General features: G+C 48.9%; 9 protein-coding genes and 1 non-coding gene across 15 annotated transcripts; 6 read left to right on the plus strand and 4 right to left on the minus strand.

The window, feature by feature from the left end:
- Window positions 1–20,292: 20,292 nt before the first annotated feature.
- On the minus strand, window positions 20,293–21,548 carry LOC103191062 (protein FAM110A). Its single transcript, XM_007912006.2, has one exon. The coding sequence runs from the start codon at window positions 21,503–21,505 to the stop codon at window positions 20,486–20,488; it is 1,020 nt and encodes a 339-aa protein (XP_007910197.1). The 5' UTR covers window positions 21,506–21,548; the 3' UTR covers window positions 20,293–20,485.
- Window positions 21,549–28,423: 6,875 nt separating this feature from the next.
- On the plus strand, window positions 28,424–45,547 carry nsfl1c (NSFL1 (p97) cofactor (p47)). 2 transcript variants are annotated; one of them, NM_001292184.1, is made up of 9 exons: window positions 28,435–28,555; window positions 30,871–30,968; window positions 31,737–31,805; window positions 37,855–38,020; window positions 38,452–38,544; window positions 39,091–39,200; window positions 39,663–39,800; window positions 40,436–40,600; window positions 45,236–45,543. In NM_001292184.1, exons 1-9 carry the CDS (start codon window positions 28,448–28,450, stop codon window positions 45,396–45,398), a joined length of 1,110 nt encoding a protein of 369 aa, NP_001279113.1. In that variant the 5' UTR covers window positions 28,435–28,447; the 3' UTR covers window positions 45,399–45,543. The 2 variants fall into 2 exon arrangements, with proteins under 2 accessions (XP_042197606.1, NP_001279113.1); XM_042341672.1 differs by lacking the exon at window positions 40,436–40,600 and having other exon boundaries at window positions 28,424–28,555; window positions 45,236–45,547.
- Window positions 45,548–50,880: 5,333 nt separating this feature from the next.
- Window positions 50,881–64,996, plus strand: LOC103191353 (sodium-dependent lysophosphatidylcholine symporter 1). Of its 3 annotated transcripts, none has more exons than XM_042341973.1 (14): window positions 50,881–50,986; window positions 51,875–52,000; window positions 53,493–53,617; window positions 54,984–55,116; window positions 56,088–56,166; window positions 57,351–57,505; window positions 58,805–58,895; window positions 60,452–60,573; window positions 61,026–61,109; window positions 61,884–61,967; window positions 62,461–62,573; window positions 63,017–63,160; window positions 63,998–64,174; window positions 64,723–64,996. In XM_042341973.1, the coding sequence occupies exons 1-14, from the start codon at window positions 50,906–50,908 to the stop codon at window positions 64,766–64,768; spliced, it is 1,560 nt and encodes a 519-aa protein (XP_042197907.1). In that variant the 5' UTR covers window positions 50,881–50,905; the 3' UTR covers window positions 64,769–64,996. The 3 variants fall into 3 exon arrangements, with proteins under 3 accessions (XP_042197907.1, XP_042197908.1, XP_042197909.1); XM_042341974.1 differs by having other exon boundaries at window positions 64,726–64,996; XM_042341975.1 differs by lacking the exons at window positions 50,881–50,986; window positions 51,875–52,000 and adding an exon at window positions 52,303–52,324.
- A 2,203-nt stretch (window positions 64,997–67,199) lies between these two features.
- On the plus strand, window positions 67,200–71,925 carry LOC103191351 (peptidyl-prolyl cis-trans isomerase FKBP1A). Its single transcript, XM_042341856.1, has 5 exons — window positions 67,200–67,304; window positions 67,698–67,745; window positions 69,786–69,898; window positions 70,640–70,779; window positions 70,896–71,925. The coding sequence occupies exons 1-4, from the start codon at window positions 67,268–67,270 to the stop codon at window positions 70,766–70,768; spliced, it is 327 nt and encodes a 108-aa protein (XP_042197790.1). The 5' UTR covers window positions 67,200–67,267; the 3' UTR covers window positions 70,769–70,779; window positions 70,896–71,925.
- A 537-nt stretch (window positions 71,926–72,462) lies between these two features.
- Window positions 72,463–78,251, minus strand: LOC103191350 (syntaphilin). The gene is made up of 7 exons (XM_042341857.1): window positions 78,105–78,251; window positions 76,048–76,153; window positions 75,055–75,125; window positions 74,570–74,779; window positions 74,014–74,163; window positions 73,257–73,542; window positions 72,463–73,166 (listed from the first exon to the last, which is right to left on the minus strand). Exons 3-7 carry the CDS (start codon window positions 75,093–75,095, stop codon window positions 72,732–72,734), a joined length of 1,122 nt encoding a protein of 373 aa, XP_042197791.1. The 5' UTR covers window positions 75,096–75,125; window positions 76,048–76,153; window positions 78,105–78,251; the 3' UTR covers window positions 72,463–72,731.
- A 562-nt stretch (window positions 78,252–78,813) lies between these two features.
- LOC103171617 (double-strand-break repair protein rad21 homolog) lies at window positions 78,814–97,110 on the minus strand. Of its 2 annotated transcripts, none has more exons than XM_042341951.1 (14): window positions 97,034–97,110; window positions 94,065–94,251; window positions 93,112–93,241; window positions 92,634–92,733; window positions 91,977–92,077; window positions 90,650–90,838; window positions 89,635–89,733; window positions 86,041–86,154; window positions 85,346–85,575; window positions 84,456–84,570; window positions 83,932–84,077; window positions 82,243–82,338; window positions 81,386–81,472; window positions 78,814–79,801 (listed from the first exon to the last, which is right to left on the minus strand). In XM_042341951.1, the coding sequence occupies exons 2-14, from the start codon at window positions 94,206–94,208 to the stop codon at window positions 79,613–79,615; spliced, it is 1,740 nt and encodes a 579-aa protein (XP_042197885.1). In that variant the 5' UTR covers window positions 94,209–94,251; window positions 97,034–97,110; the 3' UTR covers window positions 78,814–79,612. The 2 variants fall into 2 exon arrangements, with proteins under 2 accessions (XP_042197885.1, XP_007882597.1); XM_007884406.1 differs by having other exon boundaries at window positions 83,932–84,080.
- Window positions 97,111–102,499: 5,389 nt separating this feature from the next.
- On the plus strand, window positions 102,500–106,593 carry LOC103172111. Its single transcript, XR_006085574.1, has 3 exons — window positions 102,500–102,528; window positions 103,884–104,036; window positions 106,492–106,593. It is a non-coding gene; the product is annotated as an uncharacterized LOC103172111 (transcript).
- A 45-nt stretch (window positions 106,594–106,638) lies between these two features.
- On the plus strand, window positions 106,639–107,301 carry tmem74b (transmembrane protein 74B; the record flags this gene model as incomplete). Its single annotated transcript, XM_042341917.1, has 1 exon — window positions 106,639–107,301. A coding segment is annotated over one exon (558 nt), but the record flags the coding sequence as incomplete, so codon positions are not given.
- Window positions 107,302–108,109: 808 nt separating this feature from the next.
- On the minus strand, window positions 108,110–114,881 carry psmf1 (proteasome inhibitor subunit 1). Of its 2 annotated transcripts, none has more exons than XM_042341667.1 (7): window positions 114,723–114,881; window positions 112,994–113,149; window positions 112,587–112,669; window positions 111,740–111,883; window positions 110,654–110,707; window positions 110,375–110,533; window positions 108,110–110,075 (listed from the first exon to the last, which is right to left on the minus strand). In XM_042341667.1, the coding sequence occupies exons 1-7, from the start codon at window positions 114,849–114,851 to the stop codon at window positions 110,024–110,026; spliced, it is 777 nt and encodes a 258-aa protein (XP_042197601.1). In that variant the 5' UTR covers window positions 114,852–114,881; the 3' UTR covers window positions 108,110–110,023.
- Window positions 114,882–116,099: 1,218 nt separating this feature from the next.
- Window positions 116,100–118,408, plus strand: LOC121850385 (circumsporozoite protein-like; the record flags this gene model as incomplete). Its single annotated transcript, XM_042341918.1, has 2 exons — window positions 116,100–116,147; window positions 118,361–118,408. Coding segments are annotated over 2 exons (96 nt in total), but the record flags the coding sequence as incomplete, so codon positions are not given.
- Between the last annotated feature and the right edge of the window lie 7,836 nt (window positions 118,409–126,244).

Raw genomic sequence — 126,244 nt, forward strand, 5'->3', positions numbered from 1 at the left:
GACCTCTGGGGAGAGAGAGAGTGGGGTTGATCAGGGCTATGGGGAGACAGCGGGGGGAGTGGGGTGGATTTGGAAGCTCCTTTCAAAGAGCCGGCACAGACACGATGGGCCGAACGGCCTCCTTTTGTGCTGCATAATTCTATGATTCAATGATAATACCCCCACCCACCCCGCCAGCACTAAGATGTAGTGCCCCCCTCCCAGGACACAGGCTGTTCAGTGACTGAGTGACCAACAACAGCAAATTACACTTGTCTAGTGAGTGCCCTTCAAGTCAGAAAGTCATCCCAGGGTGCTGGACAGTCAGAGGTTTGGACCCAACCTGGGAGTTAGGGTCAGGAGGGGTGGAGGGCAGGGGGGAGGGGGTTTGAGGGTGGCCGAAGGCATGGATGATGAGGTGGGGCTTGAAGGAGGTGAGAGAGGGGGTTGAGGCAGAGGGTTTGTGGGATAGAGTTCCAGAGTGTGGGGGCAGAGCGGCTGATTGCCCAAACACCAATGGTGGGACGGGAAGTGCGTAGATTGACCACTCGACTGTCCTTCAGACTAAAAGACTCCAACAGGACCATAAAACTTATTAACTCACAAAGTCTAACAAACAAACAAGCCATAAAACAAAAGCACTTAATTAACATGTTTACACCTTAAGAGAGATAAACAGATTGATCTATCATTCTAACAGACTCAACAGATGATCAATCTGGCTCTGAGCAGCTCAAACCCTCTCCATGAACCCAAATTTTTACCCTATTTCGGTTTACACTTAACCACCTCACACTGTGAAGCACTTTGAGACGCCTCAAAGACATGATAAGGCATTTTATCAAATGTAAATATTATTATTGAATTAGATCATGACTTATTCTCAACCCCAATTGTTAAAAAAATTAAAAATTAAATTAAAACCTGGGGCCATCTGTGTATTTTAGCTGCTTATAATGTCCAGCAGTTACTGCTTTCCACACTCTGAGCTCCTCCAGCAACAACAACAAGTGATATTTACACCCAACCTTTCACCTCAGGAGGACGTCCCAAGGCGCTGGACAGTCAGGGATCAGCTCCCGAGCTGGGGCTTAAGATCAGGAGGGTGTGGAGGGTAGGGAGGGTGGGGGTAGGTGGGTGACCGAAGGCGCAATTGAAGAGAAGGGTCTTGAGAAGGATATTGAAGGTGATGAGGGAGGGGGCGAGGCGGAGGGACTGCAGGATGGAGTTCCAGAGGGTGGGGGCAGAGTGACAGAAGGTCCGCCCGCCAATACACGCACACCATCTCACACTCACTAACTCACAATCCCCAATTCACAGGCACCAAATCACATTCACCAGCACACACTCCCCAATGCACAATCACCAATTCACACTCACCAACAACGCACATTCAACCAACAACGATGCTCAACAACGCACATTCAGCAACTCACAATCACCAATACACACTGACAAATTCACACAGACCAACTCACAGTCACAACAACAACGAGAAGATTGCATTTATAGAGCGCCTTTCACGTCGAGAGGACGTCCCAAGGCGCTGGACAGTTGGGTCGGGATCCGAGCATTGGGGAAATGGTCAGGGTGAGGGAAGGGAAGGGAGGGAGCGAGGAGGGGCTAGAAACTCGAGAGGGGAGCTGAAGGCACGGTCAAAGAGAAAGGTCTTGAGACCGGCCTTCAAGGAGGAAAGGGAGGAGACAAGGCGAAGGCACTGGGGATAGAGTTCCAGAGCCTCGGGGCTGAGAGGCTGAAGGCCCGGCCACCGAAGGTAGGGCGGTTGGGGCGGGGGATGTGGAGCAGACTGGAGCCAGAGGAACGGAGGGTATGTGCAGGTAAGTAGGGGATAGTAGGTTAGAGAGGTAGGAGGGAGTGAGGCCGTGAATGGCCTTGTAGGTGAGGATGAGGATCTTGAATTCGATCCTCTGGGGGATGGGGAGCCAGTGGAGGGGAGCGAGGGCGAGGGTGAGGGCGAGGGTGGGAGTGATGTGGGCACGAAGCCTGGTGCGGGACAGTACACGAGTTGCAGAGTTCTGAATGACCTGCAGTGTGGAGGGAGGGCCGGGAAGGCCGGCGAGGAGAGAGTTCCCATAGTCCAGCCTTGAGGTGATAAAGGTGTGGACCAGGGTTTCAGCCGCGTGAGGGGTGAGGTAATGCCGTAGTCTGGCGATGTTCCGGAGGTGATGGAAGGCGGTGCCAGTTGTGGTGCGGATATGAGGGAGAAAGGACAGCTCAGGGTCGAACAGAACCCCGAGGTTCCTGATGGCTTTGAGAGGTGGAGAGTGCGGCCTTGGATGCTGATGCTGTCACCAACTCACAGTCACCAATTCACACTCACCAACACACACAAACTCACACTCACAAACTCACACTCACAAACTCATACTCACACTCACCAATTCACACTCACCAAATAACACTCAATAACTCACACTCACCAACTCCCAATCCCCAATTCACACTCACGAATTCACACTCACCAACACACACTCTCCATCTCACACTCACCCACTCACACTCAGCAACTCACACTCAGCAACTCACACTCACCAACGCACACTCACCAACACACAAGCACCAACACACACTCACGAATTCACACAGACCAACTCACACTCACCAACACAAACTGACAAATTCATACAAACCAACTCTCACTCACCAACTCCCACTCACCAATTCACACTCATCCACTCACACACTCACCAAACCACACTCACCAATTCCCAATCCCCAAATCATGCTCACCAAATCACATTCACCAACTGACACTCACCATCTCACAATCAGCAATTCACACTCACAACTTCACACTCACCAACTCACACTCACCAATTTACACTCACCAATTCACACTGACCAACACACACACGCACCAACTCACATGCGCCAGCTCATACGCGCCAGCTCACACTCGCCAGCTCACAATGACTAATTCACACTCACCAACACACACTCACCGAATCACAATTACCAATTCATACTTAACAAATCACAGTGACCGAATCACACTCGCCAACTTACGCTCACGAATTCACACCCACCAAATCACACTCACCATCTCATTCTCACCAACACACACTGACGAATTCACACAGACCAACGCGCACTCACCAACGCGCAGTCAACAACACTCAGTCAACAACTCGCACTCACCTACTCAGAATCACCAATTTACACTCAAGAATTCATACTAACCAACTCACACTCACACGCACTAACTCACACGCGCCAACGCACATGCGCCAACGCACACGGGCCAACAGAAAATCACCAACACACTCTCACCAACTCAAAATCACCAATTCACACTCACCAAATCACATTCACCAACTCATACTCACCAACTCACTTTTACCAATTTACACTCACAAATTCACACTAACCAACACACACTCATCAACTCACACTTACAAACGCACACGCACCAACACACACGCACCAATGCACATGCACCAACACACTCACCAACGCACACTCATGAATTCACACTAACCAACACACACACGCACCAACTCACACTCACGAATTCATACAGACCAACTCACACTCAGCAACTCACACTCACCTCACACTCACCAACTCCCACTCACCAATTCAACTGACGAGTTCACACTGACCAAATCAAACTCACACTCACACACTCACACACTCACCAACTCACACTCGCCAACTCACACTCGCCAACTCACACTCGCCAACTCACACTCGCCAACTCACACTCGCCAACTCACACTCGCCAACTCACACTCGCCAACTCACACTCGCCAACTCACAAACGCACATGCACCAACGCACATGCACCAATGCACACACGCACACTCAGCAACTCCTACACACCAATGCCCACTCACCAACACAAAATCACCAACACACACTCACCAACTCAAAATCACCAATTCACACTCACCAAATCACATTCACCAACTGACACTCACCATCTCACAATCAGCAATTCACACTCACGACTTCACACTCACCAACTCACACTCACCAATTTACACTCACGAATTTACACTCACAATTTCACACTAACCAACACACGCGCCAGCTCACACGCGCCAGTTCACACGCGCCAGCTCACACGTGCCAGCTCACAATGACTAATTCACACTCACAAACGCACACTCACCAATGCACACTCACCAACACACAGTCACCAAATCACAATGACCAATTCATACTTAACAAATGTGACCGAATCACACTCGCCAACTCACACTCATGAATTCACACCCACCAACTCACATTCACCATCTCACTCTCACCAACATACACTGACGAATTCATATAGACCAACACGCACTCACCAACACGCACTCACCAACGTGCAGTCAACAACTCGCACTCACCAACTCACACTCACCAACTCACACTCACACGCGCCAACGCACACTTGCCAACGCACACGCGTCAACGCACACGCACCAACAGAAAATCACCAACACACACTCACCAACTCAAAATCACCAATTCACACTCACCAAATCACATTCACCAACTCAAACTCACCAACTCAATTTTACCAATTTACACTCACAAATTCACACTAACCAACACACACTCATCAACTCACACTTACAAATGCACACGCACCAACGCACACGCACCAACGCACATGCACCAACTCAAACTCAGCAACTCACACTCACCAATTCACACTCACCAATTCACAATTACCTATTCACAATCAGCAATTCACTCTCACGACTTCACTCACCAACTCACACTCTCCATCTCACACTCACCAGCTCACACTCACCAATTCACAATGACTAATTCACACTCACAAACAACAATTCACACTCACCAAATCACACTCACCAACTCACTATCATTAATTCACACTCACCAATTCACACTCACCAAATCACACTCACCAACTCCCACTCACCAATTCACACTCACCCACTCACAATCCCCAATTCACACTCACGACTTCACACTCACCAACTCACACTCACCAACTCACAAGCACCCATTCACACTCACCAATTCACCCTCACCAACTCACCCTCACCAACACACAGTGACGAACACACACAGACCAACTCACACTGACAAATTCACACTCACCTACTCACACTCACTCACCCACCCACTCACACTCACCCACCCACTCACACTCACCCACCCACTCACACCAACTCACACCCACTGACTCACACTCAACATCTCACACACACCAACACACACTCACCAACACACGCTCACCAACTCATAATAACGAATTCACAATCACCAAAACACAATCACCTACACACCAACACACACCCACTAAATCGCACTCAAATTCACACTCATCAACTCACAACCACCAAATCACATGCACCAACTCACACGCACCAATTCACACGCACCAAATAAAAATCACCAAATCACACTCACCAACTTACAATGACCAATTCACAGTCACCAACTCACAAACACCAACTCGCAAACCCCAGATCACACTCACCAACTCACAATCACCAATTCAAACTCACCAACTTACAATCACCAATTCACACTCACCGAATCATACTCACCAACGCACTCTCACCAACTCTCACTCACCAACCCTCACTCACCAGGCCCACTCGGCTCAGATGCTCAAGTGGCTCAGAGGACCAAGTGTCTCAGAGGGCCAAGTGGGTTAGTAGGCCACAAGAGCCTCTTGATCCTACAAGCCACTTAGCCTTATGAGCCATTTGTTCCTACGAGGCACTTGGCCCTATGAGTCACTTGGCACTACTAGCCATTTGGCATTATGAGCCAGTTGAACTTACGAGCCACTAGGCCCTTTGAGCCAGCAGGCCATAAGGGCCTCTAGAGCCTACGAGAGACAAGTCGCTTCGAGCCACTAGACACTAGCCCTTTGGCGCTATGAGTCACTTGGCCCTATGAGCCAGTCGGGCCCACAAGCCAGTAGGCCATGAGAGCCTCTAGGCCCAATGAGCCACTAGGCCTCACATGCCGCTTGGAAATCAGAATCACTTTGCCCTAGGAGCCGTTTGGCCCTAGAGCCACTAGGCCCTACGAGTCAGTAGGTCATTTGAGCCTCGAGGCCCTATGAGCCTAAAAGTCACTTGGCACTACAAGCCATTTGGCCCTCCAAGCCACTTGGCCCTACCAGCCACTAGGCCCAACTTGGCCCTATGTGCCACGAGGCCATATGAGCAACTTGGACCTGTGAGCCACTTGGCCTCATGAGCCTCTTGACCCTATGAGCCACTTGGCATTATGAGCCATTTGCTCGTTTCAACCACTTGGCCTTATGAGCCACTTGGCCCGATGGGCTGCTTGTCCCTATGAGCCACTAGGCCGTACGACCCACTAGGTCCTATGAGCCACTAGGCCATAAGATCCTCTAGGACCTATGAGCCACTTGGGCATACAAACAACTTGGCCCTATGAACCACTAGGCCCTACGAGACACCAGGCCCTATGAACCAATAGACCATAAGAGCCTCTAAGCCCTACGAGTCACTTGGCCATATGAGCAACTTGGCCCTACGAGCCACTAGGCCCTATGAAACAGTAGGCCATGCGAACCTCTAGGCCCGTCGAGCCGCTTGGCCCGTCGAGCCGCTTGGCCCAACGAGCTGCTAGGCCATACGAGCCACTTGGCCCCACCAACCATTAAGCTATACGAGCCACTAGGCTCTATGCCCCACTTGGCCCAACAAGCCGTTTGGCCCTACAAGCCACTTGGCCACAAGATCCTCTACGACATATGAGCCACTTGGGCATACAAGCCATTTGGGTATACAAGCAAATTGGCCCTTCGAGCAACTAGGCCCCATGAACCAGTAGGCCCCACGAGCCACTTGGCCCCACGAGCCACTTGGCCCCACGAGCCACTTGGCCCCACGAGCCACTTGGCCCCACGAGCCACTTGGCCCCACGAGCCACTTGGCCCCATGAGCCACTTGGCCCCACCAACCATGAGACCTTACGAGCCACAAGACCCTACGCATCACTGGGCCCGGTGAGCCACTGGGCCCGGCGAGCCACAAGGCACAATGAACCACTTGGCATGACGTGCCATATGGCATGATGAGCCACAGGGGCCTACCTCCGAGCCACTTGGCCCGACCAGCCGCTGGGCCCGGCGAACCGCTGGGCCCGGCGAGCCACTGGGCCCCACCAACCATTAAGGTCTACGAGCCACTCGGCCCTATGAGCACTTGGGTCCTAGGAGCCATTTGGGTCCTAGGAGCCATTTGGGTCCTAGGAGCCATTTGGGTCCTAGGAGCCATTTGGGTCCTAGGAGCCATTTGGGTCCTAGGAGCCATTTGGGTCCTAGGAGCCATTTGACCCTAAGAGGCAATTAGCCCCAGCAACCATTAGGCCTTACTCGCTGGTAGACCATAAGAGCTTCTATGGCGTACGCGCCACTAGGCCCTAAGAGCCACTTGGCCCTACAAGCTGCGATAAAAGGAAAAGCCATACTGGTCAATCTGGGCTTGTGAACTGCTCTGAGAAGGCCCTGACAGAAACTTACTCTTAACACTGACAGAAACTGACTCTCAACCCTCAAACAATGCTGACAAAAATGGATTCTCGGCAGCTACACAAGGCCAGTCACTAGCAAACTGACTTTGCGACCTGCTCTGAATCAGAAACAACAACAACATTCCATTTATTAAGCACCTTTCAAGTCCGGAGGACGTCCCAAGGCGCTGTACAGTTGGGTCAGGACCCGAGCAAGGGGGAAATGGTCAGGGTGAGGGGAGGGAAGGGAGGGAGCGAGGAGGGGGTAGAGACTCGAGAGGGGAGCTGAAGGCACGGTCAAAGAGAAAGGTCTTGAGACTGGCCTTGAAGGAGGAAAGGGAGGAGGCAATGCGAAGGCACCGGAGGATAGAGTTCCAGAGCCTAGAGGCTGAGAGGCTGAAGGCCCGGCCACCGATGGTAGGGCGTTTGGGGCAGGGGATGTGGAGCAGACCGGAGCCAGAGGAATGGAGGGTACGGGCAGGTAGGTAGGGGGATAGTAGGTCAGAGAGGTAGGAGGGAGCGAGGCCGTGAATGGCCTTGTAGGTGAGGATGAGGATCTTGAATTCTGAACCTGACAGAAACCAACTCACTCCAAAAACAAATCAACTCTCAACCCTGAAGCAACTGGCAGAAACTTATTAACTCAGCCCTGACAGAAACTGACCCTCAACAACTACAAGAAACCAATCTGACAGAAACCGTCTCTCAACATTTAAACAAATGACAGAAACTCACTTTCAGATACTGCCCTGAAATATTCTCGACACACACTAACTCTCAAGAGCTTCTCTGTATCAGTCGCTAGCAAACAAATTCACTCACTGATCAGAATATTATAAAAGATACCATTAAATCTAGATATATAGCTGATTTTACACCGTCTAACTGTAGTGTCAATCTCTGTGTTCCTACTATCTGCGTCGATGAATTCAACCCTCGACCCAAACTGAGCTCACCACCTTAATCCAGCAACATCTCCGCCGTCTTGTCCCTTTCCAACCACTGCCTCTGTACTAGCGACTTCTAATCTCAACCTCCAGTGTGAACCAGAGTTCGGCTCACATGTGTTCAGATGTCAGACATCCTGCATGATTTCTACATAGTGTTGCCAACCCTCTAGAGTGTGGAAAGGTGCAAGAGAGAATGAGGTACCACTTGTGTCGTCATCACAGGCGTCCCGCTAGTACAGACTTACCATACCCTCCATGAGTCCCAAGGTGTTAGAGAGAAAGAGGGCATGAGCTCCAGTTGTCAGTGTTTGATTCCCAGTAGTAGAGATTTGGCTTCAGGTGACAACTGAGGTGAACCCCAGAGACGAGGAGGGTCACAGACCTGGAATGGCTCCAGGACAGCCTCGGAATAGTTGAGAAGATCCCAGCGAGGCAACAGCAGAAGATTCCATTTATAGAGCGCCTTTCACGTCGGGAGGACGTCCCAAGGCGCTGTACAGTTGGGTCAGGACCCGAGCAGGGGGGAAATGGTCAGGGTGAGGGGTGGAAAGGGAGGGAGCAAGGAGGGGGGAAATGGTCAGGGTGAGGGGAGGGAAGGGAGGGAGCGAGGAGGGGGTAGAGAGTCAAGAGGGGAGCTGAAGGCACGGTCAAAGAGAAAGGTCTTGAGACCGACCTTGAAGGAGGAAAGGGAGGAGGCGGCGAAGGCACTGGGGGATAGAGTTCCAAAGCCTTGGGGCTGAGAGGCTGAAGGCCCGGCCACCGATGGTAGCGCAGTTGGGGCAGGGGATGTGGAGCAGACCGGAGCCAGAGGAACAGAGGGTACGGGTGGATAGGGGGATAGTAGGTCGGAGAGGTAGGAGGGAACGAGGCCATGAATGGCCTTGTAGGTGAGGATGAGGATCTTGAATTCGATCCTCTGGGGGATGGGGAGCCAGTGGAGGCGAGCGAGGGTGGGAGTGATGTGGGCGCGAAGCCTGGTACGGGACAGTACACGAGCTGGAGAGTTCTGAATGACCTGCAGCTTGTGGAGGGAGGGCCGGGAAGGCCGGCGAGGAGAGAGTTCCCGTAGTCCAGCCTTGAGGTGATAAAGGCGTGGACCAGAGTTTCAGCAGCGTGAGGGGTGAGGTAGTGCCGTAGTCTGGCGATATTCCGGAGGCCTAATAATAATCCCTCCAAAACAAAACAATAATAAATTGGTCATTTTCAATCCACAACTGTTTATGGGACACTGCTGTGCACAATTGGCTGCCACGTTTCGCCCACAAATATATGGTCAATTCACTTGACAGCATATTCTGTGAAGCGCTTTGAGACGTCTAGAAGATGTGAAAAGCGCTATATCAAATTCAAGGATTATTATATCTCCACCCCCGTCCTTTTTTAGCTCAAATGTGCCTGTATGACTTTTTTACCCAATTAGTCCTGAGCACCTCTTTAAACCCAAATAGTCACCTTATTTCGATTAACCCTTTATTACCTCACAACCTACATTGAACCAACTCAGACACAAACTAATGATAGACAACTGCTTCATAACAACCCTGGCATAAACTGATTCTCAGCCACTACACTGAACCAACCTGGACAGACACTAGCTCTGCACAAATAAACCAAACCAACCTTCACACAGCTACTCTACATCACTCAAGACCAAGCAAATTCATTCTCTGATCAGGCGATTGTAACAGATACCATCAAATCTGATACATATCAGATTTTACACCATTTAACTACAGTGTCTAACCTCAATCCCAGTGTTCCTACAATCTGTAGATGAATTCATCCCTCAATACAAACTGAGCTCACTACAGTAATCCAGCAACATCTCCCCCATCCTGTCACTCTCAAACCCCAGCCTGTTAATCAGAGTTAGGTGAGAAAATCAGCCATGATCTTATTGAATGGCGGAGCAGGCACAAAGGGCCGAATGGCCTACTTCTGCTCCTAATTCTTATGTTCTTATGTTACTAACAATTCAAATCTCAACCTCTAGTGTAAACCAGAGTTTGGCTCACATGTGTTCAGATGTCAGACTTCCTGCATGATGTCCACATAGTGTTGCCAAACCTCCGGAGTGTAGAAAGGTGCAAGAGAGAAAAATAGGTACCACCTTTGTCCTTGCAGGGATCCCACCAGTACAGAAAAAACGAATAGTCCAGGAGTCCTAAAGTGCTAGAGAGAGAAAGAGGATATGTGCTTCAGTTTGGTTCCAATTAGTACAGACTTGGCTTCAGGTGACAACTGAGCTCAGCGCATTAATCATTTACGTCTCCCCCGGTTTTCAGCATCACCTAATCTCAAAATGATTATTAGTCAGATGTCTTTGACAGTTTAGAGACTAACACTGTAATGTAACTGCAAAATAAACATTTCACACAGTTCTTCTGTCATCGCCGTCTTTGAGATGAGACGATAAAAAGAAAAGTTGTATGAGTCAAGAGTTTGTTCACAATCTAAATGGAGATGGACTCCAAGGTCTCCCAAATTCATTGACGTATGAAGATTCAGCAATCATCTGGTATGAACGAGCATTAGCTTAGCGTTCAAGAGGAACAGATACCTGCACTGGCTCCAGGACAACCTCTGACTTAAGTGGAAACACCAGTAGACTAAAGACTGAGAGAAGAGCAAAGGTTAGAGTAGAAAATTTAATAAATAACATAATTTCTCCAGAAAGAAAAATGGTTATAGGAAGCAAACACAAAAATGCAACAACATAAAAACACCATCAGGGCATATGGGCAAGTGAGGACAGTTACCTAAATAAGTGTCTGTGACAAATGTACATAGCATAAAAAATAAAACAAGTGAGTTAGAAGCACAAATTCAGCATAAAGGATATGATGTAGTAGTCATTACAGAGACCTGGCTACAAGCTGGGCATTGATGGGAACTAAATATTCCAGGCGATAAGATCTTTAGAAAGGACAAAGAAACAGAGGAGGAGGAGCAATATTGATAACACACAATCACAGTAGTAGAAAAAAAGGATAAGGGTGATCAGACTGTGAAAACACTATGGGTAGACTTCCCGAACACCAAAGGAGTTGGTGGGAGTTGTCTACAGACCTCCAAATAAGAATGAAATGAGACAGCTTACAGAATAAAAGGAAAAGCCATACTGGCCAAGCGGTGTTCACAATTTACATCAAGGGCAGGTGGATGGCGATATTATCTCTGAAGTTCACAGGTCAGAAAACACCCAAGGTTTGGACACTTTTCCATTCACCAAGCCAACGAGGGAATCACATTCCTCACAAGGTCAAGTTGAAGGTCCTCTCTTCACAGCTTAACTAGTCAGTATCATCACATGGGTTGTTTGCTATTGGCTGGTTCAGAGAATTCACCTGCTTTAATATTAGTTAGTTTAGAGAATTCACATGGTTTTATATTGACTAGCATAGAATATTCACCTGATTTGTTTGCTATTGGCTGGTTTAGATAATTCACATACTTTTTATATTGACTATATTAGAACATTCACATGGTTTTATATTGACTATCTGCAGCCTGTATCCTCTCCAGCACCAGGCTCCAAAACCCTATCAACCCCATCCTCACCCAACTCCCCTGCTTTCCATCACACAAAGGATACAGTTCAAGATCCCAGTCCTCACCTTCAAAACCCTCCATGGCCTTGCCCTCCCTACCGCTGCGACCACCTAACCCCCTACCAAACTGCCCCCTCTTTCCTCTCAGAAGGTTCCAGCCTGCTTCACGTCCCTCACCTCTCCCCACCATTGGCGGACGGGCCTTCAGCCACTCTGCCCCCACCCTTTGGAACTCCATCACTTAGTCCCTCCGCCTTGCCCCCTTACTTGCCTCCATCAAGACCTGCCTCACACCCTCCTCTTCAGACCTTTGATGGTATGGACCTTTGATCACCCTACTTCCTTCCATGCCTCCACCCCAATCCCTCCATCCTCCCTAATCCTGACCTCCAGCTCGAGTCTGAAACATTAATTGTCCAGCACCTTGGGACATTCTCCCGATGTGAAAGGCACTATACAAATGAAATTTTTTTTGTTGTCTATATGGGAGAGGTGGCCGCAAATGCAAGGATTATCTTTATACAACTTTTCACATGCGGTTTAACTGGAGCACGAACTGAGGATGAGATTTTACTACAAATTTTATGGCGCAATCTGTTATTCACGTTTCCTGTGATTACATTGTTTCTTTGTATTATTAACAGCTCTTTCCCTTATCTCACCAGATTTATTCCTCCCTTATTTTGCCTGACCTTTCCTTCCTGATTGTTATCTTTTTAACTACCAGTTTACTTTAGCATTTTAGTTTTGTCCCATCTTGCTTTGTGTTTTATCCTTCACTACTTTTGGCTCATGTTAACTCTAAAATCTCCTTCTAAAATCTTCTCTTTGACCGTGCCTTCAGCTCCCCTCTCGACTCTCTACCCCCTCCTCACTCCCTCCCTTCCCTCCCCTCACCCTGACCATTTCCCTCCAATGCTCGGGTCCTGACCCAACTGTACAGCGCCTTGGGACGTCCTCCCGACGTGAAAGGCGCTCAATAAATGGAATCTTGTTGTTGTTCTGGCATATTTTACACCAATAATAATAATAGAGATAATCTGTGAGAAACGTGCATTCTCCCCAAACATAGATTGTTTTTCAGCAATAGGCCAACTTTGAGCTGTTCAAGCATTTGATCTCAACCTTTCAACCAATGAAACAGAAAAGTTTTGCTGTTATTTAATTGGTTGTTGTTGATGTTTAGCTGGAAGGAAACGCGATTCGTCTTAAACTGGAGAGCAGCAAAAAACAATATTCTAGTTCAGTGAATAAACAGGACACTGTCAGGCGGGAACACAACACAGCATCGTTGTCTTAAGGCCTAAAGATTCCAGGCTGACACATACAGGCGTGTGAGATGGAGTTAGGACCGTGAGGGGGGGCAGGATCGTGAGCGGGGGCAGGTCCGTGAGGGAGGGGGCTGCCATGAGGAGGCCAGGACCGTAAGGTGGGGCGGGACCGTGAGGGGGATGCAGGACCATGAGGGGGGGCAGGACTGTGAGTGGAGAGGCAGGACTGTGGGGGGAACAGGACTGTGACGGGTTGGGGGGGGGGCAGGACTGTGAGGGGGATGCAGGACTGTGAAGGGGGGCAAGACTGTTGAGAGGCGCAGGACTGTGAGGATGGGGTCAGGCTGACATAGTGAGGATGTGGGATGGGGAACAAAAGTTTCTAAGGAATAAGAACAGAATAAAACCAAATCTGAAGTAATGGAGAGGAAGTGTATTTCATTGTATCCTCTGATTTATAATCCACATCTCAATGCATTTTCATTACAATTACTGTGTAAATACTGGTGCAGATGGAATCTCTACATGTGACTCCATTAGAGAAGGTTGAGCGGAGGTGTTCAAAATTATGAGGGGTTTTGATAAGAGTAGATGGGGCAAAACTGTTTCTTTCCTCTGGCAGATGAATTTCAATGTGGAGAAATGCAAGGTAACATGCGATATGTGAACCCATTTCCTTTAAGTATACCGTACAGTGCAAGATTTGTAACTATTTAAGGTTGTCTTTCTGGGCTCAATTAAACCATCTTTCCCAAATATTATTGAGGATATTTCCATTGATTTTGGCACACACCTGCTTTTTTGTGGTGATTTTACATAAGTCAGTGTTCCATTTCCGGATTCAATTTATTACATTCTTTTTGACAAATTTATAAGCTTAATAGCTTCAAATTAGTAATTCGTGTATTTTTGTTACAAGTATCTTTTTGGCAATGCAGAACAGTGTAAAAGTCCTGTAGCTCTGTGGTTAGAGCACTCTCCTTGCAAGCGAGAGACCTGGGTTCGATTGCTGGCGGGGCGAAACTTTGGGCAAGTTTCCTTACTCCATACGCCTGATAATCTTTCAAGAAAAAAAATAATTTAGTCACTCAATCCACGACTGTTTGTGGGACACTGCTGTGTGAAATTGGCTGCCGTATTTCGCCCACAAATATACAGTCAATTCGCTTTACGATGAAGCGCTTTGAGACGTCGAGAAGATGTGAAAAGCGCTATATCAAATGCAACGATTATTATTATAAAAGAAAATAGCAGATATTAAGTAAGCAAATCTCAAAGCTCCATTTTTGTCCTGCATTTCAAGTCTCTAGAAATAGAGATGCACCATTGAGGTACCAGAATAATGCACCAATTGAGGTACCAGAATAGTAAACTTCAGCAAGTTTGACATTTTTTGTTGCATTTTAGGCAATTGCAAAGAGCTAGAACAAAGTGAAACAATGTTAGGAAAATAAAAGAAACTCTCCTTAGGATGTATTATTTCATGTTATGTTCAACCTTTGAATATTTCTGTCCTGGTCCCATTTTGCAGGAACCAGGGTGCTTTCCGCGTACCACTTTGTTGATTGATCTGAAGGCTGGTATGCTGAATCTCTTTATTAATACATATAATGTAGCTCCTGTCTCAAGCTGCAGTGAAGCCCTATTTAATGTTAGATTCAAACAAACCAATGAAATATTTAATCATCACACTAAATAAAAAAGGAGGTGTATGATAAATGTCAAACCCAAGATACAGAAGACAACCAAACAGAATATAATAAGTGCAGAACAGGTTTGAAAAAGGACATAAGAGGGGCAAAAAGATTATACGAAAAAAGGTTAGTGGGTAACATTAAAAGGAATTCTAAAATATTTTACGAACATATCAAGGAAAAAAGGCTAGTCAAAGGTAGGGTGGGGCCAATTAAGGACCAAGGGGGAAATTGTGGAGGCAGAGGGCGTGGCTGATGTGCTAAATGAGTACTTTGCATCTGTCTTCACAAAAGAAGTGGAATCACCAAATGCCGCAGTATCGGAGGAGAGGAGAGAGGAAATGGATAGGATAAGTACAAACAAAGAGGAAGTACTGAAAATGTTGACTGCGCTGAAGGTGATAAATCGCCAGTCCAGAGGGGATGCAGCCGAGGTTACTATAGGAGACACGGGTACAAATAGCAGAGGCTTTGGCTACAGTTTTTCAATCTGCGTTGGACACAGCAGTGGTGCCAGAGGACTGGAGAGTGGCCAATGTGACTCCCCTGTACAAAAAGGGGCAGAAGGACAAACCTGGAAGAATATGGGTTAATTTGGGACAGCCGCACGATTTGTTAAAGGCAAGTCTTGTCTAACATATCTAATAATAATAATAATAATCCTTGCATTTGATATAGCGCTTTTCACGTCGGGAGGACGTCCCAAAGCGCTTCACAGAACACACTGTAAAGTGAATTGACTGTATATTTGTGGGCGAACGCGGCAGCCAATTGCGCACAGCAATGTCCCACAAACAGTCGTGGATTGAAAATGACCAATTTATTAATGTTTTTTGTTTTGGAGGGATTATTATTAGGCTTTGTGTGGAGTAAGGAAACTTGCCCAAGGTTTCGCCCTCTGCCTGGAATTGAACTCAGGTCTCTCACTTGCAAAGCGAGTGCTCTAACCACTGAGCTACAGGACTCCACATAGAATAGAATTTTTTCATGAGGTAACGGAGAGGGTGGATAAAGACAGTGCAGTTGATGTAGTTTATATGGACTTTCAAAAGGCATTTGACAAAGTGCAACATGAAAGACTTGTAAGAAAGATAGAAGCCCGTGGTATAAAAGGAACAGTGGCAGCAGATCCAGAACTCACTGGGAGACAGAAAGCAGAGTTATGGTGAACAGCTGCTTTTCTGACTGGAGGGAAGTGAACATTGGTGTCCCCCAGGGATCGGTATTAGGACCACTGCTCTTCTTAATATATATTAATATATATTATTTATATTTGTGGAGTCCTGTAACTCAGTGGTTAGAGCACTCGCTTTGCAAGTGAGAGACCTGAGTTCAATTCCAGTCAGGGCGAAACCTTGGCCAAGTTTCCTTACTCCACACAGAGCCTAATAATAATCCCTCCAAAACCAAAAACAATAATAAATTGGTCATTTTCAATCTACGACTGTTTGTGGGACATTGCTGTGCGCAATTGGCTGCCGCGTTCGCCCACAAATATACAGTCAATTCACTTTACAGCGTGTTCTGTGAAGCGCTTTGGGACGTCCTCCTGACGTGAAAAGCGCTATATCAAATGCAAGGATTATTATTATTATTATTAAATAAATGATCTGGACTTGGGTACAGCAAGTACCATTTCCAAGTTTCCAGACGACACAAGGTTAGGTAGGGTAGTAAACAGTGAGAAGCATAGAGCCAACTGCAGGAAGACATAGACAGAATGGTAAAATAGGCAGACACATGGCAGATGAGTTTCAATGTGGAGAAATGCGAGGTATTCATTTTGGTAGAAAGAATGAGGAGAGGCAATATAGGCTGGTAATACAATCTTAAGGAGGGTGAAGGAACAGAGAGACCTGGGGGTTCAGGTAAATAAATTCTTGAAGGTAGCAGGACAGATAGATAAGGCTGTAAAAAGGTCATATGGGATACTGGGCTTCATAAATAGGGGCATAGAGTATAAGAGTCAGGAGGTTATGATTAACTTATATAAAACATTGGTTAGGCCTCAGTTAGAATACTGCGCCCAGTTCTGGGCACCACACTATAGGAAGGATGTTAAGGCATTGGAAAGGGTGTAGAGGAGATTTACGAAGATGGTACCAGGAATGAGGGACCTTGATGATGAGGAAAGGCTAAGAGAGGTTAGGATTATTCTCATTGGAGCAGAGAAGGTTAGGAGGAGACCTAATAGAGGTCTTCAAAATCATGAGGGGATTTGATAGGTTAGAAAGGGAAAAATTGTTCCCACTGGTGGGTGTGTCGGTGACTCGAGGTCACAGATTCAAAATAGTCTCTAAAAGAATCCGAGGGGAGGTGAGAAGACATGTTTTCACTGAGTTACAGGACTCCACAAATATAAATAATATATATTAATATATATTAAGAAATATATATTTGAATCTGGAACGCATTGCCTGAAAGGGCGGTCGAGGCCGACTCGATAACTACTTTTAAAAACGCGGTGGACGGGTATTTTAGGACGGGTTTGCAGGTTATGGGGAAAGGGCTGGGAAGTGGCACTGACATTAGTTGCTCTATTCAAAGAGCCGCACAAACTCAATGGGCCGAATGGCCTCTTTTTGTGCTGTACGATTCTATGATTCTATGAAATTTATTGAAAAAAATGGCAAAATATCAAAGACTATCTTTAAAATATTTGCAATCTTCAGAAAACGAGAATGTGCCTTAAGAAACACACATGGAGTGGAGAAGTACTATAGAAGAGGAAAAAGACTATTTGAAGTACATCATTTACTAACTATTAGTGCTAATTAATACACTCTAAGAATCCGCTTCAAAAAGTATTGTTGAGCTACAACTTCTCTAAATGTGTTAATTTATTTTTAAGTAATTACATGACAAAAACACTGTAAGTTTCAAACAAATCATATGAAGGATACATTTCCAATGGCTAATGTCCAGATGTTGACTCCGCATCAATTCAAGATTAGCCTTGTGAGGTCACAGTTTCAATTAGTGCTTTCTTTAAGATTTTAAAGGAAAACGCTTTAAATTACAATCACAGATGATCAGCAATTCAACACAAACGTTTGGCTCATTATCTGTACCATTATAAATCCAATATCAAGAGGGATAGGATGGAAACCAATTCACCAAGCATAAATGAGTCTTCCTACTAGTTGCTTCATCGCTTGCACCAACAACAACATATTACCATGCTATCTTCCTCCACCGCTTGTCCTCCCACCTCAACCTTCAAGGCCCTGTCCTTGAGTGGTTTAGGTCGTACCTCTCCCACCGTCTTCACTTTGTTTCCACGAATGGCTTTTCCTCTACCCCCCGCACTGTCTCGTGCGGTGTCCCTCAGGGCTCTGTCCTCGGTCCCCTCCTCTTCACCCTCTATATGCTCCCCCTGTGGTGACATCATCCACAGACATGGGGTTAACTTCCACATGTATGCGGATGACACCCAACTCTACCTTTCCTCCTCTACCCTCAACTCCACGACCACCGATGTCCTGACAGCTGCCTGTCCGACATCGAGTCCTGGACGAGAGACAACTTTCTTCAGCTCAACGTGCGCAAAACTGAGCTCCTGATTGGCTCACGTCAGCGCTTCCGTACCTCAGGCGCTGACAGCATCACCATCCAAGGCTGCACTCTCCACCTCTCAAAGCCATCAGGAACCTCGGGGTTCTGTTCGACCCTGAGCTGTCCTTTCTCCCTCATATCCGCACCACAAATGGCACCGCCTTCCATCACCTCTGGAATATCACCAGACTACGGCACTACCTCACCCCTCACGCGGCTAAAACTCTGGTCCACACCTTTATCATCTCAAGGCTGGACTACGGGAACTCTCTCCTCGCCGGCCTTCCCGGCCCTCCCTCCACAAGCTGCAGATCATTCAGAACTCTGCAGCTCGTGTACTGTCCCGCACCAGGCCTCGCGCCTACATCACTCCCACCCTCGCTCACCTCCACTGGCTCCCCATCCCCCAGAGGATCGAATTCAAGATCCTCATCCTCACCTACAAGGCCATTCACGGCCTCGCTCCCTCCTACCACTCTGACCTACTATCCCCCTACCTACCTGCCCGTACCCTCCGTTCCTCTGGCTCCGGTCTGCTCCACATCCCCCGCCCCAACCGCCCTACCATCGGTGACCGGGCCTTCAGCCTCTCAGCCCCGAGGCTCTGGAACTCTATCCCCCAGTGCCTTCGCCGCTTCCTCCCTTTCCTCCTTCAAGGCCGGTCTCAAGACCTTTCTCTTTGACTGTGCCTTCAGCTCCCCTCTTGACTCTCTACCCCCTCCTCGCTCCCTCCCTCCCTTCCCTCCCCTCACCCTGACCATTTCCCCCCTGCTCGGGTCCTGACCCAACTGTACAGCGCCTTGGGACGTCCTCCCGACGTGAAAGGCGCTCTATAAATGGAATCTTGTTGTTGTATTACATTTGTTTAGCTCCTTTCACATCTGGAGCATGTCCCAAAGCACTGGACAGACAGGGATTTTGACCCAAGCAGGAGCTTGGGATCAGGAGGGCTGGAAGGCAGAGAGGGTGCGGGTAGGAGAGTGGCCAAAGGCACAGTCAAAGAGGAGGGTCTTGAGATGTGCCGTGAAGAAGGGAGGGGGCAAGACAAAGTAACTTTTGGATGGAGTTCCAAAGGGTGGGGGCAGAGTGTCTGAAGGCCCAAACCGATGGTGAGGGGGCGTGGGTGGGATCGTGGAGCCTGCTGAGTGGAGGGAGCAGACAGGACGATCTGGGAGGTCACAGAGGTAGGGAGGAAAAAGGCTGTGAAGGTCTTTGAAGGCGAGGATGAGGATTTTGAGCTGTATCCTCTGGAGAATGGGAGCCAGGCGAGGATGGCGATTATAGGGTCACGGAGCCTAGTGTGGGAGAGGACACAACCTGTAGAGTTCTGGATGATGTGCAAATTGTGGAGGGCAGAGTTGTGAAGGCCAATAAGCAGGAGTTAGTTTAATCTAGCCTTGATGTAATGAACACATAGATGATGATCTTGGCAGACTGAAGGGAGAGGCAGTGGTGGAACCGGGAGATGCTGCCGAGGTGGAGGAATGCAGTGCGGGTCATGGCCGGGATGTGGGACATAAAGGTTAGTTGGGGATCAAACAAGATGCCAAGGTTCCAGATTGGCTCAGTGAGGTGTAGAGTGCATCCATGGATGGTGATGCTCCAACACCTTAGGTGTGGAGGTGCTGATGGAGCCAATCAGGAGAGCCTCTGTCTTGTTGAGAAAGTTATTTTTCATCCAGAACTTGATATTTGACAGACACTCTATCAGGACAGCAGTGGTCCTGGAGTCAAGTGTGCAGGCAGAGAGATAGAGTACATGTGGTACATATCATCTGCATATATGTGGAAGTTGATCCTATGTCTGCGGATGATGCAAGCAAGAGGGAGCAGATATTGAAGAGGAGGGGACCATGGACCGAGCTCTGAGGAACTAACACAAGATGGATGCGGAGGCAGGAGACAAAGTGGAGATGGTGCGAAAGATGAGATTTGAACCAATCAAGGTCAGGTTGAGCTGAAAGATAGAGTTGGATGTCATCCACACACCAGAAATTGGAAATATGTTACACAGGCGAGGCTTTTGGTGATTCCTTAGCTTGCCTGCAGCCATATAGCCATTTAATAACTCTTGCATTGCGCTCAATGATAGAGACCACATATACCGCACGTTCACCCAGTGTCTCCTCTGCCGCACAACTATAATTTGAGCGGGCATATCCCGAGCTGGGGCTGCTGACACTGGCCAACTTGGTGGACACGATATCGGAAGTGGCCCGTGCAAATCTCTCCATTCCAACATTTTCAATCTCTTCTGGACCAAGACCACAGTAGTTGAAGAAGCGTTCCAAGTCCGCATTTGCTCTGGTAAACTTGTCACTGAGGTCGGATTTAGATCTATGAAGCGAAGCCTGGCGCCGGGCACTCCCACCAACTGGTTCCTTGGCTCTTGGGGTTGGAGACCTGGAGCCAAGGGAAGGCGATGTGCACTTATCTGGAGAAGCAGGAGACGGGATACTGGCGAAAGGCCTTCTGGCACCTCGCACATTGGGTCTGACATCCACTCGCCTGACAGCCGCTTTCAGTGTCGGGCTCTGCAGACTGGATGCTGAGATTCCAATCGCTTGCTCACAGTCAGTTTGAAAGAACAGTTTCTTTTTCACCTGGGCGGCGTTATTGACCCTGGAATCCAATGATCCGAGTGGGACCGGGCTATCACTGATATTAATCAAATTGTTCAGGATCTCAAGGTTTAAAATGCCTTTTCTTGCAGAAATCCCTCTCCTGTTTCTGCTGCTGCTGTTGCTGGGGCTGTTCAACAGTCTGAGAGTTGGTGACCAGAGAGAGTTGTTGCCGAGAACCGGCTTCACAGGCTCCTGTCTGGTACTCGCCACCTGCCGGCTCTTCACGTACTTGGCCTTGTCGGCTTCCAGTCGCTCTACAGCGCTGGGTTTGTGGCCAGGGCTGTGCTGCTGCCGACGGAAGTAGCTGGGACCCTTATTCAGGAGCCGCAGAGGCATCGCGGACGGAGCCGCACCAGAAGCGGCTTTAAACATCTGGTAACTCGGCGCCCTGTCTGTGGGCATGTCCCCAACCCAGCTCACTGCTCCCCCAACCCTGCTCACTGCTCCCCCAACCCTGCTCACTGCCCCCCCAACCCTGCTCACTGCCCCCCCAACCCTGCTCACTGCCCCCCCAACCCTGCTCACTGCACCCCCAACCCTGCTCACTGCCCCCTGTATCTCAGTGGTTAGAGCACTCGCTTTGCAAGCGAGAGACCTGAGTTCAATTCCAGGCAGAGGGCAAAACCTTGGGCAAGTTTCCTTACTCCACACAGAGCCCTAATAATAATCCCTCCAAAAGACCAAAAACAATAATAAATTGGTCATTTTCAATCCACGACTGTTTGTGGGACATTGCTGTGTGCAATTGGCTGCCGCGTTCGCCCACAAATAGACAGTCAATTCACTTTACAGTGTGTTCTGTGAAGCGCTTTGGGACGTCCTCGCGACGTGAAAAGCACTATATCAAATGCAAGGATTATTATTATTAAACCCTGCTCACTGCCCCCCCAACCGTGCTCACTGCCCCCCAACCCTGCTCACTGCCCCCCCCAACTGTGCTCACTGCCCCCCCAACCCTGCTCACTGCCCCCCCAACCCTGCTCACCGCGCCCCCAACCCTGCTCACTGCCCCCCCAACCCTGCTCACTGCCCCCCCAACCCTGCTCACTGCCCCCCAGCCCAGAGCCCAGCTCAGCTGTTGACCCAGGGTTTGAACCGCTGATTTCTTCCTCTTTCTTCCTGGAGCTGAGGATGAGGCTGGAGCTGAGGCTGGAGCTGGAGCTGAGGCTGAGGCTGGAGCTGAGGCTGGAGCTGGAGCTGGAGCTGAGGCTGGAGCTGGAGCTGAGGCTGGAGCTGGAGCTGAGGCTGAGGCTGGAGCTGAGGCTGGAGCTGAGGCTGGGGCTGAGGCTGGAGCTGAGGCTGGAGCTGAGGCTGGAGCTGGAGCTGGAGCTGAGGCTGGAGCTGAGGCTGAGGCTGGAGCTGAGGCTGAGGCTGAGGCTGGAGCTGGAGCTGAGGCTGAGGCTGGAGCTGAGGCTGAGGCTGGAGCTGGAGATGGAGCTGAGGCTGGAGCTGAGGCTGGAGCTGGGCTGGAGCTGAGGCTGAGGCTGGAGCTGAGGCTGAGGCTGGAGCTGAGGCTGGAGCTGAGGCTGGAGCTGGAGCTGAGGCTGAGGCTGGAGCTGAGGCTGAGGCTGAGGCTGGAGCTGAGGCTGGAGCTGAGGCTGGAGCTGAGGCTGAGGCTGGAGCTGAGGCTGGAGCTGAGGCTGAGGCTGGAGCTGAGGCTGGAGCTGAGGCTGAGGCTGGAGCTGGAGCTGAGGCTGGAGCTGAGGCTGAGGCTGGAGCTGAGGCTGGAGCTGAGGCTGAGGCTGGAGCTGAGGCTGAGGCTGGAGCTGGAGCTGAGGCTGAGGCTGGAGCTGAGGCTGAGGCTGAGGCTGGAGCTGAGGCTGAGGCTGGAGCCGAGGCTGAGGCTGAGGCTGGAGCCGAGGCTGAGGCTGGAGCTGGAGCTGAGGCTGGAGCCGAGGCTGAGGCTGAGGCTGGAGCTGAGGCTGGAGCCGAGGCTGAGGCTGAGGCTGGAGCCGAGGCTGGAGCTGAGGCTGAGGCTGGAGCTGGAGCTGAGGCTGAGGCTGAGGCTGGAGCTGAGGCTGGAGCTGAGGCTGAGGCTGGAGCTGAGGCTGAGGCTGAGGCTGAGGCTGGAGCTGAGGCTGAGGCTGGAGCTGAGGCTGGAGCTGAGGCTGAGGCTGGAGCTGAGGCTGAGGCTGAGGCTGGAGCTGAGGCTGAGGCTGAGGCTGGAGCTGAGGCTGAGGCTGAGGCTGAGGCTGGAGCTGGAGCTGAGGCTGGAGCTGAGGCTGAGGCTGGAGCTGAGGCTGGAGCTGGAGCTGAGGCTGAGGCTGGAGCTGAGGCTGAGGCTGGAGCTGAGGCTGAGGCTGGAGCCGAGGCTGAGGCTGAGGCTGGAGCCGAGGCTGAGGCTGGAGCCGAGGCTGAGGCTGAGGCTGGAGCCGAGGCTGAGGCTGGAGCTGGAGCTGAGGCTGGAGCCGAGGCTGAGGCTGAGGCTGGAGCTGAGGCTGGAGCCGAGGCTGAGGCTGAGGCTGGAGCCGAGGCTGAGGCTGAGGCTGGAGCTGAGGCTGAGGCTGGAGCCGAGGCTGAGGCTGGAGCTGGAGCTGAGGCTGGAGCCGAGGCTGAGGCTGAGGCTGGAGCCGAGGCTGAGGCTGAGGCTGGAGCTGAGGCTGAGGCTGGAGCTGGAGCTGAGGCTGGAGCTGAGGCTGGAGCTGGAGCTGAGGCTGGAGCTGGAGCTGAGGCTGGAGCTGGAGCTGAGGCTGGAGCTGAGGCTGAGGCTGAGGCTGGAGCTGAGGCTGAGGCTGGAGCCGAGGCTGAGGCTGAGGCTGGAGCTGAGGCTGAGGCTGGAGCCGAGGCTGAGGCTGAGGCTGGAGCTGAGGCTGGAGCCGAGGCTGAGGCTGGAGCTGAGGCTGAGGCTGAGGCTGGAGCTGAGGCTGAGGCTGAGGCTGGAGCCGGTGTCGGTGTCTGACAAAATCAAACAAAGGTCGGAGCCGCTCCTCGGGCGCCAACGGATTCTCCAGCAATAGCCAATCGGAACGCTTGAGGAGCGGCTCCAGAGGTGGACTCTGATCCGCTCCCATTCAAATTGGCCAAATTTAAATGATCACAGGGTCAGCACCAGAACATCTCACCTCCTGAATACACAACCTCTTGAAGAAAATTGTAAAATAAAAGCTAACCTTATGTGCTAAATTAGAAATATTAAAGCAACACTTTCCATTGAATTAAGATCCACCGAGGAAAAGCAAATCAATTATTTCTGAACCCCAAATCCTTGCATTGCATCTAATTGGCCAACAACATTCACAAATTATATAGAAATACCTATACCTCATTGAGATTTAATATATCTGCCATGTATGGGCAAGCATAAAACGTTATTTTTTTACACATTACACATCAATTGCCAATTCACCCACATCCCCATATTTTCAAACTTTGTCTATAATACACAATAACGACACCTCGCAGAAACATTGCAAAACACGTTGAAACATTTTCAATGCAACAGGGGCTACATAAATACAATTTATTGTTCTTGATATAAACAACAAATAACAAATTATATTTGTATAGCACATCACACATCAGGAGGACGTCCCAAGATGCTGGACAGTCAGGGATTTGGACCCTATGAAGGGGATGGGATCAGAAGGGGTGCAGAGCAGTGAGGGTAGGGGTAGAAGGGTGGCTGAAGTGGTGGTCAAAGAGGATCTTGAGGTATGCCTTGAAGGAGGCAAGGGAGGGAGCAAGGTGAAGGGACTGTGGGATGGAGTTTCAAAGGGTGGGGCAGACAGGGTAAAGGCCCAACCACCGGGACGTGACGGGTCATGGAGCAGGCCGAAGCCTGCTGCACGGAAGGAACAAATAGGTTAATATGGCATTAGCAGGTCACAGAGGTAGGAAGTGGCAAGGCCATGGTGGGTCTTGAAGGCAAGGATGAAGATCTTGAACTCTATCCTCTATGATCGCCTACAAATATACGGTCAAATCACTTTACAATCTATTCTGTGAAGCGCTTTCAGACGTCGAGAAGACATGAAAAGCGCTATATCAAATGCAAGGATTATTATTATTATTATTTGATTGGGAGCCAGTGGAGCTGAGATAGGGTGGATGTGATAAGGTCACGGAGCCTGGTGTGAGAGAGGACATGAGCTGCAGAGTTCTGGATGATTTGCAGCTTGTGGAGGGAAGTGTTGGAAAGGTCAACAAGCAGGGAGTTGGCGTAGTTGAGCCTAGATATGATGAATGTGTGGATGAGGATTTTTGGCAGCCTGAGGGGTGAGGCAGTGACGGAGCCAGATGATGTTACAGAGGTGGGGGAAGGCAGAGCAGGTCATGGCACAGATGGGTAGAAAGGACAGTTGAAGGTCAATCAAGTTGCCAAGATTTTGGACTAGCTTGGTGAGGTGGAGTGTGCATCCCTGGAGGTGTGGAGGCGCTGATGGGAGGCAATTAGGAGAGCCTCAGTCTTGTTGATGTTCAACTGTAAAAAGTTAGCTCTCATCCAGGATTCAATGTCTGACAGACATTCTGTCAGGACAGCCGTGGTGCTGGAGTTGAGGGTGGAGGCAGAGAGATACACTTGGGTGTCATCTGCATATTTGGGAAGTTGACCCTATTTCTGCTACTGATATCACCAAGAGGGAGCAAGTAGATATTGAAGAGGAGCGGACCAAAGACCTGAGAAATGCCGCACAAAATAGTGCGAGACCTAGAGGAGAAGCCGTTTGTGGAGATGAAGTGAAGACAGTAAAAGCATTTGTATCTGAAACCCTAGAACTAGTATGACTCTCTCATAATTTTATGGGTCTGACACATATGGAAACCCATTACCAGGGCTGGAAATTTCCTGAGTTCTCCCAGGAATGGTTCCTAAACACCCCCATGAATGGCTCCCAATGCTTACTGGTAAAACATCCATGTGCTTATGCTTTTTGTGTCCCCACATGAATCAGCATTCCATTTTACCTGAAAATCTCTAGCCCTTTCAGGGAGCCAGTGCACCGCTGCCCATCACCATGCTTAAGAGTAGCCAAACCATACTAGTGAGGTCCATATATGTAGCCACCTACACATAAAAACTTCCCTGTGTCTGGAGGACTGGAAAGCCCTAACCTATTAAGGCTTTGGTTTATAGGGTTAACAGGAGCTCAGTGGGAAGAATCCCTGCTTCCAGTGGCTGAATCCCTGCTACCATTCTAAGTTCCGCCATTGCGCCACTGCTGTCATCGACAGTGCCCTGGAGTGCTGTGGACCTGCCTGGCTCAGACTATGAAGACTGCCATAGAACACTTGCTAAGCACCTCACTTTGGAGCCAATCCAGCTCCAAGGATACCATGCTGACCTCCCCTCAAAGAGGAAACTCAGTAGTTGGTAATTTGACATCTGACATGCACAGGTATGAGCCCTCGCTTGGTGTATAGCAGCTTCCAGGAACTCTCTGTTAAAGCAATAATTTAAGCAAATTACAAAGGTGCATATATATATACACAAAAGCAGAATTATTAGGATACAAAATACTCTACAAAAATGATAGTTAAACAGAATCTACGATAACATTTTAAAGGGAATCGGAGCAAATATTTTAAAATGAAATATATAATAGGATATGGGACAACAACAACATTACATTTACACAATGCCTTTCACTTCGGGAGGACGTCCGAAGGCATGGACGGTCAGTGTTGCGGACCCAAGCTGGGGTTCGGGATTGTGGAGGGTGGAGGGCAGTAGGGAAGGAGGGTGATCAAAAGCATGGTCGAAGAGGAGGGTCTTGAGATGGGTCTTGAAGGAGGCAAGCGAGGGGGCGGGATGGAGTTCTAGAGGGTGGGGGCAGAGTGGCAGAACGCCTGCTCGCCAATAGTGGGGCAGGCGAGGCGGGTGACGTGAAGCAGGTCGGAGCCTAGTGAGTGGAGGGAGCAGGCAGGATGGAATGGGGTTAGGAAGTCACAGAAGTAGGGGGGAGCGAGGCCATTGAGGGCTTTGAAGGTGAGGACTAGGATCTTGCACTGTATCCTCTGTGTATTGGGAAGCCAGTGAAGTCAGGTAAGGATGGGGTTGATAGGGTCAGAGAGCCTGGTGTAGGAGAGGACATGGGCTGCAGTGTTCTGGCTGATCTGCAGCTCATGGGGGGAAGAGTTGGGAAGGCCAACAAGTAGGAAGTTGGCATAGATGTGATGAATGCGTGGATAAGGGTTTTCAGCGGCCTGAGGGGTGAGGCAGTTTTGGAACTGGGCAATGTTGCAGAGTTGTGGGTAGGCATGGATGTGGGGTAGAAAGGATAGTTGAGGGTCAAACAAAACGCCAAGGTTCCAGACTGGCTTAATAAGGTGGAGTGTGCATCCATGGATGGTGATGCTGTCAGCGCGCCTGAGGTGTAGAGGCGCTGATGGGAGGCAATCAGGTGGACCTTGGTCTTGTTGACATTCACCTGAAGAAAGTTACCTCTCATCCAGGACTTGATGTCTGACAGACATTCTGTCATGACAGCCGTGGTTCTGGAGTCAAGGGTGGAGGTAGAGTAGTACAGTTGGGTGTGTTCTGCAAACATGTGGAAATTGACCCCATGTCTGCGGATGATGTAACGAAGAGGGAGCATATAGATATTGAAGAGGAGGGGACCGAGGACAGAGCCCTGAGGAACATTGCACAAGATAGCACGGGGGCTAGAGGGGAAACCATTTGTGGAGATGAAATGGAGGTGTTGTGACAGATAGAATCTGAACCATTCAAGGACAGAACCATGAAGGTTGAGGTGGGAGGAGAGGCGATGGATGAGTTTAGAGTGGTCAACAGTGTCGAAGGCAGCAGAGTGGTCAAGAAGGATGAGAAGGCAGTTCGACAAAATGTCATTTGTCACTTTGACCAGGGTTTCTGTTTCTGTGCTGTGGGCGGCAAGGAAACCTGATTAGAGGGGTTCATGAGGGGAGCGGCGGGAGAGGAAGAAGCGAAGCAACGACTCCAGTATGTTGGAGAGGAAAGGGGGTTTGGAGGTGGGGTGTAGTTTGAGAACAGGAAAGGCAGAGTTGTGAATAACTCTTTCAGAGAGATAGAAAATTGTCTGTCATATTCGTCTTGAAATTATTAGTCACACTTTAGAAACTTGTGAAGCGATTTGAGATGTTCTCGACGTTTTTAGGCAACGTTTTTCTATATGCGTTGCAAATATTATCATTATTTAGTGCAATGTTGCATAAAGATACATAAATAGAAAAGGTAATGGAAGGCAAATGTAAATGGTTGTCAGTTTTATTTAACATCTGCATAAAAAGTATCACGGGTTATATTTATAATTGATGCATTAATTGCTAACCAGTAACTCGAGACGGAAGGTTCAGGGAGAGGCACCGGAACCCGAAGCTGCGCCGAGTGCTGTCCGGCGGACACTCAGTCTGTGACACCGCAACATGGCGGCTGCTTCGCAACAAGAAGCGATACGCGAGTTTGTGTCGGTGACGGGAGCGGCGGAGGAGCGGGCGCGGCTGTACCTGGAGTCTGCGGGGGGCGACCTGCAGGTGAGGGGGCGCTGGGGTTCCTCCCTGAGGCGCGAGTCCGGGCTCTGGGGCGAGGCTCCGGGCGCAGCTGAGTCACGGATCGGCGCAGGTTAGTTGCGGCCTCAGGATCGGCGCCTGAGACACTGTTGGGCTGAGAGCAGCGACTCGGCAATGAAGTGCAGCCTCTGCGCCGCTGTCCCTTATTGCTGTCGGTGACCTGCGGTAAGGATGAGGCGCGGCGGGGGCTCGGGCGGGGCGGGGGCTCGGGCGGGGCGGGGGCTCGGGCGGGGCGGGGGCTCGGGCGGGGCGGGGGCTCGGGCGGGGCGGGGGCTCGGGCGGGGCGGGGGCTCGGGCGGCGGGGGGCGGGCGGGGGCCTCGGGCGGCCGGGCTCGCCCTGGAGCCTGAAGGTTGTTGGACTTTATAAATAATCATTGCAGTTGACTTAATGCCTTATGTCTTCGCGACATAAATCCCGTGTAGTTATTTGAAACATCCTTCCGATGTGAAAGGTCTTATTTCAAATATTTTATTATAATTATTTCAGGGAGAATGTGCTGGATATTCAGACACAAACCGCTACAGTTGTGCGATGATTGGGAGAACAACACACAAATGCTTGAAACATTTAATGTTGTGGTGTTGACGAATAACCAACAACTGTGACTCAAGGTTTCAGTGGGTATCATGTCGAGTTACCTGCACGTCTTGGTACTGCTCCTGGTGTCACCTTAGCTCAGTTTATAATGCTCTCTTGCCTGTGAGTCTGAAGGATGTGAGTTTATGCACCATGTCAGGATTTGAACTGGTAGTCCAAGCTGTGTGGGAGTGGGGGGGAGTACTTTATAGTTGTGGAATGTTACCCTGCATTAAGGGTGCTATATAAATTGCAAATAGTTTTTATAGTTGGAGGTTCGTGTGAGATGTTAAACCAAGATCCAGATAAATTGGCTCCTCACTTTGCTGACTGTTGGATTTGCCCACAAATACTCAGTCAACAACAACTTGCAACTTGTGCCCCTCACGCAGGGTGGTGGTGGTGGAGCTCAACCTCGAGCCACGTGGAGGGGGAGGTGACCGTAGGCACAGTTGAAAAAGAAGATCTTCAGGCGCAACCAGAAGATGGGGAATGAAGGGTCAAGACGGAGGGATAGAGGAAGCGTGTTCCACAGTTCCAGAGTTTCGGGGCGTAGTGGCTGAAAGCACGGCTGCCAATGGTGGAACGGAAGGCATGAGGGACACGCAGAAGGCTGGAGCCAGTCGCGTGGAGGCAGCGGGTTGGGGGTTAAGCAGGTCGGAGAGGGCATGAAGGGAGTGTGAGAATCTTGAAATCGACCAGTTCGGCGATAGGGAGCCAGTGGAGCTAGGCTAGAACTGGTGTGATTGGGGTACGGAGTTTAGTGTGGGTTTTGGATCAGTTGGATCCTGTGCATGGTGGAGCTGGGGAGACTGTGGATGAAGGAGGAGATGCGGCGTAGGAGGATGGCGATCAGGAGGCTGAGGGAGCCCTGGTCACAGAGATAGAGGACATTTGTGACCTTGACAAGCGCTGTCTCTGGGCTGTGGGCAGGGCAGAAACCAGTTTGGAGAGGCTCGAGGAGGGAGTGGAGGGAGATGTGAGAGCAAAGCTGGACATCGCGTTCCAGAGCTTTGGCAAGGAACAGCAGGTTGGAAATGGGAGGTTGGAGTGGTCATGGGTGGGTTTTTTGAGGAGGGGAGTGTTGACAGCGGTTTTAAGAGGTGGGGAGGAACAGAACCTGAGGAGAGCGACTGGTTGACTGTGTTGGCCAGTAGCAGGGAGAGGAGAGGGAGTCGCACTGGACAGCAGTTAGGAGCTTTGACTTTGCAGGCATTGATTGCATCTAATGCAATTATTAGGAGTCCTGTAGCTCAGTGGTTAGAGCACTCAGCTCACAGGGCGAAACCTTGGGCAACTTTGCTTATTCCACACGCTTAATAATAATCCCTCAAGAGAGAAAAAAAATTGGTCACTTCAATCCATGACTGTTTGTGGGACACAGCTGCTGTGCACAATTGGCTGCTGTGTTTTGCCCACAAATATACAGTCAATTCACTTTATACTCTGTATATTCTGTGAAGTGCTTTGAAACATCTAGAAGATGCAAGGATTGTTATTTATTTATTATTATTTGATACCGAGTCTTAGGCCTCCTGAAGTAGCATATTCGATATCCTTAACTCTTTGTGAAAAGACATGGTTTTAGTTTCACTTTTAAACGAGACTTCCTGTAGCAGAAATTGTATGCGTTCTGGGAAGGGATTTGTAATATATATCAGCGGATGTTGGGCAGCGGTGACTCTTGTTTCTGGTGTTACAGCTGGCATTGGGTAGTTTCTATGAAGATGGAGGTGATGATGATGTGATCACTTTGCCACAGCCAGAGACAGGCCCAGGTCCTAGGAGTACGGCACCCAGGTGAGAATTATGGATCTCCAGCATTCATAACTTTGCTGATTCAGATTTGAATTGAATTTGAATATTTGAATATTTGAATATTGTCTTTTATATTTATATAAGAAACACTTTACTGATTTGTTGGTTCCTGTTTGATAGGTGAGTTCCCTCGGTTTCTGCATTTAAGCAGCCGAGCTTCTTGGTGAACACAGACATAGAATCCAACAGACTCATCACTCTATTAAAACTGTGGAGCCTGCATGAGTTCTTACGCACACTTTCCAATAGTCATTAGATAATGATCAGGAAATCTTGATTGGCACTGTGCCACAAGTAAGCAGTTGGAATATCTTCAAATTGTTTTTTTTTAAACTGAGGCCAAAGGCTTTTGTGGGCATGATGTAACTCCTTCCTCAATGTCCTATTAATTGCGCATCAGTGATGTGAAACTTCTCCTACTCTGCATTGTTCCTAATGTTTCTCACTTGCAATATTGAATATAACGGAGTGATTAGTCTCATAAAAATGCTTTCATTCAGTGTAATGATTCATTAATTTCAAAGCCCCATTGTCCTGGAGTTTTGTGAATCAGGCTTGTTTATGTCTTTTTTCAAAGCCCATACTTAAACATAGTACCACATTGTTGTGTTTATCAGAACCAGTGTTGCGATTCAGGCTCCATGGACAGTCATGTCGTAAATAAAATTGAGTAATTAAATTTTGTTTCTCACTAGGATTACTTCAGTAATGTATCAATTTCTAATCTATACGTGTTATTTATTCTCGCAGTGATGGTCGCATAACCTCTCTGAGAGATTTGTGGCATGAGGAAGAAGATGATGAGGATGAGGGTCAAAGGTCAGGATCTGCTGAATTTGTCATTTCTCTGAATTGTTCCTTTCATTGCCTGCTCATAATGGACGATTTCAACCTCCACCTAAACTCCCCTTGCATCACTTCTGCCGACTTCACTGCCCTCCTCCCTTCCCTAAACCTCACCCTTCACATAAATTCACCTACCCACAACCGTGGTCATGCCCTTGACCTCGTCATCACCCATGGCCTTAACATTTCCGACCTTAGCATATTGGACAAGGCCATCTCGGACCACTTCCTCATCTCCTTCTCCTCTCTCATCCCTCTCTCCTCTACCAAGCCCTCAACCACTCTCTACTGCCCTTGGAAAAGGCTACCCCCTGAGACCCTCAAAAAAGCTATTAATTGCGCATCAGTGATGTGAAACTTCTCCTACTCTGCATTGTTCCTAATGTTTCTCACAACATCATCAAATATCGCATCCCTCTGGCCTTCCACCCGCGGAGATCCGGAAGCAGTCGTCCAGCTGCTCCATGATCGCCTCTCCTCCACCTTCAACTCCCTCATCCACATGAAATCCAGGACCATCTCCAAATTCACCTGATCCCCCGGTACAACAATCTGCCTAAAAACCCAAACCCGGCTGCTCGAGCGCAGATGGCGGAAAACTGGCCTGACAGTCCACCGCCAACTGTGTCTCGAGCGTCTCTACAGCTACCGCCGTTCCTTGACACGCGCAAAAACAGCCTTCTACTCCAACATCATCTTGGAGGCTAAACACAACCCTAACATCCTTTTTTCCATCACCCACTACCTTCTCCGTGGCCCCCCTCAGGTCCCTCAATCTTCGTATCAAATGCCAAGAGCGAGGAGGTCATGGACTTCTTTTCATCTAAAATTCACAACGTCCCCCAGGCAGCCTCACCCACCTGCATCTTGTCAGCCAGCACCACGCCCTCTCTGTCCCCCTCACCCAACCATCATCTGCTCCTACCACCACCCTCATCCTACATTCCTTCCTCCCCATCTCTCCCTCCCTCTCACCCACCATCACCTCCATGAAACCCACCACATGCTGCCTCGACCCCCTCCCCACTAACTTGCTGGTCACCCAGCTCCCCCTCCTCTGCCCACTACCTGCTGACGTCATCAACCAGTCCCTCTGCTCCGGATCAGTTCTTGCCCCCCTCAACTCCGCGCACACCTCCTCCCACTCCCTCTTCGAACCCCTCCAGTCTGGTTTCCGCCCACAGTACGGAGGCTTGTGAAAGTTACAAACAACATCCTCTCTATCTGTGACCAGGGCTCCCTCTGCCTCCTTGAGCTCTCCGCCACGTTCGACACAGTCGATCACGCCATCCTCCTCCACCGCCTTTCCTCCGTCGCCTGGTTCAAGTCCTACCTCACAAACCGCCAGCAGTACATCTGCACAAATGGCTTCTCCTCCCGCTCTCACCCGATCACCTGCGGGTACCCCAAGGATCCATCCTTGGCCCCTTCCTCTTTCTGATCTACATGCTTCCTCTTGGGGATGTCATCTGCAGACATGGGGTACACTTCCACATGTATGCGGACGACACCCAACTCTACTTTTCCACCTCACTTTGTGACCCCCCAGTCCCCTGATGTTCTGTCAGCTGCCTGTCAGACCTCAGGAGCTGGATGAGCGCGAATTTCCTTCAGCTGAACATTGACAAAATGGAAGACTTTTTGGCTCTGGTCAACGTCTAAAATCTCACGGTTCTCACTTCCTCCACTTACCCGACCTCCTCCTAAAACTCTCCGAACCGGTACGCAACCTAGGTGTCAGGTTCGACCCCCAATTATCCTTCCTCCCCCATATCTGGTCCCTCACCAGCACCTCTTTCTTCTACCTCCGACGCATCGCCCGTCTCCGCCAATACCTCTCTTCAAAAGCCGCTGAAATCCTGGTCCACGCCTTTGTCACCTCTTGGCTGGACTATTCAAACGCCCTCCTCGCCAGCCTCCCATCCACTACCATCTATAAAATCCAGATTATTCAAAACTCTGTCGCCCGCATTCTCACCCGCACCAAACTCCGCTCCCTGCTCCCCCCCAGTCCTTACCAGACTGCACTGGCTACCTGTCCCAGAGAGGATCAATTTCAAGATCCTCACCTTTGCATTCAAACCCCTCCACTCCTCTGCATCCTCCGACCTTTCTGACCTCTCTCCTCAAAACAGTGCCCGTTGCCTTTGTTCCTCCGGGTCTGGCCTCCTCCTCGTCCCCCGAGTCCTCCGCTCCACCCTCAGCGGCCGTGCCTTCAGCCACTATGCCCCGAGGCTCTGGAACTCCCTTTCTCACTCCCTTCGCCTCAACTCGTCTCTTCCTATTTTCAGGTCTCTGCTGAAAACCTTTCTTTTTGACCGCGCCTTTGGTCACCTTCCCCACCCCACCCCCATCCCCTCCCTCCAGGCTCCTCCCCCTCCCCCTGGCTCCCCCGGCTCCTCCCCATCCCCTGGTTCGGCCCTGGGATTCCTTACTGTGAAGCGCTCTGAGACCCTGTCCGCCGTGGAGGGCACTTTATAAATCCAAGTTGTTGTTGTTCATCAATGCAATCTTTATTGTCATGCATTTTACATTCATACACAACACACCAAGTCAGTCATGCTCAGACTCTCTAGTACAGGGTGGGCAAAATACGCCCCCTGGTCGTATCCAGCCCCCAAATGATACTCTCCGGCCTGTCATTGTGTCCAGCAATAGAAAAAATTATAGTTCGTTCAGTTCCAGAAAGTCTCACAAATTTAGCATTTGAATCTGACATTAGCCAATCACACGGCTTAGTTATGTGCATGCTCCTTTAAGTGTTGAATCGGCCGACGCCAGAAATGTACGGATCGGCAAATTTTCAAACGCATGCGTGACAACCGCAGCAATACTTTTCACTGAAGAGGACGTTAATTCGAAATGAGTTTATCAAAGAAGCGGAAAGCGGACATTGAAGGCCAAATATTCAACAAAGCATGGACTTCTAAAAAATTTTTACCAGTGTGGATGGAAAAGCTGTGCTTAATTTGCAAAGAAGGTGTGGCAGTCCTCAAAGACTACAACTTGAATCGCCATTTTGAGAGCAAACATGCTTGCGAATATAAGAATGATTCTGCCAAAGAAAAAGGAAAGAAAGCTGATGAGATGATTATTCGAATGCAAATAGAGCAAAGCATTTTCACAAAACAAATTGCGTCCCAGGATGAGATTACAAGAGTGAGTTACGTGATTGTACACAAAATCGCCAAGAACAACAAACCATTCTCTGAAGGAGAATTTATAAAGGAATGTATGGTTGACTCTGCCTCGATTTTATGCCCAGACAAGAAAAAACAGTTTGAGAACATTAGCTGGTCAAGGCAAACTATTGTGAGATGTGTCGAGGATCTATATCTGTAGTTACAAAATAAAGTAAGCAATTTTGCATGTTTTTCACTGGCACTCGTTGAGAGTTGTGATGTCAAAGACACAGCCCAGTTGATAATTTTTATTCAAGGTATCACCAAATATTTTGAACTCACAGAAGAATTGGAATCAATACAGTCAATGAAAGGTATGACAACTGGAGAAGACGTTTGGAGGCAGTAATTAAGTGTATCTTAAAATTAGGAGTGGAGTGGAAAAAATTGGTGAATGTGACCACCGATGGAAACCCAAATCTGACAGGCAAAAATGCTGAAAAGAATTCAAGATCAAGTCAAAGAAACAAATCCAGAGCAGAATATTGTTTTTCTACACTGCATTATCCACCAAGAGGTCTTCTGTAAGAGCGTTCTAAAACTAAGCAATGTCATAGACGCAGCTACAAAAGTAGTCAACTACATTCGAGCAAGAGGATTAAACCACAGGCAATTTATAACTCTGCTTGAGGAATTGGAATCCGAGCAAACGGATGTTCTATATCGCACAAATGTACGATGGCTTAGTTTAGGAAAGGTTTTGAAAAGAGTGTGGGACCTGAGAACAGAAATTGATTTATTTTTGGGCATGAAACAAAAAGATTTGGATTTCCCACAGCCGAATGATGTGAATTGGCTCTGATTTCGCATTTGCCATTGATATCATGCACCACATGAATGAACTGAATTCAAAACTGCAACGGAAGGGGGCCTTTGTGCACGATTTATATTGCAGTGTCAAGGCATTTATGACAAAATTATTTCTTTTATCGCATCAGATAGGAAACAGGCTGTTCACCCACTTTCCAACTTCGCAGCAGATTACTGTTTGCAATCAAAGCCTTAAAAAGTAGACTTCGTCACTACTTGACTTACATGTCAAATTTTATCGCCGATTCCAGGATTTCAATTTGATCAAAAGTGACCTGTCTTTGGGCCCTTCACCTTTCTCATTTGATGTTGACAAAGCCCCATTTGACCTCCAACTCAAGCTTATTGACCTGCAATGTGATCAATGTGCGGAGCAATTCAAATCAGTGCCACTTCCCAGTTTTAACATCTCTCTTAATGAATATACCTTTCCAAAAATAAAGGCTCATGCCCGGCGGATGCTTGTGCTGTTTGGATCAACATTTTCTGTGATGAAATTCAATACATCAAACATAGATCTGTGATGACTGATGACCACCTTGCAGCAGTGCTCCACATTGCAACAACGGAGACGATGTTTGACTTCAATTGTCCGGTTAATGCACATCAGTGCTTTCATTCTTCCCATTGAGCTTCTCACATTCTCATCAATATGTGAATAACTGAATAAATATTAAATAAATGTCTGCTCAATGAGTTGTTTTTATTTAACCTAATCTTAATGAATGTCAATTATATAGACTATTTTATGCATGTACAAGTGTAAGACTTGATTTTGAACTATGATTATGCATCTATATTAAATGTGTGGCCCGCAAAGCTTATCAAAACTTGTGAAGTGGCCCGCCAAGCCAAAATAATTGCCCACCCCTGTTCTAGTATATTGAACTTTGTAGAAAAATGTAAAAAAAATGCAGAAATCCTGCTGTTCACTGATTTAGAATGATGGAAGACGTACATAAGGCTGAGGTAAGCATACAATTAACTTGTTTGGTGAACTTGGGTCTAGGGAACATCAGTGAAAACATTACAGACCTTGAGCTAGATTGGAAGGTGGAATAATGTTTTGCGCACAGAGTGGTCAAGAGTGACTATGGTTTAGTGAGTTATTTTTAAAAGAAACCAAAAATGGCGTGTTTGTGATCAGTTTGGGCTTTTGTTTAACAGCAAAGCTTTACAATGAGCTATATCTCAACACTTCAGTTGATCTATTCCCAGGCCATTCTGGAGATCCCGAAACGTTGAAACTTTCTGCCTCAATCCCTCTGCGTTGCTCCCTCCTTCTCCTTTTTCAGTACTGCCTCTTTGATGACTGACGGTTATCTCCTCCCTTCCCCGGCTCAGTGCTTCGCTACTATTAAGTGCTCCAAAACACTACCCCGAGTAAAGAGTGTGGTATAAATGCAAGTTGTTGTTTTTGAGCTTGTTTCATACAGTATTCTGATTTTTAACAGAACAGTTCTGATTTAATTTGATGCTGTTATTTCATTCTTTTCGAAATATGATTGTCAGTTCACCCAGTGGTGGTTGTCTCATGATATCTTATTTGAAATGGTGAAACTTCAAATCTAAAAGCCAACAATGAGGCTGACAAGATGCCCTTTCCTGCTGCAAAAAAAGAAATTTGTTCTGATTTGTGGTATTTCATATTGGATTTGTTAAAAATAGTAAATAATAATAATTCTTACATTTGATATAGTGCTTTTTCACATCTTCTACACAAATACAGGTAATAGACAAATGTCTTGGCTTTGATTACCCGACCAGCAGTGGGAACAATAATAAGAGGGTACAACGTGAAAGGCACTATACAAATGTAATTTTGGTGTTCCTTAAAAAAGACAAAGTTACATTAGCCATGGTGCTCTCTGCTAACCAAAAATATAGAATGAGAACTTTGCACTGAGACAATATAGTCCTGGAATAGAGTTCACACAAGTTGATGGGAATTATAATGGAATTCCTTGTTTAGAAATGGTGCAACTCTTTTTGAAGTCAAACATTGATGTTAATCATCTTTATTTTACAAGGTTTTATGCTGGTGGATCTGAAAGAAGTGGACAGCAAATTGTTGGGCCTCCAAAAAAGAAGAATTCTAATGAAGTTGTAGAAGATTTATTTAAAGGAGCAAAGGAACATGGTGCAGTTGCTGTTGAACGAGCTGGCAGAAGTCTAGGAGAATCCAGTAGATCTAAAGTACGTACAGTATTAAAAAGCCAGCTGGTAACTTGCATATTTGCTTAGTTTGTTCTGTGTCATGATGAGCAATAAGATGCTCAACAGCAATCTCCTTATACTGGATTTTCATTGTGTTTGTTTTGTTTGCAAACAAGAAAATAAATTACATGGTAAGCTAGGCAGTTACAAAATTAACTAAGGTTCTCATGCAAGTCAGGTACAGTAGTTTGGAAGTACAGAATTACGTTGCTATAGGTTGTCAGTTTGGGCCCAATATTTCAGTGGCCGCGCTATAAATGAAGTGCAAAAATTGCCTGTCCCTCTACACCTCTAAGTTTGTTATTAAAGCAATTATATTATTTCCATGACAGCAGTATGAATGTTTGATCTAACAGTAAAACACTTGATATTTTTAAATGTTTTCTGCGACATAAAACTTCTCTTTTCAGCCTTTTGGTGGAGGTGGCTACCGTCTAGGTGCTGCTGAAGGAGAGCATTCACCTTACGTTGTGGGAGAAAGGAAAGCTGAATCTGCACAAGATGTAAGAGTTTTGTATAAGCAACATGTTCCGAATGCAACAATATTTGACTGGCTCCTTAATTTATATTCTCATGTCATGGAAAGTATTGTTTACTATGGGATTGCTATTAAATATAAATCAAAAGGACACAGGAAAGATCAGTCAATGGATTGATGTGTACGTAGGTCCATTGGAGGAGCTAGCGACATGAGTGGCTTGATGAGCTGAATCCCACCTGTGATTTTAGTGATAAGCTATGTCAGCTATGTCATATCTAACCTTTTGGCTGCCGCGGGCCGGATTCCCTATTTGAGAAAGGTCTACGGACCGCATCCAGCATGGGCTAACTGGTGGCCCATGGGCCGCATCCGGTCCAAGAGAGAGAGGTGGGATGAGAGAATGAGGGGAGGGGGAGAGAGAGGTGAGGGGTAGAGAGAGTACTACCAACTGAGACACAATTAGCAGGTTTAAATTCCTAAAATTACACTCTTAAGTAGGGATCTTTTGTAATCAATGGTTTAATTTGTTCTAAGGACAATACTGATCTCACTGAATGATGTTTAACAGGTTCATGTGGTACTGAAACTTTGGAAGAATGGTTTCAGTGTCGATGAAGGGGAAATGAGGAATTACAATGACCCGGCCAATGCTCAGTTCTTGGATGCGATCAGACGAGGGTTAGTGACGGTATTTAAATTGCAGATGATTTTTCAGTGTTATTGTTAGATGTCTTGCAAAGTTTGAATCTTCGTATACACAAAATAGATCAAAATAATTATACCAGATAAATTGGCAACTTTTGGAGACGATGTTTAAATTTTGGCTAGATTCCCAGATGTTGTGATTGCCATTAATTGGCAACGTACCAATTTACCATAGGCAATACACCTGAAACTTTGATTGTATGCATTGCATATCCAAAACAGCTAATAAAGATGAATAGTGTGTTATTGGAGGGGGATCACGTATGCACGTATGGACGACCTCCAACCCAATTTCTGTCTCTTTTATACACAGGAGGGAAACTGTTTTTTCCTTGTACAATGTCGGACTTGTGTTATTGGCTATGGAGTAAAATTAGTAAAATTTTTCCATTGGTTCACTTTTACGATAAAGATGCGTCTTGTTGCCCCTGACAGGGAGATTCCTCTGGAGCTGAGGAGGTTGGCCCGTGGCGGGCAGGTCAACCTGGATATGGAGGATCACCGAGATCAGGAATTCATGAAAGCTAAAGCTGCCTTTAAGGCATTTGCAGGAGAAGGGCAGAAACTGGGAAGGTAAATATGATAAACTGTAAATCAGGATCAGCTTTGTATAATCTAATTCAAGTCTCGGTGAGCACGATATCTCTGCTTGGGTATGACTGTGCCAGACTCTGCTGCTGTGTTTAAACATCCCTGGAGTCCTGTAGCTCAGTGGTTAGCGTATTTGCCGAGCAAGCGAGAGACCTTGGTTCAATTCCCAGCAGGGCAAAACCCTGGGCAAGTTTCCTAACTTCACATCCCTGATAATAATCCCTCAAGAAAAAAATAATAAATTGGTCACTTCAATCCACGACTGTTTATGGGACTCTGCTGTGTGCAATTGGTTGCCATCTTTTGCCCACAAATATACAGTCAATTCACTTTTCAGCATATTCTGTGAAGCGCTTTGAGATGTCTAGACGACGTGAAAAGCACTATATCATATGTAAGGATAATTATTACTTTGTATTATCCCTATTACTGAATGTGATCTCCATTTCATGGTACTATATTTGTAGAAAATTACAACATTCACAACTTGATAAATTCTGTTTGAAATGCTAACTATCGTTTCACTAATAATTTATAATTAGTAATGCATTCTTCAGTGAAACCACAATTATGGCTTTATTAAGATCCAGGGCAACACTATCTCTTTTCGTTCACAGTGCTACACCTCAGCTCGTCACTATATCTTCTCCTGCACAGCAAGCAGAGAATGAAGCTAAGGCTAGTTCTACCATTACTCTAAATGATTCTGAAGCTACCACCAGCATTCAGATACGATTGGCGGATGGAGGGCGTTTGGTTCAAAAGTTCAACCACACACACAGGTTGGATATGAAATTAATTTTAAGGTTGGCCCTTGTTTCAGGAAGTATGTGCTGTGGGTGGGCTGTGTAAGATGAGATGAGATGTGATGTGTCATGAGATGAGTGGGTCCTGAATGGAAGTCTGGAAATTTTATTAGAAATCATGAGCCTAAAAAGTACGCTGCTCTGATTAAAATGAAAATAAATGATTATTTTGACACAATCCAGAGATGAGGCAAGACTGCCTGACTCGAGCAGAGAGCCCAGAGTAAGCTACGTCCGGAGTGAGGTGAGGCCAGAGTGAGAAGGAATTGGGTGAGAGTGGGAATTAGGTGCAGAAGGGGAAGTATATCTTCTAAACGACAATAATACAGGGATAAATAGAGTGAGAGGAGAGAATGACCTGGCTGGTGATGTGTGAGGAATGTGGTATGTGGGAGTTGATGGAGGGCCCTGAGCCCGGGCGAGTTCATCTGCGGCAAATGTCTGCAACTGAGGAAGCTCCAGCTTAGGATAGCTGAGCTGGAGTCTCAGGTGGAGACACTGCGCAGCATTAGAGATGGGGAGAGCTTCCTGGACAGTTTCATCCTGAAGTCAGACACTCCCATGAGACTCGGGGAACATTCCGTTGCCAGCCACGGACAGGACTGGGTGATGGTCAGACAGGCGCTTAAGGGGAACTGACAGAGAGGGGCAGAGGAACCCCAGGTTTTAACCTTGTCCAACAGGTATGAAATACTTACAACCTGTGTGGACAAGGAAGTCTGTGAGGAAGATGGGCAAACTCACTCCAACGCCTCTATACAGAAGGCCACACTGGGAATAGTCAGAAAGAATATAGTGGTGATTGGGGATGAGACAGTCAGGAAGACTGACACACTTTTCTGCAGCTGTAGCAAGGAGGCAAGAAGACTCTGGGGCCAGGGTGTAGGATGTCACTTCTGGGCTGGAGAAAAATTTGAAACAGGCAGGTGTGGATCCAATAGTTATGATTCACACAGGGACCAATGATGTAGGGAGGATAGGTAGGGATGAGTTGAGGAGCAAGTTCCGGGAATTGGGAGTTAAGCTAAAGAGTAGAACATCGAAGGTGTTAATATCGGGGTTATTACCTGAGCCAGGGGCAAATTGGTACAGTAAAAAAAAATTAAAGAGCTGAATACCTGGCTAAAAGAATGGTGCGGAGGGCAGGGGTTTCAGTTTATAGGCCACTGGCACCAGTATTGGGGGAGACAGGAGCTATTCCAAAGGAATGGACTCCACCTAAACAGGGCTGGGACAAATGTCCTGGCAACACGAATACATAGGGAGGTAGACAGGGCTTTAAACTACTAAGGGGGGATGTAATCCGTTACAATTAAAATTAGGACCGATGAAAGTGGGAGAGCAGATTAACCAGGGAGATGAGCAAAGGGTGTCAAACGGGGAAAGGAAGCCCAGGGATAGGGTACTGGTGAATAGGACTAATAGCCTGAAGTCAGAATTAACGGTGCTATATCTGAATGCACAAAGCATTCGAAACAAGATAAATGAGTTAAATGCACAAATAGAAACAAACGGGTATGATCTGGTAGCCATCACTGAGACACGGTTACAGAGAGATCAAGGGTGGGAGCTAAATATTCCAGGGTACGTGGTGTATAGGAAAGATAGGCAATGTGGTAAACGAGGAGTGGGGGGTGGCCCTGCTAATAAAGGATGGGATAAAAACAGTAGAGAGGAAAGATTTTAAATCAGAAAAGCAGGAAGTGGAGTCAGTATGGGTAGAGGTACGTAACAACAAGAGGTAGAAAAGTCTAGTGGGAGTAGTTTATAGACCCCCAAATAGCAGTCACAGTATCTCTCAAGGTATAAATCAGGAAATTAGCAGAGCATGTAGTAAAGGAAAAACATTAATTGTGGGTGATTTTAATCTGCACATAGATTGGGTTAACCAAATTGGGAAACGTATGATAGAGGAAGAGTTTATAGAATGTATTAGGGATAATTATCTAGATCAGTGTGCCGAGGAGCCAACCAGGGAACAGGCCATGTTAGACCTTGTTTTGTGCAATGAAGCAGAGCTGATCAGGAAACTGGAAATTAAGGCTCCTCTAGGGCAAAGTGATCATAATATGATGGAATTTAGCATTAAGTTAGAGAGAGAAATAGTTAAGTCCGAAGCAAAGGTTTTAAATTTAAGTAGAGCCAATTTTGCTGGTATGAGAGAGGATTTAGCCAAAATAAACTGGGAAATTAGACTTAAGGATTTGACAGTAGACCAGCAATGGCAGATGTTTAAGGAGATAGTGCAAAATTCCCAGCGAGCACGTATTCCTTTGAGGAATAAGAATGCCACGGGAAAGGTGGCCCAACCGTGGCTAACTAGAGCAGTTAGGGAAAGTATAAAGTTAAAGGAAGAAGCCTATAAAACAGCTAAGATGAGTAGTAAACCCGAGGATTGGGAGAACTTTAGGGATCAACAAAGGAGAACCAAAAAAGTGATTAAGAGGGAGAAAATGGAATATGAGGGCAAACTAGCGAAGAACATAAAGACAGACTAAGAGTTTTTATAAATATATAAAGCGGAAGAGGCTGTCAAGGGTAAATGTGGGTCCGTTACAGGGGGAGACGGGAGGAATTATAGTAGGGGACAAAGACATGGCAGAGTCATTAAACAAGTACTTTGCTACTGTCTTCACCTTAGAAGACACTGAAAACCTACCAAGAATAGAGGGGAACCAAGAAGACAATGTTAGCGAGCAACTTGGGGAATTAATATTAGTAAAGAAATGGTTTTAGGTAAATTGTCAGGTCTTAAAACTGATAAATCTCCTGGACCTGATGGCCTACATCCTAGGGTTTTAAAAGAGGTGGCTACTGAGATAGTGGATGGCTTGTCTTTGATCTTCCAAAATTCTCTGGATTCTGGAACGGTTCCCATTGATTGGAAGATTGCAAACGTAACACCACTATTTAAGAAGGGTGGGAGAGAAAAGATGGGGAACTATAGACCAGTTAGTCTGACATCAGTGGTAGGGAAAATTCTTGAGTCCTTAATTAAGGATGTCGTTATGGGATTCCTGGAAGACCATAACAAGATTAGGCAGAGTCAACATGGCTTTACAAAAGGGAAGTCATGCTTAACTAATCTTTTAGAGTTTTTTGAAGATGTATCTAGTAGGTTAGATAGGGGGGAACCAGTAGATGTAGTATATTTAGATTTTAAAAAGGCATTTGACAAAGTGCCACACAAAAGGCTATTGCACAAGGTTAAGGCCCACGGGATTAATGGGAACATATTAGCATGGATTGAAGAGTGGCTAACGGGTAGAAAACAGAGAGTAGGGATAAACGGGTCATTCTCGAATTGGCAGGATGTGACTAGTGGAGTGCCACAAGGATCAGTGCTTGGGCCTCAGCTATTTACAATTTACATCAATGATCTCGACGAGGACATTGAATGTAACGTATCTAAATTCGCGGATGACACTAAACTCGGTGGGAGAGTAAGCTCTGAGGATGATGCAAAAAGATTGCAACGGGATATAGATAGGCGAGGGGAGTGGGCGAGTAGGTGGCAGATGGAATTTAATGTGGGGGAGTGTGAAGTTATTCACCTAGGTAGAAAAAATAGAAAAACAGATTATTTTCTTGAGGGGGAGAGATCAGATAGTGTTAGTGTGCAGAGGGATTTGGGTGTCCTTGTACACCAGTCTCAAAAAGTTAGTTTGCAGGTGCAGCAGCAACTAAGAAGGCGAATGGCATGTTAGCGTTCATTGCTAAAGGTTTAGAATATTAGTAGTAGGGAAGTCTTGCTGCAACTGTATAGGGCCTTGGTGAGACCGCACCGAGAGGATTGTGTGCAGTTTTGGTCTCCTTATTTAAAAAGACATACTTGCCCTGGAGGGGGTGCAGCGTAGATTCACTCGGTTAGTGCCTGGGATGTGGGGACTGACCTATGAGGATAGGCTGAATAAACTGGGGCTGTATTCTCAAGAGTACAGAAGAATTAGGGGGGATCTTATTGAAACATATAAGAATCTGAAAGGGCTGATAAAGTAGACACTGAGGGACTGTTTCCCCGGGAGGAGAATCTATAACCAGGGGTCACAGTCTGAAAATTAAGGGTCAGCCTTTTAGAACAGAGTTGAGGAAACATTTGTTCACTCAGAGGGCAGTGAATTTATGGAATTCACTACCCCAGAAGAGCTGTAGATGCTCAGTCCTTGAACATCTTCAAGGCTGAGACTGAGAGAGGGATTAGGGGATATGGGGAGAGGGCAGGTAATTAGAGTTAGGTCAGAAGATCAGCCATGATCTTATCGAATGGCGGGGCAGGGCTCGAGTGGCCGAATGGCCGACTCCTGCTCCTAATTCTTATGTTCTTATGTTCTTATGCTGATGGTATTGCGTTTTGCCAACTATCGGGGAATGCCAGTGTGCATCTTGGAATCTGTGGTTACATGGGTAATGTTCAGTACCTTCATTATAAGCAAGACTGTGTGCATGAATTGGGTCAGATATCTGACCTATTAAAATAAGCCATTTGACTGACAGCATTGCGACACCTGCTATACTGTGGAAGATTAACCAGTTACTAAAATAAACTGAATTGTTTTTCTCTAATTCCGTGTAATTGAATGTAATTTCTAATTGATGTTTCTGGGATTACAGCATTCAGGATATCCGGCAGTTTATCGTGAGTGCCCGCCCAGCCCTGGCTTACACTCCCTTCATCCTAATGACGACCTTTCCCAGTAAAGAGCTGACAGATGAGAACCAGACCTTGAAAGATGCCAATCTGCTCAATGCCGTGATTGTCCAGCGACTAAAATGATTGGACTTCATTATTTAAACCTTGTGTTTCTGGAATATTTGAACTGTTGGACTTTGCATTAGTTTAACTTGGTGGTTGTGATAAATTGGATAAAAAGCTTTTAAATGAAACTCATTACTTTAAAGGTTATTAAAAGTTACAAGATATAAGCATTTGGTGGCACAGCTTTTTGTGACTGAGGTATATTCTATTCGGACAATTGATGTGTAACACTTTTTGCCTGTTTTAAGTGAAACAAATATAAGCTGTTGCACTAAGCCAGCAAATATTATTTTGACTACAATTGTGTTTGTGGGGATTCCTCACAATTATTTTAAAATTTCAATCAAATATAAGAAGTTCTGAAGTCTATTTGCAATATTAGCAATCTGCCAATCGACTAACAACCGGGTTCTACTTACTGCTAGGTAAACAGAGGAGTGTGGCGTAACAAAACTTGCCCAAAGTTTTGCCCTGCCCGGGCATCGAACCCAGGTCCTTTCGATTACGAAGCAAATGCTCTAACCACTAAGCTATCGGACTCCACTAATGTGTCCTTAATAAGGAAGCTGAATCTTGGTCTAGTCCCAGTGATTTCCCCGTGTAGCTGGGTCCTGTACAGATTTGATACTATGTGAAGCTCAGCTTTGTTTACAGGAAGTGATCAGATAGTGTGGAGGTCTAATAACTAGATGTGTGAGCACAGAACTTTAACTGGCTTATCCTCTGGGGAGCGGTGGATAAGCGAGGTCTACTTGGGAGCAGAGCTGGGAGCAGAGCTCCCATTGTTTTTTTTGTTCCTTTTGACTGTAACTGTCCCTTTAACCTCTCAAATAGTTAATTCCACTTCCCTTTTCAAGGAAAAAATCACCAGTATCAACTGGGAGTCTTGATCCACATATTCTCATTCAATGCTTCATAAGTTAAACATCAGGCACTTTGAGCAGGTGATGTGATCAGAGCCAATATCACGTGCAAGAATTATTTTTTATAAACTGAGCATTTAAATTTGGGATCTGGAAAGGACTGGCGACAATTGTTCAGTGGTGCTGGTGTGTTTTTTATTGAGAAACCAAACAAGTTTTATTTATAATTAGGGAAAAGGAACCATCAGAATGCCTGACAAGACTAGGAGAGAAACCAAGATAAGTGGTTAGATGACTTTTTGGATGGAACCAGCTGATACACTCGGAAACCATGATCAACAGCATTCAAGGCAGAGTTCCAATATTAAGTTACAAACTACACATTGGAAATTCCCCTGTCTGGAATGTCAGGTGATCTCGCCGTTGCCTGGAAGAGATGGAGGAGAAGATAGCAACTTCAATTGAGTTTGTCGTCAACTTCATGGAAGCAGATCGGTGCTTCGGTCACTTCTGATGCCAAATGTTCTGCTCTTCTGACCACAGTGTGGCTAAATCTCAGTCTCTATATCCTCTTTTTTCTGTGCAAACGATTACCGACAATTAATGCAAGGCGCCACTGAGGCACAGCAAGAGAACAGAGTTGAGGAAACATTTGTTCACTCAGAGGGCAGTGAATTTATGGAATTCACTCCCCCAGAAGGCTGTAGATAATAATAATAATAATCCTTGCATTTGATATAGAGCTTTTCACATCTAGACATCCTAACGCGCTTCACAGAATATGCTGTAAAGTGAATTGACTGTAGATTTATGGGTGAATGCGGCAGCCAATTGCGCACAGCAGCGTCCCACAAACAGTCATGGATTGAAAATGACCAATTTATTATTATTTTTTTTTTTGGAGGGATTATTACTAGTGTGGAGTAAGGAAACTTGCCAAGGTTTCGCCCTCTGCCTGGAATTGAACTCAGGTCTCTTGCTTGCAAAGCGACTGCTCTAACCACTGAGCTACTGGACTGCACAAACATCGTCAAGGCTGAAACTGATAGATTTTTAAAAACAGGGATTAGGGGATATGGGAATAGGGCAGGTAATTAGAGTTACATCAGAAGATCAGCCAAGATATTATCGAATGGCGGGGCAGGGCTCGAGGGACTTTGTTTGTGGGGAATATAGTTTTTCACAAGATAACTTTTTGAATCTACGCTACACAATTTGTTGTTGCCACTTTTTCCAAGTACAATAATAAACAGGATGCAATCAATAAGCAATCAATAATCAATAAAACCTCAGAATTTTTACTATGACCTGCCATGTATTAGATGCCTGGTATTTATTTTGATCATGTGAGTGTTTCGTACATGCAGAAACCCATCACCATGCTTAAGAGAATGGAAACCAGACAGAGATCTACATTTGAATACTAGTTACACATGGAAATTTCCCTGTGTCTGGAATGGAATGTGCATTCTCATGAGAGAAGGATCCTGCTTAACTCATTTCTGAGGCGATTAGGCACAGATTGCTGACAGGAAAGGCTGGGAGACCCAGAGTGTGTATTGGGGAAACTGTCGAGTTAACCAAATGGGAAGAATCCCTGCTCCCAGTCTACCTCTCCAAGTCCTCCTGATGAGCTTGGTTGTGTCATCTATCATCAGCAGTGCCTTAGAGTACAGCAAACCTGTCTACCTCAGGAACTGAACTAGAGACCACCACAGATGGTTGCCTCGGTTCTGACATTTCGTTGTGTACTGTGTCACCTTGGAACAGCTCAGCTTGAAAGAAACTGCACTTTCCCTGCACCCTCCAGAGGACAGATAGGTAAGTATAAGGAGATTCCACACTCCTAGCTTTGTAAATAATTAAATCATCCCCCTCTACCTGACACAAAATTGTTAATTGTACAACTGAAGCGTTGCGTTTCTCATCAAAGACGCACATTCTCATTGGCTCTCCCCCCCCCCCCCCCCCCCCCCCCCGGGCTCCCCCCCCCCCCCCCGGGCTCCCCCCCCCCCCCCGGGCTCCCCCCCCCCGGGCTCCCTCCCCCCGGGCTCCCTCCCCCCCCCCCCGGGCTCTCCTCCCCCCCCCCCCCCGGGCTCTCCTCCCCCCCCCCCCGGGCTCTCCCCCCCCCCCCCCCCCCCCCCCCCCGGGCTCTCCTCCCCCCCCCCCCCGGGCTCTCCTCCCCCCCCCCCCCCGGGCTCTCCTCCCCCCCCCCCCCCGGGCTCTCCTCCCCCCCCCCGGGCTCTCCCTCCCCCCGGGCTCTCCTCCCCCGGGCTCTCCTCCCCCCCCCCCGGGCTCTCCTCCCCCCCCCCCGGCCTCCTCCCCCCCCCCCGGGCTCTCCTCCCCACCCCCCCCGGGCTCTCCTCCCCCCCCCCCCCGGGCTCTCCTCCCCCCCCCCGGGCTCTCCTCCCCCCCCCCGGGCTCTCCTCCCCCCCCCCGGGCTCTCCTCCCCCCCCCCCCGGGCTCTCCTCCCCCCCCCCCGGGCTCTCCTCCCCCCCCCCCCGGGCTCTCCTCCCCCCCCCCCCCGGGCTCTCCTCCCCCCCCCCCCCGGGCTCTCCTCCCCCCCCCCCCCCCGGGCTCTCCTCCCCCCCCCCGGGCTCTCCTTCCCCCCCCCCCGGGCTCTCCTTCCCCCCCCCCCGGGCTCTCCTCCCCCCCCCCCCCGGGCTCTCCTCCCCCCCCCCCCGGGCTCTCCTCCCCCCCCCCCGGGCTCTCCTCCCCCCCCCCCGGGCTTCCTTCCCCCCCCCCCGGGCTCTCCTCCCCCCCCCCGGGCTCTCCTCCGCCCCCCCCCCGGGCTCTCCTTCCCCCCCCGGGCTCTCCTTCCCCCCCCCGGGCTCTCCTCCCCCCCCGGCTCTCCTCCCCCCCCCCCGGGCTCTCCTCCCCCCCCCCCCGGGCTCTCCTCCCCCCCCCCCCGGGCTCTCCTCCCCCCCCCCCCCCCCCGGGCTCTCCTTCCCCCCCCCCCCGGGCTCTCCTCCCCCCCCCCCCCGGGCTCTCCTCCCCCCCCCCCCCGGGCTCTCCTCCCCCCCCGGGCTCTCCTCCCCCCCCCCCCGGGCTCTCCTCCCCCCCCCCCCGGGCTCTCCTCCCCCCCCCCCGGGCTCTCCTCCCCCCGGGCTCTCCTTCCCCCCCCCCGGGCTCTCCTCCCCCCCCCCGGGCTCTCCTCCCCCCCCCCCCCGGGCTCTCCTCCCCCCCCCCCGGGCTCTCCTCCCCCCCCCCCCCCCCGGGCTCTCCTCCCCCCCCCCCCCGGGCTCTCCTCCCCCCCCCCCCGGGCTCTCCCCCCCCCCGGGCTCTCCTCCCCCCCCCCCGGGCTCCCCCCCCCCCCCGGGCTCCCTCCCCCCCCCCGGGCTCTCCTCCCCCCCCCCCCCCCCCCCCCCCCCCGGGCTCTCCTTCCCCCCCCGGGCTCTCCTTCCCCCCCCCGGGCTCTCCTTCCCCCCCCCGGGCTCTCCCCCACCCCGGGCTCTCCTCCCCCCACCCTCCCCCGGGCTCTCCCCACCCTCCCGGGCTCTCCTTCCCCCCCGGGCTCTCCCACACCCTCTCGGGCTCTCACACACCCCCCTCGGGCTCTCCCCCACCCCCCGGGCTCTCCCCCCCCCCCCCGGGCTCTCCCTACCCCCCGGGACTCTCCCCTACCCCCCCGGGACTCTCCCCTACCCCCGGGCTCTCCCCTACCCCCCGGGCTCTCCCTACCCCCCCGGGCTCTCCCCTACCCCCCCGGGCTCTCCTCCCCCCCCCCCCGGGCTCTCCTCCCCCCCCCCCCGGGCTCTCCTCCCCCCCCGGGCTCTCCTCCCCCCCCCGGGCTCTCCTTCCCCCCCGGGCTCTCCTCCCCCCCCCCCCCCGGGCTCTCCCCTCCCCCCCGGGCTCTCCCCTACCCCCCGGGCTCTCCCCTACCCCCCCGGGCTCTCCCCTACCCCCCGGGCTCTCCCCTACCCCCGGGCTCTCCCTACCCCCCGGGCTCTCTTCCCCCCCGGGCTCTCTTCCCCCCCGGGCTCTCTTCCCCCCGGGCTCTCCCCTACCCCCCCCAAGTCTCTCCTCCCCCCCCCGAGGCTCTCCCCCCCCCTCCCGAGGCTCTTCCCCCCCCTCCCGGGCTCTCCCCCCCCCCCCCCGGGCTCTCCCCCCCCTCCCGGCTCTCCCCCCCCCCCCGGGGCTCTCCCCCCCCTCCCGGGCTCTCCCCCCCCCCCGGGGCTCTCCCCCCCCTCCCGGGCTCCCCCCCCCCCGGGGCTCTCCCCCCCGGGCTCTCCCCCCCCCACCCCGGGGCTCTCCCCCCCCCCCCCCGGGCTTCCCCCCCCCACCCCGGGCTCTCCCCCCCCCCCACCCCCGGGGCTCTCCCCCCCCTCCCGGGCTCTCCCCCCACCCCCGGGGCTCTCCCCCCCCCCCACCCCCGGGGCTCTCCCCCCCGGGGCTCTCCCCCCCCCACCCCGGGGCTCTCCCCCCGGGACTCTCCCCCCCCCACCCCGGGGCTCTCCCCCGGGGCTCTCCCCCCCACCCCGGGGCTCTCCCCCCCCCCCACCCCCGGGGCTCTCCCCCCCATCAGGACATGGCCGCGGTGCCCGGGGCCGTGACGCTGGTGAGTGGCGGCTCTCGATCACAATCCTGCGCTGTGACGCCGTCGAGACACCGACTCTGCCTCAGAGAGAGCAGCGGCCGATTACACACAGCGGAGCCTCTGGGATGGGGTTTGCGGGGCGGGACCTGTTGCGGGAAAAGGAGGAGGAAGAGGAGGACAGCGGGGACTCGGTGTTGGTCCGGCAGGTGACTCTGGGGGGCTGCGGGGGGCCACTCTGGGGGCTGCGGGGGGCCACTCTGGGGGGCTGCGGGGGGCCACTCTGGGGGCTGCGGGGGGCCACTCTGGGGGCTGCGGGGGCCACTCTGGGGGCTGCGGGGGGCCACTCTGGGGGGCTGCGGGGGCCACTCTGGGGGGCTGCGGGGGGCCACTCTGGGGGGCTGCGGGGGGCCACTCTGGGGGCTGCGGGGGGCCACTCTGGGGGGCTGGGGGGGCCACTCTGGGGGGCGGGGCCACTCTGGGGGCTGCGGGGGGCCACTCTGGGGGGCTGCGGGGGCCACTCTGGGGGGCTGCGGGGGGCCACTCTGGGGGCTGCGGGGGGCCACTCTGGGGGCTGCGGGGGCCACTCTGGGGGCTGCGGGGGCCACTCTGGGGGGCTGGGGGGGCACTCTGGGGGGCTGGGGGGGCACTCTGGGGGCTGGGGGGGGCACTCTGGGGGCTGGGGGGGCACTCTGGGGGGCTGGGGGGGCACTCTGGGGGGCTGGGGGGGGGCACTCTGGGGGGCTGGGGGGGCACTCTGGGGGGCTGGGGGGGGGCACTCTGGGGGGCTGGGGGGGGGCACTCTGGGGGCTGGGGGGGGGCACTCTGGGGGGCTGGGGGGGGGGCACTCTGGGGGGCTGGGGGGGGGGGCACTCTGGGGGGCTGCTTGTGCACTGTCCTTCAGGACTGCCGAAGAGGGCATTCTGGTTGTTTTCACTTATTGATAAGGTCCAAATGTAAGTCAAGATTGAGTCTCTCCCTCCCTCCCTCCCCAGATTACACCCCAACACTGCCCTCCCCGCCGCAATACCACCCGGATTCCCTGTATCGGCACCGCTTGGATCCTCAGCCTCTCCATCCTTTTACTTTTTCCACAGAAGCAGAAGGCTGAATCATTATCTGTCTGCAGGAAGCTGTGCTTTGCCATGGGTGGGGCCCCCTATCAGATGACAGGAAACGCCATTGGCTTCTTCTTACAGATCTTCCTCCTGGATGTGGTTCAGGTATGAACTTCACACTAAACATCAGATGGGAGTCCAGAGTCTGACAATCACTTTGAATGAGAAGGTGTTGGCTTGACTCAGTTGCAATGTTTCCACTTTCCAAGTCAGATGGTTGTGCGGTTAAACTCCTCGTCAGGACTTTGAACTCACAGTCCAGTCTTACACTGCAATGCAGTGTTGGGCTACTGTTTTGTGTTAGGGTGTTATCCTTTGCAGGACATGTTCAGGCCCAGTCTGTCTGTTCAAATGGATGTCAAAGATTCCATGTCACTATTTGAAAATAGAAGGAACTTTCTCCTGATGCTCTCGACAACAATCCTCCAGGTAAGATTAGTCATTCACTTCATGACCACTGCAGGATATTGGATATTGTTGTGGGGGCTGCGGGGGCCACTCTGGGGGGCTGCTTGAGCACTGTCCTTCAGGACTGCCGAAGAGGCATTCTGATCATTTTCTCTTATTGATAAGGTCCGAATGTAAGTCAAGATTGCGTCCCTCCCTCCCTCCCTCCCCAGGTTACACCCCCAACACCTCCCTCCCCGCCGCAATACCACCCAGATTCCCTGTATCCAGCTTGGCTCCTCAGCCTCTTCATCCCTGACTTTTAACGTAACATAACATGTAAGGGCCATTCGACCCTTCGAGCCTTCCCCGCCATTCAATCATGGCTCACCTTCTAATCTAACTCCAACTAATAACCTGGCCCTGCCTTATCCGCATATCCCTTAATTACTTTTTCCACAGAAGCAGAAGGCTCCATTGCAACAGAGTCAAGCCAACACCTTTTCATTCAAACTCCACTTGAGTATCCACCAACTCCTTATTTCCTCCCAAAGAAGTTCCCATAACTTCTATTCCCTTCTCCCTCATGTATATTTTGCTTCCTCGTAAATGTAATCGTACTATCTGATTTAACCACTGCACTGTCAGACAGCAAATTCCATATTCTCACTTCCTACTGCATGAAATAGTTCCTCCTAAATTCTCTTTTAGATCCCCTAGTTGTTATCTTAGATTCGAGTACCCTAGTTACAGACCCCCCCATACCAACAATTAGGAAAAGAGTCTCTCTCTCTCTCTCTCCCTCTCGCTCGCTTCCACTTTCTTCTTCTCTAATAGGAACATAGGAACAGGAGTAGGTCTTTCAGCCCCTCGAACCTGTTCCAGCATTCTATAAGATCACGGCTGATCTGCACCTCAACTCCAATTACCCACCCTTTACCCGTATCCCTTGATACCCTTACCTAACAAATATCTATCCACCTCAGTCTTGAAAATTTTAATGGATCCAACATTCACAGCCTCTTGGGACAGAGAGTTCCAGATTTCCACTACCAGGAGGCAGAAATCAGGAGGCAGCGATCAACTCCTAATTAGGAACTGAATGTGGCAACAATATTCATGCATTGTAAATTTAAGGAGATTTCACATGACAAGAAAGCAGTATAGATAGTGATTGTATGTACGATTCCAGATTATCTTTCTGTTGCAGATGGAGGCTTTCTATGCAAGTCTGATTCTCTTCACGGGCCGTGTGTGGGATGCTTTCACAGATCCCATTGTTGGATTCCTTGTCAGCAAAAGCAGAAGAACCAGATTTGGGAAGTTGCTGCCTTGGTGAGTTTGCGTGAGACACCCTGGGGTTGAGTCGGAGGATATCGGGGTAAACTCTATTGGATGCTCTTCATCAAAAGAGTACATTCATTATTCATCAAATGCATTCATTATATTTAAAGCCAGATAGACCAGAAAGTTTCTGATTTCAAAGCTACAAATGGCCGTAGTGCCCCCTGGGTTAGGAGGCAGAAAAATAGCCAAGTTTATGCTCCTGCTTATTATCTAAAGACTTCCTTTCTCCCCTTTGGTGGTAGGTGTTATGTGATGTGGTACCTATCCCAGGAAGCTATCCCAAATTTGTCCCTGTAAAGAAGAAGGATTGAGAGATATGATGAGGAAATGGATGGGAGCCTGAAGGGACTGAGGGAGATGATGAGAAGGGATTGACGGATATAGTTGGGTGGGTAGGAGAACAAACCATGAAAAAGAAATTAGTTTGTTTGACCTGACCTTCTCGTCCTACCCTAAAAAAAATTCTGTTAAGATACAACTTTGATCATTGCTCCAATGCAATTCCCTCTCTTGTTCTTCCTACATACTCACTTTGTAATCAATCTTATAGAATCTATTTGTTCTTTTTGTAATGAAGCGCATGTCTGTTTATCTATTTCCTCTTCTAATATTCACTTAAGTTATCTTCCCATAACTTTATTAGGACTTTCAGTTCTCGTGTCTTGTTTTCTTTAGATTATTTTAAAATCCATATTCTGCTGCTGTGTTTCTGGTTTCATTATCTGGTATTTTGAAGATGGCTGTAACCATTCAGCTATTTGCTTGAAGGAGTTGAATAATGGCTTGTAAAATATCATGGGCAGCCTGGAGATTTATTCTTTTAACTTGGCCTAGCTCTTATCCCAATATAAGAGCAGAGGAAAGATGGAAAGGAATACTGAATAAATTATTATATTTAAGTGTCATAGATTGCACAAATGCACTGAGCCACACAGACCATTGGTGGTTCACTGGTGAGATCCCCATTTGGTAGTGAAGTTTGTCTATCAGTGGTGGTAAATTGGCCTTAGACTGAAATTCTGCTAAACTGTTGTCTGACTGATATCAGTTTGTTATAATAAAGCAAATGGCACAAGTTTTGCCCACAAATCCATTTTACAATATATTCTGTGAAGAGCTTTGAGACATCTCAATAACACGATAGGAACCTATATCAAATGCAATTCTTTTATTATTACTACTACAATTATGAGCAAAAAGGCACTCTTGAGAATACACCTTTACAGCTTGTGTGAAATTTGTGAGGAAGATTGTAAAGTAAAGAGTGGATTGCCTTTTTTTATATTCATATTTATGAAAAGCTTCCTTAGAGTGTGTAATTTGCTGTAAATAACTACCTTTTCACTATTTCTAGGATAATCTTTTCAATGCCATGTGGAGTCGCTGCCTATTTCCTGTTGTGGTTCAGCCCCTCCTATACCATGTCCTCAGCCTATAGCTTCATCTGGTATTTGGTCACGTACTGTGCCTTTCATACCTGTATGAGTGTAAGTGCTTTAGTCTTTTTAGATGAAAACTCACAAAAGTTAATTGGGCCTTAAAAAAAATCCATGTTTGCTTCTCAATTTCATTTACCTTGCTTCGCTACATAATTCCTCCATCCCTTCCCTCCAGAAATGTACCCAGTTGCCTCTTGAACCTAATTGAATGCTCCCACATCACGTACAGAACAGGTTCCATGGGTACTATTTACACTGTCTAGCCAGCACTCCCAGGTCAGCTACAGTATGGGTAGAGACTGAGTAAAGTTCTCTCTACTCTGATCCACCTATTAACATATTTCTCTTGGTGAATGATTCCATTCTCACCTCAGTAGCAGCGATTAGAGGTACTACAGGTTTGTGCTTGGTGCCTTGCCCATGAGAACAGATTTGTCAGCAAAGTGAAGAAGCTTTCCTAAATAAATGGTCAATTGTTTCATGCCTGTAAATGCCTAGAGGAAGCTCAAAATAGAACTATCTTAGTTGTGATTTGCCTGGAGACCTCACTTTTCTTGCGGATTCTTCAGGGATGTTGTTCAAACGGTATAAATGATCAAATTAAGTACTTACTCAATTGCTAATTACTCAATTTCATCCTGATTGTGGTTGAACTCAGTGACCTCCCGAGATTCAGCTCTACCTTAATCATGTTTGAAATGAATTTTATTCGGAAGTTCATTCAAATTTTAACTGCTATATAGACATGGGATTTACTGTATAACAAATTGCCATAATCAGATAAATAGTGGGACAGACGAAAAAGGTCAATTGATGCTTCTTGAACGTACAGAGTAATTCCTGAGTGTATTACTGTTTCTTAGTCATCCCAGTTACCGAACATTTTAATATGAGACAGAACCGGTCCATTCAATTGAGACAATCGTTCACCTCAGGTTGACCTGATGCTACAGTTAGATTGTTTCCTGTAACATTCCATGTAAATCTTGCTCTGACACTTGTTGTTTCTCTTTCTCCAGTGTTTCCATGTCCCATACTCGGCTCTCACTATGTTCCTCGGTGGTGATCAGAAGGACAGAGACTCAGCAACCGCATTCCGTAAGCACCACTTTCCCACCATTAAATGTAGATTTTCTCTTTTTCTGGAAATAATTAGCCCATGTAGTGATATTGTACATTTTCCTGCTGTGCTCTTTGTTTTTGCTTGTCTGGGTGGAACCCCATTATTATTTGACATCTGACACACAAGGTTGAATCCTCACTAGATGGATAGCAGGTACCAGGAACTGCCTTTGAGATTTCTGGTGAGCAATCCAATTGAGCATTAAATGTGTGAGAACATTGCCATCATCCTCCTGCCCACAGATGAAACACATCCCTATCCATTGAGCTACAGTTCTAGTTGGAAATGCAGAAATTGAGCACTAGCTGCTTACCTCTCTATACCAATCAATAAGTATGTGTTCCCAGACACCAACTCCAGAAAGCTTTCCAGCAGCTGTCATATTAAGCCTCTGAGTTCACACGATAGTTATCAGATGGGCATCTACAGAATATAATGTGATATTGTAATTATACCTAAAATTTTATTTTGCCATGGTCTCTTCCTTTCTTGGTTACACTGGTCTGCGTTGGGACATTATTCCTCTTGCACTGGGTACCCTGTGGAGCCTCAGGCAATATTCTATTCTTCACGTATGCTGTCTGACATCCACAGGGAGAGGACATCATAGCTAAGCCATATTCTGTCCTTGCCTGACATCCATAGACCAGCATCTTTCAGCAGAGTTCTCTGGATAATGACCAGGAATGGGGAACAGTAGCAGAATTTCTTCCCCCCCCCCCATCCCAGGGAAGTCAAGGTCAATTGTAGAGGTAACTGCTGAGAGTAACTCATGATTTGAACCTGCAATCTTCTGATCCACATTCGGTAAGGCTAATGAGCACTCCCCCCACCCCCTCCCACCACCATTGAGTGAAGTGTTGGATATTGATGAGTGGAAGTGATAAACAGCATGAGTTATAGGATGGGAGGAGAGATGAGATGTGTACAATGTATCTTTTTAAAACTGCTTTTAACCTGTTGTAGACTTGAATGAACCAGTGAAAAGTATAAATGGTAAATTCTGGAGAGATGCAGTTAAAAAGTACAGTTAAAGCTGTAGGCAAGTTGGAGTTAAGCTGTGGTCTTAAGATACAGTTGAGCTCTGGTGTAAATGTAGTTAGGATGAATGTACAATATTTACAACAATATGTAGTTGTGCGTTATTGTGTCTCTGCAGGAATGGGAGTGGAGATTGTGGCGACTCTAGCTGGAGCTGCTATTCAGGGGCAGATTGTGGGAGTGTATCATGCACAGACGGCTGAGTCTTGTCGCCTGAGCCAGAATCAGAGCATCAACAGTACCTGGTTACTGGGCAACAGCCTCGACAGCACAGTCAGTTCCAATTCTCATTGTATTGCAAGTTGTGTTTAAATTATATTTTTTGTGCATTTGTTGTTTGGATGCTAGCATCAACCAACTTGTGCTTGTATGAAAAACCCAGATCTTCTCTCCTCCATTGCTTGGTTATGGCATTATGCTTGATTTCCTGAACACATTTTAAAACATTTAAAATATATTCTCATCTACATCAGTTGGTAAAGTGTATGAACAGCCTGAGCAGACCATAAAAGTTTATTGTAACTTTTGGGTGAAATTCCGCCAGCTTTACATTTACTCTATTTATGTCATATTTTAATGTCAGAATTTGTCAAATTGTTGAAGTCAGTCTTAACTTTGAAACTGTTTTTCTGTTGTTCTTAAGTGAACTTACAAACCATTTCAAAATTAAGATAACACTTAAGAATTTGTCAAATTCTGGACACACTAAAAATGTTACAGAGTAAATCAAGAGGTGGAAATTCAACTCAATTGTCTTCTTCCTGGTAATGATCAACTTCACAGTGACCGTTTTGTCATTAATATCGGATACCCGAAATTCCACTTAGTCTTAGGCTATGAGACCACTTTACCTTAAAATGTAAGATAGCCTCCATTTGTCTACCGATAATGTGAGACACACCGGGCTGATGTTACTTTGCCTGTCCCTTTCCCCTTTCTTGAATGAGTGTAACATTTGCCACCCTCCAATCCTTTGGTGTTAGCCCTATTTCCAAAGAATTTTGAGAATTATAATCTATCTCTATTTGCTCTGTTTGGGGTTGTAGGCCATCTGGCCCTAGTGACTTATAAAGTCATTGTTCCTTTAACCCTTTTATATCAGTTAATAATTCTTTCACATAGAATCAAATGTCTCAAAGCATTTCACAGGTAATAATTGTCAAATTACACAAATATGGGTTTGTAAGTATTTATTCTATATTCTCTTATATCTAAGAGTTGCTGTTATTGACATGCCTAAGTTTGACCACTCACTAAATGGATAACAGCGACCAATTTAGATGTGACTGCTGAGATTAGATAAGGATGCAAACCTGCAATCTTCCGATCCATACTCAGTAATGCCAATGGGCTCTTCCTCTACACCAATTGAGCTGCAATAGTGAGCAACCTAACTCAGTACAAAATGCTTGAGTGCATTGCCATTATCTTCATGACTGCAGTCTGGATACCCTCACACACACACATACTCATTGAATGGTGATTTCAGCAATTACAAGTGTGGAGCTTCTATCATGGCTGATCTCAATACGATCAAAAAGCAGTAAGACCATGTTTCTCTTGTTTCTACAGAAGAGAGCTTATATCCTGGCAGCCGCAGTGATTGGTGGCCTTTACTTTATTTGTTCAATGATTCTCTTTCTGGGGGTGAAAGAACTGGCCGGTGAGTATTGAATCATAGAATCAGAGAGATAGCACAAAGAAGAATATTCGGCCCATCGAGCCCCACCAGCTTTCAGAGCAAGGTGTTCATTCAGTCCCATGTCCTGCCTTATCCCCAACCCCCTTCAAGCCTCTGCCCTTCATTTACCCATCTGCTACTTCCCTCTTGAAACTCACCCTGGACTCTGCCTATACTTGACAGGACATTCCATATCCCAACTACAGTAACTCTCTGAATGGGAAAAATCTGTTGTAACTAATAAGGTAGTTACAACAAGAGCAAAAGTAAATCTTGATGATTTAAAGCTTGGTCCCTCGTCACTGACTCCTCTAGCAGCAGAAATAGCTTCTCCCTATTTACTCATCAAACCCCCTCATTATTTTAGAGACCAAACTTTTCCAATTTCTCCTCATAACTAAAGGCCCCACTGCCCTGGTACCCCTTCCAAGGTCTAATTAACTTTCTAGAAATTAGGTGCCCAAAACTTAATACAACACTCCAGTTGTGGTCTAACCAATGATGCGCACAAGTTAGCTTTGCGCACAAAGTTAGCATTATTGCTTTGCTTTAGTAATCTAGTAATTTAGTAATCTATGCCCCTATGTATATTTCGCTTTTTTTCTTAGGTCTTCCCACGTCCACTTCCACTTTCAACGTCCAGGTCCCATTGCTCGTCTGCTCCTTGCAAAATACTGCTATTTCGACCAAAATTAATCGCCTTACATTTTGTTTCATTAAACCATCTTCCCATTGCACCCATCTGTTAAAGTCCTCTTACAGTCTCTTGCCAGCCACCTCACTATTCACTATACCGCCTAGCTTGGTATCATCCACAAACTTTGATACCCCTTGTAATCACTGTCATGAATATACATGGAAAACAAGAGAGGCCCCAGTAGAGACCACTAATTACTTTCCATCACCTGGAAAAATATCCTTTTAAGCCTAATCTCTTAGTTCGTATTCTTCAATAACCTTTCTATCCAAACTGCCGCGTTTGCTCCATGCACCTTGAGTTTCTCCAATAGGAGAAACTTAAGTTGAGTCTGGTTGAGATGCTGTAGTGAAGGGGATGCAGGTTGTCAGTAGCAAAGGCATCAGAAATCCTGAAGTTCACATTGTGGAATGGCTAGAGCATGCCAGCTGAAACTGAACAAATTATCAATATAATGCACTGTAAGCTTGCAAGGTTATCCATCAGGACGCAAGTGAGAAGAATCAAATCCCTCGCGAGACTGCCCCTTGAAGTCACAATGATGAGCCAGGCAGGCTGATCAACACCACAGTCCACCCAAGCTGCCTCTCCATCGCCAGGTTAGTCACCCTGCTTACATCTGCCCCCTCCTGAGGATTTGAGCTCTTGTTAGAAGGATTCTGAGTAGAATGAGCAACATGCTTGCGCATAGTGTGTGAAAGGATTGCCTCCAGCCTACAGTGACCCACCAACCAGCAGCTGAAGGTGAGAGGGCACATCCACAAATTATTCTAGATTCCATAAGGTTAAACCTGACAATGTCTGATTGCATGAAGCTGGTGATGGTATGCTCTTATTCCAGGCTCCCTCGCATCCAAGAACCAGGTTGCGGTTTCATACCTGACTGGCCTGAAGCTGGTGATGAACCACAAACCATATGTAAGCCTGACCTTTGGCTTCCTCTTCATCTCTTTAGCTTTTCAGGTAAGTGATGAATGAAGATGATGTCGTGAATGTTCAATGGCAGCTCATGGGCTTTGGTAATTAAGTGACAGACCTAAGAATGCAGTACATGGCATGGAATGTTCCTGAATAAAGTTCATAGCTTTTCCAGATCTGAAACCAAGGCATCTGATCCTCCATTCCGTGAGGCTAGTCGATGAGGGTCCAGTAGTTAGCATTGGATGAGAGGGGGCTTTACAGTCAGGCTCAGTCCTGTCTGCTCAGACGTGCATGTTTCAGCAGGATTGCAAATAACAATCGGGAAATGCTAGCTTAGAATCAATCAATTTTGAAGCTGGCTTCTTGGCTTGTCTGGTTGGACATGATCCTCAGTGGCTTGTGTGGGGAGGAGTGTTGGAGATTGTATATTGAGTTATTAAAAATGGAACAAAAACTTGGTATTATTCTGAGAATCACTGCCTGTCTCTCTCCAGCTCGTCCAGGGTAACTTTGCGCTGTTCTGCACGCACGCAGCTGGTTTGGGACATCACTTCCAACACATCGTGCTCATAATCCTGGTATGTATTCAACTCTCTTAGGAGGAGGCAACTTGATCCATCATATTTGCACCATGCTAACCGTACCAATGTACTGTACCAATAACAGTAGTAGATTTAAAAAAGGAGTTTAGCAGGAAATTTAGGACTTTAAACTCAGTCTAGGCACTAAAATACTGAGGATGTGCTGTCCTTTGGGTGAGATGTTAAACCAAGGTAGACATTAAAGACCGTGTGGCGCTATTCAAAAAGAGAACAGAGTTTCTCTCAGTGTTCAGGCTAACAATCCCCCAGATAAGATTGATAATTTATTTTATGAGTTTGTGGGAGACTGCTGTGCGCAAATTAGCTGCTAGTATCGTGTACAAAAGTACAGTAATTACACTTTACAGTATATTCTGTGAAGTGCTTTGAGACGTCTTCCCAACGTGAAAGGTGTGATATCAAATGTAAGTATTAGTTACACAGAGCATAGTAAGAATATGTAAATCACTACTGAAAGCTGTGATAAAAAGCATCAACGTATTTTAAAAATTTGATGCATACGTGAGAAGGCGATAGAGGGGAGTAGGAGGCTTGGAGCTCAGACTAGTTATGCCTAATGGTCTGTTTTCATGTTGTGCTGTTCTGTGTAATTCTATATAAGTTTATTATTGAATAGGTCTCCTACCTTTCTCAGACTTTTTTCCTCCTATGTTTGCCAAATTTGGGTACAGTGACACGAGCATCGGGGACTGTTTATAAACTTCTGCATCTTTCACTTGTGGTTTAACTTGTTAATTTACCTTTGTTCAGGTTTCAGCTGCACTTACAGTTCCATTTTGGCAGTGGGTCCTGATGAAATTCGGAAAGAAAACAGCCTTGTTTGTGGGACTGATAGTAAGTTATGTTTATTTGTTCATCAAATGCCACCTCGCTATAAAAACATTTGCTGCTATTGGAGGAAATTCTCTTGAAAAATACTTGAACTTTTGTTTCATAATAACTTTTTAGAAGGATGCTCAACATCATTAAATGTTAACATTTAACCACTGAACAGCTAATGTGCATTAAACTGTGGCAGCCCTGCAAAAGATGAAAAGCTAGTCACACTTATAATGTTGTGTGGAATCGGTGTCAGGTTGTCCCTGCATCATTTCCTAAGAGCTTTAGTCTATTTCCTGTTTGTTGCACATTGTGTATTTCCTGTGCGTCTTTTGTGGTTAGACCATTTACTGTCAGAATATAAAAACATCTTCAATGGAATGTTATCTGTTAACAGAATATTAGGTGCTGACTTTAGTCATTTGATGAGTAATTCTTAAGTTCAAATCTTGAATTATTAATTATTTTGCTGCTGTGACTGACTAACATTCATTTCCCTCTCTTTCAGTGGTACATTCCGCCTCTGATCACCATCGCGCTGGTCAACAGAAATCTGTCACTGATCACAGTCATGGCTGTCCCTGCTGGTGCTAGCCTAGCTGTGGCTTTCCTGTTGCCATGGTAAGATTGCACCATTACTATGATGACCTGTGATAGACTCAGCAGCTGTTGCTGATCAAGAGATCAAAGGTGAAAATGAAGTATTTAAAAATAATTCATTTCCAACAATGAACACATCACATACCAAATCCATCAGTGACAATGGTACTTACAGGCTGCATTGAGACTTTGCTGTGGCTTCATTCATTCATACATTCATTCCTTCCTAAATGCTCATTCATGTGTATGCACACATTTAAATACGCTCAAATACGGATGCTTGTGAGCACTGACTCTCATGTATACACATATTCTTGCGCACATTGCAAGAACTTTCTGGTGGAGATATGGTGCATTGTGCCTGACGTCAATCCCTGTTCAGTCAGGAGAAAACACATTTTGATCCCAGCAACTGTTGTTGCTCCCTTTGTTAAAGCTTGTCTGATTCCTGTGTCTCTCTCCAGGTCAATGCTGCCAGATGTAGTGGATGATTTTAGAGCCAAACACCCACACTGCCTGGACCTTGAGGCCTTGTTCTACTCATTCTATGTCTTCTTCACCAAATTTGCCGCTGGCGCCTCACTCGGATTCTCAACTTTGTGTCTGCAGTAAGTTCCTCAAAGTCTCATGGCTCACACAGCCTTATGTTCTGTGCAGGATCATATCTGGTACAAGTACACAACTTCACATCCGGTCACCCACGCAACTGACAGGTTTCCATCTCCCGTAGCCTCACCAACCAGTTTGTGTATGATGTATGATGCTGGCACTGACCACATCAGCATCCAAGGCCGCACTCTAAACCTCTCAAAGCCATCAGGAACCTCAGGGTTCTGTTCGACCCTGAGCTGTCCTTTCTCCCTCATATCCACGCCACAACTGGCACCGCCTTCCATCACCTCCGGAATGTCGCCAGACTACGTCACTACCTCACCCCTCACGCGGCTGAAACTCTGGTCCACTCCTTTATCACCTCAAGGCTGGACTATGGGAACTCTCTCCTCGCCGGCCTTCCCGGCCCTCCCTCCACACTGCAGGTCATTCAGAACTCTGCAGCTCGTGTACTGTCCCGCACCATCGGTGGCCGGGCCTTCAGCCTCTCAGCCCCGAGGCTCTGGAACTCTATCCCCCAGTGCCTTCGCCGCCTCCTCCCTTTCCTCCTTCAAGGCCGGTCTCAAGACCTTTCTCTTTGACCGTGCCTTCAGCTCCCCTCTCGAATCTCTACCCCCTCCTCGCTCCCTCCTTTCCCTCCCCCTAACCATTTCCCCCCAATGCTCGGGTCCTGACCCAACTGTACAGCGCCTTGGGACGTCCTCCCGACGTGAAAGGCGCTCAATAAATGGAATCTTGTTGTTGTGTTATTATTGTGACTTCCCACATTGGAATGTGATATGAAGGGTCAGTTCATATAGTACTTATACCAAAATGGTTCTCTCTCTCTTCAGTTTCTCGGGTTACAGAGCTGGCACCTGTTCACATTCACCAACCGTGGCCATTACTCTGAGGGTCCTGATAGCTCCCATTCCAATAACGCTACTACTTATTGGCTTAGTAATATTTTACTTTTATCCAATCAATGAAACGCGAAGAAAACAACTGAAGGTGGAGCTTGAGGCAGTCATGTAAGTGAATAAGTTTTTCCTCACTTTGTCCAAGGCTAAAATATCAACATCTGAAAACATGTGGTCAACATGTGGTTGGAGATTTTTCCTGAAGTACAAACTGGGGGAGGGACTGAAGAACTAAAGACATGGGACCCAGGTGTGTGAAGGGGCAGGACCTATTGTGTAGAATTGAGTATAGTTTGTAACAAAATACTGATCACAAACTATAAGTTTTCTATAAGTTTGCAGGGCTATGGGGAAAGCGCGGGGAAGTGGGATTGATTTGGATTTGGATATCTCTTTAAAAAGAGCCAGCATAGGCACGATGTGCTAAATGGCCTCTTTCTGTGCTATATGATTCTCTGAAACCTAAAAACAACAACTTGCACTTATATAGCACCCCACCACGTAGGGTAGTGTCTCAGAGCGCTTAACAACTGGAACCCGAGAGGTTGAGGAAAGCTGCTTGATGAAAATCTTGTGCTTCTGGTGTCTGGGATATCTTGAACACCATGGCTGACCGTGTGGGTTTATACAACAGCTCATTTTGTCCCCTTGTTTCTCAGCAGGAGAGACTGGGAATCTGAGCTGGAAGAAATCCACACACTTTGAGGAACACTTTATCAGCTGCAACGTCAGGTTCCTGAATTGGTGCCGTATTAGAGTGGAACCGATTTGCTTATCTGAACTTGAAGTGCACCACATGGAACTCAGTTACACAAAATGTCAGTAAAACCAACAACTACATGGACCTCAATAAATCACAAATCCTTTCTATCCATTCTTAATGAGATGGCTGTGCTAGAAAATAAAGAGGCATGAATTAGTTTTCTAACTAAATCAATTTGTTATGTTTTATTAAATTCTCATGGAGGACAATCATCCTGAACTGATGCTACATCTAATCTATCACCTCCACAATATTGTCCATTTACACCCTATCTTACTATGGCTGCTGTAAATCTTCATGTCCAGAAGAGATTTCCCCAATCTGGAATGTTGCTCTGCATTTAGCATACATTAACTCAGGACAGACCAACCTTTTGGCTGCCGTGGGCTGGATTCCCTATTTGAGAAAGGTCCGCAGGTCGCATCCAGCAAGTGGAAGTTGGAATGATGGAAATGGTCGCGGGCCGGATAAAGTTATCGTTGGACCACACTGCGTAACTCATCCCAAACCCATTCCTAATTCACACCTGAAATTCCTAGCCATATTTGGCTCACTACCTACTCACTATCATTCTGGTTTGCTTCTGTCCCACTTCCTCTGCTTACTCTGTGGAGGCTAAGTTCACCCTGGTAGTGGGGATTGTGCCTCAGGATATTGACTGTGAGACAAAAATGCACATTTGTATAAATGTGGTAATTTGTATAATGGAACATATTTCATTAGTCTCAATTTTCAAAAAGATTTTTTTAATAGATTTTTGGAAGCATTTTCCTGGTTGTTATTACAATGACTTCTGACAAACAACTTTCTCACCTTGAATCCTCATTGCCCACAACCAGCCGATTATTGAAACAGATTTATTAAAAAATGTAATTATTTCTGGCATTAAGAGTTTTGCAGCAATCTCTGTTGCATTAATCAGCATTAAACGTATTGTAAATTACTCTTCATGAATTTCAAGATTTATCATTTCTAATACAACTTCTTGTGGCAGCAAAGAACTACATACAAGATAAGAACATAAGAATTTGCTAGGCTAAAGAAGACTAAGGTGCATCTAGTTTGTCTTCCACCATCCTGGCAGTTGCTGGACAGGCTATGTCCCAAACGATATACTGTATCCTGAGATATTATTTTCTAGCAGAAATCTATTTAATTTGTTCTTGAAACAAATGACATTTTCTACTTGCACTGTTTCCCTAGTGAGCCTGTCCGATTAATTTATTAAGATGAGTACACTCTGTATTTGGGGGTGTAGCAATATTAAGTCCTTGTTCTAATGTTTAAATCTTTTCAGTCTTATCTCTTCTCATCAATGACTTGTCCTCTATTTCTCCCATTTGTTCTCTCTCCTCTTCTAACTTTGGTCTACTGTTCGCACCTCCTTCTGTCCCAGTGAATAAATCTTCAGTGCATCGCTACATTGCACCCTGATCTATCTTGTGTCTCTTTAACTCTCTTTTACAATCTCTCTTTGACTACCTTTGGTCAAATCCTCAAACTGTCATCAATGGGGGATTCCCCTTGTGTCTGTAAACAATTTCCAGACATTCATCCTATTGTGGAAGTCGTTATGTAAGTGTGTGTTTATTGACAGTAAGTTTAGCGGAGGAGAGATTCCTGCAGAGAAATATGCATCCGAACAGCAAGTGACGTCAACATGAAAGAGAGAGACAAAGGGCTGAGCTGCTGAGCTATGGTGAGAGCGATGGTGACGGCGACAATGCTGGTGATGATGACGGCGATGATGATGATGGTGATAGTGATGATGGTGATGTAGACACTGACAGCCTCTTCAACAACAGCCAGATTGGATCCCACTCATAGCTGCACCAATCACAGCACTCGTAGCTAAGCCAATCACCGGGCTCGGGGCTGGCCAATCACTGCGCTCGAAGTTGAACCAATCAAAGCGCTCAATCTGAAACAGGATCTACATCCGGGAACTGAAGCTGTAACGGTTGTGAGCTGATTGGTTAAAATACCGTTATCACCGCGCGACTCGGGCCCAACCCTCAGCCCTCAGCCCCGAGCCCTCGGCCTCAGCCCCGAGCCCTCAGCCCCGAGCCCTCGGCCTCAGCCCCGAGCCCTCAGCCCCGAGCCCTCGGCCCCGAGCCCTCGGCCTCAGCCCCGAGCCCTCGGCCTCAGCCCCGAGCCCTCGGCCTCAGCCCCGAGCCCTCAGCCCCGAGCCCTCGGCCCCGAGCCCTCGGCCTCAGCCCCGAGCCCTCAGCCCCGAGCCCTCAGCCCCGAGCCCTCGGCCTCAGCCCCGAGCCCTCGGCCTCAGCCCCGAGCCCTCAGCCCCGAGCCCTCAGCCCCGAGCCCTCGGCCTCAGCCCCGGGCCCTCGGCCTCAGCCCCGAGCCCTCGGCCTCAGCCCCGAGCCCTCAGCCCTCAGCCCTCGGCCTCAGCCCTCAGCCCTCAGCCCAGACATAACAGCACAGCGATGGGAGTGCAGGTCGAAACCATCGCTCCGGGGGACGGTAAGAGATTGACTGGACAGCGGTGTGGGGACGGCTTAATGGCGGTTCTGGCGGGGGCTCCGATAGTCTTAGGCCCCGAGGCCTGGGGTTCGCAGATGGAAGCCGGGATGTTGCGGGCGGGCGAGCGGGCGGCGGGTGGCCGGGCGGGCGGGCGGGCGAGCGGGCGGCGGGTGGCCGGGCGGGCGGGCGAGCGGGCGGCGGGTGGCCGGGCGGGCGGGCGGGCGAGCGGGCGGCGGGTGGCCGGGCGGGTGGCCGGGCGGGCGGGCGGGCCGGGGCGGGCGGCGGGTGGCCGGGCGGCCGGGCGGGCGGGCGGGCCGGGGCGGGCGGCGGGTGGCCCGGGGGGGGGGGCGGGCGCGGGGGCGCGGCCTGGACTAAACTCCGCTTGTTTTCCAGGACGGACTTTTCCTAAGAAGCAGCAGCGCTGTGTGGTTCACTATGTGGGTGAGTGACGCGCGGCTGTTGGCGACACCAGAGGGGGTCCGATCAGCAACAATAACAGCGGCGACAGCGCGTGTTCCGGTGGGAGGGGGTCCGGGTCTGAGACTCAGAGCCATGTTCGGTGCCGCCGGGAGGGCCCCGACCACATGTGCTGTTCTTCATCAAAGTGAGAATCAGTGTAGCGCACTCTGTACAATATATTACACTTAATATTCCCGGTGACAACGGGGACGATCCTCAATTACACAAAGTTTGAAGCAAACCACACAGAATAAAAGTCTATGGAGAGCCTATTAACGCTGTGGGGGGGGGGGGGCGGCACTGCCCGGCGGGAGCAGCCGGTGGTGGAGCGGCACTGCCCGGCGGGAGCAGCCGGTGGTGGAGCGGCACTGCCCGGCGGGAGCAGCGGATATCTGCAACTCTTGACAGTGAATATCAGCGCTTACAGTCCAGTTCCTGTTCCCTGTGTTTGACAATCTCGGTGCTGAGTCTGGGAACCAGATTGAGTTCTGTTTCTTTGACAGATGTTACTTGGGGAGTTACTGAATATGTTTAATTTGGATACGAATGTTAACTGTTGTGCCCAGAATTATATAATTACACTTTCAGTAATAACTTGTGCCAGATATCTGAAGCATATATTCAGTTGGACCCCTTTATAGTGTAGTGGTTGGGTCTATAAAATCACGTTATAGCATTATAAAAATATCGCCAGTCAGCTTTCTCTGAGACGAGCTGTTTTCGAGTGGTAGAGACCAACTGTTATCCTTGGGAGAGGAGATAAACCAGGTGAGGAGTTTCTCAAGAGCCCCTTTTTTGGTAAATACATCGTGGAATGAAATGAAAAATGTATAAACTGACATAAAACAAAAAAGCCAACTGCCATTGCCTGCTGAGTCTTCTAGAACTCAGTCATACTGGTGTACCACTTTCCCCCCATATAAGCCGGAGATGGAGAAGTGTTGATGTGGAGAAGAGGTGTAAATGTGATAAAAAGAAATAAAACATTTTTAATGGATAAAGTAAAACATGAAATTCCTGAAAAGTATGACTGTATTTTGTGGGTGAATGGAGCAGCTAGTCTCCCACAACAATTTCCCACAAACAGCCATGAAGTGAGTACCTGTTTTTGTTTGGGACAGTGCTCTGCATCAATTGCCTGGTGTACTCACAAAGACAAAGTCATTACACTTTTTGATCATTCCTGTTAAGCGTTTTAAGATGTTTTGACGAAATGGTAATGCACAGCAGTGAATTCTGTGAAGCACTTTGAGACATCTCGAAGACATGACAAAGTACTATATCAAATCCAAGAATTATTATTGCATCAAATGTGAAGATTATTATTTATGGTCATCCAACATTGGGAATCTTTTATTTTTCTCACTCCTGAACATACAATTTGTCCTGCGGTACAGTTTCATTCGAGTGAGTAGCACCTTGCTCAAATGGCTTTCACAGTGAGTGTGAATAGGCTGTTTTACTATAGCAGTTTATTGCCAATCCTAGCATAACAGCACTTTCCAACGTAGTGATATTCTCTCTCTCTCCATATCCACAAGTGTAAACACCAATTGTAGCATTCCCAGCACACTGATGGTGGTCACGCACCCAAATGAAACATCTGGAAATGGAGGGAACCATGTAATCACGGAAGATACTGATAACATTCAAGTTTACTCCCCTAGCATTACTGGTATATATCTTGTGTGAAAGCAACTATATAAATGTAAAGTATTGTTCTACACACTATTAAAAGAACAAGATTGGTGCTGCTGGGTTTCAGGATATCTGTATTTAGTTCCCAAAAGAGGGGTAAGGGGAGCTGCCTTAAAACAGAGTGAATGACCGAGATTGTGACAGCGATAATGTGCGAAAAGTTCCAGCGAGGAATAGTTCTGCTTCAATCCAAAGTGGCCACCAAAATAGAAGCAATAGAAAGAAGCATTATAAGTTTTAATGTTCGGGTGTTTCTATGGGGTTGACAAATGTCAGTTGACATGCAACATTTCCATTTACTGACATCTTGCGCTTTACCAACAGGAACACTGCTAGATGGATCTCAGTTTGATTCCTCTCGTGACAGAGGCAAGCCATTTGCATTTGTAATGGGTCGACGAGAAGTCATCAGAGGCTGGGAAGAAGGAGTGTCTCAGGTAAAATCGCAGCTTCTCTAGTCTTCTCCTTTTTCAGGATGCTGACCATTGAATGGCCTTGGTGCTCGAGTGCTCATAATAATCCTTGCATCTGATATAGCGCCTTATCATATCTTCGAGATGTCTCAAAGCGTTCCATAATTATTCTTCCTTGAAGAGTGAGAAGTCGGAACTGAGGTTAGATATTGTTCAGTTCATGTGTTTTCTTAGTAACCACGTGACCAGCTGGTGACTTGGCTACAACATGATGTTCTTGGCAGCGGAATGTTAGAATCAAGTCATTCCTCTTGGTTGTCCTGTTCCTTAGTCAGGTGGGGCACAGATCTCCAGGGCATTGCTCATGATAGATCAGCCAGCCTGACTCATCAGTAAGACTTGTGGAGGTGGGGAGGGAGACAAGTCACTGGGGCAATTAGGTACGCAGGGAGCGTCCCTCTAGAGTGTTTGCATTTCCAGACATGAAAATTTCCAAGTGAGGGTAGCATATATAAGTAGAACTATCTGGTTTGAATACTCTGACCCATGGTAATGGGTTTCTGCATGTGTGACTAAAAAACAATTTGTAGAGTATGTCCAACAGGTTCTTCATTTCCTTTACTGCAGTGCTCCTTTACTTAAGTGCTCTGCGATGCTGCCGTGCGTGTGGGCGCTATACAAATGCAAGGTGTTTTACAATGTGTAGCTCATCAGTTTCAAGATGAAAATTGATCTTCACATAATTCTTGTGTATTTTTGTTTTAGATGAGCGTTGGCCAGAGAGCTAAGCTGACCTGCACACCAGAATATGCTTATGGATCCAAAGGTTACCCTGGTGTCATTCCACCTAATGCAACTTTGATATTTGATATTGAGCTCCTCCGGCTGGAGTAACTCATTGGCTGGTAGGTGTAACTGCACAGCAGCGGTGATTTATTTAACTATTTAAACTCCTTTCCTATTGTTGCTAATTTGGGGAGGAAAAAAGTAGATGCTAGTTTTTTTTTCTTTCTTTTAACAGGTTTGTTGCCGCATTTTGGCATGTGAACATTGGCAAGCTTGGAGAGTGCAGTAGCGCCTAGTCTATAATCACACTACACTTACTCTATCTGTCGAGCACCCACTGTCAGCATCTATCAACAGCAAGTCCGTTCTTTGCAAACATCCATGGGCTGTCATCTTGCGGACACCTGTGGGCTATAACCGAACCTGTTTCCATTTTTGATGTTATTGTGCTTTGCTTTTTATCCAAGACCATGTTGTGCCTGGTAGATCATTTCCTCGATGTTAAATACAAAGAAGCACATCTTGTTTATTCAGTTAACAGCATGATAATCATTGATTTGACTCATTGAAGCCATAAATGAATGGAACAACTAAACCATTTGGGTATGTAAGTCAGATTTTATATAGCAGAGATATACCATCTTGGTTTGTGATTAATACATGTTAGATTCATTTAAGCAGGACATGTTTGTCTTTGCTTGGAATCTAGTCTTGAGCTTTACCTGAAGTTCATGAGCTGCCCAGCACCACTGGTTTTCAATCTAATCTGGGGAAATATTATTTAAACCTATGATCGATTTAATGTACTGCAGGAAGTCTGATTTCCTGGTAAAACTGATTCACAATGCTTGCTTGCAGAAGGTGACCGAGGGAGAAGCTAATACACAGGTAACAAATCATAGGAAAGGCTTAAATCACGGGGGCTGCTGCAGGAAAACTTGTGATATCACAGCCTTACTGCACTGATTAAATGTGTCTAAATTACATTTCTAACTAAATATACAACTGGATAGATTCCTGAAATTCCAGTGGCTGTTCCGTGGTATGAGTGTATACTGTGTCCCTCTATCCCTCATTCTCTGATAAATGATTTGTGTGAAACAACTGATGGTGTCCTTTGAAGCTAGTCACAATTTGTAATTGAAGTCTGCCAATGCATTCTCTTCTGTGCGGCTTCTGAGATCGTCATTGCACTGTAGCTTTGTGATTGGCGATACAGTAAGTTCCAAAATGCTTTTACAATAAAATGCTTTCTCTAAACCTTATGAAATTGTTGCATTTTTATAAGCGTATTATGTTTGTTTCCTAGCATGTCCATCAATATACCAAGACCTGAAAACCATCTCAAACTAGTTGATCTTTTTCCATACTTTGAGTGTCTGGCATCCCCCAATTGTCCATATAGTGTTTCTACAAGCATTACAGTTGGTAGCCTAATCCATGAGCAACACTTCGGCAACAGTTGTGTATGAATGGGAAACAAAGGACAGACTTTGCAAATTGAAATCATTTTTTTAATATAAAAACAGGAAACTATTTCATATTTGATAGACCTTGCCACTGCTGCTGGGGCGACACACGCACAGAATGAGGAGACGACTGAGGGCAGGACGCTGAGCAGAACAGAGCATCGTACTGACGACAACCTCCTCATCTAGTCTGTGTGTGAATAGATGTTGACAATAGACCCAAAGAGGCAGGAGTCTGTGACAGACACATGTTGCCATCAATCCCACCATCTCCCAGACTTCCAGACTCGGATGCCTAAGCCCACTGCCCCCCCACGCTCCAGGTCACACCAACCAGGAAACCTCTTATTGCTCGCTTCTCCGAGCCATGAGAAGCAAAGGTCCATCCATTTCTAAACTCCCCCCACCCTTCCCCCCCAGCTACAGGTGTGCTGCTTTCTACTGACGGGGTTTTGAATGTTGTATTAAAATGATTTGATGTGGGATTTGGCAGGTTTGAGTCTTTATGAAATAAAACGTGTAATTCCAGATCTAACTCCCTCCCGTTCCAAACTCCCAACAACTCCTTCTTAAACTATAACAGCTGATGTTGTTCTTAATAATTATAATTTATCTTCCTGCAGGTCAGGAGAGAGGCTGAGAGGAGGTGCCAGAGTTTCCCTCACTTCTTGGTTGCTCATTGTCCGCAGGGAGCCTAATGCCACTAGACAGCAGGTGCGGAGAAAGCAGCTAATGTTATAGAGAGGCTGGGTGCCACCACGTTGGGTGCAGAAAATCCACATCAGAGTTGGCAGCACTGGGACTGTCACCGCCAGCAGGTCCAGCAGGTAGTGGCGGCTCCAGTGACATGGGACGCCCGGCACAGCTGGTGCCAGCAATTCTCCATCACTCAGCACCAACAACACATCTGAGCCAGTGGTGACCAGTGAGTCCTCAGCTGACAGAGTATGTCTGCTCTGGGGCCTGGCCTCTCCTTCATTCAGCTCGGTGAACATGTTACTGCGAAGCAGGGACCTGGCTGGAGAGCCACTGGTAGACTTGCATTGCTCCCCTTCTAGCTCCCCCTCCTGGGCCCCCTCCCCCTCCTGGGCCCCCTCCCCCTCCTGGCCCCCCTCCCCCTCCTGGGCCCCCTCCCCCTCCTGGGCCTCCTCCCCCTCCTGCGCCCGCTCAATGCTGTGTAGCAGCGACTCCAGTTTACGGTTCTGGATGTTGATGTCTACAAAATACTGCTGGATGCCACGGTCCTTCTCCACCAGGTTTTCTTTCACCGTCTCAATCACCTGCTTCAGTTGCTGGATTTCTTTCCGAGCTTCCTTCAGCGACAACTGCGCCTCCACCCGGTGACACTCCTCCTCAATCCAGTCCTCCTGCATCCGGCCCAGCTGTAGCTTTAGATCCTCCACCTCAGCCTCCCTGCAGGAAAGACAGTGTCAGGTGCCTGGCTCTGCTGCCCACATTCACATCTCTGAATCAGAAGGTTGTAGGTTTAAACACCATGGTCTGGGCTGACCGTGCAGTGCTACAGGGACTGCATTGTATATGGGGAGGGAGAGAGCAGGGTCTAACAAATTGGGCATCTTTATAATTAGTATAAATAAAAATGACGAGTGCTGGATTACTTAACAACTGCATCAGCTTTTAAAAAAAGAAAGTAGGTTCATGATGAAAGATTACACACACAACAATGACCCATATTCTCCGGCAAATGCTAATTGACATCTGCTCTGACTCAGATGCAATTAAAGATCTTAATAAAAAATGGTGAAAGGCTCAAAGGGGCGAATGACCCTATTGTGCCCCTGTTAATCCAAGTTTCTATGTTGCCGCCCAGTGGTGGAGAGGAACACAGAGAAGAGACTCGGCCTCCTCGGTGTCGACAAATACCTCTCCTTCAGCTTCTCTTGTGTCTCTTTCAACTTGGCTTTCAGGTGACGAATGCAGACCTCCTTCTGCTGCAATGGGGTCAGGTACTGTTCAGGAGTGGGGGGTTTGATACCATGGTTTTCACTGCAGGAGGTGTACTTGTTGGAACGCCTATGGGTGATTTGAGAATATAAGTAATGCAGAGCCAACAACAACATTTGTATAGCGCCTTTCACATCGCGAGGACGTCCCACAGCTGGACAATAAGTGTTTCGGACTGAGTGAGGCTTAACCTTCGCTCTTGCAGGAGTGCCTTAACCTGACTCATCCTAGCTCAGTCAGTCCTCACATGATACTCACGTGAAATTTTCCAGGAGCGGTTGCTGGAAATAATGAGGGGGAACTGATACCCCACAAACCCAATTGTGCTGGGACTAATGGTCTCAAATTGCCGCCAAGATGAGATTGAAACTCAGCAGAGACAGGGAGTCTAGTGTCTTCACCAAATGGGACTTTTGTTAATTTGGGGGTGTAATTTGTCAAGTTGGGGTTAGAGGCAGGAGTCTCTGCCACTCACCGGGGGGTTGGGCTGCTGTCGCTCCCTTTATAGGAGCCTGAGTTACTGCTGCTGCTCAGGGAGGAGGTGGGGTGGCTGTCACGGAGCCTGACTGGAGGCGAGGTGTGTCTGGGTGGCTGCAGGAGAGGCTGTGCCTCACGCTGGCTCCCTGTCCCGGTCAATGTGGATTTAAACAGTGAAGAAAAGCCACTTCTTCCATGGAGACAACGGCTGGAGAAGAAAGAGTCTAGAATTAATTCAGGGAATTGCTCAGGGCACCATTGACACATGGATAAGTTTTAGTAATTATTAAGTGTAAACAAGCTCATCTCCCTGAGTGAGAGAACCTTGCTTCATTCACCCGAATCCAAATGCAAACCATTCCTATACTTCCTGAGTATATGAGGAGTTAAATATGAATAGAAAATGTCAAACATGGTTTGTGTTATGGTTTGGAATACGTTATGAGCCAATATATGTTGGCTGCTCAGTACAGCTGTAGGTACCTGCGAGGGACAGAGGAACGTCTGCTTCCTGATCCTGACATGGAGGCCGCTGCAGGAACTTATCCCAACTCCTAAACACAAAACAAACATAAGGATTGGTCCCAGCTGCTTCATGCCACCTCTGGAGATGAGCGACTGATGGAGTAAGTGTTCATTTCAAACAAAACTGGATAAGGTTTACAGCAGCTGCACGATTGGTGCTGATACTTTAGACCAGGCTGAAAGCCCCAAAGGCAGAAGCAGTGCCATCACATGCCAAACACGGAAAAGCCTTGGTGTGACCAGTTGTCACTTCAGGGATCCCTTCCCCAGAGGTTACCTCCCTCCCCCAACCAAACCCACAATAACTCCTACAGGGCTCTTCTCCAGTCCACACCAACAAAATTACATTTGTATAGCGCTTTTCACCTTGTGACAACATCCCAAATAGGCATTCACACAAGGTGCTGGCTAGGAGTTACTGAATTCAGACAATACATGGAACTTGAGTAACATCAAAGCAGTGACCAGCCACTTTGGTACTCAGTCCAGGCATCATGTCATCTAAGAGTGCTCTTTGGGAATCTGAGCTACAGCATCAGTGGACAATATTTGTTTGGGTCAAATTGGATATAATTAGATTTTACTGCAATCCCAGAGGCTGACAAGAGCAAGGTTTAGGGATCCCAGAGTGTGAGTTGGAGTAACTGCTGGAGTTTAACTAGCTGAAACTGCAAAATTTGCCATTGTGGGCATTCTCTGGCAAACTTCCTGCTGCTTGTCCATCCTACTGGTAGGGTTTGGTCTTCAGGGTTTACAAAAATCCGGTGGGAAGAATCTCTTTCCCTGTTGTTAGGATTAAGGTGAGGGATTCTCTGCATCCATGACTGTTATATTATTCATTACTTTCTTTTATTGAACTCCAACTAATTGAGCAAACTTACATATAAAAGTAAACCTTGAGTTTTTTTCGATTGATGTAAAGTGGCGTTAACCAAGTTATTCTTGTATTACCTGCGTGAAGGCAGTCATGTAGAAGTGCTTTCTCAATTTAGAAACACTCTGCCGTGTGAGTGAGGCAGATGTGTGAATCGATAGCCAATAGCAGCATCTTCCCAGCCTGTGCCAAATGGAAATAATGAAATTTTTCACTTCAAATTAGCCAAGAAAATAATTGAAACTATTTACAACCCTCCCTCCCCCCACCCACTGCACGGCCTATGAGCTGGATTTCGATCAATTGGCTACCCCATTTTGCCCACAAAATATATAGTCCATTCACTTTACAGTGAGGCGCTTTGAGACGTCTCAACGATATGGTAAGGTCAACAACGTGAATTTATATAGCACCCTTCATGCGGGGTAGGGTCCCGGAGTGCTTCACGGTGGCAGAGTCTAACAATGAGCCAAGGGGTGACCCTCGTCCACAGCTTTGTCACTTCCCAGCTGGACTATTCCAATGCCCTCCTCGCTGGTCTCCGCAGCTCTACCACACACAAAATTCAATTAATTCAGAATTCCGTGGCTGTGCTTATGGTCACCTCCCTCTACCGCTGACTCGGGGTCAGACTCCACCACTGCCAAGCGCTCCGGGACGCTATCCTGCATGAAGGGTGCAAGTTGTTTTTGTTGAGCGGGAGGTGGAGCTGGGGAGACCCAACCACAGGAAAATACACATCAACCAGGTGTCTCTCTCTGTGATCAACGTCTGGAAGGTGTGCTGTGTGAAAGTCAGGTAACTTTTGAGGGTTTGGGCCCAATGTATGTGGACACTCACTGTCTGGAGCTCCCATTTGGGAAGATACTGGAGGTTGCGAAACAACACTTCACTGTCTTCAGTCCAACAAAACTTTATTATTTTACAAAAATCAAAGCTCATCATCACAGGGCGGATTGAGGCTGATCTTCAGTTTATGTGAATAAACAGTCCCCGGATTTACAAAGCCGTCGGCAAACGGCAGAGAGGCCCTGAGCCGAGAACCCTCAGCACTGAGGGGGGAGTGATGCTGCAGAGGAGGCACCTGAGGCTGTGCTGCTGCAGCGACACTGCGGAACGCGTTTCACACTCAAATTGACGCGAAACCCGACATTCAGCACCGACTGCGCGGTCCTAATTCGCATTTCAGTCAATTACATATTTACAGGAGAGGAGACGCCAAATAAATAACAAATAACCCTCTACAACTGCAGCTCATCTCTGCCAAATGCTCTCAGTAAAGCCACCGCATCCCCCGCCCCCCAAAACATGGCAATGCGAGTGCATTTACCCGCTTGTGGCCCCTCTGTGCTGCGGGCCGGTCCGGGCCGCTCCGGGTGACGGTATTCCAGAGGATGGGATGGGATGGGAAGCGCTGCTCGGGAGGATCTGGGCGGAGCGCTCCGGTGGTACAGGCAGTTGCGCGATGACTTGTCAGATGGTCCTCTGAGCACTTAAACAATGGCGCTTCGGGACATGAAAGTGGAGAAAACAGCGGCGAAAACCCACCGCCGCCCTTTTCAACGGGTTTTCCCAACTGGGGGGCGAGTTGTCGTGTAGTCGCTTATTATTCTGACACAATCACAGGTAGTAATAATAATAATCATTTAATACAGCGCCTTGTCACGTTTTGTAGACATCTCAAAGCGCTTCACAATATAGTATAAAGACAGGATATTTTTTGGGCAAAAGAGTCTACTCACTACAGCGTCCCACAAAGTCTGGATTGAGTGACCAACTTATTTTTTTACCTGGAAAAGCGATCCCCCAATTGACTAACAACCAGGTTCCTGTTCAAAAATAGGGCAACCAATGTGGGCACAACATCCCATAATGGATTTTGTGTCGGATTGTTCACCAGAAGAAATTCCTTTTTGGTTTTGAAGTGCTGTGAAATTTTCCACCTGTGTGGGCAGACAGGACCTGGCTTTAGTCTCAGCCAAAGACCAGATGGCACAAGGGTGGAGGTTAGTGAGCACCGCAAACATTTCCGTTCTCGAGATGCCTCCAGAACTGTTCAGCAATTTTGTGTCAGGTAGAGGGGGATGATTTAATTATTTACAAAGCTAGGAGTGTGGAATCTCCTTATACTTACCTATCTGTCCTCTGGAGGGTGCAGGGAAAGTGCAGTTTCTTTCAAGCTGAGCTGTTCCAAGGTGACACAGTACACAACGAAATGTCAGAACCGAGGCAACCATCTGTGGTGGTCTCTAGTTCAGTTCCTGAGGTAGACAGGTTTGCTGTACTCTAAGGCACTGCTGATGATAGATGACACAACCAAGCTCATCAGGAGGACTTGGAGAGGTAGACTGGGAGCAGGGATTCTTCCCATTTGGTTAACTCGACAGTTTCCCCAATACACACTCTGGGTCTCCCAGCCTTTCCTGTCAGCAATCTGTGCCTAATCGCCTCAGAAATGAGTTAAGCAGGATCCTTCTCTCATGAGAATGCACATTCCATTCCAGACACAGGGAAATTTCCATGTGTAACTAGTATTCAAATGTAGATCTCTGTCTGGTTTCCATTCTCTTAAGCATGGTGATGGGTTTCTGCATGTACGAAACACTCACATGATCAAAATAAATACCAGGCATCTAATACATGGCAGGTCATAGTAAAAATTCTGAGGTTTTATTGATTATTGATTGCTTATTGATTGCATCCTGTTTATTATTGTACTTGGAAAAAGTAGCAACAACAAATTTCGCCGCTGTTTTCTCCACATTTCCAATCCATTATCGCAATATGAAATGGAACATTTCTTAACTAAGAAACTACGTTTTGAAAGCAAACAGAAACTAATGACAGCTTAGTGTTGTTTTATTTCAGACAGAGCTATAATAACATAAAACATTTTTTAAACAGTATAGAAAAACATTCCAGTGAAAAACACCCAAAGATTTGGTCAATATTAATACCCAGCCTATTGCATCAGCTCTGAGCATCAACTATAAACACTTGGCAGCAAAACAAAATGGTCTGTTTACAGAAATATAATTATTTAAATACAAAACACAGGAAAAAGTATAAACTTTTATAATAAAATGCTTTGGTTGAAGTTATTTTAGTAAAAAGATATATAATTTTTCTGAACATTTGCTACTAACAGAATGGAACACATATTTCAGCAAAGTCAATAAATGACCAACAATCGCTAATGGTTTGATGTCAAACTGGTCCCTAGTGACCTCTGGGTGCTGGGAACCCAACATCCATTGTGACTAGTCGCCAACACCATCATCAATAACCAGTATTATATTACTGCTGGTGACAAGCAGGTGCTATACTTTAGGCTTGCCAATCATTCAATAAACTTTTAACTTGTCTCCCCTTTATGTTACAGACCTTCAGCGCCAAGCTCTATGAAGCACCATCTTGACTTGAAGCTTTTGTTTGTATTAATTCTAACACTTGCTAAATGGGTATAAATTTACTCAGAATTGAACTCAGACTTTAATTAAACTAAACTGGAAGGGATTGCAGTAGAAATCATGTCCAAGGAGAAATGTTCTATGGTTCTGTGCATTGTTTGAATCATGAACTATTATTCAACATCAGAAAGCTTAAAAAATAATTGAGTATTCTGAGAATTGAACAAAGTGTTCAAAGGTGAAACCTTGGTCCTGGGATGGCAATGATGTCGGCATAGGGTTTTATTTGGGAAAATATAAGTACTGATTGTTTCTTAAGCATCAGAAAACTGTAAAATTTGACTGCTGCCTGCTTACGGTTATTGTTTCTGCACAACTCCAGCAAGCTGAAACACTTGGCACTTGTGCTTTGATGGATTTTCTGTGAAAAGGAATTGAGTAAAGTAAACCGTAGCATGAAGAAAAGCCAAATAAATTTGAACTGGTGTTGTTATACAGATAATAATAATTATTCTTGCATTTGATATACCGCTTTTCATGTCTTCTGGACGTCTCAAAGCGCTTTACAGAATATACTATAAAGTGAATTGACTGTATATTTGATGCCAATTATTGAGAACGTGGAGGAAGCTGGTGTACTGAGCTCCGTAGACTGGGGTAATATTCTTTAGAGCGGAGATGGATTATTTGGTTGAGGTATTTAAAATAATGAAGGAATCGACAAGTAAGATAGTGGATGATCTATTACAAGGATTACTTAAATTCAGAATTAAGGACAGTTAGAACCGACGTCAGGAAGGATTTCTTCCCACATCAGGTCATGAAAGTGTGTAACCCTCTGCCCCAGAGAGCAGAAATGGCAGAATCGATAGGATTGTTTTAAACAGGAGGACAAATACTTGGGCAGTGGAGATATCACGAAATGTTGGGGCATTGGGATAAAAAGATCTTCCATGATCTAATAAAGTGGTAGAACAGTCTCAATGTCCTGTTACTGTTTTGCTTTGTTCCTATTAGGCAGCAGGAGAGACGAGAGGTCAGGCTGACGAGTGTCACTGAGCAGTAATCCTCAGGTTGGGTGGGGGCCTGACCCAGGAATGGCTCTGCGAATAGCAGAAGCTGGCAACGGCCTCAGTCAATAATGCTGCCCAGTGGTTTGGAGGAATGCTCTCCCAAAAGGAAATCCTCAAAAGGTTGGTATTAGAGACCGCGTCAATATTTACAGTATTAACCCAGCATTAGCACCAAGAGGAAGGACTAGGAAAGATCCACCAGCTTCATAACAGCAACACTTACTTTCATTAAATGTAGCAAGATAAAATGTTCAACTTTTGGCTCTATAAAGAAGCCTTTCATTGTTGCTTTATTATTGTAGAAGCCTGATCTTTTCACACAGAGGAAAAAAGATAAATAAGTAACTCTACTTTCAGAACTCTGCCGCCCGCATACTGACCTGGACCAAACTCTGTCCCCATATCTCACCAGCTCTGGCCCAGGCTCCACTGGCTCCCCATCACCAAACAGATCGACTTCAAGATCCTCACTCTCGTGTTCAAATTCCTTCACTCCCTGGCACCTCCCTCTCTCTCCGACCTTCTCACTCCCCAATCCACTACACATCGCCTCCGCTCGACCGGTACTGGCTCATCCCTCGCACCCTCCGTCCCACCATCAGAGGTCACGCATTCAGCCACTACGCCCGAACACTCTAGAACACTTTCCCTCAATCCCTCCACCTTGCCCCCTCTCCCCTTTTTGTCAAGTCCCATCTGAACACCTTCCTCTTCGACCATGCTTACCTGGTCACCCCCTGTCCCCGGCTCGGAGTCAGGCTCCACCACTGTTAAGCGCTATGAGAAGCTCCTCTGCGTGGAGGGCGCTGTATAAGTGCAAGTTATTGCTGTACTCCATTCGTAATGTTCCCCTCTGCTAGTGTTTAAAGCTCCTTGAATTAGCTTATGAAAAATTAAATTATTTTGACAGCTGTTGCTGGTTAGGTCCCTACCTGTAGGTTGTGAAGTAACAGTTGAGTTCTTTTGTTCCACTTTCTCTCATCATAATTATGAGCTTCATAATGGCTCCTCCTTGGCTCCTACATAACAGACTACAGCTTAAAATGAGTTAACTGTTATTTAAAAATCTCCATTAGAATTCTCACCTGCTTGTTGGCCTTCCCAACTCCTCCCTCCACAGCCTGCAGATCATCCAGAACTCTGCAGCGGGTGGCCTCTCCCGCACCAAACTGCATGACCCCGTCTTCCCCACTCTCGGCCGACTCCATTGGCTCCCTATCCTTCAGAGGATCTAGTTCAAGATCCTGACCCTCACATACAAAGCCCTCCATGGTCTCGCCCCACCCTACCTCTGCGACCTCCTAACCCTCTACCAACCCGCCTGTTCCCTCCGCTCAGCCGGCACTGGCTTCTCCACGTTCCCCAACCCACTCGCCCCATCATTGGCGGGAGAGCCTTCAGCCACTCTGCCCCCAACCTCTGGAATTCCATCCTCCAATCACTTTGCCTCACCGCCTCCTTCAAGTCTAGCCTCAAAACCCTCCTCTTCGACCATGCCATCGGTCACCCCCCCTTCCCCTCCCCTCCCTCCTCCACCCCTGACCCCAGCTTGGGTATGAAATGCTGTCATTGTCCAGCGCCTTGGGATGTACTCTCGACGCGAAAGGTGCTATACACATGTAATCTTGTTGTTGTTTAAACCATTTACTACAACAATATGGAGTATACTTTCAATCTTCCATTTACTATTACATGAATGTAATTATGAAAGTTTCCACGAGCAATCACTGGGACTTCCTTATTTTGCGAATATACAAAATAATATACAAAATCTTCTGAATTGACTCACATCTTCCATTTCTTCACCTATTCTTTTCTGCCCAGTAGGTGGATGACTGACTTCAAGAGGAAGGTCCACCGATGTTAAGTGTACGGTAAGTATTTCCTATTCAATGCAACAAAACTATGTGGAATTTCTACAGTTACATTATGATCCAACAAATCAACTAAAACTTATCCAGAACAAGATTGAATTTTCAAAAGTTTGTATCCTCTTAATTGTTAATATAAAGGTGTTTGTGCCAGTATAAATCACTTAGTATTGACTACTGGGAACCCTAAAATGTCTTGATTAGAATTTGTGGAAATAATTAAAATTAAGTAACAAAGACTGAACAACATATAGATAGCAAAGTCAACAAATCAAAACATTTCAAAGCATGTCAGAGTTTTCTGTAAAGTATAATGACATTTATTTAATCTGGGTTCTTCTGCTTTGTTGCCTCTTTGCAAAATAAGCACCCTACTATTGAAAAAGATACCAAGGTGCTCACCTTACCACTGGCACAAGCAAACTTACCCCCACCTCCTGGCACACTCAGCATGCTCCCAAGCTCCAGGATTTCTCCTACAGTGCCAAATGCCTTGGCAATGATCAGGAGACACTTCACTTAAAAAGGCAGCAATTGAGATTAGAGGAGACATTTTCACACAGTGATTTGTTCGAATATGAAATGCTTTTCTAAAGTGGCTATTGACGCGAAGACCTAGCAGCATTTAAATGGGAAACGGATAAGTCATGAAGAATAACGATATATAAGAGTACAGGAAAAAAAACAGGGAATTGCAATAAAGAGAAGCTAGCTCCAGTGCATCTGTAGTTTGGTCTGCGTTCACAGCAAAACGTAATGTATTTACTATCTATCTTCACAGATAAGCAATATGAAATGCACGCACAATTATCAGACATTGGTCAAACAGTTCACAGCATTGTTCAGTGCACATCTTGGAAACAAGTAGCAGTTCAACAAAATGCAATACAGAAGGATGCAAAGCTTGCATCAGAATAGGCCATTTTGAACCTATTCTGGTGCTTGCTTCCTAGAGCTGTATGACATAAGTAAATGTGATCTAGAGCTTGCCTACACAGTACATTTCGCCCACAAAATACATAGTCAATTCATTTTGCAGTATATTCTGTGAAGCGCATTGAGACATATCTAAGATGTGATATGGCGCTATATCAAACACAAGGATTATTATTAGTAGTAGTAAAAAAGACAGAATAGTTTGAGAAAGATTGCAGGGTGGGTGGAAGCTATCTGCTTCAAAGTGCCAACGGCCTTTACATAAACATTTTGTTATGTGCAGCAACTGCTGCTGTTGCTGGAAATATGATTTCTGACCCAGACTACTTGGGTTTCAATTGATCATCACAGAAGAACACAAGGCAACTCTTTCGTAACTCTGTTACTTCTATTTTCACTCCAAGTTTTAAATCACTCTCCTCGCATTCCTCAGGAACATTTCAGATCTACGAATATATAATAATTCTTTAATTTGTTATAGCAACTTATCACGTCTTCAAGACGTCTCAAAGAGCTTCACAGAATATACTGCAAAATGAATTGACTGTATATTTTGTGGCCTAAGGATACAATCCCAGCACCAGACAAGAAATAAAACCTTTTCCCTATCCTCAGACAACTATGCTGCTCATTAAGACTAAAACAATCTGTATCTACTTCAAGAGACTTACAGATGCTGGACTTCCTTTTTCAGTTGCCTTATCCTTCTTATTGCTTCTCTTCCGAATTAACATTGATGTATGATCAATGCTGCTTCGATCGGACTCAATTAATGTAGATTCGTGCATATGACTTGGCTCCTCCATAATAGGCAAATCTGCTTCAAACCCAGTAAGAAGCAGAACAAATAAAAGCAGTATCATCAAACTCCAAGGTTAAGACGTGTTTGGTTTAAAAACAGATACGACCTGATTCCTGACTAGCGAGCAGGCCAAAGATCTATAGCAACTTATAGCACAGATTGTTAACAGAATAAACTTGCAGTAATTATATCACAAATGTGAATTTTCATGCACAAATGCCATTAATCATCATCTGTTATCTGAATTTTTTAAATATTTAATAACATGCTTAAAAACAATTTAGCGCATACAATTTTGAAGCATTAATAATATAGCCGCTATACTTTACACATTATATATATTTAAGTTTACATTGAAAGAACAAACTGTAGGAGATACTGTGAGTTACTGACCAATCACATTGTGTGGCTCACTTCTCATTGCTTCAATTTCACACTCTCTGCCAAACTCCTCACTCTGACCGTTCACCTCACGAGGCAGGCCTTTTGTCAAGCATCTTGTGAACAACTAACAAAGGTAAAACATACATCAGGGATGTGTTATGTTTACCTCCTCCTCTCACTGATCACTGTTGCTGTAGTCTGAGCAATGAGATACTGTCATTTAACAAGAATTGAACTGCCAGTTTGGGTTTATTGAGATTTCATGTGCTTTTTCATAGATTCCTCTGCCTACTCCCTAAAGCGTGCCACTAAACAGGTGTGGTGCTAAACAGATGTGCCACTAAACAGATGCAGTATATAATTACTACAAACAAGTTAGCTTGTTTTGGGCAGGAATCATTGACTGATTAAATGCTTTAAATAATCAACTGATTAAACGCTTTAATCAGTGGATTCTCTTCCAGGACAATAAATAACCACAGAGGAAATTTGTTTTGTCCATGAAGGCGATAAGTATTGTATGAGGTTACTGTTCAATATCTCAAATCGGATGTAATAGTAATAATAATCCTTGCATTTGATATAGCGCCTTTCTACGTTTGGAGACGTTTAAAGTACTTCACAGAATATACTATATAATTGTGTATTTTGTGGGCGAAATTGAATGTATTTTATTCAATTTTTTTGAAACACTAGAGTTGGATCTTTAAGTACTTTTGGAGGGAAGCAACAGTGCTCATTTGATAGAAATGTTTAATTGAAAAAACTGTTCTTAGGGTGATCCAAGTTTGTACCATTCTTCGAGGTATTTGAAATGGGAAAAAGTCTAAAAATAAACAAGTTACATTTAATAAATAAATAAACAAACAAACTAATTAATTTTAAAAAACACAAGTTACCTTTAATAATCGACAGCTGATCAAGTACTGGGCCGGCTCTGATTGCAGCTTTTCCACTCCCCCTGACTCCTTCCAAATCATCAGCCTCTTGGTGGGCGGAGCCAGGTCTATCGTAGTGATGATATCTGAGAAGTCACTAATCCACTCACGAATGGTCTTACTGTCAAGTTCCTTAACACAATCCACAGTGAGATTTCGACGCCTTTTACCCCTCTTTTTTCCTGAGGAAACTAACCACAAAAAGGAAAGGTAAAAGTTTAAGACTCACTTAACCATAATCACAAAACTGATATCGGGATTTTATAAAAACTGATGAAAACAATTTCTCTTTACTAATTCTTCCTTTTCTGTTCTCTCGGTACTTTCATTGTACCAATGTCTTGCACATTTATATAACTCAGATAGCTGATATAGCTGATCAGAGATAGCACACAAGGCCACCTGTATACAGTGGGTTTCCTTCATCTGTTTATAAGAACAAATTAATTGGTTGACATTAATTGTTTTTTAATTGAAAAAAGGGATAGAACAAGAAATAAACTGCTTCTTCCATTGACTAGCAGCAAAAATCACATAAACTGATCCGAGGTTTAAATCTATAAAACAAATTATGCAAATGAGCCTTGTTTCTCTAGCAATAAACAGACAAACAATGGAACAGTGATATCTGAACTGGATAAAAAAATAAAACTCACCAGTAGTGTCAACTGGCTGTAGGGCAAAGCCCTTTTCTTCATTAGACAACAGGGTTGTTTGGTCACATGGAAGATGTTCCACTCGATGTATAAAATTAAGACCTTCTGAATTGCCTGTCGAGACAATTAAAAGTACTGTACCACCAATCTAACTTGTTTCAGTGGAGACTGTAGATTGCCAGAATGTGCTGCTTGCAACTCAGAGACAGTTCGTATTCAGAGTGGTAATAATAAATAATATTTTTTCCATTTGATATAGAACCTTATTACATCGAAGTGCTTTGAAGATTTTGCTGTATAGTGTAGTGACTGTGTGTTTATAGGTGAACTGGCAGCAAATTTGTTCACAGCAATGTCCCACAAGCAGGCAGGAAGTGAATAACCATTTTTTTCTCTGGAGGGTTGCTGGCCAGGACACTGGGAGAAACTCCCATCTTTTTTGAATAGGATATGTAATGTCAACCTGAACAGGCATACTAGAAAAGTGCGACAGAAAATTATATCTGTGGAATTTGCTACAAACACCCTCCACTACAAACCCGCTATAAAATGTAGTTTCTGGCCCACTGGCCTCTCGCTGTTTACCTGACGTCTCTGTAGGTGGGACGGCTCCGGATGAGTGGGGAGCGCACGCGGCAAATAAGCTTCACTCAGGGGCCCCGCTGTTGTGATTTGTCTGTGAGTCTGTGTATGTGTGAGTGTGTCACTCCCCTGTGTTTATGTGTCTGTGTGTGTCTCTTCCATATGTGTGTATATTTGAGTGTCTCTGTGTGTATATGTCTCTTTGTGTCTATGAGTGTGTGTCTCTCTCTCTGTCTGTGTTTGGTGCCAGGCCCTGAGAGGAAAGTGGTGAGCTCCTGTACCTTCACTGATGTCCCCCCCCAACCAAAAAAAAGGTCCATCCAGTTTTTGTTAAATAATAAAGCTTAAATTTGATACAGCGCCTGATCAAGTCTTCGAGACGTCTCAAAGCGCTTCACAAAATATACTGTAAAGGGAATTGACTGTTTATTTTGTGGGCGAAACTCAATTAATTAATTAAAGAAGAAATTAATATATATTTTTTGCAACAATCTAATCATCCTTCTATTCCAGGTTAATCCTGGAGGCGAAAGGCAACTCCAGGCTCCTGTTCTCCACCACCAACCAGTTCCTCTGACATCCCGGCCATGCCTTGCAGATTCTTTTCTCTGATTCTCAATGCTGGACTTCCTTGAGTCCAAAATCGAGGGAATCCGCTCAGCTGCCACTGTCCCCCCAACTATCAACCCCTCCCTACCACAAACCCACACTCTGACAATTACCTCCTTCCACACCTTTGAACCTGTCAACCCCTCTTCTGTCTTCACCACCACATCCTCCATGAAGCCCACCACCTGCTCCCTGGACCCCATCCCCACTCCTTTCCTTAAATCCCGGCTCCACCTCCTTGCCTCACTACTCGCCGACATCAACCACCTCTCCCTGTCATCTGGCACTGTTCCTTTCCCCCCAAAACAGCCATTATCACCCCCACTCTGAAGAAACCTTCCCTTGACCCATCACAGCTATCTAGCTCCCAGCCCATCTCGAACCTCCCCTTCCTATCCAAGGTCCTTGAGAGCCGTTGCCTCCCAGCTTCGCTTCCCTGCCCTCGGTCCCCTCCTCTTCACCCTCTATATGCTCCCCCTGTGGTGACATCATCCGCAGACATGGGGTTAACTTCCACATGTATGCGGATGACACCCAACTCTACCTTTCCTCCTCTACACTCAACTCCACGACCCCCGATGTCCTGACAGCTGTCTGTCCGACATCGAGTCCTGGACAAGAGATAACTTTCTTCAGCTCAACGTGCGTAAAACTGAGGCCCTCCTGATTGGCTCACGTCAGAGCCTCCGCACCTCAGGCGCTGACACCATCAGCATCCAAGGCCGCACTCTCCACCTCTCAAAGCCATCAGGAACCTCGGGGTTCTGTTCGACCCTGAGCTGTCCTTTCTCCCTCATATCCACACCACAACTGGCACCGCCTTCCATCACCTCCGGAATGTCGCCAGACTACGTCACTACCTCACCCGTCACGCGGCTGAAACTCTGGTCCACGCCTTTATCACCTCAAGGCTGGACTCTGGGAACTCTCTCCTCGCGGCCTTCCCGGCCCTCCCTCCACACTGCAGGTCATTCAGAACTCTGCAGCTCGTGTACTGTCCCGCACCAGGCTTCGCGCCCACATCACTCCCATCCTCGCCCTCACCCTCGCCCTCGCTCGCCTCCACTGGCTCCCCATCCCCCAGAGGATCAAATTCAAGATCCTCACCCTCACCTACAAGGCCATTCACGGCCTCGCTCCCTCCTACCTCTCCGAACTATTATCTCCCTACCTACCCGCCCGTACCCTCCGTTCCTCTGGCTCCGGTCTGCTCCACATCCCCCGCCCCAACCCCCCCTACCATCGGTGGCCGGGCCTTCAGCCTCTCAGCCCCGAGGCTCTGGAACTATCCCCCAGTGCCTTCGCCGCCTCCTCCCTTTCCTCCTTCAAGGCCGGTCTCAAGACCTTTCTCTTTGACCGTGCCTTCAGCTCCGCTCTCGACTCTCTACCCCCTCCTCGCTCCTTCCCTTCCCTCCCCTCACCCTGACCATTTCCCCCCTGCTCGGGTCCTGACCCAACTGTACAGCGCCTTGGGACGTCCTCCTGACGTGAAAGGCACTCAATAAATGGAATCTTGTTGCTGTTGTTTCCTCTCCTCTCACTCCCTCCGTGAACCCCTCCAATCGGGTTTCTGTGCTGCCCACAGCACGGTAACTGCTCAGGTTAAGGTCACAAACGACATCCTGACCATGTGTGACCAGGGCTCCCTCTGCCTCCTCGTCCTCCTCAAACCCTCCGCCGCCTTTGACACCGTGGACCATTCAATCCTTCTCCACCGCCTCTCCTCCCACCTCAACCTTCAAGGTTCTGTCCTTGACTGGTTCAGGTCCTACCTTTCACATCGCCTTCACTTCGTCGCAGCAAACGGCTTTTCCTCCAGCCCCCGCACCGTCTCGTGCAGTGTCCCTCAGGGCTCTGTCCCCTCCTCTTCACCCTCTACGTGCTCCCCCTTGGTGACATCATCCACAGACATGGGGTAAATTTCCACATGTATGCGGATGACACCCAACTCTACTTCTCTGCCTCCACCCTCAACTCCAGGACTGCTGGTGTCCTGACCGACTACCTGTCCGACATCAAGTCCTGGACGAGGGAGAACTTTCTCCAACTCAACATCAGCAAGACCGAGGCCCTCCTGATTGGCTCACGCCAGCGCCTCCACACCTCCCAATGCACCTGCTGCATTGGGAGCTGAGTGATGGGAAATATTTTCTAAAAAGGGAAGGAGGCCGCTTGCGCTGGATTATCTTTGGGAATCACAAAGTATTAATGCAGAAAAAACTGCAGGAGATGTAGTGATGGAGTCTACAATAGGGTAGCGATTGCAATCTATGTGAAAAGAGTAGGCATTAATGCCTTTTTTGTTACATGATTTCTTTGTGCGGGTTTTAAAACTAACACAAAATCCTATGTATGTCGTGGGTGCAGCACCCTATGAAGCACATATTCATAGTTGAACTGTACCTGTCATATTGCTGACTGAGTTGTTATTTGGAAGAGGTTTAATGATTCCCTCGGCAAAATCCATAAACATATTTTCTGCTTCACCACTCAGAAGCTTTTCTGAAAATAAAAAAAAGTTTTAGCCTGTTTGTGAATGATCTTTGTTAAGCCAGTTGAAAAGAGGCTATGCATTGAGAGAACTATTCTTTACTTGTTAATGAGTGGTCTATATGCACACCTAATTGGTTAATTAGGCCGGATAATTTACACAATAAAATACGGCACAAGTTGCATCTCACAAAGAGACAGACCTGGCTGTAAAGTTGATTGTTTCTTACTCAAGGGCAGATACACTTGCACATCAACTACCATAGGCAATTCATATATCTACTGAAAATTAGTAATAGTTTGATTTTTAATATTATTTACCTGGTGTTTATAATAAACCAATACTTTTCTGTATCTAGGAACTTGCAAGGGAAGCTGTGAAAGTGTATTTTTAAAAGAAACGATAGAAAATCTAAACAGATTGAGACTGGGAGTGTTTTCAAGGAGTTGGTTGAATCTCTTTTTTAGATCTATAATTCTGAAATTAATTTTAATTTTAAACAGACTTTAAAACAATTTATTTATAAAACAAAATAAATGTTTGAATATTTTGTTATAACACATTGGGCAATCACATCAGGATTTGGATGCTCCTTTCCAATTATGACATGTGAACGTGAACAAAAAATATTTAATTTCACCCTTCTTACCAATTTGTTTGTTTTACATGTGTTAGTCTACTGTACAAACAGCCAAGTAGTGAATGGTTGTTTGACGTCACCCTTCATACAACATGTATAAAATTTTATTGTACAATATTCCTGACAGTCATCACTACCCATCACAATTTCCAACTCTGTGAAATCATGAAAACAAAAAACAAACTGTATTATAGTCAAGGAAACCAAGGCATCGTTCTAACTAAGGCAAATCCAATCTTGCATAGTTTACCTTTATGTTTGCTTAAATAAACAAACATGACACATACCCAATGTATCAGCTGCTCCCTCATCTCCAAAGCCATCATTCTGAAAGCTATTTTTATTGCTACTTAATGTGACAATTTCACTTGTACTATAGCCAGGGTCCTTTACTGGTGTTTGAGGAAATATTGATTCACTAGTACTTGTCAGATTGTCATCCAAGATACCTCCATTCTTCATCATTCCATAACCACCTGGCAAAGACAAAAAAGTTTCCTTAAATGTACAATTCATTCCATTCTAACAAGCAGACAGGATTTTCTTTCCTGTTAGAACTAAATACCAAGAAAATATGACTTTATTTTAGGCTGGACTATGGGAACTCTCTCCTCGCCGGCCTTCCCGGCCCTCCCTCCACAAGCTGCAGAACTCTGTAGTTCGTGTACTGTCCCGCACCAGGCCGCGCGACCACATCACCCTCGCCCTCGCTCGCCTCCACTGGCTCCCCATCCCCCAGAGGATCGAATTCAAGATCCTCATTCTCACCTACAAGGCCATTCACGGCCTCGCTGCCTCCTACCTCTCTGACCTACTATCCCCCTACCTACCTGCCCGTACCCTCCGTTCCTCTGGCTCCGGTCTCCTCCACATCCCCCGCCCCAACCGCCCTACCATCGGTGGTCGGGCCTTCAGCCTCTCAGCCCCCAGGCTCTGGAACTCTATCCCCAGTGCCTTCGCCGCTTCCTCCCTTTCCTCCTTCAAGGCCGGTCTCAAGACCTTTCTCTTTGACTGTGCCTTCAGCTCCCCTCTCGACTCTCTACCCCCTCCTCACTCCCTCCCTTCCCTCCCCTCATCCTGACCATTTCCCCCCAAGGCTCGGGTCCTGACCCAACAGTACAGCGCCTTCGGATGTCCTCCCGACATGAAAGGCGCTCTATAAATGGAATCTTGTTGTTGTTGTTGTTTAATCTGTTTCCTTTTTCACGATAGTGGAGCCCTGTAGCATATTGGTTAAGAGGACTCGCCTCGCAAGAAGATCCCAATTAGCAGCAATATCATCAGCAAAAACAGAGAAAAGGTTCTGTTGACCATTTGGCTAGGATCTTTTTTTGTGGAAGATATTTTTACATGACAAGAAAGATCTGTCTCTGCTGAAAATATATGATCATTCTTTGTTTCAGAACAACAACTTGCACTTATACAAGCGTCTCAGCGCGCTTTCTCAGTACCAATCCCACATACAGCAGAAGACAACAACAACAACAAGATTCCATTTATAGAGCGCCTTTCACGTCAGGAGGACAGTCTAGTAAGTGGGGTGCGGGCTTTCAGCTAGTCAAACGAATGTTCTACAATATATGTGCAATATAAAATTGTATCTTATCTCCATACCAAACCCATTATCCTTAAGCACCCTGTGCACATCTTCCCTTAGGGTGATCTCCTCAGCTGTGCTCTGGTTTAGGGTAAAGTGCTCAGCAACATCAATGGCACTGTGGGGATACAGACAGACATGCATCTGAATGTCAACAGTGCAATCTTCAGCCAAAAATTACAATTGTAACTTGTTTTATGTAAATGAATAAACTTGTTCACCCAAAAAATGAACCTAACTTTATTCAGGTTTAAGTCCTAATACATGCAGTTTTAAAGAATATTCGTGAAAAGAAAGTTTGCCAACTAACCTGAATTTTGGGTGCGTATATGCCTGAATCTAGTATTCAGAAATAAATCATTTGGAGTTATCAAATGTATAACTACAATGCAAAGGAAAGTGGGATAAAATATCATCAGTTTGCTCCGGATTATCCAGTATCTCACGTTGGCAAGGCATCTCCTAGCACTTCACAGGATTTACTGTAAATTGTAGTTACTGTGTATTTTTTAGGTGAATGTGGCAGTCAATTTACGCACAAATAATCCCATAAACAGCCATGAAGTGAATGGCCAATTCTATCTGGGTGATTGTTGGTAAGGATACAGGGAGCTTTGGACAAACAGTGAAAGATTAAAGTAGTTAGCTGCAGTGGAAAATGTTGCTACACTCACTTTACATCAGGCAATTGATTAGAAAAGTCATGAAACTCTTCAGGGAGAGTAATATCATTGTAGGTAGCTTCAAGGTTTTCTTCAGACAGATCTACAATACCTGAAATATCAAAGCAAACTAATTAAGACTTTAATGAATTTGAGTTCATTCAGGTTTTAAAAATGTTTCGTTTCTATTTAATTTCATAAAAAACAGGAAAAGGCCAGATGTTGATGCACAAATTACAATTTTACATTTATTTTAGTTACCTTCCAAAGCATTTAACAATACTGTATCAAGTGTAAGAACTAATTTTTTTTAACAATGGTTGTCAATGCAGGAGCAGACCTAAAGGATAAAATAATCCGGTAATACTGAAATATCTTGTAGCAAACACTGTTCCTTAAATCTTAAATGAAAACCCAAATGAGAAAAACTAAAAAAGAATGAATCTGAAACTTGAAATAACATCCTAGATTTCTTGTAACAATACAGTACCTGGACGAAAGGTTATTTTTATTTTTGTCAATGCTTCATTACAGTCTGCCAAGAGGTACTTTGCTTTCCTGTGATAAATCCGTACTACCCCTAGAAGCAGATGTCCTGATGTTCTCAGTGCTAATTTAACCTAGGGTGGGGAAAGAATTCAGATTAGTTTTATAGTAAATGGTGAAGCACAAAAAAACAAAAAGTTCACAAAAGAGAACTGAATTCACCAGGTCAGTTTTCTGGCATTTCTCTCAGTTTGGTCTCCCCAGTACCACCACACACAAAAATCCAATTAATTCAAAACTGCGCTGCCCGGATACTCAACCGACGAAACTCCATACCCCCAGCACCCCAGTCCTTGCCAGGCTCCAATGGCTCCCAATCACTGAACGGATCGATTTCAAGATACTCTCACTCATTTTCAAATCCCTTCATGCCCTGGCACCTCCATACCTATCCGACCTGCTTATCCCCCACTCCACCACCTGCTGCTCTGCTAGGCTGACTCTAGCCTCCTGTTTGTCCCTTGTGCCTTCCGTTCAACCATCGGTGGCTGTGCCTTCAGCCACTACCCCCCGGAACTCTCTCCCTCTCAATCACTCTGCCTTGCCCCCTTCCTCACCTACAAGTCCCACCTGAAGACATTCCTTTTTGATCATGCTTACTGTCACCTCCACCTCTCTCTCTCCCCGTGGCTCGGTGTCAGACTCTGCCATTGTAAATCACTCTGGTACGCGTGAAGGCCGCTATATAAATGCAAGATGTTGTTTAAAACAAAACATTTTAAAAATCCAATTACTTTCAGTTAAAGTTATCTACTGAACCCTTTGGTTCACATACCCTGGATCACTCTGTGTAGAAAGTTCATTCTAGTCGACAGGAATTATATTCAGAATTACAAAATAGATTGTTGTTAGTCCCCATATCCTGCTGAACTAGCTCAAATAATGCCATTGCTTTACCTTAGGTGAAATAATGCTTTCAACAGTAATCTCCAAGTTGCACTCAAAAATGTGAGCTTTGGTGAGTTTTTTGTCCCAATGGGCAGCAAGCCAAATCTTAGCCAGTGGTCCACGCTTGGTCAAAAATAAAGAAGCATAAAACATTGCTGCAGGTTGTAGAAATATCACCAACAAGAACAGAAAATGGCTGTTGGAGAGAACAGAATTGAATAAATATATGATCATGTATCAATATTGCAGTTTGATAGATCATAATATAATAATCCTTGCATTTGATATAGCGGCTTATCACGTCTTCGAGATGTCTCAAAGCGCTTCACAACAACTACAACTTGAATTTATATAGCGCCCTCCACGCCGGATGGCGTCTCAGAGCGCTTCACAGAATATAAAGTGAATTGACTGTATATTTTATAATAATCCTTGCATTTGATGTAGCACTTTTCACATCTTCTAATGTCTCAAAGCGCTTCACAGAATATACTGTAAAATGAATTGACTGTGTATTTGTGGGCAGCAGCCAATACTGTAAAGTGAACCGATTGTATATTTGTAGGCAGTAGCCAATTGCACATAGTCCCACAAACAGTCATGGATTGAGTAACCAAATTAGTTTTTTTTTAATTTAAGAGATTATTACCCACGGAAAAGTGATACGGAAATCGACTAACTGGATCCCTACTTACCGCTATTACTTACTGCCAATAGAGGCATGTGGAGTAAGGAAATTTTCCCAATGTTTTACCCTGCTCAGGAATTGAACACAGATCCTCTCGCTTGCGAGGCGAATTCTCTAACAACTCCAAGATGATTATGAAAATCCAAATGCACCGCTGTTACTGATGAAGGACCAATTCACAAGTAAAACAGTGCTGTGCCACAGGAGCACAAACAGCCCAATAAGTGCAGGACAGGCTCCACTGGCTCCACATTACAGAACGGATCGACTTCAAGACTCTCGTGTTCAAATCCCTTCACTCTCTGGCACCTCCCTCTCCGACCTCCTCACTCCCCAATCCACCACCTGGAGCCTCTGCTCGTCCCTCACACCCTCCGCCCCACCAACTGAGGTCGCGCTTTCAGCCACTACACCCCAAAACTCTGGAACACTCTCCCTCAATCCCTCTGCCCCCTCTCTCTACCCTCTTTCAAGTCCCGCCTGAAAACCTTCCTCTTCGACAGTGTTTACAGCACCATTCCCCCCCCCCATCTCGGAGTCAAGCTCCGCTACTGTTAAGCTCTGAGACGCTGTCCTGCGTGGAGGGCGATATATCAGTGCACGTTGTTGTTGTTCAGTCTACTCCACAGGCACCGACATCCCTTTCCTTCCCTCACTGACACCCGGTGCTGGTGACATTCAACCACAACCATTAACACTACCGTGTGCATCAGCTGCCGTGTTCCACCCCCAAAAACAGTCCATTCACATTACAGTATATTGTGAAGCGCTGCCGGGCGGGGCCCGGGGCCGGGGCGGGGCCGGGGGGGCCCGGGGCCGGGGGGGGCGGGGGGGCCCGGGGTCGGGGGGGGCCGGGGTCGGGGGTGGGGCCGGGGGGGCCGGGCGGGGGGGCCGGGTCGGGGGGGGCGGGGTCGGCCGGGGCCGGGGGGGGCTGGGGCCGGGGGGGCCCGGGGGGCGGGGCGGGGGGGGGGCCGGGGTCGGGGGGGCCGGGGGGGGGGGGCGGGGCCGGGGGGGGGGGGCCGGGGCCGGGGGGGGCCGGGTCGGGGGGGCCGGGGCCGGGGGCGGGGCTGGGGCCGGGGGGGAGTCGGGGCCGGGGGGGCCAGGGTCGGGGGGGCCGGGGCCGGGTCGGGGGTCCGGGGCCGGGCCCGGGGTCGGGGGGGCCGGGGCGGGGGGGGCCGGGGGTCGGGGGGGGGGCCGGGGGGGGCTGGGGCCGGGCCGGGGGGGGGCGGGGCGGGGGGGGCCGGGGTCGGGGGGGGGGGCCGGGGGGGGGCGGGGCGGGGGGGGGCGGGGGCCGGGGGGGGGGGTCGGGGGGGGGGGGCCGGGGTCGGGGGGGGGCGGGGGCCGGGTCGGGGGGGGCCGGGGGGGGGCGGGGGGGCGGGGCGGGGCGGGGGCCGGGGCGGGGCGGGGGGGGGCCGGGGGGGGGGCGGGGGGGGGGGGCCGGGGCCGGGGCGGGGGGGGGGGCCGGGGGGGGGGGCCGGGGTCGGGGGGGGGCCCGGGGTCGGGGGGGCCGGCCGGCGGGGGGCCCGGGGTCGGGGGGGGCCCGGGGTCGGGGGGGGGCCCGGGGTCGGGGGGGGCCCGGGGTCGGGGGGGCCCGGGGTCGGGGGGGGCCCCGGGGTCGGGGGGGGCCCGGGTCGGGGGGGGCCGGGGTCGGGGGGGCCCGGGGTCGGGGGGGGCCCGGGGTCGGGGGGGGGCCGGGGTCGGGGGGGCCCGGGTCGGGGGGGGCCCGGGGTCGGGGGGGGCCCGGGGTCGGGGGGGGCCCGGGGTCGGGGGGGGCCCGGGGTCGGGGGGGGCCGGGGGGGGCCCGGGGCCGGGGGGGGCCCGGGGTCGGGGGGGGCCCGGGGTCGGGGGGGGGCCCGGGGGGGGGGGGGCGGGGGGGCCGGGGCCCGGGGGTCGGGGGGGGCCCGGGGTCGGGGCGGGGGGCCCGGGGTCGGGGGGGCCCGGGGCCGGGGCTGTGACAAGGCCCCGCGTATAATCCCCTCATTTGATACAGCGCCTGATCACGTCTTCGAGTCGTCTCAAAGGGGGAGGAGGTGCGGTCTCACTCGCTCAGTGAGCACCGGTCTCCACAGGACTATCAATGCAACGTTACTATTATTATTTTCTAACGTATCGTCAGAGCAACTGTTCGATTCCATCCAACATTTACAATCTGGCCCGACATCCTGGTCGGATTAAGGTTAATATTTATTGTATTATAACGTAACCTGAGCCTTGTCAGTGCTGCTTTCATACAGAAAGTCTAAGTGTAAAATGCCCGGAACTCGGTGTCTCAAACTCCGCGGCTACAAACCTCCCGGAGACAGAGACGGCGCGAGACGGCGGCTTCAGCACATAAAATGGCGGCTCCTCCTCGTGATGCCGCCAAAATACAGCTCGCCCCGCGTCAGGGGCGGGGCCAGCGTCAGGGGCGGGGCCAGCGTCAGGGGCGGGGTCAGCGTCAGGGGCGGGGTCAGCGTCAGGGGCGGGGCCAGCGTCAGGGGCGGGGCCAGGGGCGGGGCCAGCGTCAGGGGCGGGGTCAGGGTGTGGAACATGGAAACAGACTATTCTGCGCAGATCTGCTGTGGGTTCAGAGGCTAATTTAACATCTTACACCTTTCCCGAAAGTAACACGGGATTATAAAGGATATAATAATATATAATCATATATTTATATTAATAAATAATCACAGCATTATATTATAGAGGATGGACATCCTCAGCAGGTTTGCTAATGTTAGTTAGTTGTCATACAATGTCCTTATCTTCTCTCCCAAACACCTCGTTCCCTTTTCCCTCCTATAACATGTTTTGAATACTTATGAATATAACGATGTTCTTATATGTTACATGGAAATGTGTTGATACTGTACAAACACACATGACAATATAATCACAAAAATAAATAAGTTTGTATATATTTTATTGCTACAATAAAACAATATCTGAAGCTTTTTTGTACAATAAGCATTTTAAGATGCCATGGTTTAAACCTGTAACAGCATTGAGGGCTTAAACTCACGAAACGGATTAAACGTATTGTATATTTAAAAGCAGTGAATAGTTTCCTTTTGTTGGTGAAGCCACAATGACAGTGTCATATCATGATACTTCCTAACTGTAACCTGAGTTTAAACAAAGCAAAAGTCAAGTTAAAAATCCCACATAAATAATTTAGCAAATTTGAAACAGATCCTTATCTTTCCTCGTAGGAAATGAAATTCTTCTTCCCAATATGGGGAGGTTTGCTTAAATTCACACTGTAAAGTCCCAAAGTACAAAAACATCCATTATCCTGAATTTCATGTCTAAGCGGGAGTAGCTCGGGTGTTGGGACAGTGTAATCCTATTACCTTATTCAGCTCTATGTGCCAGCGCTTAAGGACGTACTCCCGATGTGAAAGTGTAATTTGTTGTTGTTGTTGGGTGCAGTGCGGGCAGCAGAACTACTGGTGCCGGTGTCAGAACACAAGATCTCAGTGAATTGATCGCAGACTCCATTCAAAACAGCCCAACAATAGTTCCTGCAAACAGAATGCACATCCCCTTTGCATTACTTTGTTGTCTAACTTATGCTGATCGCTAAAAAGCATAATACTTGTTTCTTTTTCAAAAAGGATCCCATTATAACCAAAAGCTGCACCGAGACGCTGCTCTGCGTCTATATAAATACACATTGTTTTTGTTGTCTCCATTCAGCCCTCCCATGTGAGCTACTTCTTTTGGACCAAGTAAAGCTCCCTCTACATTGTCCGTCCACATTCCCAGGTGAGCAATGGCACGACTTAGAGACTGAGCTCTTTACTCACTAATATTTCTAATATTTTTGTATAACGTTTCCACAGATTAACTGAAGTGCAACAACTGCAATGTGCTTTTCTTTAAACATGACAAAGTTATGAAAGTTAGTTACTCCAAGTCTTGCTTCTACAGCTTAGATATTTGAATGTGTGGGTGCCATCAGAATTAACATTTGTTTTAAATATTGTTCAATAACCTGACAAAATATAGATTTAATAACATGTGACATTTGCTGCGCTGCTGTAGACCACGTGAGTCTCCCCCAGCGGAGGGTCATGGCAGTGAGTTGCTACGTGCCGGAGCGTGGCTGATTGGCGAGTTACATGAGGGGCATTGGCTACTCTTGCCTCCATTATAGGAGGGGCGGCTGGCACAGAGCGCCTCACTGTCACTCTCGGGCTCTGACTCCTCTCGCTCTGGCTCCTGCTTCAGCTCCTGAATGATGGTGTTGAGTGCCATGAGTTGTTGGATTAGAAACTGATCTTGATGCCGTAACTCCACCTGTAATACAGAACAGTGAGCAGATATCCCAAACTCAATCCATCTAACCAAGGAACCAATGCACAGGGTTCTGCAACCTTCATTAGTTGGCCAACAAAATAACACATTTATGCCAAAAATCAAGAAACATTCAATCAAGAACTCCACACACCTCTGATTACCCGGCAGTAAGTAGGAACCCGGTCATTAGTCAATTGGTGGATCGCTTTTCTGAGGGTAATAATCCCTTCAAAAAAAAATTGTAAAAAGAATAATTTGGTCACTCAATTCACAACTCACAAGATTGCAAACGTGACACCACTATTTAAGAAGTGTGGGAGAGAAAAGATTGGGAACTATAGACCAGTTAGTCTGACTTCAGTGGTTGGGAAAATTCTGGAGTCCTTAATTAAAGATGTCATTATGGGATTCCTGGAAGACCATAACAAGATTAGACAGAGTCAACATGGCTTTACAAAAGGGAAGTCATGCTTAACTAACCTTTTAGAGTTTTTTGAAGATGTATCTACAGGTTAGAGAGGGGGGAACCAGCAGATGTAGTATATTTAGATTTTAAAAAGGCATTTGAGAAAGTGCCACACAAAAGGCTATTGCACAAGGTTAAGGCCCACGGGATTAATGGGAACGTATTAGCATGGATTGAAGAGGGACTAACGGGTAGAAAACAGAGAGTAGGGATAAACGGGTCATTCTCGAATTGGCAGGATGTGACTAATGGAGTGCCACAAGGATCAGTGCTGGGCCTCAGCTATTTACAATTTACATCAATGATCTCGACGAGGACATTGAATGTAACGTATCTAAATTCGCGGATGACACTAAACTCGGTGGGAGAGTAAGCTCTGAGGATGATGCAAAAAGATTGCAACGGGATATAGGTGGGCGAGGGGAGTGGGCGAGTAGGTGGCAGATGGAATTTAATGTGGGGGAGTGTGAAGTTATTCACCAAGGTAGAAAAAATAGAAAAACAGATTATTTTCTAGAGGGGGAGAGATTAGATAGTGTTAGTGTGCAGAGGGTGTCCTTGTACACCAGTCTCAAAACGTTAGTTTGCAGGTGCAGCAGCAACTAAGAAGGCGAACGGCAGTTAGTGTTCATTGCTAAAGGTTTAGAGTACAGGAGTAGGGAAGTCTTGCTGCAACTGTATATATAGGGCCTTGGTGAGACCGCACCTGGAATATTGTGTGCAGTTTTGGTCCTTATTTAAAAAGACATACTTGCCCTCGAGGGGGTGCAGCGTAGATTCACTCGGTTAGTGCCTGGGATGAGGGGACTGACCTATGAGGATAGGCTGAATAAACTGGGGCTGTATTCTCAAGAGTACAGAAGAATTAGGGGGGATCTTATTGAAACATATAAGAATCTGAAAGGGCTGATAAAGTAGACACTGAGGGTCTGTTTCCCCGGGAGGAGAATCTATAACCAGGGGTCACAGTCTGAAAATTAAGGGTCAGCCTTTTAGAACAGAGTTGAGGAAACATTTGTTCACTCAGAGGGCAGTGAATTTATGGAATTCACTACCCCAGAAGAGCTGTAGATGCTCAGTCCTTGAACATCTTCAAGGCTGAGACTGAGAGAGGGATTAGGGGATATGGGGAGAGGGCAGGTAATTAGAGTTAGGTCAGAAGATCAGCCATGATCTTATCGAATGGCGGGGCAGGGCTCGAGTGGCCGAATGGCCGACTCCTGCTCCTAATTCTTATGTTCTTATGTTCTTATGCTGATGGTATTGCGTTTTGCCAACTATCGGGGAATGCCAGTGTGCATCTTGGAATCTGTGGTTACATGGGTAATGTTCAGTACCTTCATTATAAGCAAGACTGTGTGCATGAATTGCGGGACGCTTCTGTGCGCAATTGGCTGCTGCATGTTGCCCACAAAGTACACAGTCATTACACTTTACAGTATATTCTGAGAAGCGTTTTGAGGCATCCCGAAGACCAGATAAGACGCTATATCAAATGCAAGGATTATTGCATTATTATTATACAAACTTTTGTTTTTTTGGCCAACCAAAAAGGGCCACCACTGACCTGGACAACCGCAGCCCATCTCACTTCTGGCCACAAGAAGCTATTACTGTTTGTCCTGAACCTCACCCTGTGCCCAAATCCCGGGATATATTCTGACGGGAGTCAGTGAAACTCACCAGTTCGTGGCTGAGGCGGAGCAGCGCGTTCTCCAGTTCCCGTGCGGTGGACCCGGGATCAGGACTAAAGAGCCTCCTACAGACCCGAGCCGCCGCGCTCCCGGTGAGCTGTGCCGGTCTGGAGGTCACGTCCTCCGGTCTTCTCAACAACAAGTCCATGTCCGAGTCCTCCGCTGCCATTTCCCTGTCCCGGCCTGGGGGGGGGGGGGGGGCCTGGGGGGGGCGGCGGGTCTGCCCCCGGTGGGGGTGGGGGGGCTCTGCCCCGGGGGGAGGTGGGGATGGGGGGGCTCTGCCCCGGGGAGGTGGGGGTGGGGGGGTCTGCCCCGGGGGAGGTGGGGGTGGGGGGGCTCTGCCCCGGGGGGAGGTGGGGGTGGGGGGGCTCTGCCCCGGGGAGGTGGGGGGGTCTGCCCCGGGAGGTGGGGGTGGGGGGGGTCTGCCCCGGGGAGGTGGGGTGGGGGGTTCTGCCCCGGGGAGGTGCGGGTGGGGGGGTGTGCCCCGGGGGACGTGGGGGGGCTCTGCCCCGGGGAGGTGGGGTGGGGGGCTCTGCCCCGGGGAGGTGGGGGTGGGAGGCTCTGCCCCCGGGAGGTGGGGGTGGGGGGGCGGGGAGGTGGGGTGGCGGGCTCTGCCCCGGGGAGGTGGGGCTCTGCCCCCGGGAGGTGGGGGTGGGGGGGCTCTGCCCCCGGGAGGTGGGGGTGGGGGGGGTGTGCCCCGGGGGGACGTGGGGGGGCTCTGCCCCGGGGAGGTGGGGGTGGGGGGGCTCTGCCCCGGGGAGGTGGGGGTGGGGGGGCTCTGCCCCGGGGAGGTGGGGGTGGGGGGGCTCTGCCCCGGGGAGGTGGGGGTGGGGGGGGCTCAGAAACAAGGACTGCTTCACTCACCCGAGCTGCTGCCGCCACTATTCACACCCCAACTCCTTATATGTTCTGAAAGTCTGCACTAAATTCGTGGATAAAAACAGAACAGTGCTGGTTACACACCACCTCTATGTGAATCTGTATCTTTCCTTTTAAGTGTAAAAGGAAAAGTGGCCACACACGCACACTGGGCTGATTCCAGCCAATTCTTGGAATGGCTTCTGCAAAACTTAAAACGCATTTGTTTTAAATGGTTACAGGATGTTCCTGAATGCATATAATAACATGATTTGTTTATAGTCCCATGTCACCAATCTTTTTATAGCCTTTAAGCTTTTCAGAAAGCTTGAGACCGGCCTTGAAGGAGGAAAGGGAGGAAGCGGCGAAGGCACTGGGGATGGAGTTCCAGAGCCTCGGGGCTGAGAGGCTGAAGGCCACCGATGGTAGGGCGGTTGGGGCGGGGGATGTGGAGCAGACCGGAGCCGGACGAACGGAGGGTACGGGCAGGTAAGTAGGGGGATAGTAGGTCAGAGTGGTAGGAGGGAGCGAGGCCGTGAATGGCCTTGTAGGTGAGGATGAGGATCTTGAATTCAAGACCGCAATCAGATTCCCTCTTATTCCTGTACATACACAATGGGTTGAATGGCCTCCTTGTGGCAAAAAATAAAATAATTTGGTCACTCAATAATAATAATAATAATCCTTGCATTTGATATAGCGCTTTTCACGTCAGGAGGACGTCCCAAAGCGCTTCACAGAACACACTGTAAAGTGAATTGACTGTATATTTGTGGGAGAACGCGGCAGCCAATTGCGCACAGCAATGTCCCACAAACAGTCGTAGATTGAAAATGACCAATTTATTATTGTTTTTGGTTTTGGAGGGATTATTATTAGGCTCTGTGTGGAGTAAGGAAACTTGCCCAAGGTTTCGCCCTCTGCCTGGAATTGAACACAGGTCTCTCACTTGCAAAGCGAGTGCTCTAACCACTGAGCTACAGGACTCCACAAACACATTTGTTTGTGGGACGCTGCTGTGCACAATTGGCTGCCGTGTTTTGCCCACAAATATACGGTCAATTCACTTTACTATATTCTGTGAAGTGCTTTGAGATGTCTCTAAGATCTGATAAGATACTTGCAAGGATTATTATTATTAGGGGATAATTATTATTATTAGGGGATAAAGACTGGAGAAATTGGATTAGGAGATCTAATACATCGGATGTGGGGCTGAATGATGTCCTCCTGTTCCCTATGATACAGGACAGGAGGGTTCAGGAATAATAAAATTTAGATTCCAGAACAAAAATAACCGGTTTATTTATTTATTGGTTGCTCGGGAGAGTGACGGATCTTGTCGCGATGACACGGCTCGTGTGTGTGCCTGTTTGTGTGTATGTCTATGTGTGTGTGTCTGTGTGTGTGTGTCTGTGTGTGTCTCTGTGTGTGTGTGTCTGTGTGTGTGCCTGTGTGTGTGTGTCTGTCTGTGTGTGTCTGTGTGTGTGTCTGTTTGTGTGTATGTCTGTGTGTGTGTGTGTCTGTCTGTGTGTGTGTGTCTGTGTGTCTCTGTGTGTGTGTGTGTCTGTCTGTGTGTGTGTCTGTGTGTCTGTCTGTGTGTGTGCCTGTTTGTGTGTATGTCTGTGTATGTCTGTGTGTGTGTGTGTGTCTGTGTGTGTGCCTGTGTCTGTGTGTGTCTGTGTGTGTGCCTGTGTGTATGTGTGTGTGTCTCTGTGTGTGTGTGTCTGTGTGTCTGTCTGTATGTGTGTCTGTGTGTCTGTCTGTGTGTGTGTCTGTGCGATGCTCATCACACGGCGGAGCACTGCTGAGTGCGGGGACTGATTCTATGTCAATATCCACAGCGCCGACTGAGGGAATAACCGCTGTGACTGTGAGGAGTCGCCGCTGTGACCGGAATCAGAATCACCATTTAATCTTCGTCTCTCCCCCGATTGCGACATTGGAAGTCAGGCCCGCGGGCCGGAGCTCTCCGCACCGCAGTGTCTGTGACAGAGGTCAGTGTTGGGGTTATATTCTCAATAACTGAGACTTTGGATACAAACGGTGGAGTGGAGGAGACTGTAACCCACAGTGGGGCTCCGGCCTCAGCTCCGCAAAGGGCTGTCACAGCGTTCATCACCTCCCGCTTCTGCATCACAGCCGTGAGTGTGGGTGGGGGGTGAAGGATGTGGGGGTGAAGGATGTGGGGGTGAAGGATGTGGGAGTGAAGGATGTGTGGAGTGAAGGATGTGGGGGGTGAAGGATGTGGGGGTGAAGGATGTGGGGGGTGAAGGATGTGTGGAGTGAAGGATGTGGGGGGTGAAGGATGTGGGGGTGAAGGATGTGTGGCGTGAAGGATGTGGGGGTGGGGGTGAAGGATGTGGGGGTGAAGGATGTGTGGGTGGGGGGTGAAGGATGTGTGGAGTGAAGGATGTGGGGGGTGAAGGATGTGTGGAGTGAAGGATGTGGGGGTGAAGGATGTGTGGGTGGGGGGTGAAGGATGTGGGGGTGAAGGATGTGGGGGGTGAAGGATGTGGGGGGTGAAGGATGTGGGAGGTGAAGGATGTGGGGGGTGAAGGATGTGGGAGGTGAAGGATGTGGGGGTGAAGGATGTGGGAGTGAAGGATGTGGGGGTGAAGGATGTGGGGGGTGAAGGATGTGGGGGTGAAGGATGTGTGGCGTGAAGGATGTGGGGGTGGGGGGTGAAGGATGTGGGGGTGAAAGATGTGTGGCGTGAAGGATGTGGGGGGTGAAGGATGTGTGGAGTGAAGGATGTGGGGGGTGAAGGATGTGGGGGGTGAAGGATGTGGGGGGTGAAGGATGTGTGGAGTGAAGGATGTGGGGGGTGAAGGATGTGGGGGGTGAAGGATGTGTGGAGTGAAGGATGTGGGGGTGGGGGGTGAAGGATGTGTGGGTGAGGGGAGGTATGTGAGAGTAGGGGTGTGTGGATGAGAGTGTGTTTATGGGTGTAGGGTATGTGGGGAGTGTGGGTGAGGAGCGTTTGTGTGAGGGTGTGTGAGGGTGTATGTGCATGAAGGGTGTGTGGATGGGGGTGATGTGTGTGTGAGGAGTGAGGGGTACTGGGACATCCGCTGATCATTGCTGTCAAGGTCACACCCCCTCTCAGATGTAAAGCCCTGAATGGATTTGTGGTTTCGTGTAACCCTAAAAATGCCTTTAAACATGAGAATGTAAATGTCCAATCCGGACCAGCATTGCTTCCCAACTCCTGGGAATCGCTTTGTGATCCACGGGGTGGGGGGGAATACATGTAGCGACTGTGGAGCGAGTGCCCCCGGCCCAGCACAGGCTAAGCACCCGCCAGAAAGCTTCACAGTCGCAATAAAAGTTGTGTGATGTTTACTGCAATCATGTCTGTGACATTTACTGGAGTCACTGAAAGTGGAGAAAAAAATGCTGTCGAGCGGGTATCTGACCCACGTGGAAACCCATCACCTGCTGGAGAGTCTGTAAACCAAGCTGAGATTGCCACGCAGCCCAGAGATAGATTGTTGGAATGGAATGCACTCTCTCCCTGGAGTAACGCATCCTGCTTTTCTAATTGCAGAGAGTATTAGGCAAAGGTTGGGAAGAGCCAAGGCCTGAGGACCCCAGAGTCTGTGTTGGGGTAACAGCTGGAGTCTTAACCAGCTAAAACTGCACAGTTTGCCACTGATTTTGCTGACTACAAGCTTTCCCATTGCTTGTCCAATTAAGACCACCCTCCCCGTTAGGGCTTTGGCTGCAGGGTTAACAGTTGAGTGAGATGACTCCCTGCCTCTAGTAAGTGGTCTGCGCTTCCAGGTCCTGTCGATGAGCCAGGCTGACTGAGCTGTCATCAGCAATGCCCGGAATACTGCAGACCCACCTGGCTCAGGAACCAGACATTCACCAGACATGTTCAGCTCCAAGGAGACCCAGCTTATGTGTTACTAAGCAACAATGCTGAGTTCATGCGGCAACAGACAATCTAACAACGACCTGTGCACCTGGTCAAAGCACAGTTTGTGTTGGAATCCAATACAATCTCCACTTGTAAGGAAGCTGATAGTGAACAAATGTCCATCGTCAGTTTGTGTTCAATTACCTGCCAATGGAGCACCTCCACCCCTATGATTCCCACCATCTTTTGCGTATTTAATAATAATAATAATCCTTGCATTTGATATAGGGCCTTATCATATCTTCGAGATTCTCAAGCACTTCACAAGATATACTGTAGTGAATTGACTGTATATTTTGTGGGCAAAACACGGCAGCCACTTGTGCCAGCCGTGTCCCACAAACAGTCATGGATTAAGGGACCAAATTAAATGAACCTTTTGGGGTATTTAAGCGCTTTGAGATGCTACCCTACATGAAGGGCACTATATAAATGCAAGTTGTTATGTTTAAACGTTAAAACATGTTAGGGTCTGATTCCTGGCTCCTCTCCCGACCCTCGTTTTTATTGCTTCACTCTGGTTACAGGGCTGTGGAGGCGACGCAGACTGGTGCTGGGATGTTCACGACAACCACCTTCCAATGGAATCTGCTGAATGCAGTTACCGTGTGCCAGTGACAGGCACTGAGAGGCCAGGCTCCGGGGAGCAGGAGACATCCTTCAGCCACCGCACTGAGAGCCTCAGCATTAACCTCTTGAGCAGCGTGAGCACAGACTGCGCTTTGCCGGCAGCTCAGGCCTTGGGCTCACAGCCCTGCCGAGTGGCCATCACCGAACACTTGTCACCAGGGTCAGAAGAGGAGCGGGCAGCAGAGCCCAGAGCCCAGCCTGTGGATTATGGCTTTATTGTGGCTTTAGTGTTGCTAGTGAGCGGAATGGTCCTGGTGATCGTGGCCTACGCCATCCCCCGGGAACCCAAACTGGAGCCAGATGTGGTGAGCGCTCGGCAGATGGAGAAGCTGGAGCAGCGATACGCGTGGTTGGGCTGGCACCTGGACAGGTGTATCATTGCGGGCCTGGGGCTGCTCACACTGGGAGGAATGCTGCTCTCCCTGCTGCTCATGGTCTCCATCTGTAAAGGCCAACTCTACACCAAGACATTCACCATCACTGGCCGAGCCAGAAAGACCTACGGATCCATAAACCTGCGAATGAGGCCAATGGACGGGGAGGCGCGCCAGGGCCTGGTGGAATGTGAGGTCACCCCAGTGCCAGCAGCCGGCTCTGAGTAAGCAACAACAACAACACATGTGTAGCGCCTTACACATCCCAGCAGCTCAGGAAACACCCTGCGCGTTTCAAAACAATATATTATAATAATGTGGTCACTGAATCTACGACTGTTTGTGGGACACTGCTGTGCGCAATTGGCTGCCGCATTTCTCCCACAAAATAGTCAATTCACTTTACAGTATATTCTGTGAAGCGCTTTGAGATGCCTCAAAGATATAAGGCGCCTCATCAAATGCAAGGATTATTATTATAATTATCATCAGCAACCCGCGTGCTGTTACACTGCTGTCGCCAGTTCCGCACTTTCCATGACTGTTACTCACTACATCAATCCTGGGATTGTCTCTTTCTGAAACAAATCATAGGTAGGGGAATTCAGCCGGGTGTCTGACACATGAAAAAAAAATCCCTTTGCTTAAGAGTATCCAAACACAAACTAGGAGTTCCATATATGTATCCACCTTCACACGGACATTTCTCTATGTCTGGAATGGAAACCTAGCGTTAGGAATTCCGGCTTCAGTGACTCCATGGCCTTTTGTACCCAGGTCTGTCATCAGCAGTGGCACGTGTCTCAGGATCCAGACACACTGAGACCATCACAGACTGAATTCCAACATTCCATTATCAAACACGTCACCCTGAAGCCAGCTCAGCTCCAAGGAGCCAACACCTTACATTTAATTAGTGCTCTTCACAGAAGGATAAAAATTGGAGACATCAATCCTCCGGAGACAAGAGACTTTGCTTCACTCCCACTAGGAGGATGGTCACTAGTTGGTAATGTGCCCTCCCTGGGTGGACAGCCTCCTGCTGAGCACTGCAGCACACAAATGCACAATTTACCAAATGGCTTGTGTCATGTTTGGTAACTAGAGACAGCAGGGATTATTACATTACTTAAACCAAACATAAGACAAAAACATTTTATGCAATGAATGAAAAGGGTTTACAATGTTTCTCACTGCACACCTGAAGAAATCTATTGGCCTTGATAGGGCTGAGCCCAGACCAAGGAGCCAATCCCTATGCCTCAGATGGCGTTGATGTCAGAGCAGGAGGCGACTTGGGCCAACGTGGAGGGATTGGAAATGTTTAAGGTTACAATTATTTAATGACTACACACAGTGGTTTAAATGGTTTCAATAAAAGGTAGAGTTAAAAGACTATTTGAAATCTTACCTCTGTACAGCTACAAATTACATATAAATAAATGTTCTGCACTATTTTTAGGCTTGTCAGAGAGTGTGATGTAAGTTGATGCCCTGACATGTTAATGAGTCACAGGTAAGGGAGTCTTAGCATTGACTTTAATCCCTGCCTTTTGCTGCTCTCTGCTGAGAGGAACATTCACCAGATCTATATCCACTGACCCCTGTCAACACATACATTTATTACAATATAGATTAGCAACTTTACCTTTCAAAGTATTTGTCTGAGGGGTGTTAGAGAGAGCAAGGTAGGATTGTTTAGTTCTCTTTAACTGTGGTCATTGGTGTGTACAAGGTGATGAATATAACAATGTGCAGACACACTGTTATGACTCACACAGGCAGAGTGACCAGGTGATGCTGCAGGGGCCCTCGTACCTCCAGGAGAGGAGAATTTTTATTTTAAGACGATCTACATTGAAGCCTTAGCTGCTGTCGCTAGCGAAGTGGAAATTGTGCTGTTTTTCAAAGTCAGATGTATGATGCCATAAGGTGGAAATATGTTGAAAGGCAAAGATGTAAACATTATTATTCAATAAACTTTTAAAAATCCAAGTAAAATGATTAAAGATGAATTTAGGTGAATCCCACTGTACAACCAATAGTCAGAATACCAAATGTCACTTGTAACCCACTGGGATATATCATAGGGCTTCAAAACAGACTGTTACCTGATAAGGAGACTGATTTTTTTTACTTTTTTTAAAAGCTGTAATATTCCTGCTGTCGATGTACTTGCAAAGTGTATGGTTTGTGTGTTCACTACTGGTAACAAGTTTTGAAAGAATATTCTGAGTTATAAATGTGTATTTAAGTCTTGATTGTGATGCTCGAGTTGTCGATGGGAATGTTTTGAAGTTTATCAATATATTTGGTGAGTTTTTCTTGGTGTGATCACTTTTTAAACTACCAATGTTGTTATTCAGTGTTTGATGTGCCTCTGATTTTCAGATAATAAAGATACCAGAGCTGAATCTGCTAGCCTGACTGAACTTTGAGGTAAAACTTGTTGGACACAGAGTGAAGATTTTATTTTTAATTACATTTAAGAATATTAATCCCCAAATTCAGTTGCTTTCTGCACATAGTATTGTTCAATCTCCTGGGCATCTCCGACCAACAATTTCAAGCATCAGTCTGTCTCTGTCTGCATTGCTCTGTCACTCTGTCTGTCTGTCTGCTTTGCTTTGTCTGTGTCATTTTGTCTGTCTGGCTGCGCCACTCTGCCTGTCTGCGTCGCTCTGCCTGCGTCTGTCTGTCTCTTGTCTCTAACTAGCCCTAAAAGTTTTCAACACTTACAGTAAATTCTGATAGTTGTAAGATGTTGTAAGTAACAACATTTTAAGATTTTAATTTATCAGTTAATAAACATTTCTTTCTCCCTCGGACATTGCAGTGAGCCATCAAATTCTGCAAGATAATAATAATCTGAATTTGTTATAGCGCCTTATTACATTGTTCAGGCATCTCAAAGTGCTTCACAGGATAAACTAAACAATAAGAATTATAAATGTTCCATTAGATCAGAAAAGTGAAGGCCACATACATTAGGCATCGGGCAGGGCTGGAGGAAAGCACGATGCAGTTTTACAATCAACATTTTGTTCAAGAAAAATCACATAAACAAGTCGTCGTATCCGGGGGGAGGGAGATGATCTGGGTCTGGCCTGAAATAAGAGAAAACATTCAGCAATCAGAGGAGCATAGGAACAGGAGGAGACCTGTACCTCAATTCCAATTACCCACCATTGCCCCATATCTCGATGCCCATATCTACAGTCCAGCTTCATCAACTCCAGGCCACCTTGTGGGTCATAAAAACAACCAGTGACAGTGATAGAGTATAATAAGAGGAATAGAACAGAATATGGTGCACCTCAGTCCAAACATTTGTGCCACTGGTGACCCAGCTGTTGACCATTCACACGACCTGGAAGGAAGGAAGGCAGGAAAGCAGTCCACATACCTACTGCGGTCCGGTTCCACTGGTCCAAATGGATCAAATCTTGCTCCGGGTGGAACAGATCCTGGAGGAAGTTGTCCCGGGATTCCTGCTGATGGATCAAAGCCCAGCCTTGGGAATCCAGATCGTAAAGGATCAACAATCATCCCTCCTCGTCTATTACTGGTGAACAGACAGAGATAATTAATGAGCTGCACAAAACAAGGCAGAGATTGTCACCATTTCCAGCTGTGTTTATAGCCCTGCTCAGTGGCTGACGTGAATGAGTAAGTGAGGGCTTACCCGAAGGGATCCAGATCTTCACCTCCTGTTGCAAAGGGTAACATCGGGTCAGTCCTGGAAAAAGTATCTTTGATTAGTGTTTACTACACACCCCGCCTGTGCGACACGTATACTGTGCTTCAGTCTCAGCTACACACAGCTCCTGCTTGGCACTCTTTGGTTTGAAGTAAATGCACAGTCTGACACAGAATGTTCACCTGTATTTTATTGCAATGAATATTCAGAGACACCAAAGGCATCCCTGATCTTCATAAAAGTCAAAGGCGTAACTGAAATCCAAGCCAAACCTCACTGTCGTGCTGGAAGCTGAGCACACAGGCCAACCACACTGGCTGATTGAACACACAGTCAACACACAGTGCACACAGATACATCAATACCAGTAAGGCACATTCAGTTAAAAATCTTCCCAAACTGGAACCGCTCAGGATACAGGGACGACCTCCACCTCCCTCCCCTTACTTTTCTCTCCTCCCCCTCCCTGTCCTGCCCCCCTCCCCACCCGCCCTCTCCTCCCCTCTATTCAGAAACGACAAGGATTCTGCATTTGAGAAATAGCAACTCTGGAACATTTGACATTACAGTATATATCTATAAACAGTATATATAATACTGTTATTTTTTTAAAAAGGGATTATTACCCCTGGATAAACAATCTGCCAGTCGACTAACAACCAGGTTCCTACTTACTGCTAAGTAACAGAGGCGTGTGGAATAAAGAAACTTGCCCAACAACGCAGGTCCTTTCGCTTGTGAGGCGAGTGCTCTAACCATTAAGGTACAGAACTAGACAGTTTTTAAGCATTTTGGAACATCCATTCTGCTTAAAAAAATTTAAAAAAGCACATTACAGTTTCACAATACACAACACTTTTCTTTATGACAATCTGTCTCATTCGCCCTTTTCGAACCCTGAATAACAACATCATTTCAGCTCAGCCTTGACCCCTGAATGAGCAAAATACAACATGTTGCAACCTGGTGTATTGTCATTGTGATAATCAAATAGTAACTGCACAATAATCCCTTTCCTGTGTATTCCCTCACCACTGTGGCTGTCCCTGCGGGAGTCGCGGCCGCACGTACAGAGGGTTTGTGTTTGGGTGGGATGTGGAGGGTTTTGTTCCTTTCTGCGTCCCTTCTTTACTCTTTGGATTTGTGCCGCCGACAAGCGGGACAATTATCCCCGATTCAATGCGGGCTCGGAGTTGCCCTTCATTCTTAAAGACTCTGTGAAGAAAACAGCACATTAGGGACACTGAAACTCAGCAGGTGTGGAGTTAGCGACACAGACCAGAGCCCAGGTCTGAGACACAGGGCAGCGACTGACCAGTCAGCAAACAGCGATCGCAAATATGTAGATGAGGAGCACGGCAAACTGCTGTGTCTGTCCTTATTCCTAACACCAATTTTTTTGTGCCTGCAGATGAGATTTCAGCTTGAGGAAGTCATTCAGCAGGATCAAAACATTCACACAAGGCAGCTTCCTGGCGCTGGGAGCACCTACTTCTTATATATAACCCCAGCCCTGGCAGCAGTTGTGTGTGGGGTTAGCCAGTATCTGGCACACAAGGTACCCATCACCATGTTTATGAGCAACCAAACTAAAGCCTTGGCTACCCCAGTGGGTGCTTTGGGTTATTGCTGGATTTTCAAACATAAACCAGAGTTACTGTCCTCCTGTCCACAGCTCGGCATGCGCACAGGCACGTGCACAGGCACTTGCATACCTGCGCCCTGAGCGCTGCTGACAGTTAGAGTGTGAGGCTTCAGCAGCAGCTGCTTACGACATAATCAATACTGACACCAAGTTCTGGATATTTCTATGTGATTATAATATCCTCGGTCTTCTCAGAGCCCTGATCGATTCCCAACCCAATTTCTGCACCCAATGGGGAGGTAGCCCTATCAGCAGAAACTGGCATCTTTTTACCTGTCAAACTCATGCAGGTGCTCCTCTCTGATAAAATCACCTAGATTCACCGTCAGATCCACAACCTGTTCAAAGTGAGGATTCTGCAAAGAAAGAACCAGGTTTGTTTCCAACATTTCTGTGGGGTTTAGTTTGGCGACTAGAGCAAACCTCCACTCAAGAGATTGTCCTCCTGAGTTAGTCAGCACACACTCTCTTTCCCCTACTTGCAGCCTCATCGCTTTGGCCTCCACCTGAACAACATTTGGCAATTATACAGCGCCCTTCAATAGGACTGCATCTTGGAGCACCATCAAACCAAACTCCTTGTGCATCTCTGCAGTGCTCCAAACTGCTATCCTACGGATGGGCAATGCTGACATGACACCTCAGATCATGCCTGAACACACAATGTGACTCAGACTTACCATGACATTAATGAGAAGACTGGAGTCCACCTTCACAGCCTTTAACAGCAGGTCTTTCTGGTTGTCATTGGACTGATAGCGGAGTGTGTACACTTCCTGATTGGCATTCCAGCCAGCAGGGAGCAGCTCCTTCTTCTTCTCCTCAACGGCTCCTGGCTACAGAGAGATGCAGACACAGTATTAACGCCCTTCAATAGGACTGCATCTTGGAGCACCATCAAACCAAACTCCTTGTGCATCTTCCTCAGTGATACCAGCATCTGAGCTGTCATTTGCTTCCATCTGTTTACTTCAATCTCAAACTACCAACGTCTCCATTTGGAAATGTCACTGGGGACGTGACGTGAATTAATCCATCGGGAAAGTAACAATAATAATAATCCTTGCATTTGATATAGCGCCTTATCATGTTATTAAGACATCTCAAAGTGCTTTACATGATAGCGAATTGAACTGTGTTTTATGGGCGAAATACGGCAGCCAATTTGTACACAGCAACTTCCCACAAATAGCCATGGAGTGAGTGAGAGATTTTATTTGGGGAATTGTTGGTCAGGACATCGCGAGAGATAAACTCCCTTCTCTTTTCGAATAGTGCCGCTGGATCTTTAACGTCAGCTTAAACAGAAAGTCGGATTCTCAGTTTAATGTCTCATTAGAAGTAACACCCCCCCAGCGCTGGACTGGAGCATCAGCTTAGACAATGTGATTCCAAGTCCCTTCTGACTCAAGAGGGGAGAGGGGACACCCACCCACACACACACACAGGGGCTGACACACACACACACACAGACTGACACCCACCCACACTAACACAGGTTGACACACACACACACACGTTGACACACACACACAAGTTGACACACACACACAGGCTGACACCCACCCACCCACCCATACACACCCACCCACACACACCCACCCACACACACACACCCACCCACACACACCCACTCACACACACACACCCACTCACACACACACACCCACTCACACACACACACCCACACCCACCCACTCACCCACACCCACCCACCCACCCACTCACACCCACCCACCCACTCACACCCACCCACCCACTCACACCCCACCCACCCACTCACACCCACCCACCCACCCACACCCACACACACACCCACTCACACCCACTCACACCCACTCACACACACCCACACACCCACTCACACACACCCACCCACCCACACACACACACCCACCCACCCACACACACACACCCATACACACACACCCACCCACACACACACACACACCCACCCACCCACACCCACTCACACACACCCACTCACACACACCCACTCACACACACCCACCCACACACACACACCCACCCACACACACACACCCACCCACTCACACCCACTCACACCCACTCACACACACCCACCCACCCACTCACACACACCCACCCACCCACACACACACACCCACCCACCCACACACACACACTCACACACACACCCACCCACACCCACTCACACACACCCACTCACACACACCCACCCACACACACACACTCACACACACACACTCACACACACACACACACAGGTTGATACACACACACACACACCGGCTGACACACACCCACCCACTCACACACACACCCCCACACAGGCGGAGGAGGCCCACACCAGGCGCTGCTCCGCCTGTCGCTCGGCGCCGAGTCATTGAGGCCTAACAACATAACACAACCGAGCCGCGGCCTCACCTGGTCCCCGCCGCCCAGACACCTGAAGCCGGCCTGGACCAGCTCCCAGTGCACAAAGCACACCAGCGCGTCCCCCGCGGACACCACATCCCGACTCACAGAGCAGTACAGGAGCTCCAACCCCGCCATCGCCCCCAGCTACAGCCCCGCCCCAGCCACAGCCCCGCCCCCAGCCACAGCCACAGCCCCGCCCCCAGCCACAGCCCCGCCCCCAGCCACAGCCCCGCCCCCAGCCACAGCCACAGCCCCGCCCCCAGCCACAGCCCCGCCCCCAGCCACAGCCCCGCCCCCGCCCCCAGCCACAGCCCCGCCCCAGCTACAGCCCCGCCCCCAGCCACAGCCCCGCCCCAGCCACAGCCCCGCCCCCGCCCCCAGCCACAGCCCCGCCCCCAGCTACAGCCCCGCCCCGGCCACAGCCCCGCCCCCAGCCACAGCCACAGCCCCGCCCCCACAGCCACAGCCCCGCCCCCACAGCCACAGCCCCTCCCCCAGCCACAGCCACAGCCCCGCCCCCAGCCACAGCCACAGCCCCGCCCCCAGCCACAGCCCCGCCCCCAGCCACAGCCACAGCCCCGCCCCCAGCCACAGCCCCGCCCCAGCCACAGCCACAGCCCCGCCCCCAGCCACAGCCCGCCCCCAGCCACAGCCCCGCCCCCAGCCACAGCCCCGCCCCCAGCCACAGCCCCGCCCCAGCTACAGCCCCGCCCCCGCCCCCAGCTACAGCCCCGCCCCCAGCCACAGCCCCGCCCCCGCCCCCAGCTACAGCCCCGCCCCCAGCCACAGCCCCGCCCCCAGCTACAGCCCCGCCCCCAGCCACAGCCCCGCCCCCGCCCCCAGCCACAGCCCCGCCCCCAGCTACAGCCCCGCCCCCAGCCACAGCCCCGCCCCCGCCCCCAGCCACAGCCCCGCCCCCAGCCACAGCCCCGCCCCGCCCCCAGCTACAGCCCCGCCCCCAGCCACAGCCCCGCCCCCAGCTACAGCCCCGCCCCCAGCCACAGCCCCGCCCCCGCCCCCAGCCACAGCCCCGCCCCCAGCTACAGCCCCGCCCCCGGCCACAGCCCCGCCCCCAGCCACAGCCCCGCCGCCAGCCACAGCCCCGCCCCCGCCCCCAGCTACAGCCCCCGCCCCCAGCCACAGCCCCGCCCCCAGCCACAGCCCGCCCCCCAGCCACAGCCCCGCCCCCAGCCACAGCCCCGCCCCCAGCCACAGCCCCGCCCCCAGCTACAGCCCCGCCCCCGGCCACAGCCCCGCCCCAGCCACAGCCCCGCCCCCAGCCACAGCCCCGCCCCCAGCTACAGCCCTGCCCCCGCCCCGGCCACAGCCCCGCCCCCAGCTACAGCCCCGCCCCAGCCACAGCCCCGCCCCCAGCTACAGCCCCGCCCCCGGCCACAGCCCCGCCCCCGCCCCCAGCCACAGCCCCGCCCCCAGCCACAGCCCCGCCCCCAGCCACAGCCCCGCCCCCGCACCCAGCCACAGCCCCGCCCCCAGCCACAGCCCCGCCCCCAGCTACAGCCCCGCCCCCAGCTACAGCCCCGCCCCCAGCTACAGCCCCGCCCCAGCCACAGCCCGCCCCCGGCCACAGCCCCGCCCCAGCCACAGCCCGCCCCCAGCTACAGCCCGCCCCCAGCTACAGCCCCGCCCACGGCCACAGCCCCGCCCCCAGCCACAGCCCCGCCCCCGGCCACAGCCCCGCCCCCAGCCACAGCCCCGCCCCCAGCCACAGCCCCGCCCCCAGCCACAGCCCCGCCCCCGGCCACAGCCACAGCCCCCAGCCACAGCCCCGCCCCCAGCCACAGCCCCGCCCCCAGCCACAGCCCCGCCCCCGGCCACAGCCCCGCCCCCAGCCACAGCCCCGCCCCAGCCACAGCCCCGCCCCCAGCCACAGCCCCGCCCCCAGCCACAGCCCCGCCCCCGGCCAGAGCCCCGCCCCAGCTACAGCCCGCCCCCAGCTACAGCCCCGCCCCCAGCCACAGCCCCGCCCCAGCCACAGCCCCGCCCCGGCCACAGCCCCGCCCCCAGCCACAGCCCCGCCCCCAGCTACAGCCCCGCCCCCAGCTACAGCCCCGCCCCCGGCCACAGCCCGCCCCCGCCCCCAGCCATAGCCCCGCCCCCAGCCACAGCCCCGCCCCCAGCCACAGCCCCGCCCCCAGCCACAGCCCCGCCCCCAGCCACAGCCCCGCCCCCGGCCACAGCCCCGCCCCCAGCCACAGCCCCCCCCCAGCTACAGCCCCGCCCCCGGCCACAGCCCCGCCCCCGCCCCCAGCCACAGCCCCGCCCCCAGCCACAGCCCCGCCCCCAGCCACAGCCCCGCCCCCAGCCACAGCCCCGCCCCCGGCCACAGCCCCGCCCCCAGCCACAGCCCCGCCCCGGCCACAGCCCCGCCCCCAGCCACAGCCCCGCCCCCAGCCACAGCCCCGCCCCCAGCCACAGCCCCGCCCCCAGCTACAGCCTCGCCCCCGGCCACAGCCCCGCCCCCAGCTACAGCCCCGCCCCCAGCCACAGCCCCGCCCCCATCCACAGCCCCGCTCCCAGCCACAGCCCCGCCCCCAGCCACAGCCCCGCCCCCAGCCACAGCCACAGCCCCGCCCCCAGCCACAGCCCCGCCCCCAGCCACAGCCCCGCCCCCAGCCACAGCCCCGCCCCCAGCCACAGCCCCGCCCCCAGCCACAGCCCCGCCCCGGCCACAGCCCCGCCCCCAGCCACAGCCCCGCCCCCGGCCACAGCCCCGCCCCCAGCCACAGCCCCGCCCCCAGCCACAGCCCCGCCCCCGGCCACAGCCACAGCCCCGCCACAGCCCCGCCCCCAGCCACAGCCCCGCCCCCAGCCACAGCCCGCCCCGGCCACAGCTACAGCCCCGCCCCCGGCCACAGCTACAGCCCCGCCCCCGGCCACAGCTACAGCCCCGCCCCCGGCCACAGCTACAGCTCCGCCCCCAGCCACAGCCCCGCCCCCAGCCACAGCCCCGCCCCCAGCCACAGCCCCGCCCCCAGCCACAGCCCCGCCCCCAGCCACAGCCCCGCCCCAGCGACAGCCCCGCCCCCGGCCACAGCCCCGCCCCCAGCCACAGCCCCGCCCCCAGCCACAGCCCCGCCCCCAGCCACAGCCCCGCCCCCGGCCACAGCCCGCCCCCAGCCACAGCCCCGCCCCCAGCCACAGCCCCGCCCCCGGCCACAGCCCCGCCCCCAGCTACAGCCCCGCCCCAGCCACAGCCCCGCCCCCGGCCACAGCCCCGCCCCCAGCCACAGCCCCGCCCCCAGCCACAGCCCGCCCCGGCCACAGCACCCGCCCCCAGCCACAGCCACAGCCCCGCCCCGGCCACAGCCCCGCCCCCAGCCACAGCCCCGCCCCCGGCCACAGCCCCGCCCCCAGCCACAGCCCCGCCCCCAGCCACAGCCCCGCCCCAGCCACAGCCCCGCCCCCAGCCACAGCCCCGCCCCCAGCCACAGCCCCGCCCCCGGCCACAGCCCCGCCCCCAGCCACAGCCACAGCCCCGCCCCCGGCCACAGCCCCGCCCCCAGCCACAGCCCCGCCCCCGGCCACAGCCCCGCCCCCAGCCACAGCCACAGCCCCGCCCCCGGCCACAGCCCCGCCCCCAGCCACAGCCCCGCCCCCGGCCACAGCCCCGCCCCCGGCCACAGCCCCGCCCCCAGCCACAGCCCCGCCCCCAGCGACAGCCCCGCCCCCGGCCACAGCCCCGCCCCCAGCCACAGCCCCGCCCCCAGCCACAGCCCCGCCCCCAGCCACAGCCCCGCCCCCGGCCACAGCCCCGCCCCCAGCCACAGCCCCGCCCCCAGCCACAGCCCCGCCCCGCCACAGCCCCGCCCCCAGCTACAGCCCCGCCCCCAGCCACAGCCCCGCCCCCGGCCACAGCCCCGCCCCCAGCCACAGCCCCGCCCCCAGCCACAGCCCCGCCCCCGCCACAGCACCGCCCCCAGCCACAGCCCTGCCCCCGCCCCCGGCCACAGCCCCGCCCCCAGCCACAGCCCCGCCCCCGGCCACAGCCCCGCCCCCAGCCACAGCCACAGCCCCGCCCCCGGCCACAGCCCCGCCCCCAGCCACAGCCCCGCCCCCGGCCACAGCCCCGCCCCCAGCCACAGCCACAGCCCCGCCCCCGGCCACAGCCCCGCCCCCAGCCACAGCCCCGCCCCCGGCCACAGCCCCGCCCCGGCCACAGCCCCGCCCCCGGCCACAGCCCCGCCCCCAGCCACAGCCCCGCCCCCGGCCACAGCCCCGCCCCCAGCCACAGCCACAGCCCCGCCCCCGGCCACAGCCCCGCCCCCGGCCACAGCCCCGCCCCCAGCCACAGCCCCTGCCCCCGCCCCCGGCCACAGCCCCGCCCCCAGCCACAGCCCCGCCCCCGGCCACAGCCCCGCCCCCAGCCACAGCCCCGCCCCCGCCCCAGCCACAGCCCCGCCCCGGCCACAGCCCCGCCCCCGGCCACAGCCCCGCCCCCGGCCACAGCCACAGCCCCGCCCCCAGCCACAGCCACAGCCCCAGCCCCGCCCCCAGCCACAGCCCCGCCCCGGCCACAGCCACAGCCCCGCCCCGGCCACAGCCACAGCCCCGCCCCCCACAGCCACAGCCCCAGCCCCGCCCCCAGCCCCGCCCCCGCCCCAGCCACAGCCCCGCCCCCAGCCACAGCCCCGCCCCCGCCCCCGGCCACAGCCCCGCCCCCAGCCACAGCCCCGCCCCCAAAGCCAGCCTCGCCGCCAACTCCGCCCCCAGCCACAGCCCCCCCTCGCAGCCCCCCCTCGCAGCCCCCCCTCGCAGCCCCCCCACTCCTTGCATTCGAGTCTCAACACGTCTTTGAGATGTCTGTAAAGCGTAGTGACTGTGTGTTTTGTCGGAGAAACACGGCATTAAATTGCGCTCAGCAACTTGTACACAGCAGTGCACACAGTAGTCCCTACAAACAGTTGAGTGACCAATTTTTTTTAAAAAGGGTTTATTATCCCAAAAAAGCGATCCGTCAATCGACTCGCAGCCAATTCCTGCTGACTGCTGGGTAAACAGGCGTGTGAAGTAAGGAACTTGCCCAATGTTTCGCCCTACTCCTACACCATTATTAATGTTTGTCCAGAAATTTCTGGTGATTTCCACGTGGAAACAACAACAATTTGCACCTTTATAAGCACCTTGCATGATCGGGTCGCGTCTCAGAGCACTTGAAAAACACAATAACAACGAGCGTTTGTTGCCACCTTCATTTAGTCGGTGACACAGTAGATGTTACTACCTACAGGATTGCAATACTAAATGAGGATTTCCTGTGAACCAGCACCAGCTGCTGGTAATCTCCTATTGACAGAATACCTCGGAAATGCTTGGAGTACCCAGTAATAGCCACAAGACAGCGATAGAACCTCATCTATTACAGTGCTGCCTCATCTCATGAGTTGAGGATGTGAGGCGTTGAATCTGCTCAGAGATAATAATCTTTGCATGTGATACAGCGCCTTATCATGTAGTTAAGATGTCTCAAAGCGCTTCACAGTACTCACTGTAAAGTGGATTAACTTTATATTTTGTGGGTGAAAAGCAGCAGCGTCCCACAAACAGTCGTAGGTTGAGTGACCAAATTTTTTTTAAAAAAAGGGATTATTACCCCTGAAAAGCGATCCGCCAATCAACTAACAACCAAGTTCCTACTTACTGTTGGTAAACAGAGGTGTGTGGAGTAAAGAAACTTGCTCAATGTTTCTGTTAGGAAAGTTTAATTTGTCCACTTTCACAAATTGGGTGTAAAACTCCTCTACACTGTGTGTCCACACTCCCAGGTCAGGGTTAGAGACACAGTAACGCTCCTCCACACTGTGTGTCCACACTCCCAGGTCAGGGTTAGAGACACAGTAAAGTTCCCTCTACACTGTGTGTCCACACTCCCAGGTCAGGGTTAGAGACACAGTAACGCTCCTCTACACTGTGTGTCCACACTCCCAGGTCAGGGTTAGAGACACAGTAAAGTTCCCTCTACACTGTGTGTCCACACTCCCAGGTCAGGGTTAGAGACACAGTAACGCTCCTCCACACTGTGTGTCCACACTCCCAGGTCAGGGTTAGAGACACAGTAAAGTTCCCTCTACACTGTGTGTCCACACTCCCAGGTCAGGGTTAGAGACACAGTAACGCTCCTCTACACTGTGTGTCCACACTCCCAGGTCAGGGTTAGAGACACAGTAAAGTTCCCTCTACACTGTGTGTCCACACTCCCAGGTCAGGGTTAGAGACACAGTAAAGCTCCTCTACACTGTGTGTCCACACTCCCAGGTCAGGGTTAGAGACACAGTAACGCTCCCTCTACACTGTGCGTCCACACTCCCAAGGGGTTAAGACACAGTAACGCTCCCTCTACACTGTGCGTCCACACTCCCAGGTCAGGGTTAGAGACACAGTAAAGCTCTGTCTACACTGTGTGTCCACACTCCCAGGTCAGGGTTAGAGACACAGTAACGCTCCTCTACACTGTGTGTCCACACTCCCAGGTCAGGGTTAGAGACACAGTAACGCTCCCTCTACACTGTGTGTCCACACTCCCAGGTCAGGGTTAGAGACACAGTAACGCTCCTCTACACTGTGTGTCCACACTCCCAGGTCAGGGTTAGAGACACAGTAAAGCTCTCTCTACACTGTGTGTCCACACTCCCAGGTCAGCTGTGGCACAGATATCTCTTTATCAGACTATAATAATAATAATAATAATCCTTGCATTTGATATAGCGCTTTTCACGTCGGGAGGACGTCCCAAAGCGCTTCACAGAATAAACTGTAAAGTGAATTGACTGTATATTTGTGGGTGAACGCGGCAGCCAATTGCGCACAGCAATATCCCACAAACAGTTGTAGATTGAAAATGACCAATTTTTTAATATTGTTTTTGGTTTTGGAGGGATTATTATTAGGCTCTGTGTGGAGTAAGGAAACTTGCCCAAGGTTTCGCCCTCTGCCTGGAATTGAACTCAGGTCTCTCACTTGCAAAGCAAGTGCTCTAACCACTGAGCTACAGGACTCCACGGGACTATGAATATAAATGAATACAACAGTAACTCACATTTAAATGGCGCATTTCACGTGGGATGGTGCCTTAAATGAGCGCTTAAATGGTCAAGAATACAGAATTTTTGACCCTTTAGTGAGTCACCTACAAGGCCATTCACGGCCTCGCTGCCTCCTACCTCTCTGACCTACTATCCCCCTACCTACCTGCCCGTACCCTCCGTTCCTCTGGCTCTGGTCTGCTCCACGTCCCCCGCCCCAACCGCCCTACCATCGGTGGTCGGGCCTTCAGCCTCTCAGCCCCAGGCTCTGGAACTCCATCCCCCAGTGCCTTCGCCGCTTCCTCCCTTTCCTCCTTCAAGGCCGGTCTCAAAACCTTTCTCTTTGACCGTGCCTTCAGCTCCCCTCTCGACTCTCTTCCCCCTCCTCGCTCCCTCCCTTCCCTCTCCTCACCCTGACCATTTCCCCCCTCCTCGCTCCCTCCCTTCCCTCACCCTGACCATTTCCCCCCTGCTCGGGCCATGACCCAACTGTGCAGCGCCTTGGGACGTCCTCCTGACGTGAAAGGCGCTTTATAAATGGAATCTTGTTGTTGTTGTTGTTGTTGTTGTTTGTGCTCAATGGGGGAGAGCATCACTAACACTGTTTAACATGGGACTCCTATTGCTGGGGTAGAAAAGATTTAATTCCTGTCATCTGATTGAAGGAAAACTTGCATCATCCATTCCTGGACTGGGTGGTTTATCTGCAGTGAAACTTCTCATTGCTAAACACATGGGAAGAATTTTCCATGTCCTGATTTACAGCAGGAGGCATTTGCGAACAGTCAGCCTCATAAATAAAACACGTGCAGAAACCTGGCACCAACGCAGCTCAGCCCAAGTGTCGCTGATAATAAACTTGCCCACCTGTTACCAGGAGTCACTCCTGCCTGATTTAGCTTGGGTGTTGGGACATCAGACACAGTTGACCTATTTGGGAAACTTATTAAAGCAGATGGGAACCAGTAAGCATCATGAGCACTGACCAGTGGTCACTGTGCCAATTTAAAGGTTGGAAACATAGTTTAAGATTCAAACTAAATCTCTCCTAGACAGGCAACCTTCCTTCCATTGAATTTCACCTCCACCTTCTTATTGTCACCAGGTTTCACATTGTGGGGCGTGTTCAGAAATTCTTTACAGTCAGTTCTCCAAGAGAAAGTTGCTCACTCTAAACACAAACCTAAAGAAGGGAGAATAGAATATTATTTCTTTCCCACTGGAGCTCTCTACTCTCTTCCCATTCCCTGCTCTCTCCCCAATGTGTCTGTGCTAGTGCTCACTCCCCAACTGGACAAATTTGCTCTGGTGACTACTTTGTTGTTATCCGGTAGGAACAACTTGAAGCATCGCAGGAAAGAGACAGCAAAAGATCTCTCAGTGGTCGTCTGGTTTAGATCCGCTTAACACAATTCTGGGCGTCTGTATGTCAGATCACCAACAACAAAAAAGTAGACTGCAATGAATGGTGAGGAGGGTTAAAAGGTAGATGCAACCTAAAATTCAATCATTGCAAACAATTCCACATGGGAATGATTTATTGCGAACAGTTCCATGTGGTAGTTATGTGGAACCTTTACAAATTGCTGATTGGGCCTCAGTTGGAGTATTGTGTCTGATTCTGGGCACCGAACTTTAGGAAGGATGTCAGGGCTTTTGGAGAGAGTGCAGAGGAGATTTACAAGAATGGTACCAGGGATGAGGGACTACAATTATGTGAAGAGACTAGAGAGACTGGGATTATTCTCCTTAGAGCAGAGAAAGTTGAGGGGACACAGATTTAAGATAATTGGCAAAAGAACCAGAGTGGAGACAAGGAGAATTTTTCGTTTCCCAGACTTGTTACGGTCTGGAATGCACTGCCTGAAAGGGTGGTGGAAGCAGATCAGATAGTAGCTTTCAAAGCGGAATTAGATAGCTACTTAAAAAGGAAACAACTTGCTCGCTATGGAGTAAGAGCAGGGGAGTAGCACTAGTTAGTAGCTCTTTCAAAGAGCCGGCACAGGCACGATGGGCCAAATGGCCTCCTCTTGTGCTGTAATTTAAAAATGTAGGAGCCAGATTATGGAATATTAATTACAGTTTATGGTGTGTAAAGATCCATTACAGGATAATAATAATAATCTTTGCATTTGATATAGCGCTTTTCACATCTTCTCAACGTCTCAAAGTGCTTCACAGAATAGACTGTAAAGTGAATTGACTGTATATCTGTGGGCGAACGCGGCAGCCAATTGCACACAGCAGTGTCCCACAAACAGTCGTGGATTGAAAATGACTAGTTTATTATTTTGTCCTGCCTGGAATTGAACCCAGGTGTTTCGCTTGCAAGGCGAGTGCTCTGTATAAAAATAATAGACAAACATTCTGGAGGAATCTCTCCCCCAATTTCTCATCAACCAAGGCCATTGTGTGATTACATAGCGATAATCTACTGCCACACAGTGAAATAACAACCCCCCCCACCCACACACCCATCCTGATCCCAACACGTGTGGTGTTTGCAAACTGTCAGGAATTCTGATGTGGAAATGGCAGGCTCTTTGTTCCTCACTAACTGGGCAGAAAGATGCATGTCACGGCACCAGGTTACATTAATAGTGAGAGTTTCACACGAGGTTATTATACTTTTTTATTCTCATTGGACTGAAGGCGAAACCTTGGGCAAGTTTCCTTACTCCACACACACCTAATAATGATCCCTCCAAACTCAAACAATAATAAATTGGTCATTTTCAATCCACAGAGGAAAAAAGAAATAAATAAGTATCTCTACTTTCAGAACTCTGCCACCTGCATACTGGCCCAGGCTCCACTAGCTCCCCATCACCAAACAGATCGACTTCAAGATCCTCACTCTCGTGTTCAAATCCCTTCACTCCCTGGCACCTCCCTCCCTCTCCGACCTCCTCACTCCCCAATCCACCACCTGCACCTCCGCTCAACTGGCACCAGTGTGAGTGTGTGTGTGAGTGTGTGTTTACCAGCACCGAGTACAGTCACGACACAGTAAACAGCTTGGTCCCAACTTGTTCACCTGGACAAATTGAAACTTTCCTAACAGAAACGTTGGACAAGTTTCCTTACTCCACACACCTCTGTTTACCTATAAGTAAGTAGGAACCCAGTAGTTAGTCGATTTACGGATTGCTTTTCCAGGGGTAATAATCCTTTCAAAAATACAATAAAATAAAATTTTAAAATTTGGTCACTCAATCGGCTGAGACCTGAGAGACCTGAGTTCAATTCCAGGCAGGGCGACCTTGGGCAAATTTCCTTACTCCACACAGAGCCTAATAATAATCCCTCCAAAACCAAAACAATAATAAATTGGTCATCTTCAATCCACGACTATTTGTGGGACATTGCTGTGTGCAATTGCTTGCCGCGTTTGCCCTCAAATATACAGTCAATTCACTTTACAGTATGTTCTGTGAAGCGCTTTGGGACGTCCTCCCGACGTGAAAAGCGCTATATCAAATGCAAGGATTATTATTATTATTTATTGTGGGACACTACTGTGTTCAGTGTTTTTCTGTACTTCGCTCTCTCTCATTTGCTTTAGATGTGATCTAGGTTCAGAATCGTTCTCACCTCTGGGTCAGAAAATTGTGACTTTAAGCCTCAGGAGAAGACTGTGCTCAGTCCGTCCTGACACTGGTGGGACACTGCGTTGTCTAAATTGTGGTTCTTAGGTTAGGACGTCAGAGCCTGTTCAGGTGGATGTTAAAGATCCCTCCACACTATTCATAAAGAGGAAGGAATTTTTACCACAATCTTTTTGATAAATTAATCATTTGCTATTTGTGCCCCTCCCCACCCCACCCCCTTCTCCGTTTTTCTTTAAATCCCATGGATTGTGTTTCTGTCCCCTTCTCTGTGACAGATCCACTCAGTGTAACACACTCTCAGGCGTCACCCGATGTGAAAAGGATGCAAGTTGTTATTGTTATTGTAGGATTTTGCTGTTTAATTTGCTTAAAATGCACTTTACACCAAATGAGCTAAATCACATTACAAATTCAGGATTGTGGGGAATCTGATACAACAGCTCCACATTGAACTCTCAATGTGACATTTTAACTCAAAGTTTAATAAACAACCAGAGCAAATTTATTTATAAATAGAAGCTTATAATTACTTGATAATTTCTGGTGAAGGGCATGGAGTCTACATAGACCTGAAGCTTAAATTTCAATGAGCAGTGTAACTTTGGTGTAAAAATAGACACCTTTTTCTTTCAGATTGCATCGATGTGTTTGAAGCTTGAAAACTAAACATAACTTGTGCAGAACTCCTGCTCAGATTGTACATGAATAAACAGGATGTCTGCCACCAACAGATTATAAACTCATGGAATCATAGAGAATCATTCGAGATGTATCAAAGTGCTTCACAAAATATACTGTAAAGTGTGTTGACTGTATTTTTGTGGGTGAAACGTGCAGCCAATTATGCACAGCAATGTCTCACAAACAGTGGTGACCG

This window comes from Callorhinchus milii, unplaced genomic scaffold, assembly GCF_018977255.1.
Source record: "Callorhinchus milii isolate IMCB2004 unplaced genomic scaffold, IMCB_Cmil_1.0 Scaffold18, whole genome shotgun sequence".
Classification (NCBI taxonomy): Eukaryota; Metazoa; Chordata; class Chondrichthyes; order Chimaeriformes; family Callorhinchidae; genus Callorhinchus; species Callorhinchus milii.

What these genes read in the sequence shown, in the direction of transcription:
- LOC103191062 (XM_007912006.2), bottom strand. Translation starts at nt 21,505, where the DNA reads ATGCCCACAGACAGGGCGCCGAGTTACCAGATGTTTAAAGCCGCTTCT.
- nsfl1c (NM_001292184.1), top strand. Translation starts at nt 28,448, where the DNA reads ATGGCGGCTGCTTCGCAACAAGAAGCGATACGCGAGTTTGTGTCGGTG. An exon ending in CTGCGGGGGGCGACCTGCAG is followed by an intron (nt 28,556 to 30,870) that starts GTGAGGGGGCGC and finishes CTGGTGTTACAG; the next exon opens with CTGGCATTGGGTAGTTTCTA. An exon ending in GAAGGGCAGAAACTGGGAAG is followed by an intron (nt 39,801 to 40,435) that starts GTAAATATGATA and finishes TTTCGTTCACAG; the next exon opens with TGCTACACCTCAGCTCGTCA.
- LOC103191353 (XM_042341973.1), top strand. Translation starts at nt 50,906, where the DNA reads ATGGGGTTTGCGGGGCGGGACCTGTTGCGGGAAAAGGAGGAGGAAGAG. An exon ending in TCATCTCTTTAGCTTTTCAG is followed by an intron (nt 60,574 to 61,025) that starts GTAAGTGATGAA and finishes GTCTCTCTCCAG; the next exon opens with CTCGTCCAGGGTAACTTTGC. An exon ending in GTGGCTTTCCTGTTGCCATG is followed by an intron (nt 62,574 to 63,016) that starts GTAAGATTGCAC and finishes GTCTCTCTCCAG; the next exon opens with GTCAATGCTGCCAGATGTAG.
- LOC103191351 (XM_042341856.1), top strand. Translation starts at nt 67,268, where the DNA reads ATGGGAGTGCAGGTCGAAACCATCGCTCCGGGGGACG. An exon ending in CTGTGTGGTTCACTATGTGG is followed by an intron (nt 67,746 to 69,785) that starts GTGAGTGACGCG and finishes CTTTACCAACAG; the next exon opens with GAACACTGCTAGATGGATCT. An exon ending in GGGAAGAAGGAGTGTCTCAG is followed by an intron (nt 69,899 to 70,639) that starts GTAAAATCGCAG and finishes TTTTTGTTTTAG; the next exon opens with ATGAGCGTTGGCCAGAGAGC.
- LOC103191350 (XM_042341857.1), bottom strand. Translation starts at nt 75,095, where the DNA reads ATGTCAGGATCAGGAAGCAGACGTTCCTCTGTCCCTCGCAG. An exon ending in GACAGCAGCCCAACCCCCCG is followed by an intron (nt 74,164 to 74,569) that starts GTGAGTGGCAGA and finishes AATCACCCATAG; the next exon opens with GCGTTCCAACAAGTACACCT. An exon ending in AGGCCCAGGAGGGGGAGGGG is followed by an intron (nt 73,167 to 73,256) that starts GCCCAGGAGGGG and finishes GAGCAATGCAAG; the next exon opens with TCTACCAGTGGCTCTCCAGC.
- LOC103171617 (XM_007884406.1), bottom strand. Translation starts at nt 94,208, where the DNA reads ATGTTTTATGCTTCTTTATTTTTGACCAAGCGTGGACCACTGGCTAAG. An exon ending in AAAGCATTATTTCACCTAAG is followed by an intron (nt 93,242 to 94,064) that starts GTAAAGCAATGG and finishes TCCCCACCCTAG; the next exon opens with GTTAAATTAGCACTGAGAAC. An exon ending in TGTTACTTCACAACCTACAG is followed by an intron (nt 79,802 to 81,385) that starts GTAGGGACCTAA and finishes TCCTTTTCACAG; the next exon opens with AAAATCCATCAAAGCACAAG.
- psmf1 (XM_042341667.1), bottom strand. Translation starts at nt 114,851, where the DNA reads ATGGCGGGGTTGGAGCTCCTGTACTGCTCTGTGAGTCGGGATGTGGTG. An exon ending in GTCTTCTCATTAATGTCATG is followed by an intron (nt 112,670 to 112,993) that starts GTAAGTCTGAGT and finishes CTTTCTTTGCAG; the next exon opens with AATCCTCACTTTGAACAGGT. An exon ending in GAAGATCTGGATCCCTTCGG is followed by an intron (nt 110,534 to 110,653) that starts GTAAGCCCTCAC and finishes TCTGTTCACCAG; the next exon opens with TAATAGACGAGGAGGGATGA.